This window comes from Anoplopoma fimbria, chromosome 12, assembly GCF_027596085.1.
Source record: "Anoplopoma fimbria isolate UVic2021 breed Golden Eagle Sablefish chromosome 12, Afim_UVic_2022, whole genome shotgun sequence".
In the NCBI taxonomy this organism is placed as follows: Eukaryota; Metazoa; Chordata; class Actinopteri; order Perciformes; family Anoplopomatidae; genus Anoplopoma; species Anoplopoma fimbria.
Window position 1 is genome coordinate 26,918,247 of NC_072460.1, and position 144,179 is coordinate 27,062,425.

At 40.0% G+C, this 144,179-nt stretch overlaps 8 protein-coding genes across 10 annotated transcripts in view; 7 read left to right on the forward strand and 1 right to left on the reverse strand.

Annotated features, from left to right (window-relative positions):
- Nucleotides 1-14,236: 14,236 nt before the first annotated feature.
- kcnd1 (potassium voltage-gated channel, Shal-related subfamily, member 1) lies at nt 14,237-53,485 on the forward strand. Its single transcript, XM_054609815.1, has 8 exons — nt 14,237-14,392; nt 16,854-17,099; nt 19,332-20,044; nt 46,885-47,047; nt 48,218-48,301; nt 51,844-51,939; nt 52,423-52,673; nt 53,278-53,485. Exons 1-8 carry the CDS (start codon nt 14,237-14,239, stop codon nt 53,483-53,485), a joined length of 1,917 nt encoding a protein of 638 aa, XP_054465790.1.
- Nucleotides 53,486-59,357: 5,872 nt separating this feature from the next.
- Nucleotides 59,358-75,608, forward strand: LOC129100011 (suppressor of tumorigenicity 14 protein homolog). The gene is made up of 19 exons (XM_054609506.1): nt 59,358-59,596; nt 62,453-62,697; nt 64,001-64,131; nt 64,242-64,312; nt 65,150-65,334; nt 66,237-66,283; nt 66,503-66,726; nt 67,916-68,052; nt 69,010-69,107; nt 69,363-69,463; nt 70,188-70,321; nt 70,445-70,549; nt 70,831-70,938; nt 71,076-71,192; nt 71,637-71,762; nt 72,601-72,784; nt 73,663-73,934; nt 74,114-74,250; nt 75,297-75,608. The coding sequence occupies exons 1-19, from the start codon at nt 59,358-59,360 to the stop codon at nt 75,456-75,458; spliced, it is 2,823 nt and encodes a 940-aa protein (XP_054465481.1). The 3' UTR covers nt 75,459-75,608.
- Nucleotides 75,609-78,096: 2,488 nt separating this feature from the next.
- On the forward strand, nt 78,097-81,563 carry LOC129100252 (uncharacterized). 2 transcript variants are annotated; one of them, XM_054609837.1, is made up of 6 exons: nt 78,097-78,508; nt 78,734-78,991; nt 79,331-79,423; nt 79,590-79,625; nt 79,782-79,817; nt 81,398-81,563. In XM_054609837.1, exons 1-6 carry the CDS (start codon nt 78,107-78,109, stop codon nt 81,455-81,457), a joined length of 885 nt encoding a protein of 294 aa, XP_054465812.1. In that variant the 5' UTR covers nt 78,097-78,106; the 3' UTR covers nt 81,458-81,563. The 2 variants fall into 2 exon arrangements, with proteins under 2 accessions (XP_054465812.1, XP_054465813.1); XM_054609838.1 differs by having other exon boundaries at nt 79,331-79,353; nt 79,589-79,625.
- Nucleotides 81,564-85,828: 4,265 nt separating this feature from the next.
- On the forward strand, nt 85,829-89,879 carry LOC129100235 (uncharacterized). The gene is made up of 3 exons (XM_054609814.1): nt 85,829-86,508; nt 87,738-88,019; nt 88,886-89,879. Exons 1-3 carry the CDS (start codon nt 86,023-86,025, stop codon nt 88,952-88,954), a joined length of 837 nt encoding a protein of 278 aa, XP_054465789.1. The 5' UTR covers nt 85,829-86,022; the 3' UTR covers nt 88,955-89,879.
- Nucleotides 89,880-97,786: 7,907 nt separating this feature from the next.
- On the forward strand, nt 97,787-106,976 carry LOC129099989 (tyrosine-protein phosphatase non-receptor type 7-like). Its single transcript, XM_054609464.1, has 11 exons — nt 97,787-97,905; nt 98,201-98,405; nt 98,831-99,011; nt 99,114-99,198; nt 99,287-99,366; nt 101,551-101,688; nt 101,773-101,959; nt 103,297-103,489; nt 104,286-104,399; nt 104,483-104,567; nt 105,430-106,976. Exons 2-11 carry the CDS (start codon nt 98,305-98,307, stop codon nt 105,538-105,540), a joined length of 1,275 nt encoding a protein of 424 aa, XP_054465439.1. The 5' UTR covers nt 97,787-97,905; nt 98,201-98,304; the 3' UTR covers nt 105,541-106,976.
- A 2,309-nt stretch (nt 106,977-109,285) lies between these two features.
- LOC129100330 (ADP-ribosylation factor-like protein 8A) lies at nt 109,286-118,736 on the forward strand. Its single transcript, XM_054609932.1, has 7 exons — nt 109,286-109,716; nt 111,625-111,705; nt 112,759-112,832; nt 113,501-113,594; nt 114,085-114,152; nt 114,869-114,939; nt 115,643-118,736. Exons 1-7 carry the CDS (start codon nt 109,594-109,596, stop codon nt 115,693-115,695), a joined length of 564 nt encoding a protein of 187 aa, XP_054465907.1. The 5' UTR covers nt 109,286-109,593; the 3' UTR covers nt 115,696-118,736.
- A 12,109-nt stretch (nt 118,737-130,845) lies between these two features.
- Nucleotides 130,846-136,187, reverse strand: LOC129100324 (G-protein coupled receptor 37-like 1). The gene is made up of 5 exons (XM_054609920.1): nt 135,513-136,187; nt 132,597-132,663; nt 132,314-132,555; nt 131,739-132,110; nt 130,846-131,019 (listed from the first exon to the last, which is right to left on the reverse strand). The coding sequence occupies exons 1-5, from the start codon at nt 136,185-136,187 to the stop codon at nt 130,846-130,848; spliced, it is 1,530 nt and encodes a 509-aa protein (XP_054465895.1).
- Nucleotides 136,188-139,439: 3,252 nt separating this feature from the next.
- ptpn18 (protein tyrosine phosphatase non-receptor type 18) overlaps nt 139,440-144,179 on the forward strand; it is a 19,216-nt gene continuing 14,476 nt past the window's right edge. For both annotated transcript variants that reach the window (XM_054609921.1, XM_054609922.1), the window contains exon 1: nt 139,440-139,619. In XM_054609921.1, coding sequence (XP_054465896.1) covers nt 139,548-139,619 — 72 coding nt within the window. In that variant the 5' untranslated portion in view covers nt 139,440-139,547. The remainder of the gene's footprint in view (nt 139,620-144,179) is intronic.

Consider the following 144,179-nt stretch of genomic DNA (forward strand, 5'->3'; position numbering starts at 1 on the left):
CGTGTTTGTCACGTTCCAGTCCATTACGTATGAATGGAGGATTCCTGCTGGATGTTTTCTATCAGATAGTTTTTCTTCAGCTGTGTTCAGGTTTCAGAATGACATCACCTTCAAACAGTGGACGTCCAGCAGGTAATCCACACTGAGGTTCTCTTTACAGCATCACACACGTGTTCTGATAGCAAATGAGCTCCTTCGTCTTTATTTATGGAAAGAAAATACAACAAGATGATACCTGTTCACTGAGTCCAAGAAACCAAACCAACAGAGAAACATAATGAGAGCAAAGAGAGAAAACTAAAGTTGGTCAGCTGGTGTTTTAATAAAAGAAATATACAAATAAGAGAAAATGTATTTATTAAAGCAGAATAATCCGGAGAGAAATCACTAGAATCTGTTTTTTTTTTGGGGTGAACCGGACTTTAAAGGGAAACTTTGGTATTTACTCTATTTCCTCATGTTGATGTGTTTCAGTGACCAATGAGGAGAACACTGTTTCAAACTATAAACTGTAATGTAATCACTTCTCACGCGTTTCTAGAGACTCGTTTCTAGAGACTCGTTTCTAAAGACGTGTTTCTAAAGACGTGTTTCTAAAGACTTGTTTCTAAAGACGTGTTTCTAAAGACTTGTTTCTAGAGACTCGTTTCTAGAGACTCGTTTCTAAAGACGCGTTTCTAAAGACGCGTTTCTAAAGACGTTTCTAAAGATGCGTTTCTAAAGACGTGTTTCTAAAGACGCGTTTCTAAAGACGCGTTTCTAAAGACTTGTTTCTAGAGACTTGTTTCTAAAGACTAGAGTTCTAAAGACTTGTTTCTAAAGACTTGTTTCTAAAGACTTGTTTCTAAAGACGCGTTTCTAAAGACGCGTTTCTAAAGATGCGTTTCTAAAGACGCGTTTCTAAAGACTCGTTTCTAGAGACTTGTTTCTAAAGACTTGTTTCTAAAGACTTGTTTCTAGAGACTCGTTTCTAAAGACTCGTTTCTAAAGACGCGTTTCTAGAGACTTGTTTCTAGAGACTCGTTTCTAGAGACTCGTTTCTAAAGACGCGTTTCTAAAGACGCGTTTCTAGAGACTCGTTTCTAAAGACTCGTTTCTAGAGACTCGTTTCTAAAGACGTGTTTCTAAAGACGTGTTTCTGAAGACGTGTTTCTGAAGACGTGTTTCTGATGACGCGTTTCTAGAGACGCGTTGCTAGTAGCTTGTTTCAGCGACCCGTTTCCAGAGACACATTTTTAGAGACCTGTTTATGGCAGTATCTAGAGAGGTGTCCTTCTAGCAGCACGTTCCTAGATATGTTCCTAGAGACGCATTCATATATTTCTATATATGAATGCGTTTCAGAAACTCAGTGTAATTGGAAACTCTGTCACACTTTTATTAAATTAACATCCAGGTTAAAAATAAGTTTTCCATTAAAGCTTGAGTCATGTTGAAGTGACGCTTCACAGTAAAATGTTTTCAAACTTTGATGCACCAGCTGCTGTGTGTGTGTGTGTGTGTGTGTGTGTGTGTGTGTGTGTGTGTGTGTGTGTGTGTGTGTGTGTGTGTGTGTGTGTGTGTGTGTGTGTGTGTGTGTGTGTGTGTGTGTGTGTGTGTGTGAGAGAGAGAGGGACAGTCAGACAGCTGACCAATGTTTCTTTACATTCATTATTAATATTTAATGGAACTGAACTGTGCGTGTGTGTGTGGGCGTTAACACATGCTGCACATGTAGCTGGAGGCAGTCTTTGTGTGTGTGTGTGTGTCTGTGTGTGTGTGTGTGTGTGTGTGTGTGTGTGTGTGTGTGTGTGTGTGTGTGTGTGTGTGTGTGTGTGTGTGTGTGTGTGTGTGTGTGTGTGTGTGTGTGTGTGTGTGTGTGTGTTTTCTAAATGTCCTCATTTATGCGGGTGATGTCTTTATTTTTTTCTCAGTTTTTCTCAGTTTGTCTTTTCTGTCAAAATGTTTTGAGGTTTGGTTACAATAATAACTTCATATATCCAGTTATGCTAATCTGCTGAACAAATCTGTTAACAGGAAAATACTTAACATTCATGAAAATGGCAAAATGTGTGATTTCCACAGACACAACAAACGCAATAATAATACTTTCATATTCAACAAAACTATAAATAAATATATATATGATATCTATATAGTTTTATCTCTAATATATACATATATAGGTATATATATATACCTATATATGTATATAGGTATATATATATATATATATATATATATATATACACAAAAACTGACAACTCACAACAACTCATACACACACACACACGTGTATTTGTACAAGATCATATATCTTTACAAAGGCAAGTCTTTAGTTTCATCATTCATTCACTATATTTCTATGTTATAAATGTATATATATATATATATATATATATATATATATATATATATATATATACACAAACTACTCAACAACTCATACACACACACACACAGTTATATACAAACAACTCACGTGTGCTTCACATTTAACTGAATGTTGTTGAGTTTCAGTTTTCTGTTTAAATGTTTAAGTACACAGCTCCAGTGCTCCAGTGTGTGTGTGTGTGTGTGTGTGTGTGTGTGTGTGTGTGTGTGTGTGTGTGTGTGTGTGTGTGTGTGTGTGTGTGTGTGTGTGTGTGTGTGTGTGTTACTAATGTTTTGTCTCTCTAAGTGTTTCAGCTGATTGTGTTTCCGTCTCGTCTCTGAAAGAACAAATGAAACCTAACCCTCGGACACGAGGAGCAAACTAAACTTCTGTGTTCAGACTGAATGAAGTTAAAATGTGTGAAGAGTTAAATGTCTTTCATTCACATTTAAGATATACATTGAAGAAATCAGTTGTATGAAGATATGCTGAGTTTAAAGAGTGACAAAGTCCATGAAGAGAAGTGGGTCAAACAAACACAGGACTTTCACCCAGGAGACCACTATTAGTGTCCTGTGTCAAACTTATTTAACTTGATTTTTCTTATGTCAGTTGCGTATTTAACTTGTACAAAATACTTATTTTAGCTTCCAAACACACTAATTTTAACCCAGACCACCATCTTTTCCTAAATATTACTCAGTATTTTTGAGTTTGCTCGTGTTACTGGATATAAGAACTGCTGAATGTTTTGTTTTTGTTTTAATTGAGTATTCTAAACATAAATGACATTTCACTAGACTATGAGTCATGCAAAAGTATATATTTTTTGAGTTAGAAGATTTTTATTGAATTAACTTCTATTGCATCAAAATGATTAAGTATGTAGAAATTTAAAACATAACATGTTTTACAGTATTTTTAAGTACTGTGTACTTAAATGTAAACAAAAATCAAATGCAAGCTTTTAAGTTTGAATAAATTGTCATTTTTCAATAATTACTTACTTACAAAATAAGGTTAGTTGACTAAAATATTTCCAGAAAAGTTTTGACTATTCCAAAATGATTGGGTTTTACAGTGTGAGGATACTTTAAATAGATTTCATTGCTTCCTGCAAACAGCTTTTAAAGAAAAAGAAAATAGAAATAGAAATAGTTTCTTTCTCTCTTAAACATCCCGCAGATATCCAGATAAAATCTTTACGACGTGAGGCGACGTGGCTCGTTGGAACACTACCACTGTTGTCCACAGGGGGCACCAAAGATCAACGAGAGATAAAAGTTTCTATAAGATGGTTCTTTATTTTATAAAAGAGCTGTTTATAAAGTAAAGATACAATAATGGAGTTTATTTAAAGATGAACTAAGATCAGTTCTTCTCTCAGTCTGAACACTTTATGTTCTACTTCTTTGTTTCATAACCGTCCTCTCTTCTTCCTCTCTCTCCATGAAACCCCCATCAGTCTGTTTAATGTGGAGCAGAGAGAGAGAGAGTGTGTGTGTGTGTGTGTGTGTGTGTGTGTGTGTGTGTGTGTGTGTGTGTGTGTGTGTGTGTGTGTGTGTGTGTGTGTGTGTGTGTGTGTGAATGTGGAGAGAAAAGGGAGGGACACGAGGGAGAGAAGAGGAAGAGAGTGACAACGAACAGAGAGAGAGAAAAGGGAGACGGAGGGGAGGGTGGAGCACAAATGGGAGGTGGAGCCAGAGAGAGAGAGAGAGAGAGAGAGAGAGAGAGAGAGAGAGAGAGAGAGAGAGAGAGAGAGAGAGAGAGAGAGAGAGAGAGAGAGAGAGAGAGAGAGAGAGAGAGAGAGAGAGAGAGAGAGAGAGAGAGAGAGAGAGAGAGAGAGAGAGAGAGAGAGAGAGAGAGAGAGAGAGAGAGAGAGAGAGAGAGAGAGAGAGAGAGAGAGAGAGAGAGAGAGAGAGAGAGAGAGAGAGAGAGAGAGAGAGAGAGAGAGATGACAGGAGATGTAGTTGTTGCCGCGGCAGCAGAGCAGGACCGATCTGAGACAGTAATACTACACTCCTCCTCCTCTTCCTCCTCCTTCTTCTTCTTCTTCTTTTTTATTATTATTCCTCCATCTGTCCTGCGTCCGTCTGTGCGTCCTGTTTACACCTGGAACCAAAAACCAAACTAAAAAAAAAAACCTGCTCCATCTTCTTCTTCTTCTTCTTCTTGTTCCACACCTTCATCATCATCATCATCATCATCAACACCACCATCTTCATCAGCGCTGGTAAGTAGGATGAAAACTGCTCCAGATACAAAACGCTGACTGCTGCTGAGAATAGAATGAGGAGTGGAGAGCAGGAGGAGGAGGAGGAGGAGGAGGAGGAGAGAGGAGGAGAGAGGAAGAGTTAGGAGGAGAAGAACATAGAATCAGAGTAGAAAAGAACTGGACTTAAAGAGGAGAAGAGAAGAAGAGAAGAGTCAGGAAAGAAAGAAAAGAAAGGAGGAAGTACGAGAAAAGAGAAAACAGAAGACAGAAAATAGAAAATAGAAAAGGAAAGAAGTGGAACAGCCGGACAGAGAGGGTCGAACAGAAGAGAGTAGAAATAGAGTAGAGTAGAAATATAATAGAGTAGAAATAGAGAAGAGTAGAAATATAATAGAGTAGAAATAGAGAAGAGTAGAAATATAATAGAGTAGAAATATAATAGAGTAGAAATAGAGTAGAAATAGAGTAGAGTAGAATATAACAGTGTGTTTGAAGTTGTTTGGAATAAACACTTTGCAGAGTGTTCTGCGTTAGCTTAGCAAAATAAAAGTAGAAGGGGAGTAAGAGGAAATAGATGATTTTGTGTGTGCGTGTGTGTGTGTGTGTGTGTGTGTGTGTGTGTGTGTGTGTGTGTGTGTGTGTGTGTGTGTGTGTGTGTGTGTGTGTTGAAGTTGACGTAATCCAGCAGTATGAATTAGTGATGAAGTTCTGTGTGTTTGCTATTAACGGTGGTTAGCGTTTGGACACACACACACACACACACACACACACACACACACACACACACACACACACACACACACACACACCTGCACACACACTTTTCATATGCATGCATGCACACACACACAGAGCGCTCATTAATATTCACACACCCTCTGCTTCTGTCGTCCTACTAACAAAACACTGTTCCGTTCTTTTCTAATGGAAGTTTTTATTCTTCATTTTAAAGTTACATTTATATTTAAGTTGAAGAAAAAAGGAAGTTTGTATTTTAATTGTAGCCGTGTTTTGCTGATCAGCTGTTATCTCTCTTTGTTTGTTTGTGTTTGTGCAGTCTGACTTCCTGTCTGAGTCTCATTGGTTCATAGTGAAGACGGTAATCTTTAAAAACATAAAGTTTTTTATCAAACTAACAGGAGGAAATTGAGAATTTGTTGGGGACTATTTTCAGCGGCGGATGAATCCACATCTGGTGCTCTAGAGAGCATTTGTATGTTAGATTGAGTCAGAATGAACTAAAGTGTCATAATGATGATGATGATGATGATGATGATGATGATGATGATGATGATGATGAAGGATCAACAGTGAGGCTCATTGATGAGTTTTAATGGATTCTTGTTTGTGGAAACATTCACGTGAAGAATATCAGCTGATTAATCTGTTAAAGAAATGTTTTTAAGGAAACAGTTGAAAAGGTTTTGCATTTTCTTATCACCAGTTTCTGTCTCCTGAAACCCAAACAAACACAGAGATCTGATGAACGGATCGTTGTCGTTTTAATTCACAGTATTCTTAACCGTCACAGGACGAACTCTGCAACGATTCATCATGTTTATGAATGACATGAACGTTTCCTCTCGACCGTCTGTCTGAAAAGAACCCTTCAGTCTAAAATCTGTTGACGTCTTCTTCGCTCTTTTACAGACACAGTGAATTAATTAGTATTTGCTTTATTTAACGACGGCTTCTGAAAGCAGAAAACCTTATTCAAGCAGCAATTTTGTCAGAAACACAACGTCCAAGGAGAAAAAACAAAACGTCAGTCCATAAATCTAAAACTCTGTTTCATAGAATCATCCGTATCTAAGAAAATATCACAAAAATGACAAACATTTTGACATTTCTGGCGTAGGAACACTGACCTTACGGGACAAATTACACTGTGTTTCCTGTGGCTGCTTCACAGTAAAAGCTCCCTCTGTGTTTGTCCAGGTTGAAGTCTCTTAATGTGAAGCAGCAGGAAGTGTTGCGTTAGCCTTAGCCTTAGCGTTAGCCTGAGCATTAGAGTTAACGATAGCTCAATCCAGCTCAGACGCAGCTGCAGAAGAGTTAATACAAAGAAAACACCACCAACAGTAGAAACTACGACTTCAGAATGCTGCCGACCATAAATAGTGTTCAAAATTGGGTTTGATTGGAGATTTGTGGAACGTATCCTCATACATCGGTTCCTATGATATCTAACGGAAAAGTAATTCCTAATTTTTGCATCAATTTCCTGCTCGTTAAGTGGATACAGTCTTTTCAAAATAAACTTCCGTCTTCCGTCCACATGAAACTACTTGGTTAGGTTCAGGAGAAGATGGTGGTTTGGGTTTAAATGACTAAAGAAGTTACCTGACAAATAAATCAACATATCTGAGGGTCTTTATAGTTATTAATGTGACAGCCCTTCAATACTGTATTCTAGACTGAATATAGGACGTGGACGTAGTCGTCATCACGTCTCTCGTTGGTTTGTCGATTGATTATTGATGACTTGAGTTCGGCATTTCGTTGGTCGCCATGGACTGAGGAGGAGTGACGTAGAGACGCCGTATACGTCTCTGGTGTGGACCTGTCAATCAGTGTGTAGCCCCGCCCTAAAGCATCCCCTGCTTTATGGTCTGTTTGACTCTAAATGGAGCATCATTTACTAAATGAACATCATGCTGTATTGAAGAAGACTTGAAACTAGAGATTGAGACCATAAACTCATGTTTACAATGTTTACTGAGGGAATAAATCAAGAGAGAAGTAGAGTCATTTTCTCATAGACTTCTATACAACCAGAGGAGTCGCCCCCTGGTGGACAGGAGAGAGAGAACGCAGGCTTAACACAGAATGTGTGTGTGTGTGCGTGTTTTACTGATCTTGTGGGGACAAAAATATTTGGCTTACCTTTCCGTTGGAGACAAAATGAACGTCCTCGTAATGTAAATCGTTAAATTTTAGGGTGAAGACTTGGTTTAAGGGAAAGGAAAACATAACTTTGTGTGTGTGTTTATGTGTTTATGTGTGTGTGTGTGTGTGTGTGTGTGTGTGTGTGTGTGTGTGTGTGTGTGTGTGTGTGTGTGTTTTTATGTGTGTTTATGTGAGTGTTTGTGTGTGAGTGAAGTGCGGCTCACTGATGGCCGTCTAATGGTTTCACACGAACCCTCTGACTGACCGGCCATGTGCTGCTCTTCATCACAGAATGTGTGTATTTGTGTTGTGTGTGTGTGTGTGTGTGTGTGTGTGTGTGTGTGTGTGTGTGTGTGTGTGTGTGTGTGTGTGTGTGTGTGTGTGTGTGTGTGTTGAGTGCAGTTTCCATTCCAGCAGAAACACTTCTCCTCTCGTTACTCCGGCTTCAGTGATGACACGTTTTTTAAAGTTTAAAGGAGCAGTCGCCTGTTTTTTTTAAGAAACTCTCCTTCTGTCACGTGTTTCAGTATCTCTGTGGTGGAAGAAGTACTTAAACATCGTAGTACCACAGAGTAGAAGTACGTATTTGGTGCAGGTCATAAAAACAAGCCTGGTTCTCGTCCTGATAAACCTGCTGGACGAGTTTAAACCAGAGAGCCTCGTCTTTGTAGATGAAATGAAATGTAAACAGACTTCAGTGGCTTCACTTTACAAACACGTGAATGACGTCACTAGTATCTTTAGTTGTATCTATTGTATACGTTATAACATCAATTTATTTTTCATGTAGCATGCGTACTTCAGTAGTTAGTTAACCCTTAACAGGTCTTTTTCAAAACTAAGTTGTTTCCTGTGAAAAGACTGTATTCATGTAACGAGCAGGGATCTACACGGGTTGGTGGACTTTTGTAGGAAAACGCACAAAAACAAGGAGATATCATATGAATCTTTGTATGAGAATCATTATGTCGTGTGTTGGATGATGCTATTTGAGCCTGACTCTAATATTTAATGGAAATAATAGAACAAAAATTAATAAATAGTGAGAATTAAGTCATATTTTAATGAGAAAAACTCGTAAAAATATACATTAATTAACAATATTTCTGAGAAACCAAGACTTAGTTATCAGGAGTATCATGACATTTTTATTACTTTTTTGTTTTGTTTAAAATATAAAGGTGACATGAGTAATTATGTATGTATTATACATACACATCATACTTATTCAATATTAAAACACACTCTTTAAACACTCATGTCAGAGCGTCTCTGTTTGCAGAGCGCCATTCTTTGTGTGTCACACACATGCTGTGTTTACACAGCTGTGTTTAAAGAGCAGGAGCTAGCGCTGCGTTAGCTTAGCACAAAGACTGGCAGCGGAGGGAAACTGTTAGCGTAGCTCGATCAAGAGAGAGATTTACATACAAAGCAAACAACTCAGAATAATGTGACCAACGATAAATATGTTTAGTATAAATATATAATCCTTGATATTTTATCTGGACTCTGGTACCACAGAGTAGAAGTACTCTGATATTAAACATAATAATACCACAGAGTAGATGTACTCTGATATTAAACATAATAATACCACAGAGTAGATGTACTCTGATATTAAACATAATAATACCACAGAGGAGAAGTACTCTGATATTAAACATAATAATACCACAGAGTAGAAGTACTCTGATATTAAACATAATAATACCACAGAGTAGATGTACTCTGATATTAAACATAATAATACCACAGAGGAGAAGTACTCTGATATTAAACATAATAATAATAAAGTACTCTGATATTAAACATAATAATACCACAGAGGAGAAGTACTCTGATATTAAACATAATAATACCACAGAGTAGAAGTACTCTGATATTAAACATAATAATACCACAGAGGAGGAGTTTTAGTATAAATGTTGTTCTTATGTGAAAATGAAAAATGTTGAATTACTGTAATATTTGTTCTTGTTTTCTTGAGGACGTTGTGGTATAAATACACATGACGTCCTGCCGATCACAGTATTATTGATGTTTTTGTACTTCATAATCACAAACAGATGAAAGTTAGAGGAGAACTGAGCAGATGACTGATGGGGGAAAGAATAAGACATGAACATAGTTTACTGGATGGAACAGACTCCGCCCACCTCTAACCATGTGATCACTTTAGTGATTCTCACATTTTCACTTTGTTCTTCGAGGCTCTGAAGTTGTTAAAAACTCTTCTAAAACAGCTGCACTGACATTTCTAAAACGCTCCATCTTCTTCTTGGGTTCCTGAGGAGAGACAGGAAACCCATATATGTAATAACCATAAAACCAGCGGCCGTCCCATTACGGGAAGCTTCCGGTACCGAAGCCGCAGCAGCTGATCCCAGATCTGTGGACCAGACGCAGCATGAGGACGGAGTGAAGGTAGGATGTGAAGATCAGGATGTACGGTGTCAGCAGTGATTCCCACAGAGAGACGGAGAGACGGACGGATTCAAGAACCCTTTTTTATTCGAAGGATCTCTTTAGAATAAACACAGGAGATTCCACAGAGAACCCTTTACTCATTCAAAGCGTCTCCTCTAGAATCCACGCAGGCAATTTGAGCGAGAAGCCTTTTTCTTTCCAAGGGTCTCCTCTAGTATGATACAAGAACCCACCCAGGGTTCTTGTATCAGTCGAAGAGCCTCCTCAGGCAGGGTATTTGACCAACAACCCTTTTTTATTCCAAGACTCTCCTCTAGAACCCACCCAGAGGGTTCCACTGTGAACCCCTTCATATCTGAAGGGTCTGCTATAAGGTCAAGCCAAATGGTTATTTGGCTTGACCTTATAGCAGAACCCTTTTTGGTTCCTGGTAGAACCTTTTTATAAAGACACTTTTTTAAAGATTCCGCCTTGATTCTACAGAGAAGCCTTCTATGGTGTAATGGTTCCACCTGGAACCCTCTCTGGAGGAGCTATCCAGAACCTTTCCAACTTCTAAGGGTGCCTTAACATTCGAAGGGTCTCCTGTAGAACTCAGGCAGGGTATTTGACCAAGAACCCTTTTTTATTCCAGAGGTCTCCTCAAGAACCCACCCTGGGGTTCTACAAAACACCCTTTCTTATTCCAAGGGTCTCCTACAGAACACACACAGGTGATTCTACCATGAACCTTTTTTTCATTGAAAGGGAAACCAGAGTCTTAGAACTGGTTTCAGACCTGCGCCCCACATTTCCCTTGACATTCACACAGATTCTGTATTGTTGTCAATGACAGCTGGTATATACTGAAATAAACATGGAGGCATGGTGGAACGGTGACTGGACTGTAGATAAAGTGAGTGTGTGTGTGTGTGTGTGTGTGTGTGTGTGTGTGTGTGTGTGTGTGTGTGTGTGTGTGTGTGTGTGTGTGTGTGTGTGTGTGTGTGTGTGTGTGTGTGTGTGTGTGCTTGTGGTAACTGAGGCAGTGCGGCTGAATGCAACCAGTCAGGCTGAAAGTTGATTCATAATTCATCAACACACTGGAGGTTTGACCGAGGCAGGTAGAGGAAGCTGACTGTGTGTGTGTGTGTGTGTGTGTGTGTGTGTGTGTGTGTGTGTGTGTGTGTGTGTGTGTGTGTGTGTGTGTGTGTGTGTGTGTGTGTGTGTTTGTGTGTGTGTGTGCAATATTTTGTACTTGATTGTTTATTTGTTTTTTCATGTGTCAGATTTAAAATACTGACCTCAAGAAAACACTATAACAGTACTGAATATATATATATATATATATATATATATATATATATATATATATATATATATATTTATATATTATTATATATATATATATATATATATATATAAATATATATATATATATATATATAAATTGCTCCCCACTGTGGACTCTATTCAATAAACTGGCGACAATAACTTTTCATCTGAAGGAGAAGAGGTTTCTCAGGAAACTTTATTGAGGCTGGTTTATTGAATGAAGAACGCAGAGGGAGACTAAAAAAACCTAAAAACATCTTTAATAACCTGCAGCTTCATATCTTCATCTTAAACTGGTGAAGATGATTTCAGCTCCACGTTAGAGAAGGAGGCGAAGGATCGATGGAGAGCAGACGATGTGATGCAGACTCAGCGTGTCTGAGGTTTATTGATAGGAGTATTGTGTTTATATATATTTATGTTTAATAAATTAAAAAGCAGTAAACGGCAGGTGGATCTCCTCTGTGCTGTTCATCATGTTGTCAGGTGATGATTCTGAAACACTAGAAACAGATTTTGTCATAAATGTACCTCATCATGGTTTTAGTTCTCAAAGGTTTCTTAATATTTACTACAAGTTCTGAATTCTGCATGAAAATAAAGTTTATCTGGAGCTGCTGTTAAAGGAACAAACGGCTGATTTTTAAGATTCTCCACGTATGCAAACCACGAATCAGATTTAACAGGAAATCAGAAAAATCGTTTTGATTTCTGCTTTATGACAAAGAACGTGTCAGCCAATCATATGGAGTTTAAAAACGATTATTTATCTGAAGAAGTCGGAGATTTCCTCAACATATGAGAGAACTCTTCATGCTGCACGCTGTACATCAATTTCTACAAATCATCCACCAGATTTCTTTGTGTTTGGTGGGAATCGAACCCTCGACTTTGACGGAGGTATGATGCCTTGCTGTGAGAAGCGTTTACATTTTTAGATCTGCAAAGTGAGGACTCTAGATCCGGCCTTTGGTAGTTGAAGTCTCAGTAGGAACCAATGAGCTTTGAGCTCAGAGACGCAGACAGGAAGTTGGTTTGAGTTTTATATAAAATACTGAATCTTTAAAGACCGAGTTACTCACGTTCTCCTTTATACCACCTTCCCTTGTCTCCTCATTCCTTCTTTTGTCTCCTGTTTTCCCTCCCTTTCTTGTTTCCTTCTCCCCTACATCTCTTTCTCCTCCTCTCCCAATCCTTCCTCATTCCCGTCTTCTATTTACAATTAATCCACCTCTCCTCATTTCTCTTTCTGAATTTCTCCTTGTTTTCCTTCCTTCTCTCATCTCCATCTCCTTTCCTTCTCCCTTCCCTTTAACAACTCTTCCTATTTCTTCTCCTCTCCTCTTTTCTCTCTCCATCCCTCCTCGTTCCCTCTTTCTATTTACCTTTCATCTAGTGCACCTCCTCTCCCCTTCTCCTTTTCTTTTTCTGAATTTCTCCTTTCTATCTCCTTTCCTCCTCCTCTTCTCCTTTCCTCCTCCCTTCCCTTTATAATCTCACTCCTCTTTTTTCACTTTTCCCACATCTCCTCTTTTCAGCTCTCCTCTCTCCTCCTTCTCTCCCCATCCCTCCTAGTTACCTCCTTCTATTTATTTATCATCTACCACGCGTCCTCTCTCCTTCTCCTTTCTTTTGACAAGATAATTTCTCCTTTATCTCCCTTTCTCCTCCTTTTCACTTTGCTTTCACATCTCCTTTCAGCTCCCTTCTTTCCTTCTGTTGTACCCCTCCTTTTCTCCTCTTCAGTTACTCCTCCACCTCCCTCCTTTCCTCTGACAGCTCCATTTCTCCTCCTCTCTCCTTCTTTTTCTCCTCTTCAGTTACTCCTCCACCTCCCTCCTTTCCTCTGACAGCTCCTTTCCTCCTCCTCTCTCCTCCTGGTTTGTCTCTCACTCTCTGTCTCTCTTGTGTTTGTGTGTCTCCTGACAGGACGGCCATACATGGACATGGAGTAAGGAACGCCTGACGCCTCCTCCTCGCTCTCCAACACAAAGCGCCGTCTCTCCTCTTTCACCTCCTCCTCCACCACCACTAATGCCCCCCCGACAGAGAGACAGTAAAGCACAGAGGCAGATATAGGAGCATTAAAGAGGGCAAAACAGCAAGCAGAGGCAGACAGAGGAGGAGAGGAGGAGGAAGGAGGAGGCAGCACATCCATAACCTCCACTTAGATGGAGGGAGGACATTCTGTCTATCCTGCAACTTCAGGAACCATCATCACAATTTAATCAGAATTTGAAAGGCTGCGGCGCTGCAACGAATCTGTCTTCAGAGGGGGAGAGGGCGGGCGAGAGAGCTATGTAGAGACAGAGAGAGAGAGAGAGAGGGAATGAGAGAGGGAGAGAGAGAGAGAGAGAGAGAGAGAGAGAGAGATGGAGGCCAGACACTAATGTCTTAACACTTTCTTTCCTGGATTTATTTCTCTTTGCCTTTTGTCTCGAGTCCCCGCAGCAATAAAACCTGTGACGGCAATATCAGAGAATCACTTTATTGTTATTATTTCACACATGTTTTCTGACTGCTGAGAGTTCAACAAATTGAGTTTTTTCTACCAGGAGAGTTTGTGCTGTGAAGTGGAACATCGTGTTATTTAGGAGAACAGGACCTGACAAGTTTATCATCTGCAATCGGAAAAAAAACATTTTTTTTAAAAAGGGGAATAATTCAGCAGAGAGTTTCTGGGTTTTAAAAGGTGCCGGTTGACCCTGTTTTTATTTTGAAAAGCAACAGGAAGACGACCAGTAGGACGTCAGAAACTCTTCAGAATAAAAGACGGAGCCACTTACCTGTCAGATGCATCGGCTTTCACGCTCCTTCACAGTGTTTCTTTCATGGCTTGACACCTGACTGCCCTTTGACCCCTCCCACCCCCCCCCCTTCCTCACCCCCCCCCACAACATGTCCGCCCACCTCCTCTCTCGCCGCCTCGCCCACTCGAGGATATCAGGGCAGGAGAAGAAGAAGTGAGGATTTAGTTGACTTACTCTCCCCCCCCGAGGACACACCTGGACTCTCTGCAGGTCGGGACGCGCTGATGCAAGATGGCGGCCGGCGTGGCAACGTGGCTGCCGTTTGCGCGGGCTGCGGCGGTGGGATGGCTGCCGTTGGCCAAGAAGACGATGCCCAAACCTCCCGTGGACAAGTCGTCCAAATCCGATGAGATCCTGTACGTCAACGTCAGCGGGGTCCGGTTTCAGGTCGGTGCTGCTCTCCACTGAGAGAAAAGATGGAATGATGTTTCATCAGCTGCGTGAAAAGTGTTGAAGTATAAAGAACAACTTTATTGTGATTCCAGCAGGTTTTGACTTCATCCTGGTCATCAGGGTCGTCCCTCGTGAACAATAAAGTTCTTCTTTATACTACAAGTAAACGTTTTGTTCTCTTAATATTGGATGATTCCACGGCCCACAGTATTGATACCAAGTGTTTCTTGGCATTTGAAGTTTGACGAAGTGATGGAAAATCTGAGTTTAATCCAGGTGACGACGCTTTTTGTATCCACAATCTTTTCCTAACCTTAAGTGTTTTGGTTGCCTAACAGTACCAGTAGTTGATTTGCTTTAAGAAACCTTAAGTTGGATTGTAAGAAAACATTGCAGAGTTGTTGAATCTTAACATTCTCCGTATTGGAAAAGGGAAACGGTTGTTTTATCGTCCTGCAACATCGATATCAGACTGTTCTGTAAAACTCTTCATTATGTTCAGTGACGATGTTTCCTACGATATTAATCATGGTTACGATAGTATTGTGGTCATTGGTTTCTGGACTGATGTTTTGTAGCCTTTAGTTTCACCGTCGCCATATTGCTTTTTACGCAACCAGTGAACAGGAAGTGACCATATATGGAGTGAGGAGGAGTGACGTAGAGACGCCGTATACGTCTCTGGTGTGGACCTGTCAATCAGTGTGTAGCCCCGCCCTAAAGCATCCCCTGCTTTATGGTCTGTTTGACTCTAAATGGAGCATCATTTACTAAATGAACATCATGCTGTATTGAAGAAGACTTGAAACTAGAGATTGAGACCATAAACTCATGTTTACAATGTTTACTGAGGGAATAAATCAAGAGAGAAGTAGAGTCATTTTCTCATAGACTTCTATACAACCAGAGGAGTCACAACTCTTAAAAAGTGAAGTCATGTTTAACATGTTGCATCACTGCAGTACATTTTTCATTTCGTCCTCTGAAATCTAAAGTTGTAGTCGCTTTTCTTCTTTTTGAGAACAAGGACATCATTTATTTTAATTGTACATTAACCCCCGGTGCTCCTCTTTCATGTGTTATTTCTAGAACTGCCTCATCATCACTCCGTTATAATCACTCTGCATTAATGATGAATTGATTGAACTCTGTAGTCGTCCTTTAATTTTAATTTAATTGAATTAAGAGAAGAGCAACAATTGAACCATTGCTCAGATGAGTTATAGTTTCATTATCATGTGTTCACTTCTCAGTGCAAACATCATGAACGTGGTTTTAATTTATGAAGATCATCTAGATGAACAAAACTTGTAAGAATCCTAAACGTTTGTTTGCCACAGAGATTATTTTCTGCAGTAATCCAGTATTAAACAGAAAAATCCCATTGGCTGTTTATTGGAGGAACCAGTGATGGTGACTTCCTGTTGGCCATCAGGATTTTCTCATTCATTAACTTATCCAACGTCTAATTCCAGCTCCAGTAGCTCTTATTGGATGTTTCTTACAGCAATGCTCTCTGGGACTTGTAGTTGACAGTCTTAAACTTGTGCCTTTTTTTAAATGAAGCAGAAATAGTTAGAAGGTATTATAAAGTCAATAAATGACCAAGTGTTAAAAAATACTATCACATAAAAATTAAAAGCACTTTAACTTCCCAGAGATCCATGTGGCTCCTTACTGCTCCTGCTTTCAGGCTGAAAGTTGTAAATAGTCGATGTCTAATCAGGCATCGATGTGCATTAGGGAGGAAATAATAACAAAATGGCTCCACAGCAAAAAATTGATTCTGGTGGCTTTTAGGAATCAAACGGCACCAGAGTACTTTCTGCTGAGGTGGCAGAACAAGAAGAGTCCTGTGACTTTGCCCTGATTGTTAAAAACCAAACGTTGGCAGCTTGAAGTTCTGGTGAGGTAAATACAAACAGTAAAGCCCAAAAAATACCAACTAAGCGTAAAACGGGTCGTACTTCACTGCTGCCATCAGTTAATGACGGTTCAACGCTCACGTCTCTCTCAGACATTCAGACACGGCTGCAAATGGAACTTGTGTTAAAGTATTTAACTACACACTGGGGGCTACACACTGATTGACAGGTCGACACCAGAGACGTATACGGCGTCTCTACGTCCTCCTCAGTCCATATATGGTCACTTCCTGTTCACTGGTTGCAAAACAAACAATATTGCGATGGCCAAATCCCAGATGGCAACCACGAAATGGCTGAACTCGAGGCTTCAGAACATATAAGTGACGTCATGATGCTAAACGCTAGCATTTCTAAAAACCTCTTGACAGTTAAAAACATTTTGTTAATTTTAAACTTTGGTTATTATCCATACTGGTTTCTGTTGCTATGAGATTTGTGATTCAGCATCATAAACTCACATGAGACCCAGGTTTAGAGTCTCCAAAGTAAAACCATCTATTTGATTCTTTCCTCTTGGATTCCTCCAGACATGGAAGAACACTTTGGACCGTTATCCAGAGACGCTGCTGGGTTCTTCAGAGAAGGAGTTTTTCTACAACGAGGACACACAGGAGTACTTCTTCGACCGAGACCCCGAAATGTTCCGGCACATTCTGAACTTTTACCGCACGGGGAAGCTCCACTACCCGAGAAACGAGTGCATCCAGGCCTTTGACGAGGAGCTGGCCTTCTACGGCATCGTGCCGGAGATCATCGGAGACTGCTGCATGGAGGTAAACCTGCACAGGTTCAAGGAGGAGCTGCAGCATTTGTTTGACATCAGTAAAAAATGATCACTTGAGTGTGAAAAAATGAAACGTTATTAGACTTTGTGAAAGAAATATGAAGCAACAAGTATAGGATTAAATAATGAACATTTAACATCATATCTTTTTGTTTTTATAAAAATAAATGACTTAATAGTTTAAGTATTTATTATAGTTAACGAGTAAAACCAGTAACCCACGTTATCATGAACAAGGACATATAAACAACAGAAAAGCCTTCATGGGGCTATATGGAGGGGAGCAACTTTAACCCGAACAGTGATGTTGTCTTAACCTAACTAAGTAGTTTAGTTGTCTTAACCTAACTAAGTAGTTTTGTTGTCTTAACCTAACTAAGTAGTTTTATTGTCTTAACCTAACTAAGTAGTTTTATTGTCTTAACCTAACTAAGTAGTTTCCTGTGAAGACTGAAGATTATTTTGAAAAGACTGGTGTTGCTAGACTTTAGTAGAAAAAAACACAAAAAATGAGGAGAAACTTTTTGTAAGATATCATAGGAATCATTGTATGAGGATATGCAACATAATCTCTTGTGCTGTTTGTGAAATTGTCACAAATATCAATCTATTTGTCTATTTTTGTGTTGAGGTAGACGAATATCTACCTTAATGTTAAAACAATGGTTTGGTTTAGGCAACAAAAGCACAGCGTGGTGTTAAACGCTGGTTTTCTGGTTGAAGGGCTTGTTTATTTGACCCGTCCACCCTTCCGCTAACCAATACTCGTCTTTTCGAATATTATAAAGTTCGTCACTTGCGTGTTGCTTCGTCAGGGATCCTAATTTACTTTCTATTTGCATTGTTTCCGTCCCGATCGACACAAAAAAACCTCAAAATTCATCCAGTAAAGAAAAACATCCAGATTATAACGTTCATAACGGCAAACCTAATGCACTTCTATGGATAGAGTGACCTTTGACCTTTGATGTCTCTCTATTCTAAGCAGCAGGACAATAGAAGAGCATCATCAGCTAAAAACTTTGATTACTAACCAGACTCCATTATAAAAGTCAGGCTTCAGCTTCATACTCCTGCTTTGTGTAAGTGATTTATTTAACAAGCCATAAATAAGTAACTCTCTCTGAATAACAAATCACCTCCAGAGCTCTTAATGTTCCCGTTTATCTGATCAGAGCCTCTTATGTCTTTATGTCTTTATGTCTTTGTTTTTAAACCTGAGCCGTCTGATAGTCCAGTGTTTCCTCACATTCCTTCATCATGTTCACTGATGTTGATTCAGCTGAGAGTTTCTCATTTCATTCGCTCAAACAGTCCACATGCTTTTGATTATTATTCTTCTAGTAAATTCACACACTTTTCTCTGCTCTTAAATAACAGCGTTTGGCTCGTCAACTGGATTTTTGGGTAAAAAGTTTGCTCGCTGCTGCAAGACTCTCATTTATTTATTACTATAGTTTTCTTGCTGGCTTCACAGCTAACAGGAGAAGCAGCTAACCTTAAAAACATTCAATTAAATGAAGCAGCACAAAGTGAGTTATGGGTATTTAGGTGTAAGATTTGATCTCAGAACAGCATGTTTGTTTTGTAGAAGAAGAGGCAGTAACTTGTGCTGTGTTGTCCGCTGGCTGAGGGTCAAAGTGTGTTTTACAACATTAGCTCACTATGTGGTTGGAAAAAAACCTTACTGGAAAAAATATATAAAAGTCAGAATAATATGTTGGCATTGTATGGTTCTGCAAACCATGAATACGTTAAATCCCGAAGTTTCTGAACAAAAAAAATATGGTTCATAACAATATCAATTGTTCTTAACATTCTTTCCTTTGTCTTTCTTTTGACATTACACCCAGAAGGATAGTGTTTAGGTTTTGTCTTAACTCGCTGCTCACCATTATAGTCTGAATAATACGACTTAAACCTGGAGTTTGTGATTCTAAACGACCAGATAATCTGGATTCACATTGAGACATAAATGACGTATCCTTTGTTAACCCTAAATGATGCTCAGTCAATTTAACAGGATTCACACTGATGCTCAGTCAATGTTTGAACAGTTCGTCAGCAGATTTCATGTTGACAAGCTCATGTTGGCCAAACAAAGTCGTGCATTTGTTTCTTCTGAGCATTTCTAATCTCACCATGAAGCATTGAATGTTTTTAGTGATTATTACAGATGAGTCGTGTAATCTCATCTTCCTCTTCCTCCATTTGTGTGAAGGAATACAGAGACAGGAAGAAGGAGAACCAGGAGCGTCTGGCGGAGGACACGGAGGCCAACGAGGGCCTGGACGCCCCCCTGCCCCCCGACAGCAGCTCCAGGGAGCGTCTGTGGCGGGCCTTCGAGAACCCCCACACCTCCACCATGGCACTGGTCTTCTACTACGTCACCGGCTTCTTCATCGCCGTCTCCGTCATCGCCAACGTGGTGGAGACGGTGCCCTGCCGGCCGCCTAAAGGCAGCGTCAAAGACCTGCCCTGCGGGGAGAAATACCAGCTGGCCTTCTTCTGCATGGACACGGCCTGCGTGCTCATCTTCACCTTCGAGTACCTGATGCGCCTCTTCGCCGCGCCGAGCCGCTGCAAGTTCATGCGCTCGGTGATGTCGGTGATCGACGTGGTGGCCATCATGCCGTACTACATCGGGCTGGTGATGCCGGAGAACGAGGACGTGAGCGGCGCCTTCGTCACGCTGCGAGTCTTCCGCGTCTTCCGGATCTTCAAGTTCTCGCGTCACTCTCAGGGTCTGAGGATTTTGGGCTACACGCTGAAGAGCTGCGCCTCCGAGCTGGGCTTCCTGCTCTTCTCCCTCACCATGGCCATCATCATCTTCGCCACCGTCATGTTCTACGCCGAGAAGGGCACCAAAGAATCCACCTTCACCTCCATCCCGGCCTCCTTCTGGTACACCATCGTCACCATGACGACACTCGGGTGAGCTGACGTCGCTTTCATTTTGGTTTTTTAGTGTGGTTTTTTTTTTGGTTTCTTTTTGGGCGCCAGGCTGCTGGGATGGCCAAACAGATCTTTTTTTGACCTTGCTGCTGTTAATGTGGTCGCCATGGCAACGCGAGTGTGTTTTGTGTCGGCCCTTTGTGATAAGTCATTATTATTGGTTACGGAGGAGAGTTTTAACAATCTGTTTCCACCATGAGACGAGATGGAGTGTGAAGAAAACCACAACTGTGTGTGTGTGTGTGTGTGTGTGTGTGTGTGTGTGTGTGTGTGTGTGTGTGTGTGTGTGTGTGTGTGTGTGTGTGTGTGTGTGTGTGTTCCTCCCACGCCTTGCTTCTCGAGTTCGGTGGTATATCTTCACTCTGCTGGCGCCAGCACACACACACACACACACACACACACACACACACACACACATGTGCCTTGTGGAGTGTGTGTGTGTGTGTGTGTGTGTGTGTGTGTGTGTGTGTGTGTGTGTGTGTGTGTGTGTGTGTGTGTGTGTGTGTGTGTGATGATGGTGGTGTGTTCACCCTGCAGCTCTGATCTATTATCTGCTGTTCAAAGAGCCTTTTGGAAACTTCAGAAATAGAGAGTGAGTCACTGAAACGGCCATAAGCTTCTAACCATATTGCTAACCACGCACTCACACACACACACACACACACACACACACACACACACACACACACACACACACACACACACACACACACACACACACACACACGCACACACACACCTACCTGTCTGTGAATGGAGATGCAGTGTGAGTTTCAGTGAATGACTCAGTGATGATCTGAGATCTGTTGAAGAGCTCCGGTTTATTTTATTGAATGAACAAAATCTGATTTATGTAGAAAAATATTAAGTAAGTGCTTCCTGTTCAGACTGAGAGGACAGACAGGCACCTGATTGGACAGTATGGGTGATGTCATCCTGGAAACTGATGGGAGATATCTGTTTATTATCAATGATATTAAAAAACAGCAGGTTTATTAATAAATAATCCAAATAATTAATATTATAATAACAATAATAATCACTTTTATGTCTCTGTCAATGACTGGAGGTTGAAGGCTTTTATTTTGAAAGGCCCCCCTCACTTCTTCTGTCCTCTTCTCTACTCCCAGGCTCTCCATCCCTCGTCTCCTTGTTTCCTCCTCTCCTCTCATCTGCTCTCCTTCCTTTCCCCATCCTCTCCTCCTCTCCGTCCTCCTTTCTCCTCTCGTTTCTTCTCCTCCCTCCTCTCCCTTTCCTCTCCCCCTCTCCCCCTCTCCTCTCTCCATGTCCATTAGTCATCAGTGGGGAGATGCAAACCTCTAAATGGATCTCTAGGCTTTTACCTCCTCCTCTCCTCCTCATTTCTACTTCTGCTCTCTGTTGCTTCCTGTTTCTTTCTAAGGAGTTTCCCTCAGTTTGTCCTCTCCTCAAACATTGATCCGTTCTGATCAGTTCATCTTTTTAGAGAATGAATCAGACAAACATTGAAAGGTGTTTTGTACATTAAATAATGATGAAGCTATTCACATTTCTACATCCTCTCCTCTCCTCCTCTCCCCTCTCCTCTCCTCTCCTCTCTCTCTCTCCTCCCTCTCCTCCTCTCCTCTCCCTCTCTCTCCTCTCCTCTCCTCTCCCTCTCCTCTCCTGTGTTCTTCAGCCTGAAGTTCAGTCAAAGTTTCACAGATTTGTTGTCACATGACTGTTGGTCTCAGATGAATCAATCATGTCTTCATAGTTTCACTGAGGAGCTCAGAATTTAATGTTTTTATCAGAATCTGGTTAAAGTGAACGGTTTATTTTAAATGAGACATGTAGAATAAAATGTTTTTGGTGAAATATCACAAATTTGAAGCTTCGTTTTGGTTTATTTTTCTGACAGAAGCGTTTGTCACACATGATGTGTTTAAAGACCGTCGGAAAGATGAAAATCTGAGGATAATGACGTTTTTAGAGCTTCTGGCTGTGATAAACGGTCATCCCTCCTGCTCCTGCTCTTCATCTCCTCTTCATCTCCTCTTCTTCCCTCCTCCTCCTCCTCCTGCTCCTCCTCTCATTTGTTTCTCCTCGTCTCTTTTATTGCTTTGCTCCCGTGTTTTTATCTCTTTGTAAATAAACTGAAGTGAATCATGAACTCCTCCAGAAGTAATATAACATAAAACAAATATCTAATCTCCTGGAGCTCCTTCAGAGAGACGCTGCCAGGGACACATGCAGACTGTTTGTGTCTGGACTGCAGATGATCCTCTTCCTCTTCCTCTTCCTCTTCCTCTTCCTCTTCCTCCTCCTCTTCCTCTTCCTCTTCCTCCTCCTCTTCCTCCTCCTCTCTGCTCTGATTATTAATAAAGTCTTTCAACAGTTATTGGTGATAAATCTCCTTTAATCTGTTAACGAGCTGAAACCATCTCACATGGCTGAGAAGATGAATTAACCACCTGTTGGATAAATGAACATCTGATGAGTTTAAGGACAAACTGCAGCTGTAGACAACACAACGTATTGCTTGGTTATTGATCTCTAACCACATCTGGAGGTCTGTGATCAGATCCCTGCAGGTAGAGGTGACATCACAGCTGCTGTTCATGGCGGTTCCTCACTGAGTGAAGTGTGTGAGAGCGCTCAACAATAAGAGCTGTGTGGTTCCTCTGAAGGCTGAGGAAAGGTGCTTCAATGCTTCCTTTCCTTATCTCCTTCAGGAAAGGAAACACTGGACCACCCTTTACCAAAAGGAGAGAAGATAATGCTGTCCCACAATCCCTTGCAGCGGCAAAATTTAAAGTGACAACGAAAACAAACGACATGTAAAGAAATTTCCAACTAATGATTATAATATTTTAATAAACTGCAAATAAATAAATCATCTCTAAACGTTATTCCGTTAGATAGTTAATAATTAGTTTGTTTCCATCTGAAATGTTTATGGATGTTTTATAAATCATTACTTAATTAATAAAGTGTATCACATGTTATAATGTGTGAATCAACAAACTGTTCATGAATAGTTTACTAATGTTTTTAGGATATAATTCTTATCATGTCGTCTTTATCTGCCACAATGTATCATTTATAAACTAATTCATTTTACACAAACTAATGAAGAAATAACATAAATTGTAGCGTCACTAATAATTAGTAAAGATTATTAATCATCATTTCACTTTCAACTGAAGGTAAATAAAGCAGTTAACTATTTATTAATGATGTTAATCTATGTTTAACAACATATGATAACTAAATTAATCTCAAACCTTCACTGTCCAGACAGTCAGATAAACACAGAGTTTATTAAGAATCATAACTGTGAAGAAAGTTTGATCTTCATCCTCGTCCTCTCCTTCACCCGGAGACGGAGCGAGTCTATAGACGACTGTACGTGTCTGCGAGCTGCAGAGCACTTTAGCAGCAACGTTATTTATAAGAGCAGGAGGACAGGATGTATGTGAGGGGGAGACGCTGTAATGTTTCATAGAGGAGGGAGGAATCCGTGGAATCTAATCAAAGACAAGAGAGTTTATCGCCTCCATTTCCTCCAGCTGACACAAAATGGCCGCTGTGGCCCCCGAGGGCCCTCAGACGCCTGTTTACTTATAGAGAGAGATTTTACTGTCAATGTACAGAATACAAAGAGGATAAGAGTTCAGCATTCTTAGCTACACCTACAAAAACTAATGTCATGTCATTTCTTGATATTTCACAAATAATTGAGCATGTTATCCACGCCGTCCTGAACGCCGCCATGCATCAGGTCCTTATGAGTCTCATCTGTAACGATGAATGTGGCACTAAGAGTTTGTTTTTATTATCAATGCTGATACTTTTTGAATTATGCATCCAATTCTAATAAAACATAGAGATATCTTTAGTATTTTGTGATTGTTCTTATACATCATGTCATATATTCTCCAATTACATTATATTTTAAATGTTAAAGTTCCTTTGGTCATTTAAAATAAAGGTGTCTGTAGCTAAATGCTAAACATCAGCATGCTAACGTGTTGATGCGTAGCAGCTATAATGTTCACCATCTTGGTTTAGCGTGTTAGCATGCTAACGTTAGCTAATTGTAAGTAAAGACAAAGTAGACAGACAGACAGAAAGAGAGACAGACAGAGAGACAGACAGACATATTCTAACAAAATGTACCACTAATAATAATAATAATAATAATAGTGATCATAACTCTCAATATACTCTAGAGTTGGTGACCTTTGACCCTTCATGCTATTTGTACCTGTAACATCTGCAATAGAAACACATTCTGTTCTGGTGTTTTATGAAATCCTCTAAATATCAAGAATCTAAATTAGGTGTCTTTTCTCCTGAGGCATGATGGGAATCTGAGTCCACATATGTGTGTGTGTGTGTGTGTGTGTGTGTGTGTGTGTGTGTGTGTGTGTGTGTGTGTGTGTGTGTGTGTGTGTGTGTGTGTTATGTAACAGGTCACACTTGTATAATAAATGTTACACTCGACAGGAACATGACATTTAGTTATTTAGTTCAGGTCTTTATGTAATATGTTAATCTTCAGGTTACACTAATTATCATCGTATGCTGATCGAGACATTATGTAAATATGGAGCTTCACACTGCAGGAGACGCTCATAAAAGATGAAATCAGGAGGAATCTAGTGATGAAACTTATTAAGAGTTTTTAGATTTTGTTGATATCAGAGAATTTCGTCAGTATAATCAGTAAAATGTGACTGTTCTATATATATATATATATATATATATATATATATATATATATATATATATATATATATCATTGTATATCATTATATTATTTATACTTTTTTAATGATTGTAATGTATCACTAAAACATTAACATTATTAAGCAGCTAATGAACGGAGGTTCAGTTCAGTTACATTATGATGCGTTCAGGCTCTGTTCAGTTAAAATGAGTATTGTCTGAAGGTAAATTATAACGTTATCATGATGTGTTCACATGTAATCTGTAAAATGTAGAGTTGGTGATGAACTAGAATAAATCCAGTAGTTTGAAGGAGATGTTTTCACATTAATATAAAATAGATATTAGAGATGAATTATAATTTTTGGGATGGTGGCAAAATATATGGATCATCAATGATTAATAATTAGTAATTGCGGCAAAAAAACATGATCAAGGATCTAATAGTATATATATATATATATATATATATATATATATATATATATATATATATATATATTTGCTTCCTGTTTTCTTTTGATCTGAACCGTGAGTTTTCTGATCCTTTGCACCACTAATTACAGCGCATTCATTTCAGTAGGTTTAGCTATAAACTCTGGATAAAAACAGCCTGAGTGTAAATCATCTGAACTCCTCAGCAGCAGCTAAAACTCATCAGGTCACCGGTTCGATTCCCTCCTCCTCCTTTATGTCCACATGTCCTTGAGCATTCCTCCAGTCCTTGAATTGCTTTTGCTTTTCGTAAAGACATTCCTTCTACCTTCACAAAGACGAAGGAACGAGGCGATGGTTGCCACGGTAACTTATCTAAACTATGGTATTTGTGAGCGGCAGATTGTGTCGGACATCAGCTGCTTCTCTTAAGGTCGGTGACCTTTGTGGCTCCACTGAGAGAGATCACCTTCATCTTTATTCAGGATGGACTGAACCAGTGAGGTAGTTTGTTATTTTCCTCCTGCTTCATATTAATATTTCATTCACTCACTTGTTCATTCTCTTTATTAACATACAGGCTGTTTAAACATCCTGTAACTCTGTTAAACATGTTTCACACAGAAGCACAAAATGAAAGCTTACTGTACATTTTTATTATTATTTTAACACAAAATGTATTTCGTTTTTTATTTGATTTAATTAAATTTGCATAACATCTACATGACCTTTTTCTTAAATATCACATAACTTTAACACGAAACTGAACCCTCTTATTTAAATCTCATTTTTTTCTTAAAAAAACAGAAAAAAAATAATCTTGAACCCGTCTCCTTAGAAAACTGTTCTTTTGATGTCTTACAACAAAAAACAACTCTTCTTTTTTGGTACTTATTTTTCAAAATAAATTTCTGTCCACACATGAAACTCGGTCAGGTGTAGACAAAGATGGTGTTTGGCTAAAAGTAATTATGGAAGAGTCGTTCAAGTTACGTGACAAATAAATCAGCGTTAACTTCTCGTTTCACACGAGGAACAAACAGGAGAAAACCTCCGGACTGAAAAGTGAATACAGAGCTTCCTGTGTTAAAGCTGCATTCTCTCTGCTGACCACCAGGGGGCGACTCCTCTGGTTGTATAGAAGTCTATGAGAAAATGACTCTACTTCTCTCTTGATTTATTCCCTCAGTAAACATTGTAAACATGAGTTTATGGTCTCAATCTCTAGTTTCAAGTCTTCTTCAATACAGCATGATGTTCATTTAGTAAATGATGCTCCATTTAGAGTCAAACAGACCATAAAGCAGGGGATGCTTTAGGGCGGGGCTACACACTGATTGACAGGTCGACACCAGAGACGTATACGGCGTCTCTACGTCACTCCTCCTCAGTCCAAATATGGTCACTTCCTGTTCACTGGTTGATAAAATCAACATATTGAAGAACTTATTCCAAGATTGGGACGATGAAACGCTCAGAACATCCACAAACCAATGAGTGACGTCACCATGACGACGTCCACTTCTTATATACAGTCCGTCTCTTCCTCCTCACCTCCTCCCTCTCCTCTCTGTCTCCTCCTCCCTTTCATATACAGTCGTTCTCTAATGGACATTAACTGATCCAACAAAAGAACTTGAAACGTCTCTAATTCCCCTTTTGACTTCTGTGTGAAGTGGTTACTTCCTGTTACCCACGAGCAAGGCAATGCAACACACACACACCCACACACACACACACACACACACACACACACACACACACACACACACACACACACACACACACACACACACACACACACTTTGCCTTTCCACTATAGCACTACCAGGAATTTATTGAATAATGTGATTAAGGATTTTATTCTTTAGCCCTCATACACACACACACACACACACACACACACACACACACACACACACACACACACACACACACACACACACACACACACGGACACACACTCAAATACCTGATGGGTGGGGCTGTTACCATGGTTACACACGTGTGTTTTTGTTAGGCAGTTTTAGTGGTTGAGGGCGTTTTAATCAGATTAAAGTATAACTCCAAGTGTCAGATATCCAGACAGATGGCTCCTACTGTGTGTGTGTGTGTGTGTGTGTGTGTGTGTGTGTGTGTGTGTGTGTGTGTGTGTGTGTGTGTGTGTGTGTGTGTGTGTGTGTGTGTGTGTGTGTGTGTGTGTGACCCAGGAATCTCTCTCTCCGTAGTCATAAAAAAGCTTTAAAGCTCAGCAGTAAAAAACAGGAACATGATTTATGTTTCTGAACATTTCTGTGATATTTCTGAGATGTGAGTTTTGTCCCTCTTAGGCCACCGTACTTCTGAACCCTGCAGGATTAAAGGTTTGCTGAGTTTCAGTTTCCAGATGAGAAAATGAAATATTCTTTCCAGCTGGGATACGAGAGGTTGTAATATGTGTGGACGCCCTGAGAAAACTGGTTTATTTCAGAATCATTAAATCTGTTTTCTAGAAGTCAGTTTACAGCAGAGTGGTGAATAAAATGATGATGTCATACCTGCAGAACCTTCATGTAATACTACTAATAATACTACTATAATACTACTACTACTAATAATACTACTAATACTACTACTACTAAATACTACTAATAATACTACTATAATACTACTACTATAATACTACTATAATACTACTAATAATACTACTATAATACTACTATAATACTACTATAATACTACTAATAATACTACTATAATACTACTATAATACTACTAATAATACTACTATAATACTACTAATAATACTACTATAATACTACTATAATACTACTATAATACTACTATAATACTACTATAATACTACTATAATACTACTATAATACTACTATAATACTACTAATAATACTACTAATAATACTACTATAATACTACTAATAATACTACTAATACTACTACTACTATAATAATAATACTACTATAATACTACTATAATACTACTAATAATACTACTATAATACTACTAATAATACTACTAATAATACTACTATAATACTACTAATAACTACTAATACTACTACTGTAATACTACTATAATACTACTATAATACTACTAAATACTATACTACTATAATACTACTAATACTACTAATACTACTATAATACTACTATACTATAATACTACTATAATACTACTATAATACTACTATAATACTAATAATACTACTATAATACTACTATAATAATACTACTATAATACTACTATAATACTACTATAATAATACTACTACTACTATAATACTACTAATAATACTACTATAATACTACTATAATACTACTATAATACTACTAATAATACTATACTACTATAATACTACTATAATACTACTACTATAATACTACTAATAATACTACTATAATACTACTAATAATACTACTATAATACTACCATAATACTACTAATAATACTACTAATAATAATACTACTATAATACTACTATAATACTACTATAATACTACTATAATACTACTATAATACTACTAATAATACTACTATAATACTACTATAATACTACTATAATACTACTATAATACTACTATAATACTACTAATAATACTACTATAATACTACTATAATACTACTATAATACTACTATAATACTACTATAATACTACTATATATACTACTACTAATAATACTACTATAATACTACTAAATACTACTACTATAATACTACTATAATACTACTATAATACTACTATAATACTACTATAATACTACTATAATACTACTAATACTACTATACTACTATAATACTACTATAATACTACTATAATACTACTATAATAACTACTACTATAATACTACTATAATACTACTATAATACTACTATAATACTACTAATAATACTACTATAATACTACTATAATACTACTATAATACTACTATAATACTACTATAATACTACTATAATACTACTATAATACTACTATAATACTACTAATAATACTACTATAATACTATACTACTATAATACTACTACTACTATAATACTACTATAATACTACTACTAATACTACTATAATAATACTACTATAATACTACTACTACTATAATACTACTATAATACTACTATAATACTACTATAATACTACTATAATACTACTATAATACTACTAATACTACTATAATAACTACTACTATAATACTACTAATACTAATACTACTATAATACTACTATAATACTACTAATACTATAATACTACTATAATACTACTATAATACTACTATAATACTACTAAATAATACTACTAATAATACTACTAATAATACTACTAATAATAATACTACTATATAATACTACTATAATACTACTATAATACTACTATAATACTACTATAATACTACTATAATACCACTGAGTCAGTTTAACCCAGGGACCTGCCAGCCAATCAGAGGGCAGGATTTGTGGTGTGTGTGTGTGTGTGTGTGTGTGTGTGTGTGTGTGTGTGTGTGTGTGTGTGTGTGTGTGTGTGTGTGTGTGTGTGTGTGTGTGTGTGTGTGTGTGTGTGTGTGTGTGTGTGTAGTCTTCCAGAGGACTGGACGCTCTGCAGGGACCATCTATCTGTCCACACCTCCTCCTCCTCCTCCTCTCTCGGTCATTTATTCTCTCTTGCTGCTCCACTCAGTGTCTCCATCTTCCTCCTGTGAGCATCCTCCTCATCCTCCTCATCCTCCTCATCCTCTCCTACTTCCTTTTTTCTCCTCTCTGTTTCTTCCTCCCTTACCTCCTCCTCCATCTCCTCTCTCCTCCTCCTCCTCCCCTCCTCCCTCCCTCTCTCTCTCTCTCTCTCTCTCTCCTGACCCTAATTGCTGCAGCTACTCTGTCTGGGCGAGCGAGGTTTAGATAAACAGATGAAAAAGCGACAGAGTCAAGGAGGAGAGAACTTTTCCTCTCATCAATTATTTCCTCTTAGTGTCTGAGTGTTCCCTCCTCTCCTCCTCCACCCACTCTCCTCTTCCTCCTCCTCTTCCTCCTCCTCCCATCTTCTCTTTCTCCCTTTTTCACTCATTGCTTTCCTTTCTCCATTTTTCTCGCTTGTCTTCACTCATTTCTTCCTCTTCATCGTTCCTCCTCCGTCCTCCTCTCCTCTCTCCCTCATCCTTTCTCCTTGCTCCTTTCCTATACCCTTCTCTCCATCACTTATTTACCTTCCATTTTCTCCTCCTCTCTTCTCGTTCTCCCTATTCTATTTTTTATCTCTGTGAATGGACAACTCCATCTTTATAGTTTCATCCTTCTCCACTTCTTTCCTCTTTCCTTTCCTCAAGTATTCTTCTACCCTCTCCTTCCCTTTCTCCCCCATTGTCTCCCTTATTTCCTTTCCTTCCCCTCCCTCCCTTCATTCATTCCTTCCTTTGGTTGTCCTTTAATCCTCTGCTTCCTTTCTCCTCGTTCTTCTTCCTTCTCTCCTCCTTCCCTTTAATCTTTTAGTTTATCTTTATCTGCTCTCCCCCTTTTGTCTCCCTTCTTCTTCTCTCCATGTGAGACTCTCTGAAACATTTAACGTACATCATGTGATATTTAAACACACACACACACACACACACACACACACACACACACACACACACACACACACACACACACACACACACACACACACACACACACACACACAGAGATGGATTGTTTCTGTATGTGAGGTAAAAATAAACACAGAAATGTGGATTATGCAAATTGAACAAATAAGACACATTAGAGACGCTCTGAAACAACGTGAGCTTCTTCTCAGTTAATAACAAAGAGAGGGAGAGATGAGGGGGGGGGGGGAGGAGAGAGCGTGGGAGACGTAAATACAGGAGAAAATGAGAGGGAACGAAATAAGAAGTACGAGGAGCAGAAACAGAGAAACAGAGAAACAGAGAAACAGAGAAACAGAGAAACAGAGAAAGAGAAAGATGTAGAAGGAAGGAAGAGAGAAACGCTGCCTGAGGCTTCAATAAACAGAGAATACTGGATTTGTTCTAATGTGGTTTCAAGTCCACAGAATGATAATACAATATATATATATATATATATATACATATATTGTATTATCATTCTCTCTCTATATATATATATATATATATATATATATTATATATATCTATATATATATATACATATATATATATATATATATATATATGTATATATATATATACACATATATATATACATTGTGGATCATCACAGGTGAAACCACTTTCATTTTGAACTTTTGGTCAAACCAACAATCCTCCAAATGAAAAAGACAAAATATGTTGTTTGTAACACAAAAAAACATTTAACACCACATTTTCTGGGTCAACTGGACCGGGTCTCCCCTGGTCTTGGTCCGTGGGACTGGGTCTGTGTTCGGTCTTAGTCGGTTGGAATGTGCGTCTGTTCTGGGTCAACTGGATCAGGTCTGTTCTGGTCTGGGTTGGAAGCATCAGTTCTGTCCTGGTCTTGGTCATCTGGACCCCCTCTTTTCCAATCTTGGTCAATAGGACTGGGTCGGTGTTCCAGTCTGGTTCAACTGGATCTGTTCCAATCTGTTGGACTGCCCATCTGTTCTGGTCTGCGTCAACTGGACCGGGTCTGTTCTAGTATGAGTTGGTAGCACCTCTTCTGTTCTGGTCTTGGTCAGTGGGACTGGGTCCGTTCTGGTCTTGGTCTGTAGGATCGGGTCGGTCTCTCTGCGTCTTTGCATTGCCTTTGAATGTAATGACGTTCGGTGTGAATCACTCCACACTCTGGGTCAGTGTCCAGGTCTTAGTCAGTCCCGGGTCTGTTCTGGTCTTGGTGTGTTGGTCTGCCTCTGACCGTGTGGAAAGGTTAGTGTGAACCTTGAGGACGAGATCACTTGTAGTACTGTTACACACAAATATATATTTATATCATCCTCTAAAGGTGACTGATGGATCAGATGTCTCACACTGGAACATCACTGTGTGTGTGTGTGTGTGTGTGTGTGTGTGTGTGTGTGTGTGTGTGTGTGTGTGTGTGTGTGTGTGTGTGTGTGTGTGTGTGTGTGTGTGTGTGTGTGTGTGTGTGTGTGTTTAACTTCTGGTAGCTAGAAATAGAAAAAAGAGGAGGAGGGAAGACAAAGAGGAAGGAAAGAAAACCAAAGTCAGGAGAGCTTTTAATAGTCCAGTATAAGAGCTTTTGATTTTATTTAAATGCTCCAATCATTTCCTTTTTCTTGTGTTACTGAAAATGTTATCTATGAAAAACATTTTTCTTCAAATCAGAGAAAGATGTTTGAAGAGGAGTTGTGATTGGACGTTTATGTACGAGATCTCTGAATGTAACTGTCCTCCATAATGTTATAGAAGAGCATGATGCTGTTTGTGGGCGATGGACTATCATAGACTGTGTATAAGAAGTGGACGTAGACGCCATTGGTTTGTGAACCGAGGATCTGTTCTTGGATTACGGCCGTAACCAGTAAACAGGAAGTGACCATATATGGACTGAGGAGGAGTGACGTAGAGACGCCGTATACGTCTCTGGTGTGGACCTGTCAATCAGTGTGTAGCCCCGCCCTAAAGCATCCCCTGCTTTATGGTCTGTTTGACTCTAAATGGAGCATCATTTACTAAATGAACATCATGCTGTATTGAAGAAGACTTGAAACTAGAGATTGAGACCATAAACTCATGTTTACAATGTTTACTGAGGGAATAAATCAAGAGAGAAGTAGAGTCATTTTCTCATAGACTTCTATACAACCAGAGGAGTCGCCCCCTGGTGGACAGCAGAGAGAATGCAGCTTTAACACAGGAAGCTTTGACTTCACTTTACATAACCGGAGGTTGCGTCCTGGTTTTCCCACCATGTGCAGCACTTCAAACTGTGAAAGTGTTCATAAAAGGCTAAACATTTCTGGGAAAGACTCAAACACTCGACGATTTCACAGTTGGACAAAAACTTAACCCTCACAGACTTTGCAGGATCACACCTAAAAGTCTTGGATGGTTCTGTGCAATGAAACCATCTGTCGGGTTAATGGTTACCTTTCATCCCATGATGACACGATATGTGTGTGTGTTTGTGTGTGTGTTTGTGTGTTATTTTGGAAATGATCTGCTGGTTTCAAAGTGTTTGGAGTCTAATATTAGATCCTCAGTTTGTATTTATATGCCAGGTCTGTTGACGAGTCATCATCCTGCGTCACAGGTTCAAGTCAAAGACGTTTGTCTTTTTGTACGTGTATGTTTGATTTCCAGGTAACGCCGTTCGTCACGTGCATACCCAGAAAACCTTGTGGGCTTTTTTGGCAGCCGGACTGCTGACATGCAGCGGGTTTGTGGTCTGGACCTCCTGAAGTCCATTATCATCTCTTACCATTGTTTCACATCCAGTTGCACATGGGCATTACCTCCTGTCTGTACGCTGACTCGTCAGCACTTCTGACACAAACAGGGCAGTGTCATCAGCGTACGACATGATGTTGCATATGTGTGAGCTGGTTTTGACGACACTAAACCTCCAGGGTCAGGGAGTTCAAAGTCCAGGAACATAACCAAGTGTTGAGGCTAAAGGGGGACAGTTTCTAGATCACATGACTGGACAGAACATTGAGCTAAGATCAATGAGCCGCTTGATGTAGAAGTCTGTGTGACCAGACAACGAGCCCTGTAGCAGACTTTTTGTTTCCAAACTGGTCCAGTGTAGAATATTTTTAACTGGACATGTCACTGCTTTTTTTTTTACAGTTATGAAGAGTTTCATCTGCCTGGCATGGAGTGTTTGAACCTGAAAAACTCTGCAGCTTTAAATAACCCCTCGTGACGCTGAAAATAGACTCAGTGTGACTTTCATTCTTTCTATAAATTTTTCTTTTATTTTTAGTCTTTTGTTGTTATGTCACTGTTTTCTCTTTACCATCTCCTTTATATAATTTTGGTTCCTTTCCTTTGTTATGTCTTCACACTTTTTCCTTTTCCTTCATCTTTAATCCTTTTGCTGTACTGTAATTCAATTTTATTCCATTAAAGAATCAATCAGCACATATTTGAAGAACCTTTTTTTAGGGAATTCACAAATGTACACCTGCTGTCTGAATGCTGACTCGTTGTTTCACTCACTACTGTGTAATTTACAACTTAGATTTTTCATTAAAGGATGACAAACCTTTGGTTTGTTTGCCTTGTTAATCCTAATCAACTGTTAGAGGTTGCGTTGCATTGTGGGTAATGTAGCAGCCAGGTTTTAACGTGGAAGAACAACTGTTTAAAAGACAATATCTCTGGTTCTGCTGAATGCATGTTGGTCCTTTTCTCCCCTAAACTGTCGGTTGTGAGTCTGACAGTGTTTTAGGAGAGTGATGATAAACCAGTGGAGTGCTCTTTCAAAATAAAACTAAGTATACCTTTAATCTGTCATCACCGGTGGCACTTGTTTCCATTTGGAGAGTGGTTCACTTGAAGCCTGACTTTTCCTTTGAGAACATTAAATTTACATTTTATGGACCTTTATGGAGTTGAAATTATTCAAAACAGAAATGAGAAAAACAATAACTTTATTTTGGAGAATTATCCTGTCATGTATGTCATCTCATATCATCGAGTCCTCTTGGAGGGAACAACATGGATGCTAGTGTTTGTATTTAAAGATCTGTCAATCGTTGTGGGAGTGACAGCAGCTTCAAGCCTCGTGATATCATTTTAGAGGTGGACTCTTATACTGATGTCTAGTCATGGTGTGAATCTCTCATCTGAACTGTCCTTTAGAAACATGATTATATATGTGAAATAAAGAGGAGTGACATCAAGATATGAATGAAGAGAGAAAAGAGAAACAAAGGATACAAAAACACAAAAAGGACAGGAGACAGAGAGAAAGGAGAAAGGAGTTCAGTTTGCTTAAGAGTCGGATCTCCTTCACCAGAGGAGGAGAAAACATGGAACAACCATCCCTCCTCCTGCAACTTTCATCATCACTCCATCAATTAAACATGGAAGTGGATTACACTGGAGGAGAGATGAGGAGAAAGGAGAGGACAGAAGGAGAGGATTGAGGATTTAGGAAAGGCAACAAGGTGATGGAGAGGAGGGAGGAGGAGGAAAGACGAGGAGGAGGAGGAGGAGGAGGAGGAGGGAGGGAAAGAGGAGGAGAGCAGGGAGGCTTTTAGCAGACGGCTGTAACCCAGAATAGAAGTTTTCAAAGAGGAAAACCAAACCGAGCTGCTTATCAAACTGGTCCGGTCGATACAGTGTCCTTGTGGAGCTGGATCCCAATTCAGACAGTTTGGAGGCAGGAGAGAGAGAGAGAGAGAGAGAGAGAGAGAGAGAGAGAGAGAGAGAGAGAGAGAGAGAGAGAGAGAGAGAGAGAGAGAGAGAGAGAGAGAGAGAGAGAGAGAGAGAGAGAGAGATGATTAAGACGTTTCTGAATTAAATAAATATTCCACCCTGTATCAGAACACTGGAGCTGAATGATAACTTCACACAAGGCAAGGCAGTATAGAGTACCTGAGCAGGTAGGTATCCTCTTCTTCTTCTTCTTCTTCTTCTTCTTCTTCTTCTTCTTCTTCTTCTTCTTCTTCTTCTTCTTCTTCTTCTTCTTCTTCTTCTCTGATAGGAGGGTTTACCCCTCAGTTAAATTGCCCTTCCTGCTCTCCTCTCTAAACTAATTACCATTGGCTGTCTGTCTCTCCATTAGATATGATTGGCTGGCTCCCCTGTCACAGGTGGGAGATAGGGATCGGTCTGTGTGTTCGATTGGCTGACTCGGCACTAATGGATTCCTATCTGCTCCAATCAGTGAACAGCAGACGACCGTCTCTGTTTGTTTTTCTGCTTTTTGTTGTTTCTCACTTTATCTTTTGTTTTTCTTTAACTTCATCTTCCTCTAAAAGTTCATACTCAAGTACAAGTACAATTCTGAGGTACTTTTAGTTTCTGCTACTTTATACTTCTACTCCACTACTAAATGATGATGTATTATTACAGATCAAACTACCAGCAGTATATAAAATCATTAAATCATTCAAATTAATTTCACCTTTAAAGTGATGAACACATTAATGTATCAATAATTATAATATTATAATACATATATTTTCCTGCATTATGAGTATTTTTACTTTTGGTACTTTAAGTAGATTTTGAATCTGATACTAGATTTTGAGTGCAGGATGTTTTCTCTGTGTAACCTGCAGCAGTACTACTTGTACCTGAGTAAGGATCTTGTACTTGCTCCAGCTCTGGTCCGTGTCTTTGTATCGTGGCTCGGTGCAGGATGACATAATCCTGAACTATGAAATATTTAAAGTTCTGGGAGAGTGGCTCAGAATAACCGGGCTGACCCGGGCCTCCTGGGACCCTCTCCCCCCCACCCCCCACCCTTTGTAAAACCTTTATTTATGACGACAGTTGACTCCGGCTCCTCAGAGGGTCACATGACTTTCTGAGATGCTCATCAGCAGTCTGTTGATCCGATGCATTATTCACTCCATTCAGCCATTTTTGTTTTACTAGTCTAGTCTTGAAAAAGCTTTGAGGGACCGACTGTGGATCACAGGATTTAAAGAGACAGTTTTTTTTTTTTCTCGTAAAGTTGGAGCTCATTTTCCTAACTTTATATACTGCTATTGTTTCAATCTATAATAATACCTCATCATTTATTAGTTGGTTGTATTTTGCTTTAATGATCTGAACCTCTGAGATGTAGAGGAGAAGATGCTCTTTCAATGCCTGAAACCAGAAGACAATGTGGATTTATTTGTTATGTAACTTCTGTCCTTCAGTAACATCACTTCTGTCGTTATTTTAAGCAAAATCTTAGTATTTCACGATCTTTTACTAAACCTAACAGAGTAGCGTTGTTGCCTAAAGCGATGTTTCCTATGTAGATGTAAATTCATTTTGAAAAGAGCAAAAATTGACACGTGTTCCTGAACTTTTTTAGGAAATTTTAAGCAAAATTAGTAACTTTTTGTAAGATATCTAACGAACTGTTGTTTGAGGATAGTTAGAAAATGTTGTGCTCGTACCATGGATTGTATATAAGAAGTGGACGTTGTCGTCATGACGACACCCATTGGTTTGTGGACTGATGTTATGAAGCCTTGTTCTCTATGTTTGGCTTATGGCCGTCACTATGTTGTTGTTTTTATCAACCAGTGAACAGGAAGTGACCATATATGGAGTGAGGAGGAGTGACGTAGAGACGCCGTATACGTCTCTGGTGTGGACCTGTCAATCAGTGTGTAGCCCCGCCCTAAAGCATCCCCTGCTTTATGGTCTGTTTGACTCTAAATGGAGCATCATTTACTAAATGAACATCATGCTGTATTGAAGAAGACTTGAAACTAGAGATTGAGACCATAAACTCATGTTTACAATGTTTACTGAGGGAATAAATCAAGAGAGAAGTAGAGTCATTTTCTCATAGACTTCTATACAACCAGAGGAGTCGCCCCCTGGTGGACAGCAGAGAGAATGCAGCTTTAACACATGAAGCTTTGACTTCACTCTGCAGAACCGTAGGTTGTCTCCTGGCTTGGACAGGCAGAAACCATGCAGCACCAGACCCCAGATAAGGGCGAGTAATGATAATGTGACCTCAGTTTAAATTCTGTCTGTGACTCTGGACCTTCACTGACTCTGATACAGATATCAGCTCTCCTCCTTTTCTCTTGACCTACCGGTGTTCTCTCCTTCTCCTCTTTCCTCTCCTCCATCCTCCCTCCATCCTCCATCTCTCTCCTCTGGCTTTGTGTCAAGCTACCACTCCATGTGTCCTCCTCCTCCTCCTCCTCCTCCTCCTCCTCCTCCTCTCTCCTGCTGCAGGACGGAGACTTGGCTCCGGCTTCTGCAGATAATGACCCCAGAGAAAGAAGGGGGAGGGAGGGAGGAGAAACGGGAGATGGGTAGGGAGATAGAGGAGAGAATGAAAAAGGCAAGAGAGAGGAAGGAAATGAAGGAAACATGTAGAGTGAGGAGGGAACGGAGGAAGGAGGGAGGAAGAGGAAGAGAATATAAACTTTATCCTCCCTCTGTGTCTCTCTGCTAACCAGCTACAAGCCTTCTAATGCTGCCATCCATTATTTAACATTATCATCTCCTCACACACACACACACACACACACACACACACACACACACACACACACACACACACACACACACACACACACACACACACACACACACACAGACACACACACTCTCTCTCTTTCTGGTTTAATCACCTTTCTCTGCAGTCACAACCTCCGACATTTGAAACGTAGCTCTGCGGGTCAAAGAGTCCGTTTTACTGACCTCTGCTGGTTGAACGTGTGCTGCAGCTTCGCTCGAATAAACAATCAATTAAAAAATAAAATGATAATAAACAGATTTATTACACTGTTCCTTTCCTGAGGATAAACTTTACAGAAGGTGGAAGAGAAGCAAACAGAGTATCCTTGAGAAACAGAATAGAGTTGTTATGCATTAAAAACATCATTTTTATTTTACAAAAATATCACGTTCTTCTTTTAAATCATTTTCTTATTTGTTTAAGACAGTTTTTTGGCTGGTTTATGTGATGCTACCTGGAGGATTTTTTTATTTTTGTTTTGTTTGAAATGTTACATCTCAGGCCTATTTTGTGTGATCCATTTGTGATAACTGTAGGACACGACGGTAGTTTATGTTTTACAAACTTATAATTTCATTAAGATCCTTTAAAAGGTCAATATTATTAAAGAGGGATCTGTATGTTTGATAAAAATAGTTGTGAGGACTCACTGATTTCAGTAAAAGATGAATTTATGGATCAGCAGGAATTGAAACGTGTCGCACACTATCTTAAGATAATGTTTAAAAACAATAACAATATTTAAATTGTCGGACACGACAGAGTCATTTGTTCTGATGGATGATGGCTCTTCATGACAAACAGGAAGTGTGTTGTAGAAAGAGTCAATAAGATGCAGCTTCACATTTTTATTTATGTAGTTGTATTGTGTTGGATTGTAAATGTGCTATCGCCTTTTTAACATAATTAATTACATTATTGTCTGTAATAACATGCATTTATCATGTGATAAACATCATGAAAGGTAATAACTTTATACTTTATTATATTTATTATGTTTGTTCTGAACATTTTCATTGAAGGCAGATTATTAAATTATGAGTATTTATGAAATGTTGGTGTAAAACATTATATACAGTTCTTATCAGTTTCTTTATGAAGTCTGGTTAGTTTTTTCTTCAAGTGTGAGTGTGAGTGTGTGTGTGTGTGTGTGTGTGTGTGTGTGTGTGTGTGTGTGTGTGTGTGTGTGTGTGTGTGAGTGTGTGTGTGTGAGTGTGTGTGTGTGTGTGTGTGTGTGTGTGTGTGTGTGTGTGTGTGTGTGTGTGTGTGTGTGTGTGTGTGTGTGTGTGTGTGTGGTGTGTGTGTGCGCAGTCAGACTCTTCAGGTCAGTGAATAAGATCAATCAATGAAGTTGTGGTCTTTGTCTGAATGGGTTAAATATGTTCATGCTTCGTTGTGACGTAGTGAATATATGTACTGTACTATAACGAGTGTATATATATGTGTGTACTGTGTATACAGTATGTAGTAACTCTACATACATGTGTGGGGGTTTTGTGAGTAGGTTGAACAGCCTTCATGCTTTATGTTTGTGTGTGTGTGTGTGTGTGTGTGTGCTGAATGCCTGCAGGGAGATCAGGCCAGTGATTGGTTGATCTATGACCTTCTTTTCTTCTTCTACCTTTATTTTTGTGCAGCTGCACAGGAGGAAGGTGGTTTAAAACCTCAGATAAAACATTCACATTGATTTCACACAAATCACAGCATTCCACGTTTTGTAGACTTTAACGTGAATTTCATCACACACAGCTCTAAAACACACACACACACACACACACACACACACACACACACACACACACACACACACACACACACACACACACACACACACAGAGCAGAAGCAGCATCCTAGCTAATTTACGGTCCATTAAAGGTGCATTGAGTGTAATGTTTGGCTGTAGACTCAAGGCTGCTGCAGATTTACTGCTGCTCTCTGATGGAAGAAACACACACACCTGCGCGTGTGTGTGTGTGTGTGTGTGTGTGTGTGTGTGTGTGTGTGTGTGTGTGTGTGTGTGTGTGTGTGTGTGTGTGTGTGTGTGTGTGTGTTAGTCCATTATTGGAAGTTCAAGGTTATAAATGAAGACCTTGCCTTTGAAGTTGCATGATGTTGTGCAGGTGTTTCTGTTTGTGAAATAAGTCTTTTTACCCATTTGATTAATTTTAAATTGGACATTTTGTAAAACGGCCTTATGTTTCCTCCTTGTGCATCCTGTACAGAAACAGGTTCAGGACACATTTAGCTTAGCTTAGCTTAGCTTAGCACAAAGACTAGAAGCAGGTAAGCTGCTAGCTTAGCTACATCTGATCAGAAAAAAACCATCTAACTGTATCTTAAAAGAAGCTGATCACTAATCCATCTTTTACTAATTGTTAGTGTACGAGGAAACTATCCAGCACTCATCGTACAGTTGATGTCCTTTTACCATGAAATCAGTGTGTAGCCCCGCCCTAAAGCATCCCCTGCTTTATGGTCTGTTTGACTCTAAATGGAGCATCATTTACTAAATGAACATCATGCTGTATTGAAGAAGACTTGAAACTAGAGATTGAGACCATAAACTCATGTTTACAATGTTTACTGAGGGAATAAATCAAGAGAGAAGTAGAGTCATTTTCTCATAGACTTCTATACAACCAGAGGAGTCGCCCCCTGGTGGACAGGAGAGAGAATGCAGCTTTAACACATGAAGCAGTGACTTCACGTTTCAGAACCAGAGGTTGCCGCCTGTTTGGGTAAAACCCTTATGGGGCCCACATGGGATTATTGTGGGTAATACTGCCCACAGTAACCCAGCACCTTCCCACACGGACGGGTTTTCAAGGAAATGAGAAATGTTTGAATGAAATCCTATCTGAAACCCTCAGTGAGCGTCAATGAACAAAGAATTTGGGCAGCTCAGCTAGTTTCTAGCCCACAGGCGGATGATAATGATGGTGTTCATCAGGTGGTGTTACCTGATGAATATAACAGCAGTAGTCATTCTCCAAAAGTCACTATGGAACCTAACAACCTATGAATCACAGGCTCCATAAACCCGAGGCTAATGAGGCTGATATTCCAGCTGTACTGTGAGTTAACAGATGCTCCGGTCGGCTGTCTGCCCATCACAGCTCCGTTCATTTACATTTTATGTCTACATTTACATTCTGAGTCGTACTCGCGGTGCTCGGTGGCTGTCAGCCGCTCGGTGGCTGCCTCTCCGTCTTCTCATACGGCTCCAGGAGATGGGAGGTTTATGGTTTTGTCCTTCATTTGTTTTTGGCAGGTTATTGTCCTCATCTATTATTTTGCATTCATTTGCATATTATATATTCACAATATGGAACTTCCGAGTCGGCTGCCGTTGACATTTTCTCAGACTAACAAGAGTCAAACTTTCGGAGGTGATTTAGTAGCTATTGATAGCTATTAAACTGAATTTTTAGCTAACTGAAGCTGAGCTGTTTTGTCTGCTAATCTGACAAATTAGTTACCTAACACAACCGTTTTAGCTGCACTGACCCCAAAGCTAACTTTAAACAAAGGTTTTAAACTGCTAAACTGACGCGTTAGCAAATCTGAACCTTACTGTTTTAGCTGCTGAGTAGACTAGCTAGCCTAACTCTTTAGAAAGAAATCAACTATTTAGTCATCAAACTGACCCGCCAACTAAACTGAATCATGTTTTATCTATAGCCATGTTTTATCTATATGTATCCATCCCCAACTGTTATAACTTTTAGCTGCTAAACTGACTTATTGTAGCTTACTCGAACCAAGGTTATTTAGCTGCTAAACTGACCAGTTAGCTAATCTGAACCTGTTTTAGCTGCAAAATAGATCTGTTAGCTAACATGGTTTATGAAAAAATACTCAACTGTTTAGTCATCAAACTCACCATGTAGCTCAAGTGAATAAAACAGTTTTAGCTAAACTGATTCATCACACCTGAAATGAACTGCTGTACCAGCTTCTAGCTAGATTTTTAAGATGCTAAACTGACTTACTGAAGCTAACTTAAACACATTATTAGCTGCTAAGCTGACCTGTTAACTAACCTTTTTAACTCTTAATAGATCTGTTAGCTACCCATTTGCTTACCTGTAATCAACTGTTTCAGTCGTCAAACTGACCCATTAGCTAAACTGAACCAAACTGTTGTAGCAGACATGTTTGCTAAACTGGACCGAGGTCTTTATTAGCTGCTAACCTAGCGTGACCATATTTCACCATCAGGAGTGGGGACAATTATTTCAGCACTAAGCACACATAAGAAATGAACCATGAACAACTTTAGCAGATAAACCGGGATGTCTCTTCATTGGATGCGAACCTGACCCATTAGCTAACATGAACTGAACTGTGTTAGCTGCTAAAGTTACCTGTTAGCTATAATCTCAACAAAAAATGACCTGTTATTGTACCTGTAATTTTAATGAAACAAAATGGACCTCTAACTCCTTTAGTTGTGATGACCCAAAGGTTCAAATTAATCAAAGTGTTGCTACCTGACTGCATTATAAGCTAACCTGAATGAAACTGCTACGTTAGCTAGCATTAAACAGACAGCTTTAGCTCAAAAACTGGACTGATTTGAACCAAATTGTTACTTTACAGAGTTTTTTTCTTTTATGACAAAAATCTGAAAATGTCACTTCCAATTTATCTCACTACTTTATTTTGTTTTGTAAACTGGAAACTAAATATTCTCAGAGTTCATGCCCGCAAAACAAATTTGGTGTAACAATTCTTGCTCATCTTTATAGTCTAGAGAAGAAAAGTCTGAATAACTGAGAAGAGTTAGTAGAGAGGTGATAGTGAAATGTGAGTGAAGATGTAGGTCCGGTTGATGTTCAGGGTGGATTCAGTCAGTGATCCGGCTCAGATTCATCCCGGCTGTTTGGCCTCAGTCTGATGTCTCCGTCGATTCTTCTGAGTGCTTTTGCCAACAATTACAGATTACCTCTGTTCCACTCGGCCCTCTCTGTTATCACATTGATCTGCTCCCAGCTGCCAATATCTCTTCCCGTTGAGGACGCTGGAGGTCCAGTAAAACTGACCCGAGTCCTTTATCACACTGAGCTCCAACACACTTATTCAGCAAATTACTGTCAAACATTCACTCTCTCAGGCATCGTAACACAGTTAATTAAAACTAAAACTAAAAGGGGACAGTTATGTTTTATCACACTGGTGGTTTTGCATGTTTTAGCCCATTAACTGCACATCACTTTAAGGGATGAAAGTAAGAAATTACATTTTACTTTTGGTCAATCAAAGCCTTTTTTGTGTTCTTGCACTTTTCTTTGAGTAATTATAATTATCGTACAAAAAATGTGGACATATTTACCTCACCCGTTGGGTTGTGGAATGATGTTTTGATGACTTGAGTTCAGCGTTTTGGTCGTCCCCATCTTGTTTTTTGCAACCACTGTACATGAAGTGACCATATATGGACTGAGCAGGAGTGACGTAGAGACGCCGTATACGTCTCTGGTGTGGACCTGTCAATCAGTGTGTAGCCCCGCCCTAAAGCATCCCCTGCTTTATGGTCTGTTTGACTCTAAATGGAGCATCATTTAATAACACATGAAGCTTTGACTTCACTCTTAAGAACTGGAGGTTGATGCCTGGTAAAAACAAAAGAAAAATGAAAGTCATGATAAACTGTGTGAGAATGTTACCAAGCAGAGATCGTCAGCGGTTGTGTATACTCATACAAATTTAAAAACAAACAAGAACTTTTATTCTTTAAAGCTTTTGTAAAGTATTTCAACCTTTAGATTTATTCCGCTGTAACAGGATTACACAGAGGACCAGGACAAAGACAGAGTCAAAACAGCCTTTACCAAGGTCTTCAATAAAGCAAAGTCAAAGTTATACAAACAAGACAGTAAATCAAGCTCAGTCAAGAGACAAATTAAATCTAAACTATCTTCTCCGGGCCGACAGTCGACTTACTGGTTTCCACTATAACCAACCCCTGGAGGTATTGGGGAGAAGAGACTCCTCTCAGCATCTCACCAGATCAGCTTCCCTTAGTGTCTTTTGTTCACCTCCCTTGATGATGAGATCACCTCCAGGTGTGTCTCTTCCCACACCTGATCCCTACGCTCTGCTCTCAGAGTGGGCGGAGCCTTCTGGCTGGAATGGAGGTGCCTCCATTTACCCCCATTTATATATACATATATATATATATGTATATATAAAAAAATATATATATTTATATATATATATATGGTCACATTTCTTTTCAATTATACATAACATGGGAGGCAATGGTCCCCATTTGAATTCTCCCCCCACAGAAAGAAGTGATGATTATTTTTTTATCTATTAATCTGTCAATTATTTTCTCAATTTCTCAATTAATCATTTGATTTAGAAAATGTCAGTTGCTGCTGCTGCTGCTGGTGGTTTATATGAAAACATGTTGTTTCTGGTGTTTTGTTGATGTTGGGATCCAGTGAACAGTCGAGGGTTCAGTGCCTTGCTCAAAGGTGCAGAGAATAAAATATAGGTCGTTCAGCTTGCAGAAAAAAAACAGTTTCTTTCATTTAATTCAGAGTAGAAATGTAAATATAAAATGTAAAGTGAAGTTTTGGAGGATTTGGTCAAAACTAAAAAACAAATCCATCGCAGAGAATAATCCCTATCACTTTAAATGTAATGCATAATAATTCAAAAAACATTTTAAAAGTGTTAATTTCTTAAAACAAGAACTACAACAGTCTGCTTTAAATGACAGATTCATTATAAAACACATGTTCACAGGGCGATGCTGGACAACTCTGAAATGACTGTAGCTTCAAAAGGAAAAAAAAGAAAGTAAATGACCTCTCAGATATTCAGATATGAGTATTAACGCAGCAGATGGGGGCGTGGCCTTTTTTCAGAATGACTCAGACATAATCCTCTGCAGCAGGTAAAGCAGCACTTCATTACCTTCATATCTGATCTACTGTACAGCCCGACAAGATTTGCATATTTGAATATAGAGAGTTTAATTCCACAGTGAGACAGACACTAGACGAGAAAGATGGAAAAGGAATAATTTAATCTCTATGAAGTTAAAACAGTTCATATTCTGCAGGCAAAACAATACTTAATAACTCAGATTTAAGATCTTCTTGTTATGCTTTTCCTTTCCAGATAAAACCACGTATCTCCAGATGTGTTGGTGTTGAATGTTTGTGATCAACTGAAAGATGAAGTGGTTCTGTGTGTTAAGAAAATCCTTCTCATTTTACTGCACTATCAATACTTTTATTTAACTACTTTTACTACATCTATATCTATGTATTTTTAGGTAGGTATTAGTACTTTTACTGCAGGAAAGGATCCACTGTATAAATAATAATATGTTTAAAATATGTTCTGAATGTAATGTGACTATAAAGGACACACGTCTGAGTGTTGTAGTGTGAACATTAAGCGTTATGATCAGCTGCAGTGGAACATTAAACAAGCTTCACAATCACAGCTGACGGTGGAGATGTAACTGTTGAGTGTTTCCTGCAGTGAAACGTGGATCATCAGCTGTGAAGTGTTTCCTCCTCTCACACAATCCGTCCTGGCATCTCGCCCACTCTCTAATCTCCTCCTCCTCCTCCTCCTCCTCCTCCTCCTCCTCCTCCTCCTCCTCTTCCTCGTCTCACTACCTGTGATTAATGGATCAGTACGATGAGAGGTGAAGGCCGCTTGAGGCAACAACCGGCAACCTGTGTGTGTGTGTGTGTGTGTGTGTGTGTGTGTGTGTGTGTGTGTGTGTGTGTGTGTGTGTGTGTGTGTGTGTGTGTGTGTGTGTGTGTGTGTGTGTGTGTGTGTGCACTAACAGCCAGAAACGTATCGTAACGCATTAACGATTACTATCTATCTATCTGTTTGTTTGTCTGTATTTCTGTCTTCCCATCTGTGGTTCTGTCTGTCTGTCTGTCTGTCTGTCTCTCTCTCTGTCTCTCTGTCTCTGTCTGTCTGTCTGTCTGTCTGTCTGTCTGTCTGTCTGTCTGTCTGTCTGTCTGTCTCCTTGTTTTATCTGTATTTCTTCTGTAGTTCTGTTAAAGTTCCAACTGAAGCAAATTAGTAAAACATGAACTTCACGAAAAAACTTTTGAGCTCGTTATTTCTTCAATCAGCTGTTTTAACATCAGAGATGTGACGTTGAAGAACAACTTAAAGCTTCCTAAAATGACTACTACCCGAAGTCAATAAGTGTGTTTCTCCCTGTTTTTATGCTACTTTTCGAATTTGTGCATCAAAAAATCCTGAATAGGGAAAAACAATTTAGATGTTGCAAAACAAAAGTTGTTCTTGTTGCCTTTGGATAAAAACAGCAGATGGAAACAGACTTTACAGACTCTCAGGAACGCTCATGTCTGAATACGCTGAATTAAATGACTAAATGAAGATAAATTAGGATTGGAATTGTCAGCTTGATTGTGGGCCTGTAAATATAAATATAAATATAATTATAGTTAACCTAGCTAAACCTGTTTTGTAATGACAGGAGGAGCTGCTGCTGAGTTTTCTTTCGTGGGCAACAATAACAAATGTGTCGAGCAGAAAGCTTTGGTCAACCCATTGACCGACGATGTGACGGTGTTTCCTCCCTGCAGGTACGGCGACATGGTTCCCAACACCATCGCTGGGAAGATCTTCGGCTCCATCTGCTCCCTCAGCGGCGTTCTGGTGATCGCTCTGCCGGTACCCGTCATAGTGTCCAACTTCAGCCGGATCTACCACCAGAACCAGAGAGCGGACAAGATGAGAGCGCAGCAGGTCAGTGAAACAGGACATCCACGGACTTTGAGTCTCTTCTGGCTGATTCTACGTCAGGATTTAACTTTGTTCGGTGTCATCAGCTGTTATCAAACTGTTACTTACCTTATTAAATGAACTTATTAAAATGACTTATATAAGTCTCAAGTATCAACACATCAACAACACACTGGCTCTGCTAGCTGTTAAAGCTACAGTTAGCATGATAACATACAAAGTTTTTCTATGTTAGCATGCAAAATATATACTTATTGATTTGATTGAAAATTTTACTTAAAAAGTCTAAGCAACCTTTTAAAAAAACTTTAAAGAAAATATCAGTATTTATACATAATAAATATTTGAAATATTAGAAATAATACTAAAAATGAATACTTATATATCAAGGACAATAAGATTTAAAATTCAACATTTCATTAAAAGCATTAAAAGTGTGTTTCACAGTATTTGGTTTAGGAAACATAAATGTCACAAAGCACATCCTTTCAGAAATATGAAATATATTATTTATGATTATGATATTTCCTTAAAACAAATCAGAATCAGAAATGGTTTATTGCAAAGTACATTAAACATATAAGGAATTTGGCTAGGTGATTGTAGTAAAAGAAAATAAAAAATAGAAAATATGAAAATGTACATTAAAATATTGTAAACAAACAAGTAAGACTATGTTAAAACAAGTATGTTACAGTAGTTTCACAGTATTTTTATTGTTAGCAGATTAAAACCCATGATAACTAAAGAATGTCATTACAACACATATCTTTAAATTTAATATACTATGCATATTTTTATTATTATAAATCATTTTAAAATCAAATATTTATCAGCTACGCAGAATCTGAGAGACTTTTTCTACTGTACATTTTAATCTTCTTGCTTACTTGTAAGTTACATTTTCATTCAGAGATCCTGTTTTCATAAAACCTGAGATCCTCTGCTAACATTTCACTGGTTACACCTTTACAGGAAAAAACTGTCTGACGGCTTCACTTTAACCTTAATGCTCCTGTACACTGTGTGTGTGTGTGTGTGTGTGTGTGTGTGTGTGTGTGTGTGTGTGTGTGTGTGTGTGTGTGTGTGTGTGTGTGTGTGTGTGTGTGTGTGTGTGTGTGTGCGTGATGTGCTGACGGTGCTGTTTTTCCTGTGTGTGTTTTTGTCCGACAGAAAGTGCGCATGGCTCGGATCCGCATGGCGAAGAAAGGAGCAGCCAACGCCTTCCTCCAGTACAAAGAAGACCGAAACCTCGGGGTGAGACACACACACACACACACACACACACACACACACACACACACACACACACACACACACACACACACACACACTGAACACTGACAGTCGATAGTTTCTCACTATCGAGCAGGAAGAGTGGATTACAGTCCAGATAACTCAGACAGTGATGGAGAGAGAGAGAGAACGGATAGAGAGGAAGACATGAAGATATAACTTATATATCTGGAGGTGGACTGTTTGAAATGTTTTTAATAGTTTGGTTTGCTCTGGTGTCTCAATGAGTGGATCAGCTGCATTAAAGTAAACACAGGAAGCCCTGATAAATCAACAGGTATATGTACTTAGCTTCAAGTTAAGGTCGGGCCTTGGTTCAACAGCGAGCATCTGTTGGTGTCACTCATCAGCATCCCAGAATGCAAAGCGCTGCTGTGCAGAGTTCCCTGTGTAGTTTGGTCGGATCGAGGTCTGATGGCGGTCCCACCTCAACCCAACCCTCCAGGATTCATTGGTACACCACACAGAAACCACTTCCTCCAGACGCTCTCTGTCAGGCTGTTTTGTTCCAAGTCTGAATCATCCGGGCTAAACCACGACGGTTGTACGCCAAAATAAGGAAGTCCTGAAACGATAAATGGGATGTTTTCCAAATAACAGCCGTCCAACATCCTCAGAGTGATGCACAGTTGGTCTTCACTTTAGGACTAGATGTAAAAGCATCTAATCCAATTTATTAACTTGAGAAAGTGTGGAAAAGATGAGGTAGAAGCCAACAACAAAAACAACAAAGGTGCAGACCCAGAGAGACAGAGAGAGAGAGACAGAGAGACAGAGAGACAGAGAGAGACAGAGAGACAGACAGAGAGAGAGACTGAGAGAGACAGAGAGAGAGAGAGAGAGACAGAGAGAGAGACACACAGAGAGAGACAGAGAGAGAGACAGAGAGAGACAGAGAGAGAGACAGAGAGAGACAGAGAGAGAGACAGAGAGAGAGAGACAGAGAGACAGACAGATAAGGAGCTGCTGGCTCAGCAGTTTAAGTTCCATCAGAGAAGCTTTTTACAAACAGCAACTTGGCAACACAACAATGAAACAAGGTTAGCTCCATTAGCACTGACACAGACAGACAGACAGACAGACAGACAGACAGACAGACAGACAGACAGACAGACAGACAGACAGACAGACAGACAGACAGACAGACAGGGAGACTGAGAGACAGACAGACAGAGACAGATGGACAGAGAGAGAGAGACAGACAGACAGACAGACAGACAGACAGACAGACAGATGGACAGACAGATGGACAGACAGATGGACAGATACAAACAGACTCAAACAGCGGTCTCCTGGGTGAAGGTCCTGTGTTTAGTTAGTGTAAAACAGAGAATCAGAATCACCATGTAGTCTGGAACAGAGACACAGCAGTAATCTGGTTTACCTCAGAGTTTACCAGGTGGAACCAGTTTGGTTGATATTTCCATGAAGGCAACAGGTAACAAGGTAACAACGTGGCCTTTAACAAAAACAATGTTATGTTGCTTTTTACGTGAACCAACCGTGAAGTTTCCTTAACCAGCGGTAAAGCGTCTGCAGGGATCTGTGCTGAAGTGTTGAATAGCCTGAGGATAAACTGGAGGTTAATGTTCAGCTGAACTCTGTGAACATCTCTGAACATCTGAGGAGCTTTACTCTCATCTCTCACATTCATCGTGTTTTTAGATTACAGCCAGAGGATGAAACATTTACTGGGTTTCAATGTTTTATCAGTAAAGAGGATTTAAGCTTCAGGTAGAGAGTGGATGGATCTCTCACACACACACACACACACACACACACACACACACACACACACACACACACACACACACACACACACACACACACACACACACACACACACACACACACTGATATTGTTGAGTCTTAATCCCTCTCAGAGCTCAGGGAGAAAGTGGAATGTTGGATTTAAAGAGGGCATAATGAGGGTGAAGAGGAAGAGAGAGGAGGAAGAGTAGGAGAACGGAGAAGGAGGAGGATCAGTTTCCTCTTTATGATCTAACAAATCATCTTTTTATTTATTTTATATCCTGAGAGTTTGTTCTGAAACATCACAGATGGAAACATGGAGAGGAAGAAGAAATATTAAGAAAGAGATAAGATAAGATAAGATCAAATAAAATAATCCTTTATTAGTCCCGCAGCAGGGAAGTTTGCAAAATATGTGCAATCCACTGTACAACACCACAATTATTCTATCTGTATATATAATGTTTTAGTTATTGGGGATTTTTAACTTTCTTATTTACTTATTTATAATACTTGTTTGCACTGTCCTCTCTGCTGCTGTAATCCTGCACATTTCCCTGCTGCGGGACTAATAAAGGATTATCTTATTTTATCTTATTTTATATTATTTTAGGATTACAGCAGCAGAGAGGATAGTGCAAACAAGAGACATCAGTAAAAAAACACAAGATCAAACAAGTATTATAAATAAGTAAATAAGTAATAAAACAGTAAAGAATAATAAATCAGAAGAAAAAAATGTTACAAATCCACAAGATTAGTTTGCTGGTGTGAAAAAGTGAGAGATGGAGGAGATCAGATTAAACAACAGAAGAGAGGCTTAAAGATTATTATACATTGACCGTCCTTCAAGGATCTCCTTTATTTATCCTTTAGTTCTGTCTCTAATTAATATAAAATAATGAAGACTTTCTTGACTACGTTTACCAAATTAAAAAAATTGTTAATAAGGAATATAAGGAAGGGGTTAATCCTCCAGGGAGAAAGAATGGGATCAAGACAATGTGACCGACAGTGGTTGAGTCTCATGTCCAAAACTACGGCATGAATCAGAAATGGAGGAAAAACTTCTATCTGTCTGTGTTCGGAAAAGTTTGGGTTTCGCATTCGGTACTTCAATGTTCATTTTTATGCAGATGACACAATTTGATATGTCCCTACTGTCATCTTCTGTGTGCCTTTGCTGTTTTACATTCATCACTTCCTAATCATAGGCTTGTTTTAAATGCAGATAACATCCACCAGAGTCTCTGACTTTACTGTCATGGTTCTGAGAACTCTTCATCATAGAGTCATACAAATACTGAGGAATCAGTTATTCTAGATTCACATTAACATTTGGTTTAAACATTTTAAATAAAATGTGGCTTCCTGTGAAGGATTGAAGCTGCTTGTCTTTTCTTAAAACTTTTGTTCTTTCTTATGAATGTTTCCACTCAATCAAGAAGACGTTTTGACTAAAATGACTCATGTCTCATGTACTCATCACCGTATCACAAGTTTGGCTGGACTTCCTTACTTACTAAATATCTCATGATATTTATTTAAATCTCTACTTGTAACGACACGATCCAATGACATCATAACCTTAAATGTTCTCACACCAAAATGTAAAACTTTTGTGATGATTTAAGTAGGTCTTTTTAAAATGTGTTTCCTCTGCTGTCTGCTGATGAAACAATAAGGTTGTAAGTGATTTTTTTTACAACTAGTTGTGTAAATTTGTATTTTGTTTTGTTTTTTGTGTTCAGGACCGAGACAGTGACAGCACGGCTCTGTGTGTGAAGAACAGATCAGCGTTCGAGCATCAACACAACCACCTTCTTCACTGTCTGGAGAAGACGACGGTGAGGATCCACACAGCAGCCGCTCAGACACGATCACCGATCACATCACGTTCAGACTGACCTGAAGTTTAGATCTGCTTTTAGACACTAGTGGAGTTTAAAATACCTTCAGCGTGTCTTTATCTTTGGAGGCAGCCTCGATATAAACTCAGGGTTTCACTGGATTTAACTTGATTACTTACTTTCATGTTGATATTGAAAGAAAAACAATCTCATTAAAAGTCATTTTTAGAATCACATGATCTTCCTCTTCCTCTGGTTTGTCTTAGAAATGTACATTTTGAAATGTACATTTTACTAAATCTTCTCATCCACGTAGTCAGAAGTTGAAAGCAAAACCTTTAAAGCTTCTTCTGATGCTTCAATTCAACTTTTCAAGATCCAGTTATTCTCAGTTCCTCAGCCAACATGGACGACCGTCACTGAAGTTCTAGTTGTGTGTCGGTCTGTTCTCCCGTCTGACCCCCCCTCCTCTCGTCACAGAACCACGAGTTCACCAACGAGATGAACTACAGCGAGCTGTGTATGACGGAGTCGGTGGGCTACAGGACCAGTCGCAGCACTTCCCTGTCCAGCCAGCAGGGGGCGCAGAACAACTCCACCGGCTGCTGCCCCCGCCGGGCCAGGAGGAGAGCCGCCATGCGCCTGGCCAACTCCACGGTGTCCGTCAGCCGGGGGAGCGTCCAGGAGCTGGACACCCTGCACATCAAGTCCACCTCCATAACTCCACAAACGTACATGAAGATACACAACTGAACACAAACACACAACTGTGCTGAAGATACACAAATAAAGCACGATGCACACAATAAACCGTTCAGATAGAATTATGTTCTGAGATTATAAATGAACATTATTGATGCACACCATATTTTACTGCAGACAATGTAAAAGTTATTTTACCATTGAAAACACACTGTTCTTTCAGATAACTTAGACTTAAAATGACTTACTTTATTATGACTGAGCTGTTTCTATAGTCTGTTTTTGTTTCTACAGCAGCCAATGAGCTGACTTTAGCTGTAAGCTTGTTAGTAGTACACGAAGTAGTTCTATCTAAGCCTCAGGATGAGCACTTTTCATTTTAACGCAGACTTTCCTTCAGTTTCTGACATCCAGGAAGAACGATCAAGACACTGTTTTCCAAAAACTGTTTTATCGTGTTTTGAAAAATGCTTAATAATGCTCGATTATATTTCACTGCATTATCATATTTGTATTCCTTTCAAAGAATAGAGAGAATTCACGGTGTTTGTTGCCTCTTTTCAAGGTTTTATTGGTTCTTCATATAAAATAAAACATTCTTTGTCTGTATTGTGTGTTTGTTTCTGTCCTCAGTCGTTCCAGTCTGAACGCCCAGATGAGTGACCTGAAGCTGAACTGCGGGGATCAAGATTTCACCGCCGCCATCATCAGCATTCCAACGCCGCCTGCCAACACGCCCGACGAGAGCCTGCCGCCATCGCACGCCCCCATCCCCGGCATCCTGCGCAACAGCCAGGCCACCGCCTACACCCACGACACCTTCAAAATCTCCTCCTTATAACCTCCGACCTCGCCCACGACACCCCCCCCCCACCCCCACCCGGCCACCCACCCTGCCGTCTCGCCAGCCAACCTCCCCCATGAGCTCTGAACCTCCTTAGAAGCCTCGGCTAGCTCAGATCTCGGGGGACAAACACTACTCAGATTGATTCTTTGAGAACCGCTCATAGCTTACACTTCCTCTCACTATTTTGTGGATTATTGGAGACACAATGGACCAAATGGCTTTCCATACCAGGAGATATGGAATCAAGCAAAAATCAAAGGCAAGGTATTTGAAAAACAATAATTGTTCTCCAGAAGAACCCCCTTCCATTCATTTTACCCCAACACGCACTTTTGGGACGGTTCATCTAATGTAAACGATGCCAAGACAAAAAAACAAAAAAACATCAAACCCCCTGAAACCAACCTGTCAGCTGGTTTCAGGGGGTCAGTTTTGCATCACTACGGGTAACAAATGGCTACAAGACAATGGCTTATATTTCAGTCTAAACCTGCCGTGAAAGGACTGAGAAGTTGAGTTGTTGGTCTTGACCGTGAATCTTTTGACAGCTAGAGGATTCAAACTGTTTCAGAGTCAAACTCATCTGTGATTGGATAAAGACGAGACAGAGACGATCTGTAGTAACCAAGCAACCCTGAGCAGCTTCTAACTTATTGAATTCTTTGGATGTTGGTTGTTGTGGGGAAACAGGTGACGTTCATCAGGATAATATAGCTCCACAATGATACTTGCAGTTTGGTGATTTGGCTCCAGATTGCCGTGAAAACGCTGCTCAGCTGAATGAAGTGTTGGACCACTTATGCCTGAAATGTAAAGGTTGTAGGTTTAAAGATGACTCAGAAGAGGATGAAAGTCTGTATGGATGATGTCTACACTGGCTCTGATTCAGCAGCTTCAGCTCACATTTTAAGGAACAAACAGGAAATCATGAGTGAGAACTCTTCAGAATGTGGATGTAAGAGGTGAAACAGCATGATCATCTTAGAAGGATGATCCAGACGCTGCTGAAACGCATGAATACGAACCGAACTCTCCTGGGTTTAACTGATCTAAGCTGAGCCTGAATACTGTTCACACAAACTACACTGAGCTGATCTTTGAGGAGCTGAACTGGACTCAAAGGACCTACCTGGTTTTCTTAATGGGACTGCAGAGAGGAAAGGGTTAACTGAGGGATTCTGGATCAATCTGGTCTGATGTGGACTTGTCTGGTCTGGCTGTAGCTCAGAAGTGTTTGTCAGTGTGACACTGACGTCCAGACTAAGAACGAAAGCCTTTTACTTTTCAAAATATGCAACATTACAACAAGCAGGAAAATAGCATCAACATGAAGAGAATAATAATAATAACAATAATAATATGTGTGTTATAAAAGTACAGTCATTATTGCAGGGAACATTATGTAAAGCAACTAAGATATTCATTTGTTCTGTGATCTTTTCAGTGAGAGAGAGAACACAACAGGTATTCTGCAATAGATCTGAATGGGAAAGAGAAATGCAACGCCACGTTTAAATTTGTCCCGCTGACGTGCACTCTGGGAAAAAAGGTTTGTTCTAAACACGTTCATGAAGTTACTTCAGTCTTATTTATCTAAAACATCAGTACCATCTTATAACTCTCTTGCTTATAGCTGATAATATGCAAAAAGATGATATCTAATCTTGTGCACACTAAAGATTATACTACCTAGTAGAATTATGTTAGTATTAGCACAATATGACTGAAACTTCAAACAACTTAAACAAGTTCCAACAAACAAGAACCAACACGGATCAGTTGGAATAAAACCAACGTAGGCTAAGTTGAAATTTTTCCTTTTTATATCGTTAGCCTCAACATATGAATGGAAGGATAATATTAAAAGGAAAGTGGTATCAATAAGATAAAGAAGCAGCAAAGTCTGCTCCTTCATTGTAGCATCAGCTCCTCAGTGGGTTTTTCTCTTGCAGCGTTTCTTCCATCAGTCTTTCTGATAAAGATTTCCGTCCAAATTCTGAGATAAATCAATGCTGGACTGGACTGAACACCGACCACCCCCTTTACGCAAAATGAAACAGAAAAATGTATTTTGTAAGCTGGAGCTACCATAACGCTATGAATATGTTAGCTGAGTCTTTTGCATGAAGCTCAAACATCCAAATTTGCACCATTACCCGACCAGGCAGATACTCAAAATGACCAGAAAGAAACATAAAACAAAAGGTACGAAGGGACAAAATAGACTACAAAGAGATAAAATAGACTACGAACAGACACAGAAATACTACAAAGAGACACAAAATGACCAGAAACTGACTCAAAAAGACGACAAGAAGACATAACATGAATGCAAATAGAGGTGAAATGACTACAAAAAACATAAAAAGACTACAATATACTTTCTCCTGATATGTAGGAGAGGTGGTGGAGCCCATTGTCTCATTATAGCTAAGTTTGCTTTTGGTGATTTGCAGGTGAAAGTATGTCTAAATAAGATTTCTATTCGAACTTGATGTAGAACAATAAGAACGTTTCTTTAGATTTGAACCTTTATTTAATGGGATGTCGATGTTATCAAGACCAAACATCTTCTCCGATACATTTTGGCCACAGCAGTTAAAAAGTCCCTCCATAAATGAAAGAGTTATTGGGATCATCACTGTGTTCCCAGTGCATTCATGTGTGTCTCTTCATATAAACATACTGAGAGATTATTTCATCTTTACACTCCAAATTACAAAAGAATGAAGGGAGAAGGACGTTTTCAGAGGCAGTTTGAAATATTAAAATCTGTTCAGCCACTGAGGAGATATAAATGTCAAGAGTCAAGAAAACTCTGAGGTTGTATTGAGGAAAGAGAACATCAGTAGACTATAAACTGAGTGTGATTGCAACTCATCGACCCGCGGAGACACCGAACATTAGTCCTGGAGAACAGCCGAGAACATAAAACCGTTCTAAAGGTCTCCTTAAGAGGATGTTCAGCCGGAACATAAAAACGCTCCAGTTATATTTAAGAGTGAGGTGATGCTGCAGAGACGGTGGATTCTTTTTATTTCAGATTCATCGAGAGAGCACGTTCAAAAACGATGTCAGACTGATGGAAGACACCTGAGGAAACAGTAGAGCAGAAGCTCTTCTCTCTTTCTAGACGGATTCCCACAGGTACATAGTGTCAGTACAGCTGTGTTGATTATGATATATCTTTAAAAACCTTTCTCTTGAAGAGTGCACGCCGTCGGCCACGCTGACTTTTATCTGCGAGTATTCCGGCGGAGCGTTTCCTCGACCATTCAGAAGCGAGCGTGAGTGAGTGACACACGGGAGGCAAGACGTACATACTGTAACATATTTTGTATCATAAACGTTCACCTGCATCTTCCAAACAAAATCCTCAAACCAAAAAAAACCACAAAAACAACTAAAAAAAAGAGCTAAAAAAAGCAGAAGAGCTGAGTGGTTCCTCCGTGCATGAGCCTCGTCCAGTAGAAGTAGCACTACTGATCATATCAGAGCAGAAGAGATAGAAACACACTTCACTGTGGGGGACGAAAAAATATCTTCATCATCCGTTCTTTTGCATGACGACTCTTTATTTGTTTCTCTCCTCTCATTGGTTGGTTTTCCTCATCCCCCCTCCCCGTCCCGAGACTTTTCAAGACGAGTGTTTGTACCACGAGACGTGTACGTTAGAAGAAAACAGATTATAGAAATGAATTTAAAAAAATATCATTCAGGCATGTTCCTCGCCAGAATGCAAAGTGTGTGTGCGTGTGTGTGCGTGTGTGTGTGTGTGTGTGTGTGTGTATTGGTATGAATGTGTGTGTTGGTATGATGAGCAGTCACAAATATGCATGGATACCGTTATAGGTATTTTATCTGTTTTCTCCTGCAGTTTAAAGACAGTCGACTGAACGAGGAGGCCGAACAGACGCTCCGTCACTGGATGAAACGTTTCTCATGTTATTTCATAAAGAACGTGTTGTTTAATATTGTTTCAATGTTTTCATTTAGTTCTGAAGCTGTGGCTCACGGACAACCTTTTGTAACAAATGCTTCTAAAAAGTATTCATTTGAGAATGAATGTGAGTCAGAATTACTAAAAAATGATTATTTCCTATTTAATGGTAATTTTTTATGCAATTTATTTTATTTTCCAATAATCCCTGAATACATTCATTCTCATTACGAAATAGAATTCTGAAAAAAAAATCTAAATTAATTAATTAATGGACAATTTTATTAGCAATTTTTTATTTTCAAACTTACTAATCAGAATTTTAAACTAAAATTTATAAAATTATCCATCTCTGAACGTCACCCAGAACTCATAGAACCAGAGTTACATTAATAACTGAATTCATAACTGCACGTAACTCTGGTTCTATGAGGGCTGGGTGACCGTTAAACTGTTTTAAGTTGCTCTTAAAATGTCTAACATTGAATATTACTGTTAATGGGGTGAGTATCGGCCTATCTGAGGTGGTGTTTATACATCTATACATTTATCCCACAAAGCATTAGTCTCATCGTCTCAAAGGAGACACAAGGAGGTAAATAAATAATGAAATGATCTGTTGAAGATGATAAACGTTGTTTCATCCAGTGAATGGATGCTGGTGTGAAGTCTCAGAGAGAGAGAGAATGAATGAAGGAGAAAACAGCTTTAAAGCACAGAGGTGTATATTCCATTCCACTAATAAAGACTACAGAAACCAGAAGGTGATGGGCTTTGTTGTGTTTCTCTGATTGTGTTCTGTTACTGGTGGATTTAAGTATGTATATATTACTGTGTATATAATACATATTACTGTGTTACCCTACAGGATAAACACATGAATGAGATCTAGATCAGGAGTCTGAACTGATGCAGCAGCGCCCTCTGCTGGAAACAATGTGAGTTACAAGTCACTCAATGTGTGACTGGAGCAGAAAACTAAGTATATTTACCCAAATACTGGACTGAAGTACGACATCTGAAGTACTTTAGATGAGTATCCAAATCATCTGCTCCTCTGTACATCTCCTACACTACATCAAAGCAGTAAATACTGTCCTTTTTACTGAACTCCATCTGTTTTGTATTGTAGTTAATACAACTTGTACTTGTATCAGAGCATTTCTGATGAATCATCAGCTCTTCTTCCTGAAACAAAGAGAGACAAAAGAAGACATCCAGAGACAGCTTTGATGTTTTCAGTCCCGCGGTGCATCATGGGAGAACAGGTGGACCTACCTGCTCTCGGTATTCTCTCAGGTGTCGTTCAGGTGCTCAGTCGCCCGTTTCCTCCTTCTTGTCGCCGGATCTTTGTTTCTGCTTCGACCTCGACCCGACACCAGCACCGGCACCGGGAGTCCCAGTGAGTCCACCTGTCTGTCTGTCTGCTCACCTGTCTGTCTGTCTGCTCACCTGTCTGTCTGTCTGTCTGTCTGTCTGTCTGCTCACCTGTCTGTCTGCTCACCTGTCTGTCTGCTCACCTGTCTGTCTGTCTGCTCACCTGTCTGCTCACCTGTCTGTCTGCTCACCTGTCTGTCTGTCTGCTCACCTGTCTGCTCACCTGTCTGTCTGCTCACCTGTCTGCTCACCTGTCTGTCTGCTCACCTGTCTGCTCACCTGTCTGTCTGCTCACCTGTCAACATGTCAGCGGGACGGTGACGGCATTGGAGCGCGAGACTCACCTGGAGGAAGCACGCGAGAAGAAGACGGAATAAAGCCAATAGAGAGACTCTGCTCACAACATGGATCACCTGGACTCAGGACGCACGTTCAGCCCGGGACCACAGGTGAGCCCGCACCTGTGACGTCACAGCCCGCCCGGCAGTTTCACCTGAGACCAGATCAGAAACCGGGACCGGGTCTCTGTCTGAGCTGAATGTGTCGATCATGAGAGGATGTAAAGCGGCTCCAGCACAGAGCACCCTGCTGCTGGACTGGTTCTACAGCAGAACCAGCACAGAGCACCCTGCTGCTGGACTGGTTCCACAGCAGAACCAGCACAGAGCACCCTGCTGCTGGACTGGTTCTACAGCAGAACCAGCACAGAGCACCCTGCTGCTGGACTGGTTCCACAGCAGAACCAGCACAGAGCACCCTGCTGCTGGACTGGTTCTACAGCAGAACCAGCACAGAGCACCCTGCTCCTGGACTGGTTCCACAGCAGAACCAACTGGGCTCAATGGTTTACCCAGTGGAACATCCTTCATGATCGATTACCATAAAACACTTCATGCAGGAGACAGGAAATATAGAACATACAGATGTTTACTTTTATTTCATTGATCTGAAACAGGTAATCTGGTTTAATCGATTAGTTGATTGGCAGAAAAAATCAACCGGCCACAGTTTTAATAAATAATCGTGGTGGGAAGTAACTAAGCTCATAAACTGACAGTATTCAGTGCTGTTTGGGGTGCTTGTACTTTATACTGCTCCACTACATATCAAAGGTAAATATGTACTTCTTACTTGTATTTAATAACTTAAGTTACTTAACAGATTAAGGTTAAAAAACAAAATAGAATCAATTTATAAATGATGATTGTGTTATTAAAGATTATATAAAGTAATTAATTAACATTAATGCATCAATAATTATAATAGAATGATGTACTATTATTCTGCATAATGAGTACTTTTACTGTGGGTCATCTTCTCCTGTATCAGAGTATTTCTACCTGTGGTATTACTACTTGCACTCGTAGTAAAAGTAATTTATCAAATGTGAATATTTTCTCAGTTTAACATTTAAGTATTTCGTCACATTTTATAAACAAAACCAAAAATAGTTCCATTAAATAAGTTGATGTTCAGATTGATTGATGAGAACATAATCTTTAGTTTCAGCGATAAATAAATCATTTACAGTAGCTTCACTTTTAAAGGTACAGTACGACAAAGAGTTGACTGATATGAAGAGATGCAAATAATTCAGATATTAAATGTGATCTACGTCAGTCAGCAGAAACCGCTTCTATCCGGAGTCACTCTGAAGTTAACCGGCATCATGCTTCCTTTAAGAAAAGTCCCAATCAATCATCCAAACAGTCCAAACGTTTGCTGTTGATCGAATAATTGAATATCTGTTTCATATTTAGAAATAATTGTAAATTATTTTTAAAAAACAGTAGAAAAATAATTAAAACTGAGACGATACAGATTTCATTTTGAAGATATGGTCTTTATGAATATTTGAACAAATCAATTATGTATCAGTCTTACAATATAACCGGCAACAACGACCAATCACCGATCACATGACTAATAATAACAATGAACAGTTCCATTTATTAGAAATAATCTTATAATGACGTTCGTACGGTCATGAAAAAACCTCAAATTCATTGAATATGAACAAAGTGATTTTATTTTATTTTTAATATTTTTCAGGCCTGGAGAAGATTTGGAGAAATTCATTTTAAATGTAAAAAAGTACTTTGTACTTTACTACATCTATTTAATGTTTGACTATATACTTTTATTAGTTCCTGACTCTTTGTTTTCACAAAAAGTATTCCAGATATGAGAAGATGAATATCAGTGTCATCATCATGTGTACACACATAGTTGAGGTGTGTTTAGCCTAGCTTAGCACAAAGACTGGAAACAGAGGGGAACTGCTAGCCTCCCATCATCTCTGTCTGATTAACGAGTTTCTTATCGAACACGTTTAGAATCAGAAAGGCAAAAAGGAGCTTTACCTGTAGAACAAAGCGCTGAGGAGGTGCAGCGCTACGTCACGGAGGAGCAGGGTGTGGAGAGAATCTATAAGCCACAGGACACCACCCGCTGACAGACAGACGCAGCAACAACATTCCTGCTCAGATACACCCTGTTTCACTTTCACACAGCGGAACAGGTTCAGAGAGAGCCTGAAAACACAACCGCTGACTGAAGAGGGTGAAGACAGTCAGGGTGTCTTGTATGTGAGTCTAGAGTCTGCAGAGTTCTTAGAGTCTGGATAGTCTGAGGAGTTTTTAGAGTCTAGCATCTGGAGAGTCTGGAGAGTCTAGAGAGTCCGGAGGAGTCTAGAGAGTCAGGAAAGTCTGCATAGTCTGAGTCTAGAGAGTCTGAGTCTAGAGAGAGTCTAGAGAGTCTGGAAAGTCTGCAGTCTGAGTCTGGAGAGTCTGAGTCTGGAGAGTCTGAGGAGTTTTTAGAGTCTAGAAAGTCTGAGGAGTCTAGTAACTGGATAGTCTGAGGAGTCTGGAGAGTCAGGAAAGTCTGCAGTCTAGAGTCTGAGTCTAGAGAGTCTGAGAGTCTAGGAGAGTCTAGAGAGAGTCTGAGTCTAGAGAGTCTGGAGAGTCTGGAGAGTCTCTAGAAGTCTGAGAGTCTAGAGAGTCTGGAGAGTCTGAGGGAGTTTTTGAGAGTCTAGAAAGTCTGAGGAGTCTGAGGGAGTCTGAGGAGAGTCTGGAGAGTCTGGAGAGTCTAGAGAGTCTGGAGAGTCTGCAAGATTTATATCATGGTGCAAACCGAGCCCAGGGGTGTCCCATGAAGTCTTTGTAATATGGCCAAAATACCAAAATTCATCATGGCCACAAGTTATAAAAACAGGAAGTATGGTCAGATTATGAAGTTTCCGACGGTACTTGAACACTTCATGTGTAACCGACCTTTTAGGAAAATCAAGAGAAAGCTTAACATTGTGATTATTTCTCAAGATCCCTTCATTCTACCCGTCTCACATAAAATACACATCAATTGTTGGAGAGGTTGTACAAATATAAATATTGTAATAAATAAAGTAGGTTTGACATCTTTTTTTCAATATTAATAACATTTGTTAGCACTTGGAAAAAAATGTTGGATATAAAGATTCAGTTTTTTTTCCAATTTTTATAAAAGAAAGAAATTCAATAGAAACAGAATCCGAGTCCCTGTTGCTCTATAAAGCCCATCTGGGTCAATCAGAACTGGTCCCAGTGAAACCAGTGACAGTGAGTCCTGCTGTAGAAACCAACAACCAGCTGGTGTTTAACTGTCAGCACGGTTCAGAGAGCTGGAGAAGTTCTCCTCACGTCTGTCCTCCTCCCACCTCCTCCCCCCTCCACCCCTCTCTCTCTGCAGGACCAGGACTGGGACACCACCTACCAGTTCCTGCCGGCCTCGGACACCAAGCGTCTGGAGAAGAAGCCGGGCCGCCGGAGGAAGCTGTGGATTGGAGCGGGTCTGCTGCTGGCGGCTGCTGCTGTGGCTCTGCTCAGCGGACTGCTGGTCTGGCACTTCCACTGTGAGATGATTTAAAAATCAAATCAAAACTTTATTTAAACAGGATGGGGCCGGAGGTGAACTGGGAGGGACGTGGTCCTGTTATCAGTCTGAGCTGGAGGCAAACACAGCTTTAATGAGCTCATTAATCAAACAGAAACAGAAACGTTTCTCTGAACACAAACACGCTGACGTGGGAATAAAATCCTCTGTGAAGCATTCAGAAGGTCTGAGAACAAAACCTGCTGGAGGGATGGAAAAGCATGTTTTCTTTAGACAATCGTTAAAACGACAACGTTTATCAGAGCTAGAAGCTGTAAGAAAAGTCAGATCTTCATCTTTCCAACAGTCCTTGAACACATCGTGTGTGAAGAATGCTTCAGTCAGAAAAAGCAGCTGAAACAAAGCTTAAAATGTTGATATTTCATCAGAAACTTTTTATTCTACGTGTTTCATTTAAAATCTCGCCACAAATAATCCGTTTCCTTTAACCAGATTCTGTAAAAAACATAAAATTCTGAGCTCCTCAGAGAAACTGTGAAGACATGATTGATTCATCTGAGACCAACAGTCATGTGACAAGAAATCTGTGAAACTTTGACGAGTTGAATTCCCCGGACAGACGGTGTTGACTCCAATCATTTTTTAATATTTTGGGTTCATTATGACTTCTTGCAGTGTTTGACTTTGTTCATGTGGTCGAGATCGTCACTGAAACTCCCAACTGATTTTGTGAGATAGTTTATATGGAAAATAAAAAAGGAATGAACAGTCGATTCTGAGCAGCTTAACTCAGTTTGATTCATGTACAACCATAGTATGTTTTAGTAGAGCGAGAGGGCTAATTGGATCCCAGATTTCTATCATAGTTTATCCTCCTTTAAAAGATTTATTGTAAGAACAAAACAAACCGTATGCTGTCACATCATCTGATGGAATCTCCTGAATTATCGGACAGATCTGCAGGTTTAATCTCGTAGATTCTGTAAAACAGGACGCACAAATGAAAGTGATGGTTCCGTTAGTTTCTCTGTGGAGATGGTTCTTCAGGAGGATTTGTTGGTGCAGAATAAAGAACATTCTCCTCCTGCATGTTGTTCCTCTGAGCAAAGAAGAAGAAACAAACCAACATGGAAGTAAACGATTCAGGTTTCAGAATTTTACATCACGTTTGCAAACGTATTATGAGGAAGGAAACGAGTTTTATTATTTAATTGAGAGTCCAAAAGCGTATAAATAATAATGGTAGTGTTAATCACCACCCTATTAATCTTTATTATATTGATACTGTCTGATGGATACATGTCTAATACCTCTGTCTTCAGTACGCAGTGACGTCAGAGTGAAGAAGGTTTACATCGGCTCCATGGGGATCAATAACCAGCCGTTCCTGACGGACTATGAAGACCCCAACAGTCCCAGGTTCTCTCACCTGGCCTCTCTGGTCAGCCGGCAGGTGAGACTGTCAGTCCGAAACTCTTCTGCTTCCTCTGCTCTGTCCTTCTGTATCTGTTGATGTGATACTATTTATCTTCATTTATGTATTTATGATCTTTTGTCTTCCAGCTGAAACTGATTTACTCCACAAACTCGGTGCTGGCCAAACACTTCAAAGGCTCCACGGTCCAGGCCTTCAGGTAGGAGCACAGCGCAAACATGTAGAAACTTTACTTTCATGAAGTGAACAATAGATCCAGTCCCTCTATTATCATCAGCTGATTCAACCTGAAAATCCAGATGTACCATTCTGTCTCTGAATCTGATGATGAATATGTGAAGGTTGTGTGTGGAAAAGTACTAATACACAGTCCTGCATTTGAAACTATCCTATTTACCTCTGAGATGTAGTGCAGTGAAAAGTACAATGATATATTGATGACAAAATATGATGATGGTGAAGGCGGTCGTTATCGTAGAACTATGATCATTGATCTCTATTATTGATTATTTATTGCTTCTTCTCTTTTTTGCTGTTAAGACTTCCTGAATCTCTTTCAAAGTAAAAGTCATCCAGACACGGGGAGTATTTCTGAACTCTGGATGGAGCTAGGCTAGCTGTTCCCCTCTGCTTCCAGTCTTTATGCTAAGCTAGGCTAGCTGTTCCCCTCTGCTTCCAGTCTTTATGCTAAGCTAGGCTAGCTGTTTCCCCCTGCTTCCAGTCTTTATGCTAAGCTAGGCTAGCTGTTTCCCTCTGCTTCCAGTCTTTATGCTAAGCTAGGCTAGCTGTTTCCCCCTGCTTCCAGTCTTTATGCTAAGCTAGGCTAGCTGTTTCCCTCTGCTTCCAGTCTTTATGCTAAGCTAGGCTAGCTGTTTCCCCCTGCTTCCAGTCTTTATGCTAAGCTAGGCTAGCTGTTTCCCTCTGCTTCCAGTCTTTATGCTAAGCTAGGCTAACCTCTGAAAAGGAAGGAAGAGCATTGTACATAATTGATGTACTATCTAAAGAGGGACCTCCTGGTCTTCCTGTGTGTCTGCAGTGAGGGCGACGGCGACGGCATGGTGGCGTATTACGAGTCAGAGTTCGATGTCCACGTCCTCCAGCAGGCGTCGCTGGACGAAGCCATCGAGTCTCTGGAGCCGCCGACAGGAAGTCAGCAGCGACAGGGACGAGTGCTGCTGAAACCCAAAGACGCCCTCAACGTCAACAGCGTCATCTCACGAGGTCTGACCGCTCAGGGTTCACCAACATACCATAATAATCCAGATCATCACCGGCCGTCTGTTATTCATTTCTATCAGCAATGAACTATAATGCTGTATTCATAACATGGAACAATAACTTATAGAACCTCTAATATCAGTGCAAATGAAATGCACTTCATTAATGCTAATCTGTTAGCGGCCAAACCACAAACACAATTTTTTTTATAATAAATTTGATAGTGATGTTGGCAAAATCTTCATCAATATTAATATAAAAAACTTTTCCTGAAGGATGTTAAAAATATTTGAAACTACTTAACTACTAAAACCATCAAGACACTTAATACCTGTTTTATAATTTTTGTTTAGTGTGATTATTGTGTGTGTATATATATATATATATATATATATATATATATATATATATATATATATATATATATGGAGCATCATTTACTAAATGAACATCATGCTGTATTGAAGAAGACTTGAAACTAGAGATTGAGACCATAAACTCATGTTTACAATGTTTACTGAGGGAATAAATCAAGAGAGAAGTAGAGTCATTTTCTCATAGACTTCTATACAACCAGAGGAGTCGCCCCCTGCTGGACAGCAGAGAGAATGCAGCTTTAAGACAGGAAGCTTTGGATTCACTCTGCAGAACAGGAGGTTGCTGAATGGACACAACCAATCCTGTATTTCTGTGTATATAGGTCATATTAAAGTGCATTAGTCATAAGGACAGTCTTTTTAGATTTAGTGGGTCGATGAGATCAGACGATCAGAACTGGAGATAAGCAGCATAGTGATTTTAATCTCAGGTGGTTTCTAAAGAATCTAATCTGAAAATGTCTGTAAATTCTTTCCTTTAAGAGAACCGTTCAGTTTGTTTAAATGAATACTCTCTTCTGTCCACAGCGATAGACCCACGCATGACCAGGAAATCCTTTGGTGAGAAATGTTTTGTTGTGGAATTCTTTTCTATCCGGTTCTTTCAAAATAAAAGTCCCAAAGTTAAGAGGCTTTGTTCATGATCAACATTCAGAGGCTTTTCTATGTTTTTATTCAACATCAAGGCTCAAAAATGTATGTGATGTGATTGTAAAATAGTGAAGATGGAGTTAATGTTGGTGTGACCTTTAGTGACCTCATTTTCTTTCCTGTTTTTTAATATTTCCAGAGAGGGAGTCTCACGACCTCCACGTCAGCAGAGGGGGTTCTTCCAGTCTCCCGGGTTTCCAGACTCCCCGTACCCCCCCAACGTCTACCTGCAGTGGAGGCTGAGGGCCGACCCGGGCCACCGAGTCCGCCTGGACTTCCACACTCTGATCCTGGAGGACGACTGTCAGAAGGACTTCATCCAGATCTACGACTCGCTGGCTCCGATACAGAAGAGGGTCCTGACAGAGTGAGAACCAGAGCAGAACTCTAACCGGATCAGAATGCATATTTAGAGTCGTAGTTTAAATGACTCCCCTGCTGGAAACAAAGACCTGCTTTATGTTATGAGACACAAAGAGGTTGAAGGGACAAATATGTCTCTTCAATACACTGACAACTGTTTAAGGAACAAGCTTATAGATACTGAAGACAACTCGTATTCAACATATTCAGACCAATATTTACATTTTAGAGGTTAAAATTCTTCAGCTGTTGAAAGTTCTTTTGTAATCTGTTGCACAGAAAATAATTGGTAGATTAGGATAAACTCATAACATAAACCTTTTGATAAGGAGTCTTCAATGTGTGGCCCAGATATGAGGTGTTGTGAGTGATATGTGGACAGTGTAGAAATGTATCGAACTACTTAATGACTAAAAACATAATTTATTAGAGACACCTTACAATCGACCGAACATATCAGGAGAGCAACATGCACATATGGTTAAATTAAACAACATGTCCTTGTACTGCTGTCTCATCATAAACACTCTTTAACGAAGACACACAGAAATAATAAAATGAAATGAAATGACATAAAATAAAATAACCTAAATATAAAATGAAATACCAGAAAATATATATAAAATAAAACCAAATTAAATTAAATAAAAAAATAATATAAAATAAAATAATTAGCTAAATAAACAGATTAATACATAGATTAATAAATAGATAAATAAATTACATTAAAAATATTCAAATAGAGTAAAATAAATGGATAGATGAATAAATTAATAATTACATTAAATTAAATTAAAAACAGTCCTCTGCTATAGCTAGTTAGCTAGACAGTGTACAGTTTGAGTGTTTTTTAGTGATTGTTAAAGGTGGTGTTGTATATAAATACACCATAATTAACTATGATCTCCGTGCTAAAACATGTAATTTTATAACAATAAAATAGACTTTATTGGCCTTTATTTAGGCTGTACAGGTGAACCTCATAAAGAGAGTGTCGTTGGCCTTTCTGTGTGATGTGTTTCAATTATTGCTGACTCCAATAAGCTAAAATCAGTCAATATTTCACCTCACCTGGTGTGTTTGAATAGCAGCATCTCCTTAATGTCTCAGAAAAAGTTCTGATCCAATGAGACAAGAGGAACAACTAGATTCTCATTGAAACTAACATCTGCATGTCTCTGGTTCCTCCTCAGGCAGTGTGGATACCCTCACGACTCGCTGTCCTTCCTGTCCTCTGGAAACGTCCTGCTGCTGGTTCTGATCACCAACGACGAGAAGAACTTCCCCGGATTCAGAGCCAACTACTCCCAGATCCCTGTGGCTGAACAAAGTACGGCAGGAAGTACAGACTCAACAGTAATCAGAGTTATGGACGTTCTTGGTAGAACAAGACGTTCAAAACAAGACGTCAAAACAAGACGTTCAAAGACATTGGTTTGGGTTTAATGAACTGATGACATTTTTTTTTTATAGACCAAACAATCAATCATCTAACCAACGAAAAAAACAACTCCATATTAATCATGAAAATAAAAAGGATGATAATGATAAGGATAATTTTTAGATGCAGCTCTCCGAATGCAGTTCTCTCTTGTTTCTGATATTTTCCAGACAGATTCTTGGAATAAGACGGAATAAAAGTTGTTTCTCACCAGTGTGATGTGAAACTGCGATGCGGAAATACGGGAAATTTGCGTGTATGAAAACTCAATTCACTCAAATTATCCGCAATACCATAGTACAAAGAAATTGTCTATTATTTTATAAAGTCTGTGTTCACTCCTCACAACAAAAAGAGAGGCGGAGAATATCTAAGATAATAACATTAACTACAAAATACATAAACTAACCTGATCCCAAATTTGATGCTAATGCTAGCTGTTGTGGCTAGCCATTTCCCGTGATCTACATATAACGTTAGGAGCCGTATCCGGAGGTATTAAATCACGTGGAACAAAGGATTTCATTGGTCAAATATATATTTCTATAGGCGCAAGACGTCCAAAAATATTTTGTTCACCACGCAAATGTTCTGCAATAATTCATAAAATCCTTTCTTTTTTTACAATTTTCTGTGCAAATTTTTTGGACGAACATCTGAGTTTGATTGCTAATTGCACAAGTTGTTTCAGAGTATTTACTCTTCTTAACCTCCTGAGGTTACATCTCTGTCTTCAAGATGATTGTATCATCAGTAGGATACCAGTGTAACCTCTGACCTCTTGGTTCTGCTGAAGTCTCCTTGTTGTCTAAGACGTCGGTATGAAATGTCCGTCTTGTTCTTCAGAGTGTGGAGGAACGCTGACTGCAGACAAAGGCTCCTTCTCTTCACCGTTCTTCCCCTCCAACTATCCTCCACAAACCACATGTGTCTGGAACATCGAGGTAAGTCCACCTTTTACTGTTCTAAAGGCGTCGGAGCAAAGGTCATGAGGTCATTAAAATCTTAGGGGTTCATCCTCTGGAGAGCAGGAATGTGATCAAGACATTTCATGACGATATTTATTTAGTAAGAACGCAAGTTTGGACCTAATGGGGATTCTACAGGAAAGTCAGGAAGTTATCAAATATGTATATAATAATTCATAACCTCATTTTGGCTTTTGTTATTGTCTTGTCTCTATTTTCTTTCTTTTTCAGGCCTCAAAAGAAAAGTTTTTGAAGGTTCAGTTCAAGAAGTTCTTCTTGGGAAACTACAGCAGCCAGTGCCGCAATGATTATGTTGACGTCAACGGTCAAAGGTCAGCCATCAGTCGTTTTGTTTTTACTTCAGCTTTTTTTTTTAACATCTATCAGCTGTGTCAGACTGGAATTCTGAGAGCTCGAAACTTGTTATGTGACTTTAACATGAACGTTTGATGACTCAAACATGAGGATTTAGTTATGTCAGTGTTCAGTGTTGAGCATGCTATGACTCAGACATGATGTCATTAAACTTATTAGCCTCTTTGACTGAGTCATGACCTTTTAATGAATCAGTGACTCGCCAAGTCTTTGTCGTGAAGTCCAGAGTTTAGTCGAACTGGACCAACAAGTCAAGGCCTATGAGACTAAAGTCACCTTGCAGACTAATTAGGTTTGTGTCAAGTCCCAAAACTGAAGTTCAATGCCAACGTGTGCCAATCCAAGTCCTAAATCAACAACAACATATCTACACAAAGTCACAGGTCAACACAAACAAGTTTAGAGTCAACAACAAGTTCCAACTCCGAAACTTGTTAAGGGTGCTAAACTAGATCTCAGTTAACCAGGTAGGTTATTTTAGATTTGATCCTTGAAGACTTGAGAGCCCGAGGTTTGTCCAAGTCCACAATACTATTGATGCTCTACAGATTGAGGTTTATTGTACTATACCCATCAACAGACTGTTGACTGTTATTCTGTCCACCTGCAAAGATATCCTCAGTTAGAGTCGTAGAGTCAGAAACTGGTTTGCTGAGTCTTCTTTGTGTCTCTGTGTTGTAGAATGTGTGGCAGAAAACCAAACGGCAACGTGGTCACCAGCCGAAGCAACAAGATGACCATCACATTTAACTCGGACTCGACCTTCGTTGACCAGGGCTTCACCGCCGAGTACGAGGCCTTTGTCCCAAATAATCGTGAGACTGATTTGTTTTCAACCTATTGACTAACAATTCTGTCCGCTTTCTCAGGCATTCCTTCAGCTGTGAGATCGATTCCCTTCCTTTGTTTCATTTTTACCGTTTGATGTCATTGACCAGCTTGTCCTGGAAGGTTCCAGTGCACCAGCAACCTGTGCATCAACAAGACTCTGCAGTGTGACGGCTGGAACGATTGTGGAGACGGCAGCGACGAGGACGGCTGCAGTGAGTCCGAACCACTGACTGTGGACGCCTTTTGTTTTTATCCACACATAAACAAAAAACATGTTAACAGGACTGATTGTTTTCAGCTTTCAGCCACATCTCTGCTGCTGTAAATGAATCAAAACTAAATGACCAGCTGTTTTAGGAAATTACTGATGAAACTACGTATTTACGTCTTCAGTAGGAACCAATGGGACGGAAACTGAGAGACACAGGCAGGAAGTCAGACGGTTTTGAGAGACAAGCTAACGCGTGTTTTTTTATGTTCTGTCTCGGTGCAGAGTGTGAGGCGATTCAGATGAAGTGTAGAAATGGTCGCTGCAAACCAAAGTTCTGGGAGTGCGACGGGTTTGACGACTGCGGAGACGACACCGACGAGGAAAACTGTGGTGGGTTGAACTGGAGATGAAAGCTGTCAATACATAAAATAAGTGCTGTTAATCCTCCAGATGGAAGGATATGTATGCACATATCCATAGAGAACTGTGAGAATCTCACTGTTGGAGATGTTTCTTTGTATTCGTAGTAAAATGCAAAACAGGAGAGTTTTCCTGCAGAAACAACCTCTGCATCCCAGAGAAGTTAAAGTGCAACGGGGAGGACGACTGCTCGGACGGCTCGGATGAGTCTACATGTGAGAAATGTAAGGGACAACTCTCTTTACTCCAATAAATGCTTTAATCCACCTGCTCTGATTGGCTGGGGGGTGACAAAAAACGTCCACTTCTTCTTCTCTACTTTCTCTATTCATTGTGCTTCAGACAGCAGAAAACAGCAAACCAAGACCTACTTAATGTTATGACCAACTGTTCAATTATTAGGACATGTGGTTGTTCAGGGACACATAAATGGAAATGTGTGGGAATTTCTACATAACCACCTCACCTACTGAAAAAAAGGCCACGATACCTGAGATTTGTCTCTGGTATCTGAGGCAACTTCTTCCTTTTAACATCATGATGTGTAGCTAAAAAAAAGAATGATTTTGACACCTCTGAAAGCTCTTGACAGGTTAGTTTTCTGGTATTATTAGTCGTAGTATTAGTAGTAGTGTGAGTACTAATACTGTGTCTCTCCGGCCGTTCAGCTCTGGTGCTTCAGAAGTGTTCAGAGTTCACCTTCCGCTGCAGGAACGGACGCTGCATCAGTAAACTGAACCCGGAGTGTGACGGAGAGACGGACTGTGAGGACGGCTCTGATGAGGACAACTGCCGTACGTTGACCCCACACACACACACACACACACACACACACACAGACACACACACACACACACAGACACACACACACACACACACACACACACACACACACACACACACACACACACACACACACACAGAGACACACACAGACACACACACACACAGAGACACACACACACACACACACACACACACACACACACACACACAGACACACACACACACAGAGACACACACACACACACACACACACACACAGACACACACACACACACACACACACACACAGACACACACACACACACACACACACACACACACACACACACACAGACACACACACACACAGACACACACACACACACACACACACACACACACACACACACACACACACACACACACACACACACACACACACACAGACACACACAGAGACACACACACACACACACACACACACACACACACACAGACACACACACACACACACACACACAGACACACACACACACACACACACACACACACACACACACACACACACACACACACACACACACACACACACACACACACACACACACACACACACACACACACACACACACACAGACACACACACACACACACACACACACACACACACACACACACACACACACACACAGACACACAGACACACAGACACACACACACACACACACACACACACAGACACACACACACACACACACACACACACACACACACACACACACACAGACACACACACACACACACACATTGGTTGTTGTGTGATTTAGTTAGTTTTGTGTCTCCATGTTTTTTATTTGTGTGTTTCAGAGTGCGGGACGAAGCCGTACCGGAGCTCTCGTATCGTGGGCGGTCAGGAGTCCCGGGAGGGCGAGTGGCCGTGGCAGGTCAGCCTCCACATCAAAGGCACCGGTCACGTGTGTGGAGCGTCGGTGTTGAGTAACCGCTGGCTGCTGACCGCCGCTCACTGCGTCCAGGACAGCGGACCAAACAAGTACGAGCTCAAATACGCAGAGAAGTTCTAGCCTGTGTTTTAGACTGGTCCAGTATTGAAGGAGAAGGCTGCAGACACTAAACAGGCTGTAAAGAATCACTGGGGGCTTTAGGGTTATTGTGAGTGTCTGATAACATTAAAGGAGGAAAACCACAGAGGAATAAAACCGTTCTGTTTGTTGTTGTGTCTATCGAAGTGTGCTCAAGGAGAAGTCTCGTTATGACATATCGCCTCACATCCACATTTTGGAAATCATCTAAATATTTATCCATGACCTCTTTTAAATAACACTAAGTTAAGTTTTTTCTTAACCAACACACAAACTCTGACATCACTGTTCTCTTCAACTCTCACTCAGTTTCCTCCGTCGTCTTCCAGAAACAAATCTCTTCTCAGAACGAGACTTGTTTGGACCCAATAACAAACAGAAAGAAAAAGGTTTTATTTCTCTGTAGGGATCTTTCCATGATCTGGTCAGGCTCTAACAATAACAATCTAGTTCTGCTCATTATTGGACCTAAATGATGGAGTGATAACATACATCCTGTTTAGTGTCTGCTGTCTGCAGCGCTCTCCTTCAATACTGGACCAGTTAAAAACACCAACACGCCGTCCATATTAGTCACTGAGACACAGAAACATGAGGAAAAAGAGTCCAGGTGACTGCTGAATTGTATTTGGCATTCTTCCTTATTTCTAATACATCAGACAAATAATAATTAAGGGTTTAATGCAGTAACTGGTTATTGATTCCCTCCAGTGTTTTATACAGCAGGCAAGTGTTGAGATGAACAACAGGTTTTGGAGTCACCCTTTAAAGGGGTTCTTCTTACCCTGTAGTACAGTGACCTCTGACCTCTGAGTGTGTGTTGACGCAGGTACTCGCAGGCGGACCAATGGGAGGCCTTGCTGGGTCTGCATGTGCAGAGTCAGACCAACGAGTGGACGGTGAGGAGGAACCTGAGGCGGATTGTCGCTCACCGGGACTACAACACCTTCACCTACGACAACGACATCGCTCTGATGGAGCTGGACGCCAACGTCACCCTCAACCAGAACATCTGGCCCATCTGTCTGCCCTCCGCCACCTACGACTTCCCAGCAGGCCAAGAGGCGTGGATCACCGGCTGGGGGGCCACTAGAGAGGGAGGTGAGTTAACGCAGGACGACACAGGTGATGTCGCCAGAACCACTTCAACGTTTCTGTCCCAACACTCGCTCACAGGAAGTGATGAGTTGAAATACCACAAAGGAAAAATGTTAAATCCATGTTAAACTTTAGTTTTAGTCTAAAACATGCCTCTTAATATTGGATCATGTGGTCTGCAGGCCTGGCTGCCACCATCCTGCAGAAGGCTGAGGTCCGGGTCATCAACAGCACGGTGTGTAAGAGTCTGATGGACGACGAGGTCACCAGCAGGATGATGTGTGCCGGCGTCCTCAAAGGAGGCGTGGACGCCTGTCAGGTAACATTACTCACCCAACAGACATGAGACGGTGACACTCCCGTAGAAAGACCATAGAAATAATAATAATAATAATAATAATCAATCCTTTATTAGTCCCACAATGGGGAAATTATTTCTCTGCATTGAACCATCCCGGAGGAGCAGTGGGCTGCAATGAAGCGCCCGGGGAGCAACTTGGGGTTAGGTGTCTCGCTCAAGGACACCTCGGCATGTTGCCGGTAGAGGGGTTTGAACCACCAACCTTGTGGTTACGGGACAAGCGCTCTACCTCATGTGCCACAGCCGCCCCATTTACCAAGATTGCGACCGCCACTTTCTGCCGAGTCACGAAATATTTGACAACTTGTGGTTTTCTTGTTCTTTCCCCAATCTGCAGAAATCATTTGAATTATTGAGACCGTTAAAGGCTGCAGGTTATGAGACATCCTGCTATTAACCAAACTGTTAAATGTACCATCAATAGGTTACTTAGAGAGTGATTAAACACTAAAGTTAGTAGCTCACTTAGTAAGTTAAATGTACTTTAATACAATATATTTTGATCCTGGTCCCATTTTATCGTTTTTTCTCAAGGATTCAAGGATCATTTATTATGTATTTATCATTCTGCAACACAGGGATGCACAACACATTCAGTTGTAGTCCATTTTCAACACAAAACCAAAACAGTAGATCATTCCTGTAGTGCATTTTTTTGAATTTGCATCAAAAGGAATGTAAACAGCAGCAACAAAAACAATTCACTGGTCAGATAATATGGCCGACATCTTCACATTAGAACTTCAACGTGAGGAAAACGTTGTCCGTCAGCTTTGACTGTGTTTGAGCACCAAGCATCGTGTTTCTTTGGGAGGCTCGTTTTAACGTCTGTACCAGCAGGATCGTTTGTGGAGGGCTTAACTAAACACAGGGAGTTTTTGATGCTCTTTAAAACCTGCCTTTTAGGACTAAAACCCAACCTTGATGCAGGTCTTGGTAAACCTCTTCCTGTGTTGGATCCCCTGCAGAGTTAAACCTGTAACTCTCCTCTCCGACTCTCTCAGGGCGACTCCGGCGGCCCGCTGTCCGTCACCACCCCCAGTGGGCGGGTCTTCCTGGCCGGCGTGGTGAGCTGGGGCGACGGCTGCGCTCGCAGGAATAGACCCGGCGTCTACGCCCGAATCACCAAATACCGAAGCTGGATTAAGGAGAACTCGGGAGTGTAGGGTTCTCTGGAGGACGGGTATCTCTCACGGATATTTCTGACTGGAGCTGAAAGTGACTGTTTCTATTGATACTCAAAGCAGAATCTGTGAATCCAACATTCATTTTAAAGTATTTTTAAGTTCACAAATCATCTATGAACCAACGAAGCAGAAGCCGTGAACTCCTTCCTGTAATTTGTTTTTTTAAGTCCATGAAACTGAGATCACAACTTCATTATCCCTTTTTTATTAAAATGAAGATCATAACAATATTATACTAATAATGTTAAGTGCACTTTAACCTGGTGTAATGAAATTTAGAACTTGAACTTGGAACTTAAGATAATAATTATGTTAATTATAAGAAATTAACATTTAAACATTTACAACTGCAAACTTGATGGGTTATTGTAATGTAACGACCCATTATTGGTGAATAAGTACCATGTATTTTATCATGTATGAATCATTAACTGTTGTTTAAACTAGTGACTCAACACCAGAGAGAGTTTTAACAATCGGCCAACCAAAAGGTTGTTTTATTTATAGCTTTATAGTGATCTATAAAGCATTTATTTAAGATTAATAAAGCATAAGTAGAAATAACAAATTTGATGTTGTGATCTTAAGATAGTTACGTCGACATAACATGAAAGAAGAAGAGTATGAATGTCAAACATGGAGATAATGAAGTTGTGATCTTTAGATTCTTCATATTTTTCAGTTAATATTTAAAAACGTATAAATGTAATCTGTCTGAAGTGTGATCGTGTTGGGTAGCAACATGTACATGTTTTCTATGAAGTACTTTGTAGGAGTAAATGGTTTGTAAATGAAACACTTTAAGTCTGTCTTGTAAATAATGATGCTGATAAATATTCTCATGGTGGAAAGGAAAACTCTTAAATATTCTTAGTTGACGAACGTTCCAGTCCCAAACATGATCTCAGTCAAACTTCAGTCTCTTCTGTTTAGGCAGCGTTCAGTCGAGCCAAACGTTTGAACAGGTTCAGTTTGTGTTCTCGAGTTCAGCTCATAAACTCAGAACTACAGTTGTTCAATAACTGTAGCAGTTAAGACTGACTCACTGAGTTAAACCGGATCAACAGGTGAAGAACAAAAGGTTCACTTCATAACAGGATGTTAAACCCAGTCAGCTGACTTGCTTCTTCAAACACATTAAGAGGTTTGTTATTCATCTAAACTCAACTTTACTCTTAAATTGAACTTCAAGTGGCCATTCTGAGTGCTGATCAAACCATTAAAGTCCTGATTTGTTGGCATGTTACTAAGGATATAAATATATATATATATTTTTTTTTTTATTCTGGCCATAATGTACAAGGTAAAAAGTATTGGCTGTGAACCAGCCAACAGTCAACAAGAAGAACCGTTGCAGGTGTGATGTAGAGATGTTGTTTCTATGTAATTGTAGAAAAACTGTAAACTCATCCATGTATGATGAATAGGTCCCAAGTTCCTCTATGATCCAAACAGGGTTCTTCACTTTACCCAGAATAAAAAAAAAAAAGTGAACCTCTAAAAACACTTTCAGGTCTCATGAATTTTTCATGAAGGAGCTCCTCAGGGAACCGTCCTCGGTCCTCTAGGGATTCACATAACAGAAGCTAAATAGCAGAGTTCTTTTGTTTTTCCCCATGCGGTCACTATTCAAAAGAACAACAGAGTTACAGCATATATGAGGGAACCCTCAAAGGTTGTGACAGCTCTGTTCCACAACAGGCTTTACTCCAGGAAGTGCTTTACAGAACAAAAGCGAAACAAACACTTTTATAGTTGCAAAAAGTTGAGATAAAAGTTAAATCTCGTTTTCAATAAATCAAAGATAGGACGTAGGTGTCAATAATGAATCGTTATTGATGTGGATCAGTTTTAGAACTCAATAATGATTGCTTTAAAAAGGTTTTATACTTGATCAATTTACTAGGCTACATGAGAAATTTCTGTTTTTCCACCGATGTTAGAATGTCTTCTTCTGTGTTTAAAAGTTTGAACAGAACGACGTCAAAGCAGCTGTTTAGTTACATTTCTTGTTTTTGTATTCATGTTTGTACTCATTTCTGCTGAATGTATTTATTTGGAGTGTTTCTCTCATTGCTTTTATACATTTTTACTTTTAGCTTGGGTTGCAGGATAATTAACCACTTTTAATGATATAGTGACATTATTTATAGGAAAACGCTTCGTTGCAGAACGAAAACTTTTTGTGTGATGATTTTGAATTAATTTTAAGATCAAAGAGACAGACACGGGTTTAGGTAAGATCAAGAATTATGACGTGAGTTTTGATTGCAAATGTTTTTTTTTATAAAAATGGTAGATGTTATTATAATACACTGTTTGGAATAAAATGCTTGTCATCCTCGTGAGTTGTGTTGATCTAAATCGTTTTTTGTTGTTGTGATGGGTTGTTCTTTTGTGTAGACTGCTAAAGTGCACGTTTTTGCATTTGCAACCAGAGAGTTTCTGCTGCCTTTCCACCTCGACGTAAGGTCTGTGGTGTGAGAGGTGTGAGATGAACAAAACATCTGAGACGGGAGAATGCAGAAGCTTTCTTCTATCAACAGGAAGTCTCCTGTGGGTTTCCTGTTGATACACGCCGAGGTTTCAAGCAGATCTCAGCATTTGTTGTCAACTTTGCAGCAAAGATGAAGCTCACTTTTCCAGGTTTTGCTCTGAAACAACTCGGCACCTTTGTCTCACTCATGATGATTTTTATTCACAATGTTGCGCTTGACAAGGATCTGGATTGTAATTGTGAAGCTAAAGATCTGGGCTGCAATTTCTACATGATCATGCCATTCTGTATTATATTTATTTTACAACTATGGACAGAGAAGATTTTTAGATGTGACAGGAGAAAAAGGTTTTTTTTATGTTTATCAAAGTTCATGAAGGCAGTTTTCATAAGTCTGCTGTGGGTCATATCTGTGCTGATCGATGGAGACTGGGCCGTTTGCTGTTGGGACGATACAAAGTTGGCCTGCAACAAAGAAAAGCTCACAGCTGAGGAACAGACGACCAGGGCTGAACTGAAAATCATGTCAATGGTGAGTTTTGTTTTTCTATCACATCATGGGAGTCTTTGTATCTGAACAAAAGTAATTCTGTTCTATACGGAGACTGGTTGTGATCATATTTTTTATTTGTTATGTCGAGAGTCTATTAAGAATATCTTGAGCATTTGTAGTCTTATGTTCTTGAGATGATTCTCTCAAGGTGACGTAATGAGAGACATTATTGCAGTTTCTCAGAATTTGTTCCCTCTTTTTCAGATGGTTGGCATGTCTCTACTCTGTGGTATTTGTGTTGTGGCTGCCTTCACGTCGTCATTTGAAAAATGGATGAAATGCTGCAATTACAAAAAAAAGATGTACAAAAACATTTATTCGGACGAGGAGGTAAAATTACTGAAAGAGATTTTGACAACAGCAGCAAGAAATGACCTGACTGAAATAATCAGGAAGGAAATCCGAGCAGAAGCCTGGGGAAAAAAATTGAATCTAGGTCCGACTGAACCAGCAGCAAATCAGGTAAAGAACCAACAACACCTGTCGGCGCCATGTTGAGCTCCATGTGTCTTTGTCATTTTCGTCTGTATTTTCGAGGCTTCATCAGTCCTTCGCTTTCATCCACAGACTTCATGTTTGTGGTCTTCTGACTCATTTTTCTTGCGATAATGTCAACTGAAAGAAACATCTAGCTTCTTATTCAACTCTGAAAAGTGAATCATGTGTGTGTGTCAACAGGGGCAACAACAGGAGCAACAACCGGAGCAACAACAGGAGCAACAACAGGGACAACAGGGACAACAGGGGCAACAACAGGGGCAACAACAGGGACAACAGGGACAACAACAGGGACAACAACAGGGGCAACAACCGGAGCAACAACCGGGGCAACAACCGGAGCAACAACAGGGGCAACAACAGGGACAACAGGGACAACAACCGGAGCAACAACCGGTAAACCAACTGTTTTATTGGTGGGCAGTAAAGGAAGAGAGGCGGAAGAAAAACTAAAAAAATGGGGATCGATGATGTAATCATAATAATTTTACATATTTGATCAAATTTCATCATTTGTCATTTCAAATCTTTCAACTTTCACTTTTTGTATGAAACTGTGCAGGACGAGCAAATTGAACTTCAACTAGCGACAGCAAAGGTGAGTAATCCACATCTATACATTTAACCAGTTCTGTCCCGTTTAAATGCTTTAGTGAGGTTTAACAAAGTTACACATGGTACGAAGACAACTCTCTGTTATTATTTCCTTTCTGAAAATGAAAAAGTCCAAACTCACTGTGTAAACCTTTTACAGGAGGGCGAGACTCCTCAGGAAGAAGAGAACCCCGAGGTAAATCCATCCATATTCTTTACATTTTTGGAATCGGAACCAACACAGAGTGCTTATTCTCACTAAATTAACACTATCATATTAATAATTAATGACAATGATAGAAGTAGTGGGGATCAGTTGTGGTTCCTGAGGATTCTTGTGACTGACATGTGATTAATACAAACGCCACCAGAGGTCGCTGCTCCATCGGTTTTCACTCTGACATCCACACAGTGTTCCACGTTGACCTGAAGAACCGATCCCAGATATAATCTTTATGCTCTGATCTCTGGTACTGCACATGACACCAGAGCTACACTGGCAAAACAAATTCAAGATGCCTGATTTAAAAATATATTTATTTCCAAAATAAATGAGTAAAAACTATTGCAGTTCATCAGTAAACCTCCGTTCATCCACCATTGGCAGGTTGAGAAATCTGGGCCACGACGGGAGCTGCTGCTGACCTCTGGTCTGTACAGTCTGCTCAGTACAGAGATATGATATGAATATATTATCAACCAAATCAGTTCATCACACTTTGAATGTAAAAGAAAAGTGTCAGGTATCAGGTCAACAGGTAACAGAGAGGTGACTTACCAACAGGTAAACGGCCGACAAGTAACAGGCAGACAGGCAACAGACAGGTAATAAACAGCACCAGACGGGTAACAGACACATTTCAGTCAAGTACAAGTCAGATAACAGGTTGACAGGTAACTGACGGGTAACTGACGGGTAACAAACAGTAACAGACGGGTAACAGGCAGGTAAGAGACGGTACAGACAGGTAACAGGCTGACAAGTAACAGATTGTTAGCAGACAGGTAGCAGAGAAGTAACCAACAGCTAAACGGGCGACGGGTAACAGACGGTAACAGACGGTAACAGACGGGTAACCGACGGGTAACAGACGGGTAACAGACGGTAACAGACGGGTAACCGACGGTAACAGACGGTAACAGATGGGTAACAGACGGGTAACAGACGGGTAACAGACGGTAACAGGCGGTAACAGACGGTAACAGACGGTAACAGACGGTAACAGACGGGTAACCGACGGTAACAGACGGTAACAGACGGGTAACAGACGGTAACACGGTAACAGACGGTAACAGATGGTAACAGACGGTAACAGACGGTAACAGATGGTAACAGACGGTAACAGGCGGTAACAGACGGTAACAGACGGTAACAGGCGGTAACAGACAGTAACAGATGGTAACAGGCGGTAACAGACGGTAACATCTGTCTGACTGGAATCAAATCCTCCAGGTTCAATACCTGATGGAACGACGAGTGGAGGCTGATAGAGCAGCACATGAATTAACATGACCACATGGTCACATGGTCACATGGTGTCATGGTCACATGGTGTCATGGTCACATGGTGTCATGGTCACATGGTCACATACAGAGGGAATGTTCAGGTGTCTGCTCACCTTTGTCCATGTATGTTCTCGTGTAGGCAAGGCTCGATATGGTCAGCTGTCTGTCTCTTGGTTATAATATTTCTATCATTATTCGTAGTAGTATTATATCATTACTCAGTATTCATGCAACAAACTTTCATTTTAAATTGTGTTTCCTCTAAACAGGCGGATCCCCTTTTGGATCAGACACCAGGTCCATCCAGCGCGGAGATAAGCCACCTGTGAAGGTCACATGTTTATGCAACACCACAATCTGCTGAGACTTTTGATAAAGAGCTTTAATATGTAATTATTATGTTAATCATCAGACATGATGATTTTATTATGTTGTTGATTCTGTTATTTGTAAAAAAAAAAAAAAAAAAAAAAAAAAAAAAAATGGTTTTATTTTCTGTATTAGACATCTTTCAGCTCCCAGTGCTATAATAATATTTTTCATTTCCCCAAAATTTGCTTTTGTTTATACAGCTAGTAGTGAGAAGTTGGCATGCTAACATTTATCTATATTATGTGCTTATAAAAAATAATTGAATAAAAGTGTATGTGAGGCAGCTTTAACCAAATGTGTATGACTGACGCTTGCTTTTTCAATAAACCTGAAGTACTGGTGATCAAGTTCAAGATCTTCTTTAACCAAATTACAAGACGAGGCTCAAACATGAAGAGCTGATTACAAACACAAACCACAGATAATCGTTTGCGATTCATTATTCAGACATTGTGTTCATTGATAATCATTTTTCTCTGTTGGTGGGAAACTCTTTTAAGAACAAAACAAGAACAAAGAAAGAGGAAGAAAAGAAATTCCAGCAGGAACCGAAAACAATAAAAAAGCTGAAAACAACTGTGGTGGAAATGTCCAATACAATTTACTATACTAATACACAATTTGTACTAGTACTATCTATGTCCCGAGATGAGTCTCAATGAGCGTTGAAATAATGATCAAATAACAAATGAATGTCCTTGCGGTATTTTATTTCTTTGCATGAAAGAGCCAGAAGTTTACAGAGTCACCGGGAGCCTGCAAAGTACTGAACTCCAGAGCAAGGCTGCTGAAATTGCCTTACCAAAGTATGGTGAAATACTTAGTTAGGTTTTACTAAACCTAACTAAGTATTTCACCATCTTTTACTAAACCATTCATAATGCTAACAGCTCATAGTTCAACCAGGCTCTCCATTATTCTGTTTTATAACCTAAAAGAATACATAAATGTATCTTGACAAAAACAACATGACTAAGATACTTACAGTTCCAAACGTGGTTAGCTGGCTTTCTATACTGTTCATCTTCACACGACAGAAAAAAGGAAATACATGGTTTCATGCTGGTATAAAGTCAGCGGGTTAATGCTGCTGACTGCCAGCTGATGCCAGCTGCACAATGAAGATGAGAGCGTTCTGACTACATTTGCCTCTGCGAAGCTCAGTACCTGCGCCGCAATCACTGTCATGTTCACCTTCTCTATTTAGCTTGATAAGGACTTTGCGTGCACATGCAGACCTCAAGTCTCTGCCATTTTTAATAATACTCCTGCTGATACTGTGGACGGACAGGTCCTTTCTGAGAGTCTGTCCACATGTTCGTTTGAATGCTCCTGTTTTTTCGTGCATCGCATTTTGAAGGCCGCCTTGGTGGGTCTGCTGTGGGTCGCCTTCGTGCTTCTTGATGGAGACTGGTTTGTTTGCTGTTCTGAACAGCAGGCACCGAGAAGATCACTGAGACAGATCAAGTCACCATCTCTGTCCTGAAGAACAAGTCCAGGGTGAGTGTTTCCTCTCTGCTTGGTCAGCCTGAAGAAGAACACCACCAGCATCGCATTTAAAGTATGAGCAGCTTTTTTTTTCCAGGTCATTGGTGGCTGGGTTCTCTTTGGTATTGTCTTTGCTGCATTCCTTACATCATTAGATGTATGGAGGAAATGCTGTAAAGGACAATCAAGTTTTTGCGGCAGAAGAATTCTCTATGAAAAATGGATTTTAAAGAAGGGGGACAAGGTGCTGAAAGAAATTTTGAGGGAAGCTGCAATCAAAAGTTTGACCATAAAAGTATATGAGAAACTACGTGGTGACCAATGGGAGGAGTGTTTGGATGTCGCCGGAGAGCTGATTCAATCTTCCAGTAAACCGATCACGATGAAGACGAGGAGCTCCAGACGCCAACGACCAGGTAGAGAATCCACAATAGTCGTTGAGTTGTTTTGTCTTTAAGTTTGAATCTAAGTTTATGACACAAAGTTGTAGATGCAGTGTTAAGATTCTAGTAGACGGACGTTCTTTTATTGTGTTTTTGTATCAGCAGTTTCCTGTTGCTTCGACTTTTTCCTTTCACAATAAGTGTGAACGTGTTTCATTGTGTAGATTGACATCTGCTGCTTGTGATCACCTTTACTTGCATTTTAGCAAATATCTGACTTCTTAAAGGAGACACAAGTGAATCAGATAAAAAAAAAAGCTAATGATATCACCATGAAACTTCCCCAGTCAAACACTTACATAAACTGTTGTATAAATCAGGTTATGAATGATATCTGAACAAACCCCTCTGTAGGAACCTTCAGAATATAGAGAGGAATGAAGCTGTAAAGTTTGGTGTATGTAAGAGCTACTGAAGTGGAGATTTATGGATCAGAGTCTGAGAAAAAACTCATTTAGAGAAAACGTCCTTTAAAGAAATGTTTAGTTAAATTATTTACATTTTAAAGACACAACAGGTGAATAGGGTAAAAAAAAGAATCAATACTAACATTAAAAAAAAAAAATTTGCATTAGAAGTTTTCTGAAATTGACGTTTTAATATGCAAATGAGGCATGAAATGTAACAGTAACTATTGGTGAATTAAGGAGAAAACTAAAGACGCAAATTCACAAAGTAGAGAAATGAATAGTCTGAAAGAAGACGAGTTATGAATGAAAAACAAGTTTATAAGGATATAAGTTCTCCGTTCTTTTGAGTCACGGGACTTTGTGTTTGTGAAAGTAAAATGTCTCTGACTCCTAGATGGAAATGATCCCACCAAATACCGGAAGGGAAACCAGATTTGGATCAGAACCGGAGAGAGGATGGTGCCCATAACGAGGATTCTCCTTTGTGACCTTGCTCCTCCTCCTCCTCCTCCTCCTCCTCCTCCTCCTCAGCACCGATGCCTTGATTCTCCTCGATGTGGGCTCACATATCCCAACACCGACACGTTTCCTAAGTTTTCTCAGACAGAATCAGAGCGCTACGACTAAAAGCCCGCGTAGGGACAGAAGAAACCCCACAAAAGAAGATAGAAACTCATCAGCAGACTATTTACTCACCAGTGGCTTTCTGAACATCTGTTACTGGTACCATCTAGCACCAGAGAGGGTGTTCATCAAGCTATAGCTAGATCCCTTATATGGCGGCTTTGATTCAGATCCAACCCATGTCCGGTTCATTTACGGTCCAAGTTTTCAAAATCTGAGATATGATCATTGTTCTGGTATCGCCAAAACTAATGGACCATCCCTGTGTGTGTTTTAATGCTATGTGGTAGTAAATAATTCAAATACATCCCATTGGGACTCGCTGATCTCAGTCCCTCTTAAAGATAAGACTGATATGGTCCAACTAGCAGTAGAACCTCCTTCACCGTGGAGACGAGAGAAGGTTTCAGAACTCCTCAGCTATCGTTCTTGTGTCAGGCTTAATAACAGTAGTAATTCAGAAACCCCTGATTAAACTCAACCTCCCTTCTCTTTCATGATTTCAGAACGGTTGAGTTGACTTGAGTTGTTTTCCATTAATCACGTTATCACGTTGACCCCTTGAAGGGTCAACCTGTAACTTAGGTTGAATGTTCATCACCATATTCTTTTAATGCTGTTGTCTTGACTGTCCACACTGATCTGTTACATGTTGGGTCATGCATTAGAGCTCCAGTGTTGATTCTCTTCACCAGCAGGTGGCAGTGTTGTTGTACTCCTGTAGGCCTGTTTTAGAACACATTTTGAAGGTCTCTCTCTCGTCTCGGAAAGGGTTAGACATATAATGTACAATAAAAAGAGGTGAATGAGGAACGTGCATCTGTTTTCTGTGGTGTTTTTATGGGAATGTTGATCTTTCAGATCAGTTTAAAGAGTGGTTCATGGTTCAGATTTTCCACATTTTATCGTAAGTGTGTCATGACGCGTGGAACTCACTGGTATTGGTCTTCTCTCTGCCTCGACCTGCCTTGGTCTTGTTTCTGTCTTAATTCAATTGGTCTTAATCAAATAGTTCCCTGTTTTCAGGTTTTTGTGCCCTAAAGAACAAACCTGTTCACAGGTTAACAAAAACTAATTTCACCTCAAACCACAATCTTTTCCTGAACACAACCATGTAGTTCTGTTGCCTGAACCTAAGTGACGTTGAGTGGTTCCTGACTTAGCGTCTGTATGTGATTAGTTGGAAATGAGAACTGGTTTGAGGAACAAAGGACTCTGGGAACTTCCCAATGGATAAAATGTATTTGTCTGTTCAGCACTCTGAGCTTCTCTCATCTGGTCGTTACTTTCTTCTCTTGTGTCATCGTCCGGTTTAACTCTCACTACCTCTTTTACTGTCATGATTAAATATCTTAGACTTACATTACTTTTGCTTAAAATTGATGCATTGTCTCGTAAACATTTGTTCGTATACATTTTCCTTCAACTCTCTCTTGCATTGAATCACTTTTGAAGCAGCCACTTCATGTAAAGACTAAGATCAGCGCTGAAGGAAAATGTACTTACAGTAATGTCCCATCGTTTCCTGCAAAAAGAGGAAAAGCCTGAGTCCAGCAGATGACAAGTTCTCCTCTGAAGATGCAGACCGTATCGGTGCCACTGCAGGACTTCATCAGTAAAGTCAAAGACAACGCCAACGCCTTCGTGTTCAGCGTTCTGGTTTTTTCCTATCAAGCCCTCCAGAATGGATTCCCGTGCTCTTGTAAACCACAACCTGGTTACTGCGTTGCATACATGGTCCTGCCGTGTCTCATCGTGACCGTCCTGATGCTGTCGACGGACCAGCCGTTCCAGCGGGCGTGGACCTTCACCACTACCAAGGGGTCGTGTCACTTCTGCTGCGTTCTGTTCCGTCGCTCCGTCAAGGCGTCGTGCGTGGGTCTGCTGTGGGTCACGTCCGTGCTCATCCAAACAGAGTGGTTCGTTTGCTGCAACAATCAGAATCCCAAAGCCGTAGCGGATTTACAATGCAAACACAAGACTGAAGTCACACCTGGAGGTCCACCTGTCGTGACCATCGCTGAGATGGAGATGACTTCAAGGGTAGGAGGTTGTTGTTGTTTTCTAAACTTTATTGGTTTGAGGACAGTTGTTGTTATAGTGCACTTGTCCCATTTTTTTTAGAGAGCCATTGTCATGGCGACACTTCCTGTCTAGCCTCTGTTCCACTAGCTTCTGTTACATCTGTTCTTCACCTGTGAGAAGTTTGAACCTTAAGTTTAGTTTAAACTCAACCAAGTGAAGCCGGATCTCAGACCTCTTCAGACCTGACTGTCAAAAATAGTTCACTGATGAAACATTATAACGTGTCTAGGGATTAAACAAAGAAGAACAATTCATTTGTAGATGCTTTAGAAACTGGAGCTCTTAATACTCTTCATTTGAATAAATATTTTGCAGCCAAATCAAATAGTTTACAGAATATATCAAGCTTCAATATATGTCATGCATATAGAATTATAGTATTATATGTTAAAGCCTCATGTCTCACTCACACCTGCATCAACACACATCTTTTGGGATCTCAAGGCTCCTCAAGTAAACAGATCCTCTTTTGGTTTCATCTCTTATCGACTGCTGAGTTTGTCATATATTTGCCAAAACATTATAGGCGTCACAAACAGGATAACGAACCTCAATCTCCCTTTGTTTCTTTATAAGGCATGAAGTACTTGAATTCTTACTTTACATGGCTTGTGGTAAAGCCATAAAGTAGTCCATGAAGATGAGATATTATGTTACTGTTAATTACAATTTCCTCCTTGTCATAGTCGTGGTTAGTTTATGGAGCTTAGCCGGTTACACCTTCAGTCTATGGGCATATCTATGAGTGACACTCGTTGTCTTTTTGATTCTGCAGGGTTCATTTAGTTTGTACGCCCTCCGGTGTGTCGGAGAATAGTGCGCGTTGAGTATAAATGCCTTGGTGGAGCTACGGCGTCAAGCGGGAGTATAAACAAACCTTAAGTCTTCCTCCTATTTCCAAAATCAAGGTTGAGGTCCAAAGACTCCTGTTTTTCTGTTTGTATGACTAGCGTTAAAACATTGACATGAACTTTTCAGAATGAATGAGTTCATTTCTGTGTTCTAATGGTAAAATGATTTCTACATGAGTGGTTGGGATAACATTGAGTTACAGAAGCGAGTGGAACAGAGGCTAAACAGGAAGTGACGTCATAGAGCAGAGCAAACATTCGAAGACTGGAAAAGTATTGTGACCTGACCTTAACGCTGTGATAATACACCCTGCTCTTTAATGCTTCTCCCTTCAGATGATTGGCATGTCTTTACTCTTTGGGATCACCTTGGTGGGCGCCATCTTGTTGTCGACCTGGACGATCTGCGCTGACAACAGCAGCTGTCCGAGATGTTGCAGCAGAGAAGTTCAAGTGCTTGAGCTGATTCTGGAAGTCGGGGAAGAAGTTGTGTCGAAGACGATGAAGGACGAACAACAAAGCAAGTTATCTGACAAAGTGAACAAGTACATTGCTAAAGGGAAGTGGGTCAATTGTTTGGACGTCGTTGAAGAGTTGATCGACACAATAGGAGAAGAGGTAACTCAAAGAATCAACACCTCTTTGTCTTTTCTCTCGTACAGCGCGTCATGTTTTAAAGTGTCTTAAAGCTGCATTCTCTCTGCTGTCCACCAGGGGGCGACTCCTCTGGTTGTATAGAAGTCTATGAGAAAATGACTCTACTTCTCTCTTGATTTATTCCCTCAGTAAACATTGTAAACATGAGTTTATGGTCTCAATCTCTAGTTTCAAGTCTTCTTCAATACAGCATGATGTTCATTTAGTAAATGATGCTCCATTTAGAGTCAAACAGACCATAAAGCAGGGGATGCTTTATTTTATTATAGTAGACCCCGGTTCAAAGCCCTGCTGATCAGATAATCACAGCAGCAAAGCAACCAAGGCGCAGTGTGGAGGTTTGTTTGGTTCAACGTCATCGAAGATTAAATCTCCAACAAATATGAAGATGTTTGCAGTTATTGTGAAAATCTTCTGAATGAATCTACAACCAGCCACCCTGTCACCTCTTGGATCGATGAGGCAGCAGACTGAAGCTCCATCTGTGACATGGAAACCTCAGAACTTACACATTAATGACCTAATAACATAGACAGGAGCATGGAGCGCAGCCTGTCTGCTGGCTTCCTCTCTGCTCAGACTGACAGACATGCAGTCTACACAGAGGTCACTAGAGGTCGCTGCTGCATCAGGTTTTGTCTGCAGTATTTATTTAAACAAATGTTTCCTATAGACTCTGTCTAAGTGTCTGATCCTGGATTCACTCATTACTTTACTTATAATTAGTCCTGAGAGTATGAGATATGACTCAACAGATCGTTACTTTAGATTTGATGTTAGAAAATACCACAATACATCAAATAAATAATGAGTGTTTTTTTCCCCAGATGCAGAGCAAACACAAGGACATCAACCAACAGAGCGATCAAGAAGAACAAACATCTGAAGGTCTTTAATCTGTGAGGACTGAAACATCTAAACCCACTGTTTCCAATGAAATGATTCAGTTCTTCTGCAGAAATAATAATGTCAAAACCTTTTACACAAGGCAATCATGAATGATGTCATCTTTATACTTTGATCTGAAGTCAGAGAAAGTATTCAGATTCAGCATAATCAGTTTGTTTGCAAACTTGTCATTTTCTCCTGCATTGTTTTGTTTTACTTCATTTATTCAGACGAAACCCATTGCAAAGGACAAATGTTCAGAGTTGAGAATGTGAAACTGAGGAAATCTTTCATATATGCTTGAAAAAGTGATTATATTGACCAATCAACTATAAAAGTAATTGTTGACTTATTTTCTTTCATTTGACTGATTAAACAACTAATTGATTTAGTTCTGTAGTTCTTTTATTGAAAATAAACCGTTCAGTTCAGTCGATAGCTGCTTCCACAGAAAGATCACATCAGCTGCAGCCATCTTGGTTCTTTTTTTTAAAACGCCTCAACAGATAAACGTTTGTGATTGACCCGTCTCAAGCTTGGTTTTAGTCTTGAAGCATCCTCGAGGGCCGTCACAGCATCAGACCCTCTGCGTGGTCCCTACGGCGGGTTTACACCAGTCCGACATTTTCTAACTAAGTGGCAAACAGAAACCATTTCTGTGAGTTTCACAACCTCAGACATCTCATCAGTGATTCAAACTCTCATGTGAATTGAAGATTGACTAATTTTCTAAAAGGTTCACTAACGCCCCGTCCCCAGCTATCTGTGTTTCCATGGCAACGATCAACACCTGCAGAACAAACACATGTTGTTGTGGTGTATAACTTTTTTTTCTGCTACTGCTTATCTCATCACTGGGTATAAAGTCTGGAGATATTTGTCTTCCTGTTCCGACCATCAAACTAGTTCAAACTAGAGGAGAACTTTATAGGATAAAAGACAAAAAATGTATTTCATATAAAAGATGGTACTCACATAAAGTGTGGACCATAAATAATGTGTATATATATATATATATATATATATATAAATGTATTTGTTAGACATATGGTTCATGATATGTAGAAAGAACAGATTTATATATATATATATATAAAAACTATTTTTTAGACATATGCATGAACCAGGAAGTAGAAAGAACAGAAAAACACACACAGGGCTGCTGGGTCAAAAAAAACTGATCTTGCCTCATGTGAAACGAAAAGTCAACATTGATTTACTTACTACCTGTAAGTATTCGTTATAACTTGTGTCCTTCACCAAGGGCACTAAGTAGTTTAGTTGTCTAAACATAACTAAGTAGTTTAGTTGTCTAAACATAACTAAGTAGTTTAGTTGTCTTAACCTAACTAAGTAGTTTAGTTGTCTAAACATAACTAAGTAGTTTAGTTGTCTAAACATAACTAAGTAGTTTAGTTGTCTTAACCTAACTAAGTAGTTTCCTGTGAAGATGGAAATTCCCTTTGAAACAATTGTATTCGTGTGAGGCAGTAATAGTAACATAATAACATGTGTTGCTGGATTTTAGTAGGAAAATGCAAAAGAAATTGGAACTTTTTTGTAAGATGTCCTTTGAACTGTTGTATGAGAATATGCTACATATTAAGAAAGGATGACATGCTTCAATATAAAGTATAAGCGATTGCAGGTTAATGTTGTATTTTCTTTCTCTTCTTCACTCATTCATTCTGCCTTGTATCCCTCGTCTTGCATCACTTTCTTGTCGATGGTGGGACTCCCACCATCACACAGACGACAGCGTGTGTCGTTAGCAGACCAGCTGAGGTATTTCAGCAGTCAGTCTACAGAGGCTTGTTTTCCATGGCAGAGCTGCATTACCATAGAAACTAATAAAGCATCTTCACAGGGAGCTGACAACATTAACAGAGCTGCGTCTGCTGCACTTCACTCAGATCTGATCCATCCAGTCGTTCTGCCGTTTATCGTTCATGAGGGAAATTTAGCTCCTCACAGCGAGAACACACAGCAGCTCATCACAGAGATACGACCCCTCGTAGGGAAACGGTGGAGACGGAGCAGACGGAGAGAGCAGAGCCATAAAGAGTCAAAACACAAAGTAGAGACACGAGAGGATTCATCGTTTCACAACTAATGAAGACGAGCAGAGGAAGATCAAACAAAGAAACAATGAAGTCAATGATGAGCATCAGTGGTGAGATGTAACACAGTACATTTACTCCTTCAGTACACATTCAAGGTACTTGAATATTGTACTTTTTACTGCACTACATCTCAGACATAAACATTGTACTTTTGCTCCAGTGATTAAAGTTTCATATCTTCTTGTGAAGGACAGGAATACGGAGCTGGACGTGTTAACCACACTGATGTTGATTTTTTAAACTCAGGAAGAACTTAACACCAACTCCAAAAGTAACATCGAGGAGACAATGGTGGCTGACGTGGGACAATCCTTGTCTCCTTTGTCGAATCGAATGAAATAAATGGTTAAAACATATATTCAGCTAGTAAGGCAAAGCATTGACACTCATTGATATTGGTAGTTAAAGTGACATGTGGAATACATCTCTGACAATCCCAACAACTAAACCTGACATGATGTGATGGCTTTACCCTGTCCTTCCTCTTCATCCTCCATGTTGTCGTTCTACGTTTGATGACTAAAAGACAATAAACTCATGAGCATCTTGAACGTTTACAGGACTGACCGCTGTGTGATGAAGACGAGGAGATCTACAACACCACGGTGAGACACTAACGCTGCCTCTAAAGTCCCCCCACAGAGTGATTATCTGCTCGTCTCCTACGGACGAATCGAGCGAAGTGGTGTCTGTTCTGCTGATTCTATTTCTATGGTGACGGCTAATAGCGCTAGCAGGTTAGCCTCCCCGACTGAGTCCCAGTAGGACCGTTCACTGCTGCTGTTCATCTGACAGCTGGAGAGAAAAAGACGTGAAACATCAGTTTATTCAGCCCCACTGTGAAACACACACACACACACACACACACACACACACACACACACACACACACACACACACAAACAGAAACACAAAAACAAATGCACAAATACTCGGTGTTAGAGCCGGTGGCGTGAAGTCTAAAGGGGACCCATAACCTTGGATGAGGGGAATAGAAAGTGTGTGTGTGTGTGTGTGTGTGTGTGTGTGTGTGTGTGTGTGTGTGTGTGTGTGTGTGTGTGTGTGTGTGTGTGTGTGTGTGTGTGTGTGTGTGTGTGTGTGTGTGGTAATGAGAGAGTGGGTGGGTGCAGTAAAAAGGAAGTGGCGGAGAAGAAGAAGATAGAAGTGAAGACAAGACGACAGAAAGCAACAGATGAGAGAAAAGGAAGAAGAGACAAGAGACCCGGACTAAGAAGAAGAAGAAGAAGAAGAAGAAGAAGAAGAAGAAGAAGAAGAAGAAGAAGAAGGAGACGGAGACACAAAGAGGTGAGGAAGAGGGGGAAACAAAAACTTGGTCACCTGAAAGGGAACTTTGGATGGATGGACTGACTGTTATTCATGAATCTCGGTTTTATTCTGCAGATTGTCGTGACCTCTTTATCATTGTGGAAAATAATATTGTTTTATAATAATAATAATAATAATAATAACCAGATATGAAAGAAGTATTAAGACATAAGTTATATTGCAAATCACAGCTTGACTTCAAGTACATGCGAGGTATGAATGAAATACTTCCGGGGTATTTCTAAATGTGTAAGTACAACTTTGTAAGTATTTTTTCATTTCACAGAGTACCTGAGGACAGTAATAGTATTATTGTAACAAGGCAGGAAATATGGGGAGATCAACAGTGTTGTTGCAATAAAATAAAATAAAATAAATATCCATCCATCTTCCGTTACCGCTTATCCAGTTAAGGGTCGCGGGGTGCTGGAGCCGATCCCAGCTGTCAATGGGTGAAGGACAGTTCACCTGGACGGGGTTCACCTGGACAGGGTTCACCTGGACAGGTTCACCTGGACAGGTCTGCCTGTCACAGGGCTGACATATAGAGACAAACAACCACTCACACTCACATTCACACCTACGGGCAGTTTAGAGTCTTCAATGAACCTAAGCTGCATGTCTGTGGACTGTGGGAGGAAGCCGGAGAACCCGGAGAGAACCCACGCTGACACAGGGAGAACATGCAAACTCCACACAGAAGGTTGTCCAGCCCGGGAATTGAACCCGGGCCCCTCTTGCTGTGAGGCGACAGTGCTAACCACTACACCACCGTGCAGCTAAAAAATAAATATAATATAATATAATATATATAAATATAATAAATGTGCAAATGACAATGAAAAAAGTATTTTTTCTTGTATTGAATATGGAGTACTGATTGTTATTATTCTACACTGTGGAGAGCCTCTCATGAACAAATACTTCATCACAGTTTATTGATGATATAATAGTTCTACACGTTACAGTATCAGGTCTGGGGTCATATGTGTCACTACCAGTATTAAATGAAGTAAAAGTACCCGTCATGCAGCAGAATCTACCCGGTCAGTGTTGTATTTATATTTTATAGAAGTATCTGTGCGGAGACGAGTTGAGCAGCTACTTTATATTTGTTTTGGTAATTTAACTTTTAGCAAGAAATCTGTTATATAAATCTGTTATAATAAATGTTTTGTGAGTAAAATGTTACTAGGAATCTACAGTTCAGGTGATTGTCAGCCCTCATATTATACAACAGTCATTTACATGAATACACAAAGTCAAATATTTGTATTATTATTAATCATACCCTTTTTTTTTCCTTACATATTTTTCAAACGTAGAAACTTCATTTAAACATCAAAGCATTCAGCTCAGCTGACCCTTTCATAAGCCCCGCCCCTTTAACGCAGACTGTCCAATCACAGCGCACCGTCTCTGGTTCCTGGGTTGGAGGATCTGGAGCTCGTTGTGTTAAACGTTGTGTAACAGTGAACTCGTTACTAAGAGAGATTAAAGGAGATAAACGTTTCTAAAACTTTAGTGGAGCTAATGTTAGCACAGCTTTAACTAGCATTAGCACTGCTATGCTACGCTAGCTACTGAAGGTATACTGAATGTACTTTAATGATTGTAATAGTGTTGTTCCTTCATTTCATTGTCTTAGCCAAAGGTCACATAGTACATGTCCAATGTTACTTTTCTCATTTCTAACTTTTATCTTTTCAGAAATATTAACAAATATTATGGCAAAAAAAATCCCCCATTCAAAATGAATGAAACAAACATTTTCATGTAGTCATTCATACCTTCACCTATAAATTCCATTCAAACTTTAAAATGTTCCACAGCGTTCATACATTCTGGCTTTATTCCACCTTCACATACCTTTTATTTTATTTTATATTAAACCTTGTTTGAAGCTTACTAAAAATGCCCTCCTCACATTTTTACATTAGTGTATAAAAAAAGTGATTATATATTATGTTATGTAACAATATTACATGTAATCACTTTAACTTTTCATACTTTAAGTATATTGTGATGGTCGTCTTACTGTACTTTTCCTGAAGTAAGATTTTGAATGCAGTACTTTTACTGTAACAGAGTATTTATACACTGTGGTACTGTTACTTTTACTGAAGTATATCGGAGTACTTCTTCTGTTTATAACATTCGCTTAAAGTCTGATAAATGACCAACTGGTACTGGTTTCCACACCGTGGATGTTCAGTCCTGAACACGCTTCTTCTGACATGAAACAAAGTGAGCTAATGATATATCAAATACTTTGATAGTAATAGTACTATTAGGTAATAGTTTAATAGTGAGTGTCTCCGACTACAGCTCCGTGTACTTCCCTGACACACCTGCTGTCAGTAGTTACTGGGCTGTGATTGGACAACAGCTGTTTTGGGGGGAGGGGTTTAGCAAAAACCAACTGCTCTACCTGTAGGAGGAGGGGGGCGTTTCCAGGGCGACCAACTGCTCATCCTGTGAAACAAAGTCGTAAGTTCTGGGTTAAAAAAGGACGGAGTGTCTCCGTTGTGGACCGATGAGTTAAAGCAGCGTGGAGGTGTGAGGCTGAGTCACTGTGTGTGTTTTCATTTCATATTTCATTTCATGTTTGTTATCGTCTTTAACTTCTCTGGATGTTTGGTGTTTGTCGGTGTGTTGTATGATTTGAAATGAATGATTCATGAGCAGCTGTTGGTGTGTTAATAATCAACGCCTGGAGCTTCTCTCTTGCTCTCTTTTTATTATCTATCCATCTCTTCATTCGCTCTCTGACTCATTTTCTCCCCCCCCCTCTCTCTCTTTACCTGAACGCCTTGAGTCCGGATAATAACGGCAGAAACAGGACATGTCTGTTCCTGCTGCTGCTCTCTCTCCTTCTCCTCATATTTCCACTTTCTCTCCTTCACTATCACTTCTTCTCTCCGTTCGCCTGTTTCTTCTTGCTGCTGGTTTGTCTGCAAATCATCGATTTGAAAAAAGGCGAGACAGAGACAGTAAACAAATGTGTCTTCTCTTTGTTAGTCCGTTTGCTAGTGTGTTAGTTAGTTAGTTAGTTAGGTATGTTGTTAGTTAGTTAAGTATCAGAGGAGGAGTCACACCTCATGGCTGTCATATATCTGGTAAGCCTGATCGATCCATTTACTCTGAACATTTATTGACAGACATATTATTGTTTATTCTTTTAATCTCCTCTCTTGTTCTGATCTTTTTTTGTCTCTTTATATCTGAAAATGTGGTGCTTGAAAGATAAATGTGTAAAATTCAGTGTAATTAGCAGAAAGTATTTACATTTTTATTAAAACGATTATCTACAGTAAAGGTTTGCAGCACCCCCTAGAGGCTGCAGGGTTTGTAGCGGCAACAATGGAAAAGTGTTGGACAGAACAAAGTAGTGATATTATCTCATAAAAGTCGAGACATTTTACATATGTGTGTGAAAATCTCTTTATCTCTGGTATTTAAACATCTGTGGAGGAGATCATGATTGTTTTTGTGATCCCTCTTTTGCCTCCAAGATTTCTGATAGAAACAAAAACTAGATGCCGACACAAAGACGAGTTTGTTGTTCAGTGTTTGCTAACAACGAGCATAAAGTGTTGAAGGAGACATCACAGTTCTAAACTGAGTTTGGAGTCCAGTAGTTTCTAGTGTTCATGTTGAGTCTGCAGAACTTTCTGCAAACAGAGTTCAACAAGTTCAGGTTAACAACTTATTTAGGCAACAAAACCAACAGTTAGGTTTAGGCAACAAAACCAACAGTTAGGTTTAGGCAACTAAACCAACAGTTAGGTTTAGACAACAAAACCAACAGTTAGGTTTTGGCAACAAAACCAACAGTTAGGTTTAGGCAACTAAGCCAACAGTTAGGTTTAGACAAAACCAAAAGTTAAACAACAAAACCAACAGTTAGGTTTAGGCAACAAAACCAACAGTTAGGTTTAGACAACTAAACCAACAGTTAGGTTTAGGCAACTAAACCAACAGTTAGGTTTAGACAACAACACCAACAGTTAGGTTTAGGCAACAAAACCAACAGTTAGGTTTAGACAACAAAACCAACAGTTAGGTTTAGACAACTAAACCTACAGTTAGGTTTAGGCAACTAAACCAACAGTTAGGTTTAGACAACAAAACCAACAGTTAGGTTTAGACAACAAAACCAACAGTTAGGTTTAGACAACTTAAGACAACAAAACCAAGAGTTAGGTTTAGGCAACAAAACCAACAGTTAGGTTTAGACAACAAAACCAACAGTTAGGTTTAGGCAACTAAACCAACAGTTAGGTTTAGGCAACTAAACCAACAGTTAGGTTTAGAACAACAACTAAACCAAACAACAGTTAGGTTTAGGCAACTAAACAACTAAACCAACAGTTAGGTTTAGGCAACTAAACCAACAGTTAGGTTTAGAAACAAAACCAACAGTTAACTTAAACAACTTAAACCAACAGTTAGGTTTAGACAACAAAACCAAAACCAACAGTTAGGTTTAGGCAACAAAACCAACAGTTAGGTTTAGACAACAAAACCAACAGTTAGGATTTGATAACAAAACCAAGGAGAAACATTTGAACAAGAGGATTTTTCACCAAACTGACCCTTTAAAAATGTTGTTGAAAAAATGTTTTTGCCCATTGTCAGTACAAAGTAAATATTATATTTAAACTCTAAAGTTTATCTTCCAGATGTTAGTATAACTTCTGTTTAACTGTAGAGAATTCAGAGCCAAAGAGCTCAGCAGGATGAAGACCATGGACGCTGACTGAAAGCTCTGGCCTGGACTAGCAGCCTATTACATCTCTGAAAATGTCAGAACAACTAATATATATATTTGATAATAACCATAATGATAGGATGTTGATGTGAAATGCATGCTGGGATACTTTCCTTTCCGATAAGGCAGCTCCCAAAGCTCTGTTGGTGAACCTAGACACATTTGGTCTGTTCTTGTCTAAATGTGGGCTGATTGATGACACAGAACAAGAACAGACAAGAAGTCAAACGAGAAGAACAACAGTCAGATAAAACTGCGTCTACTCATTCTGTTTCTTTGAAATTCATTCAAAAACAAACTATTGACAGACGATTGTCTTTATGTTGCAGCATCATGTGTGTGCGTGTTGAGTCGGTGTGGGCGTTCTGACTTCCTGCTGTGAGGAAACTCTCTTCCGATGGAGACACACTGAAACGTTTCAGATCTGAACTGATGTGGAAACACACTGACTCACACACACACTCACACACACACACACACACACACACACACACACTCGACTAGTTTTCATGTGTTCTTCAGGGTTCAGACTGTTTTCAGGATGACATGCGTCCCGTTAGCTTTGCCGTTGCGTCAATAATTCACTCGTCATGTCAAACTTCCTTAACTGAGGCGACAACGTGATTCTTCATAAGGAAGCTCATTGATGACAAAAACCGTCAAGCAGATGCAGAGCAGACAGTTAGAGTTCAATTAAATCTGAAAAACCGGAATAGAGAGACCTGAGAGCAGAACGGTGAGTACAGCCAGTGTTTTGGATTTTAGAGAACTGGTCGGGACTAAAGGCTGCTACAGTGAATGAACAAAATAAAACCCAAACTCTGAGCTAAAAGAGACTAAAAAGCCTTGTGGAGCTGCTGAAGGGTAATATTGTAACTTAACAAAGCTGACTCTAACTATTCTATCATTATGACTTTTCAAGCTGCTTTCATCTCATCATTATAGTTTAAATCTATGTCTTATTGATTACTGATTATTAATATGCAACAAGTAATGTACTGACGTAAATATCTGTCTTCTCTCTACTCCAGCGTGGTGTTGTGATGATCAGCTCAGGACCACTCTAACACACACACACACACACACACACACACACACACACACACACACACACACACACACACACACTACCAGTATGTCGGCAGTGCGCTCAGCCTCCCTTCCTCCTGAGGACCCGATCACGCCCCCACCCATGACCACGCCTCCTCGCAAAGCCTCAGTCCGCCTGCAAGAGAGGTGTGTATTCAGCACACACACACACACACACACACACACACACACACACACACACACACACACACACACACACAAAAAGGTATTCGGTATTATAACTTAACAAAAATGTCCTAATTTCTAAAACATCCTAGATTTAAGAACAAAAATGTTTCTAGAAATGTCCTAAATTTGTGTTCGTTCATGAAAAATGTCCTCACCTTTGACCTTGATCTTAAAAAATGGCATCATTGTTGAAGAAATGCCCTCACAAAAGGTAAAACAACACAAAAAATGTCATCATTTTGCCAAATGGTCTTTTGTTTCTTTAAAAATCGATTGGTTTTCTAAAAACATTCTTAATCTCGGAAATATCTTCTCTTATTAAAAATATCCTGACTTTCTTAAAATTTCTACTTCAAAAACTATCCATACTCTTTTTTTTGTAGGCGGGGCTCCAACCTCTCACTCCTATTGGATGTGAGCAGCCTGGGGGCGGAGCCTGTGTGTTCTGTCTCCACCCCGAAGGAGGTGTGGCTCCAGCTGCTCCACACCTCCTCCCGACCTCTGACCCACACCATGCTGCAGCAGGCCGCCGCCGACACAAACACCCTGAACGTAGAGTATCAGGTAACGTCCATGTCTTCATCCACGTCTTCTTCTGCTGCTGCAGGTGAGACCAGGTGTGTTTGGTTTTTTTAACGTGCAGCCCGTCCCTGTCTGCCCCCACAGAAGATCCCTCCGAATTTTGTGAACCCCGCAGAGCTGGATGTTCCAGGTCACATGATCAAAGACAGATACAAGACCATCCTGCCCAGTCAGTGACCTCCTTCTCCTCCAGTAGAAACACAGTAGACGCTGTTTTTCTGTTTGTTTACCTTTGTGGTTTGTTGTTTACTCTTCAGACCCTGAGAGCCGGGTGGTCCTGAGGAGCCCAGAGGAAGAGGCGGGGCCAGACCGCTACATCAACGCCAACTACATCAGGGTCAGAGCCTAACAATATTTCACATTGAGTCAATAATGAGGATGATGATGTTGATGTAATGCCCCATACCTCTGGCGGCCATGTTGGAGCCGATTGTTTCAGCTCATCTCAGATCCAATGAGTCTCCAGTGATCACGTCAGGCGGGGGTTTGTCAGCACCTAAAGCAACCTAGTGTTTTAAATAATCTAAACAAAACACAAAAGCTTTTATACTGACAAATAAAGAAACATTAACATCAAGTTATCACAGAAGTAAGTGGACGCCATATTTTAACATGTATTAAGTACAGAGCTGGAGACAGGACAGGGTTAGCCTAGCTTAGCATAAAGACTGGAAGCTTAGGTTAAACTGTTTATTTATTGCGTACACAAACAGACATGTAAAAACACAATTTGCAGCTTTAGTGGGATCCACTGACCGGCACAGAACCCCTGGTCGGATATGTTAATCGGAGTAAACGTGAATATTAGTGTAATATTTATATTCATTAGTCATGTAAACAGCTTAGTAGGAATGTTGTCTTTTTGTGGAATTCGAGCAAAAAACTGAATATTTTGTGCATTTAAACGTAGTCATTGAAATCTGTGCTGAGATAGTCGGGTTGTCTGGTGGAGGTGTAAGACAGATACATTCAGGTATCATCTGTGTAGCGATGAACAGAAAAACGAGGAGAGGAGGACCAAGCATGGATCCCTGTGGTGCCCCAGTGGAAATAAAGTGATGCTCAGGCTTCTGTTATTACCTTTCACAGTAAAAGCCCTTAAATATAATATTCGCAGACGAGTGTTTCTCATTTTCGTGTTGTTTATTCATCACACTACGACTGTCCGCTACAGCTTCTTCATCAGAGCTGACGCTGTCCATCTCTTTCTCCACTCTAAAATGATTTCAATGATCCCTCTTTACTTAGTTTAACTTTTCATATACAAAAAATACTGCAATCTTTGCGCAGTGGCAGCTGTTCTCAGATCGTTTGTTTATTAACTCGAGTGTCATCATCTCCTCTTTATTATTTTATTATTTTTGTCCCTAATTAATTTAGTTCATTCACAGTGAAGAAAATATGTTTCCAAAAGAAAACAAGCTGATAGAGTGTGACAGCGCTGTCACTCTGTGTGGGCGTGTGTGTGTGTTTGTGTGTGTGCGTGCGTGCGTGTGTGCGTGTGTGTGTGTGTGTGTGTGTGTGTGTGTGTGTGTGTGTGTGTGTGCGTGTGCGTGCGTCGGTCGGACAGATAAACAAACAGAAACTCAGATATGAAACGTCGGTTTGTCAGTGTGGGAGTCTGACAACCAGGAAAACCACAGGAAGTGAGAGAGGAAGTGACAAGTCTTCGACTCCCCCCCCCCCCCCCCACGCATCCATCACACTCTGCAATGTGTGTGTGTGTGTGTGTGTGTGTGTGTGTGTGTGTGTGTGTGTGTGTGTGTGTGTTGAACAGACACCTGCTGCTCCTCCTGAAGTGTCACAACATCTACTATTTATTTAATTAAACACGTATTAATTCATTTGTAGGTTTAAATTAATACATTTGAATACTTTTACATCTGTGACTCGCCGATCGGTCGTTATTGATGAACAGATCGTTGACTTCCTGTCTAATGAGGTCAAGGATGTGGGCTGGTTTCAGAAGAAAGGTGACATGAGGAAGTTTAGATTTCTTCACAAAGTTCATGTTATTATCGTCTTCATAACGCGTCATGATGAGATCAGTCACTAACAGCATATGAAAGTTATAAGTCGTTTATGCAGTTTTATTACAATAATTACATCAAATAAATACAATATGCAAACACAGATTTTTAAAATCTGTGTTGGTTGTATTGTTCATTGGTCTTGGTTTATTGGTTGGTGTTGGTTGTTTGGTTGTTTTATTGGATGGTTGGTTGGTTTGTTGGTTGGTTTGTTGGTTGATTAGTTGTTTTATTGGTTGGTTGGTTGGTTGGTTGGTTGGTTGGTTGGTTGGTTGGTTGGTTGATTAGTTGTTTTATTGGTTGGTTGGTTGGTTGGTTGGTTGGTTGGTTGATTAGTTGTTTTATTGGTTGGTTATTGTTGTTTTATTGTTGGTTGGTTGTTTTATTGGTTGGTTGGTTGGTTTGGTTGGTTGATTAGTTGTTTTATTGGTTGGTTGGTTGGTTGGTTGGTTGATTCATTGAAGGTCTGACCTGGTCTCTCTGTGCTACAGGGTTACAGAGGATCTCCAAGGGCCTTCATCGCCACCCAGGGGCCAATGCTGCACACTGTGGGGGATTTCTGGGACATGGTGTGGCAGGAGAGGAGCAGCATCGTCGTCATGGTGACAAGACTGAAGGAGAACAACGAGGTGAGGAGACACGACTCCTCCTCTCCTTCCTCCGTTCTTCTTCTTCACTAATACTGAAAAAGATTCTGCTGTGTTTTACTCCAGAAATGTGAGCTGTACTGGCCACAGCCGAGGGAGAGGAGGAGGAGGGTGAAGGAGGAGGAGGAAGGAGAAGAGGGGCTGAGGGAGGAGGAGGAGGAAGGAGAGACGGGACGATTCGGCAGATTCCTCCTCAGAGTGACGGACAGTCGAGAGAAAAACGGGTTCACTGTCACTGACATGGAGATCCAGGTACACGAAAAGTAAAAGTATTTAACTGTGGTGGAAGTTGACCGAATAAGTAAAAGTATTTAACTGTGGTGGAAGTTGACCGAATAAGGGAGACCAACAAAGAGAAATTTATCTTTGTATATATTTTATAAGCTTTTGCGCAAAAGGTCATACATTAAATGATCGTTTTTCCTCTACATTAACCAAGTACTGCACTTCAGTATTTCTGTTACTTTGTTATTCTCCTCCACTACATCTCAGGATAAATACTGTACTTTTACTGTACTACATATCAGAGGTAAATATTGTACTTTTACTGTACTACATATCAGAGGTAAATATTGTACTTTTACTGTACTACATATCAGAGGTAAATATTGTACATCTCATATATATTGTAATATTGTGGATAAAATACAACACTTTGATTTCATCCATCACAGCATCAAACTGATGGATAGAACAGCAAACTAAAGACAGCAGAGAGTAAATAATCAGACCGTAAGCAGGTTCACTTGCACGACACGAATACTTCAAATGTTCTTTTAAAGGTTCACCACAGACGGAGAACCAGAGAAATGTCAGTAATCTGATTCCTTGCTCGTATATCTGCCAGAGTGTTTCCACATGTTATCATCGTAGAGGAGAGATAACGTCTCCTCAGAGATGTGGCCACGTTCTGGAGGAAATGACAAGACGCTCACACTGAAAATCATGTTCTCTAATTTGAGACAAGAATTATCTTTTTGTTTCATGTTTAACAACGACGGAGAAGATGTTTTAATATGGTCATTCAAATAAAAGTGTTGCATCTTTAAACATATTTTCATCCATATTATGCCGTTAAGTTGATAGTAGGACAACGGTCAACTTTGCTTTAACAGTTTCAGTTTGTTCCTTTTACTTCTGCAACATGACAATACCCTCGACACAAAGCCAGCTCCATAAAGGAATCCTTCTCCCAGTGAGCTGTGGGAGAAGTCGACTGGTCTCAAAGTATCCTCATAACGGTTCATATGATACTTGCTAAAAGTTACTCCTTGTTTTTAAGCATGTTTTCACACTAGTCCAGCAACACATGTCAATATTCACGTTCACATGCAGAAAGTCTTTTCAAAATAAACTTCTGTCTTCACAGGAAACAACTTAGTCAGGTTCAGAAAAAGTTCATTGTTTCGACTGAAAAAACTGCTTAAGTTAAAAAGGAAGTTACGTGAAAATAAATGTGTGTGTGTGTGTGTGTGTGTGTGTGTGTGTGTGTGTGTGTGTGTGTGTGTGTGTGTGTGTGTGTGTGTGTGTGTGTGTGTGTGTGTGTGTGTGTGTGTGTGTGTGTGTGTGTGTGTGTGTGTGTGTGTGTGCTGGGCTCGGAGCGTCGTCCCATCAGACACTACTGGTTCACCTCTTGGCCTGACCACCACATCCCACAATGCACCGCTCCCCTGCTGAGACTGGTAGAGGAGGTGGAGACGTACAGCAAGTCCCTCCTCCCGTTCGGCTCTCAGCCAATCACAGGCCACGACCTCGGTCCCGGACCAATCGTGGTCCACTGCAGGTTGGTTCCTCATCAATCCGTTAATATTCACAGCTGTCCAGTTGTTCATAATACATTTTTTTAAATCATTTTTAGATGCTGTAAACTGTGATGTAGGTTTGAAATGTCGAAGAACAGGTGATACAACACCTTCAGTGTTCATGATGGAGCTCCTGAACTCTATGATCTCTTTCTCCACTAGTGGAGCAGGAAGGAAAGAAAACGAGGAAAGGAAACGAGGAGAGTAAAAGAGAAAGTCACAAAAACAAAGAACGACTGAGATAGAAAATAAAGTGATGCAGTGAAGTGTTTGAAACATCGTTTGAGGGGAAAAATATTATTTTAGTTTATTATATTTAAATATTTATATATATTTTCACTTTTTTTTTATGACCCTCGCCTGAAAGATTATAATAAAACAACAAAAAATAGTTTGCTAATGGAGAAGCTTCTACTGCTTCACGAAAAAACATAAAAAATGATATATTATAAAAATGTGGGGAATAAATCTGTTTTTTAAAATATAAAGAGCTGTAAAAGGATTAAAAACTAAGTGGATGTAATGTGCAAAACATTGACCAAGGAAAGTGCAAATGTTCACAGAATAAAAATTACAACGTGTGGAGTTAGACCTGCAGACATCAGTGGCCTGCTCATCTCGGGGTCCTGGTAATCCTGGAGGTCCTGGTAATCCTGGAGGTCCTGGTGGTCTAACAGGTCCTGGTAATCCTGGAGGTCCTGGTAATCCTGGAGGTCCTGGCTCCAAATCTCTCGAGCGTTCAGCTGACATTCCGGTCCGGTGTCTCTGTCCTCTCAGTGCAGGTATCGGGAGGACGGGCTGTTTCATCGTCAGCAGCATCAGCTGTCAGCAGCTCAGAGACGACGGACAGGTGGACATCCTGGAGACGGTGTGTCAGCTCCGACTGGACAGGTGAGACTCACCTGTCCTCTCTACTCTCAGCCTCTGCTGTCTCTCTGTCTGAGGCTTAACGTTCTGTTAACCCTCCTTTACAGAGGGGGGATGATCCAGACCATTGAGCAGTACCAGTTCCTCTACTCCACACTGGCCCAGTACAGCTCCCAGTTACAACACAGCCAGGTATCTCTCTCTCACACACACACACACACACACACACACACACACACACACACACACACACACACACACACACACACACACACACACACACACACACACACACACACACACACACACACACACACACACACACACACACACACACACAGATTGAGACCATAAACTCATGTTTACAATGTTTACTGAGGGAATAAATCAAGAGAGAAGTAGAGTCATTTTCTCATAGACTTCTATACAACCAGAGGAGTCGCCCCCTGGTGGACAGCAGAGAGAATGCAGCTTTAACACAGGAAGCCTTGGCATTAGTAGTTTAGAGTTCTTTTTTTTGTGTCTTCTATCATATTTGGAATAATAACACACTATATTCATTACTCATCCTGGTTTAAACACAGATGTCGACAACATTCAGTCACATAATCTCTGTCTCGACCTCTTTAGACAGAACACAATATTTAGTTTGTTACATCTCAATATCATTTATATCTTACATTTATATTTGCATCGTAACCTTTTGATGATGACGTCCATTAGAACATGAATACAAACCAATACTTTGTCACAATCAGTGTTGAACACTGAACTCTAAATTGAGATTATTATCAGGAATGATCATATCAGATCTGCGTTCATGTTTCCTGACATCTGCCTCTCTCAGTTCTCTATTCTAGCCTATGTTATCTAATGAAGACAGAAAATACTACAAATTAAAAGTCTCCACAGATGGTTTAGTGAAGGAAGCATGAAGCCAGTTGCTTTGCTGATCTTTCCCTTAACTGCATCGGTCAAGTTGCCCAAACTTCACCAAACGTCTGGTGGTTGAGATGTGAGAGCTTCAGTAACAGCAGTGTTTCCTCTTAACCAGGAGCAGAACCAGAACCCAGAGGACCAAGTCAGCATCCAGCTACAGAACCTCCAGCTGGACAGCACACAGAATGTGAATCTGCAGAACCAAGCAGAGCAGGTTCACACCTAAAGAGATCCAGGAGACCTCAGAACCAGCAGAAGACCCAACACCAGAGGACCCAAACAGGAAGTGAAAGACTTCATGCACCTTCAGAGAATCAGGATCACACAGTTCAGTCCAGTTCAGAGCAAAGAGACCCTGAATAACTCAGAGCATCATGTCCACACTGGACTGAAAGTCTCAGAAAACTGAACCAAGCAGAAAAAAAAACACAAAACGGAAAATGTTAAGTAAAATAAAATGAGGAATTTTCTTTGTGGGTACATCTACTACATTCATTGATAAGACACTGATGGAGCAGAGGACCACAGCTGCAAATATGTGTTCCCCATAGAAATAGAATCCGAGTAGACTTTGAACTTCTTTCTGGGGTCATTTGACTTTGGCAAAAGATGGATGGCTGGCTAGTTAGGTAGCTAACGTTAGCTCGTCCTTCTCCTGAGTGCAGCTGCTGTTTGGCAAATGTTCTGTAACCAGTGGAGAACAAAAACATGGTTGAATTATGTAGCTAGCTAACTAGCCAGCTTACCACTAGTTAGCGATTTAGCTTGCCAATTCCACCATGCTTTAATGCTACATTTGTAACACGAAATGAGCCAAACAAAGTTGTCTCTTGTCTGTTGATAGTTTTGTTTTTTCCTACGCTGTGAAGAGTAACGTCACTACTCCACTGCTACAGAAGTTAGCCCGCTATGGTTCACGATAAATGGCCGCCACTCCGACCAAAAGTTCTTTGAGTTAAAAAAGATTCATCCCGCTTTCACCAGATGCTGTATGGATGACAAGAAAATTCATTGAGCGGCTACACCAACTCTACTTTTGCTTTTTGCGTGTGTTTTTACATCATATAGTCTGTAGTGACTTCAATGTAAACACATACACGTGCTATAATATGCTACATTCAGTGACGTAGAATAAAATGAGAGAAAGATGGTGGTATTTATGGTGGACGGGTCGAACAAACACATTCAACCAGGAGACCTGTGTTTGTATAGCAAAGTGTTTTTGACTTATTGTGAAGTTACGTGATGTTTGTGATGTGTTCGCTGTACTTTTGTAAAGTTGTTTACGCTTGATTTAGTGAATGTACTTTTTAAGACAAACAATGACATTTTTTCTAATCCTAACAGTGTTTTACTTCTCTAAACTTAACTGTAGCCGCTTCACATTAAAGACGTGACAAAAAATGACACAAGAAAAGCCTAAAATGTGTCATCGTGACACGCTGAATGTCTTTAAGATGTTGTTCTATTTATAAGAGATCAGGTTGGAATAGTTTGAATAGTTAGCAGTGAGTCATCATCTGAAGCAGCAGCTGAGCTTTAATTAGACAAGAAATTATGTTTCGAGCTGCAACTAAGGATTGTTTTTATTATTTGTCACTCTGAAGATCATTTTCTCGATTGATCGACCCTTTTAGAAAATGTTGGAAAATAATAAAAAGATATTAAATGCAAATATTTTATTTTATTGTATTTTATTATTTATTTTTCTCAATTGATAAAAAAGATTGATAAATATGAATATTTTTTTATTATTTGATTTTATTTTGTTATTATCATTATTTGTGTTCTCAATTGATCGACCCTTATAGAAAATGTTAGAAAATAATAAAAGTTATTAAATATAAATATTTTTATTTTATTTATTTATTTCTCTAAGAATCGACTCTTTTAGAAATTGTTAGAAAATAATAAAAATTAAATTAAATATACATCTTTTTTTATTTATTTTTGCTTTAAAAGAAAAGATAACTTCTGACCACATCTCGTGTGTGTGTGTGTGTGTGTGTGTGTGTGTGTGTGTGTGTGTGTGTGTGTGTGTGTGTGTGTGTGTGTGTGTCTTGAACCTGACAGAGTTGTGAGAATTAAAGAAGCAGTTAAACCTGCTGAAATATCAACTTTACAAAGGTTAATGTTCATTAATATAATATAAGTACCGTGTTTTAACACCAGGGAGCAGCGTTTCAGTCACACAGCAGAGTCTGCTTCTGTCTGTCTCCTCTTTCCTTCCTCCACTCTCCTCCTCTTCCTCCATCAACCCCACCCAAACAGGAAGTATAGCCAACATCCTCCCCTCACATTAAACACAATCTGATTCATCACTGCAAAACAGGTTTTCACCAAGAAGAATTCACCCTCAGTGATTTACAGTAAACACAGGAAGAGAAAATAAAAGCAAGCACTGCAATAGTCCAGACTCATCAATATAGAATAGAGACATATTTACAATAAAAATATGATATAAATGAAATGTATGTCTGTTTCAAAACGAATGAACAGTTATGTACAGAAATGTGCAAACTATTGACCAGGGAATGTGCAAAATTTGACCAGGGAATGTGCAAAATTATGACCAGTGAATGTGCAAAATATTGACCAGGGAATGTTGAAAAGTTCACTGTCAAGTAAAAATAATATGACCCCCCAAAAAGAGAAGGAAGACAACTTCAATATTTTTTATTTTTTTTTTTTTAAATCTACATCAGATTCCTTCACTTAAAAAATTTTAGTCAGACATTCTTGAGTCCATCCAAATATTATATATTTATTTTATTTTTTATTTTTTCGATTGATAAAAAAGATTGATGAATATAAATATTTTATTTGATTATATATTTATTTTCTATTTTATTTTTTTGTTTATTTTGTTTTTCTAAATTTAAAAATGTTAAAAAACAATAAAAAATATAAAAAAAAGACGGAAAAAGAAGGAAAGTAATTTATAAAAACATTATATTTTATTTTTTATTTTTTTCGATTGATAAAAAAGATTGATGAATATAAATATTTTATTTGATTATATATTTATTTTTTATTTTATTTATAAATTTAAACAATAATTGATCATTTTAAAAATATTAAAAAAATATAAAAAAGAAGGAAAGTAATTTATAAAAAATTATATAAATATTAAAAAAAGATTGATGAAAAAATATTTGATTTGATTATAAGTAATTTATAAAAAAACAATAATCATTAATTAATTATTAAAGTTTTATAAAAACATTATATTTTATTTTATTATTTATTTTCTCGATTGATAAAAAAAGATTGATGAATATAAATATTTTATTTGATTATATATTTATTTTTTATGTTATTTATAAATTTAAACAATAATCATTAATTAATAAATATTTAAAAAAAGACGGAAAAAGAAGTAAAGTAATTTATAAAAACATTATATTTTATTTTATTATTCTCGATTGATAAAAAAGATTGATGAATATAAATATTTTATTTGATTATATATTTATTTTTTATGTTATTTATAAATTTAAACAATAATCATTAATTAATAAATATTAAAAGAAGTAAAGTAATTTATAAAAACATTATATTTTATTTTATTATTAATTTTTCTCGATTGATAAAAAAGATTGATGAATATAAATATTTTATTTGATTATATATTTATTTTTTATGTTATTTATAAATTTAAACAATAATCATTAATTAATAAATATTAAAAAAAGACGGAAAAAGTAATTTATAAAAACATTATATTTTATTTTATTATTTATTTTTCTCGATTGATAAAAAAGATTGATGAATATAAATATTTTATTTGATTATATATTTATTTTTTATGTTATTTATAAATTTAAACAATAATCATTCATTAATAAATATTAAAGAAGTAAAGTAATTGATAAAAACATTATATTTTAACTTACTATATATGACATCCACAACTATTAATAATAATAAAGTATTTCCAGCATGAGCGTCTTTTACTTTGAAAGGCCGTCCCGGATGCGTGTGTGAGTGACAGCTGGCTGACGGAGCGGCGTAAGGCGGAGTAAACACCCAGAGACAGAGCCTCTTACCCCGGCCTCCCAGCGGCCTCACACCGGCCTCACCCCCGCCTCCAGCGCTCCTCTCCGGCTCCTCTCCGCCCGTCCGCCCGTCCGAGCAGCCGCAGACCTCCGGGGTTGCCACAGCGACGGTCAGCGTCCGAACACAGGAGCGGGGCGTCAGCCAGCTAGCATAGCCACCTAGCATAGCCTAGCCTAGCGTTAGCACCGCCTCACAGCTAGCGTTAGCATCGGCCGCGGAGATGATCGCGCTGATCAACAAGCTGCTGGACTGGTTCAAGGCGCTGTTCTGGAAGGAGGAGATGGAGCTCACCCTGGTGGGGCTGCAGTACTCCGGGAAGACCACCTTCGTCAACGTGATAGCGGTGAGCTAGCGGCTAGCCTCCCGGAGCTAGCGGCTAGCAGCGGTTAGCTGCTAGCGGTTAGCTGCTAGCCGCTAGCGGTTAGCTCCCGGCTGCGTCCATTGTGGTGCTGCGGGCGGTGAGGTCACGAGCTGCGGGTGTCACGGTCCTCTCTGAGCCTCAGCATGCTAAGCTAACGGTGCTAATCACGTGGTTGAGCCTCTGCAGCGGTCACGTGTTCAGTGAGCGGCTTCATCAGGAGACTTCTTCAGGGTGGAGGTTACCCCCCCCACCGGGATCCATCCCTCTGACCTCCTCTTCCTCACAGCCTCCTCTTCCTCCTCTCCTCTTCATCACACAGCCTCCTCTTCCTCCTCTTCCTCACAACCTCCTCTTCCTCCTCTTCCTCACAGCCTCCTCTTCCTCACTTCCTCCTCTTCCTCACATCCTCCTCTTCCTCACTTCCTCCTCTTCCTCACAGCCTCCTCTTCCTCACAGCCTCCTCTTCCTCACATCCTCCTCTTCCTCACAGCCTCCTCTTCCTCACAGCCTCCTCTTCCTCACAGCCTCCTCTTCCTCACAGCCTCCTCTTCCTCACAGCCTCCTCTTCCTCACAGCCTCCTCTTCCTCACATCCTCCTCTTCCTCACACATCCTCCTCTTCCTCACAGCCTCCTCTTCATCACATCCTCCTCTTCCTCCTCTTCATCACAGCCTCCTCTTCATCACAGCCTCCTCTTCATCACACATCCTCCTCTTCCTCACATCTTCCTCTTCAGCCTCCTCTTCATCACATCTTCCTCACTTCCTCCTCTTCATCACATCCTCCTCTTCCTCACAGCCTCCTCTTCCTCTCAGCCTCCTCTTCATCACATCCTCCTCTTCCTCACAGCCTCCTCTTCCTCTCAACCTCCTCTTCCTCACATCCTCCTCTTCATCACAGCCTCCTCTTCATCACAGCCTCCTCTTCCTCACATCCTCCTCTTCATCACATCTTCCTCACTTCCTCCTCTTCCTCACAACCTCCTCTTCCTCTCAGCCTCCTCTTCATCACATCTTCCTCACTTCCTCCTCTTCATCACAGCCTCCTCTTCATCACATCCTCCTCTTCCTCACAGCCTCCTCTTCATCTCACAGCCTCCTCTTCCTCACAGCCTCCTCTTCCTCACACAGCCTCACCTTCATCATCAATATCTCACACACACACACATATATGTATATATATATATATGTGTATATTTATGTTTAAGTGTATATATATATTTAAGTGTATATATATTTAAGTGTATATATATATTTAAGTGTGTATATATATATATTTAAGTGTGTATATATGTATATATATATTTAAGTGTGTGTATATATGTGTGTATATATCACACATGTGTTTGGTGACCTACTAACACAGATTTAACTTTTCCTCCACTAATAAATGTTTTTATTGTTCCTTCCTATCAGAGTAAGAAGGCAGCTCCAGATTAGATTCCGATAAATCGATTCATCTAAATGTTTCTATAAACATTATTTGTTTATTATTTCTCTCTGTGTTTAAAATGCTGCATATTTGTGATGATTATTAATTACAAAAACAGATGAATTTCCTTCAATTATCTTTTATTGATTCAATATGAGTAACAAATAGAGACGCGTCAACTGCAGCGTTACGTTTACAAGCTTTGCAAAAAGAACCAAACTGAATAAGTTTGTAGCAGCATCCTCGTATGCAGACAGACTTCATCATGTTCACTAGTAGAGGTGCATCGGACCGTCATTGATCTCCTCACAGTTTAACGTTAACCATCACAGTGTTAATAAAGTTTTTTACAAGAATTTCCTTTTGGGTTAATTAAGTTCTATCATATGTTATCTTCTCTTATGCTACAATAACATCAGTACAATGTGTGATGAGCCTAAATCTGTTTGTTCGTTCCAGTCTGGACAGTTCAGTGAAGACATGATTCCTACAGTTGGATTCAACATGAGGAAGATCACTAAGGGCAACGTCACCATCAAGGTTGGTAGTTCCACTCCACCGCTGCCTGTCAGCACACACTTACACTTATAAGTTCTTTATTATAATAATCTAAATATAGTAAACCAATCTGTCAGACCTGTGTTTTTCAGATGATACGTTCACTTATTTTTAAAGTCCTTTAAATCATTTTTCCTTCTAGTTAATTATATAAACACTGAGGCTCCCAAACTCTGAATTCATGCTCATGAAACAGGTTGTTCTCATCCGGCGTTCCTAGTTATACCTACCGAATTCATAGATGTTATTCACAAAATCATGAACCAGGAAGTATAAAGTCCCCCACAGGGAGGGAGGGAGAGTAACACCACCTTTGTAGTTTTTTTTGATGATCGTTTACTAAACCTAATTAATGAAGTATTTCATCATATTTTACTGAACCTAAATAAGTTGTTTCCTGTTAAGACAGAAGTTTATTTTGAAAAGACTGTGTTCTTGGAACGAGCAGAATCTGACATGTGTTGCTTTACTTTAGTATAAAAACGCACAAAAAATGAGTAACTTTTGATAAGATATATGAACGATGAGGATACGATGCCTAAAACATTCATTAAGTTCAGCAACAAAGTTCATTACATCTTCATCATGTCTCCAGGATGTCCAAATATAGACCTCAAAAGATTGAACACACATGTGGAACTCATAAATCTCCGTTATGTCAAAGATTATTTATATTATTTCCAGCTTTAAATGTATCAATGACATATCATCAATCAATAGGATGCAAAGCAAAGTATCAATCTGTGGAATAAATCATTAAAGAGGCACCACTTTCCTCTTATAGCCTTTTTTCCATTATGCTACTTAGTGGCCTTTATTTTCCCTGTGAAGATTAATCCTTGAAATAAAACACATTTATAGATTTTAAATAAAGAAAAGAGAAAGAAACTAGATTATATTTTAGAGAAAAAGGAGCATTTTCTTACTCCAAACAAATAAAGAATATGAAAGGACAGTTTAATCTCTTTATTTTGTATTTTATTTATTAAGATCTCAGCTCTCCTCTCTAACGCCGTCCTCTCATTCTGTGTCTAGTTGTGGGACATCGGCGGTCAGCCTCGGTTCAGGAGCATGTGGGAGCGTTACTGTCGAGGAGTCAGCGCCATCGTGTAAGTCCTGGTTTCCTAAACTCTGGTTTGTGTCTTTAAACGGGTCGCTGGACGTCTCAGACGGGTCCAAACCTGACAGGAGACATTAATGAGACGGGAGGAGACGCAGAGGAAGAGAGCATTAAGTGTTATATTTAATTGTTTTGTTGTCGAGCGTTTTGTCAGATGACGCTGGATGCCGTCGTAGAGTCAAAGAAGAGAAGCAGAATGCAGAGACGAGAGTGTAGAGAGCTGTAAATGGGTCCCAGTTGGTCTGCACGTCCAGCTGATGGAGTCAAAGACATTCAGATTTTCTACAACCTCCATTTGGTTTTTAGTCCAGTTCAGGATGAGATCACACAAAGCCACAAAAAAACTGAACCAAGAGCGTTTTCTGCTTCAGTGATGAGATAACAACGGAGACGCATAACAACAATCTTCAAAACTGGAAAAGGGAGTCGGTAGTTTTTCTAAAGTATTCTTAATCTTTCTCCCCTTCAGGTAAACTCTGTCAGCTCTTGTGTGTGAACCGTTAGCGCTGTTAGCTACTAGCCGCCGGCTCACTGTCGACATGTTGAGAGCCGTTTAGAGGCAATCAACTAGTGACGCTTTTCTAACGATGCGTTTTTGCAGGAAATGTTTCATGAGTGAAAGCTCTTATTTTGTCATATTTGTCCTTCCTGTAATAGCTACATGGTGGACGCAGCAGATCCAGAGAAGATCGAAGCCTCCAAGAACGAACTCCACAACCTGCTGGACAAACCGCAGCTGCAGGGAATTCCTGTAAGAACACAATGAAACACAGCAGAAACCAGCCTGAGCCAGACCAGAACCACGTTTACTGAAAGTAATATATGACTTTGAAGATCCGTATCGCGGATTCAGATTTTTGTTGTTTTGTTTTAGCAGCTGGTCGACAAGAATCACCACCGTCCCAAAAATCATTGAAATCAAAATGTTAACCATGGTGTCGACCTGTCAATCAGTGTGTAGCCCCGCCCTAAAGCATCCCCTGCTTTATGGTCTGTTTGACTCTAAATGGAGCATCATTTACTAAATGAACATCATGCTGTATTGAAGAAGACTTGAAACTAGAGATTGAGACCATAAACTCATGTTTACAATGTTTACTGAGGGAATAAATCAAGAGAGAAGTAGAGTCATTTTCTCATAGACTTCTATACAACCAGAGGAGTCGCCCCCTGGTGGACAGCAGAGAGAATGCAGCTTTAAGACAAAATATTTGATGTCTGGTCCTCCTGTGTGTCTTCAGGTTCTGGTTCTGGGCAACAAGAGGGACCTACCAGGAGCTCTGGATGAGAAGGAGCTCATAGAGAGGATGTAAGTGAACCGTTTATTTATGACCTCCGTCAGAGATGATCGTCTGTATTTCTGTTTAGTTATTCTTTAGAACCTGCGGCAGTAAAACGAGAGGTTTTCTGAAGGGACTCTGGTGCTCAGACGCAGTACCTCTTTAGTCCACAGGGACCGCCAGAATCAACACTACATGAAAGTACCAAGAAACTCATCATGCAGAATAATACACTGTTATTATAATTATTGATGCATTAATGTGTTCATCACTTTATAATGACTTTATGTTCTGCTGAGTAACTTCTGGGATCAATAGACTTTAATCCAAACTGCATTTAAATGTATTATTATACATTCTACATTCTATTAATATGAATCTGCATGTTAATGTTTAAATAAATGTAGTGAAGTTAAAATTGTTAATTAATCTATAATAATACATCATTTAATATTGTGTTTGAATCATCAAAGGAACTTATATTATTATAAATGTAATGCAGTAAACAGTACAATAGTACTTAGTTTAAAGTATTATATAATGGAAGTACAAGTACATCAACTTAGTGCTGAAGTGTTGACGTACTTGTACTTGCAGAGTCATGTGACCTGTTTCTGGTCGTGTCGATCAGGTTATGTTTTTGTTTGAACTAAAAAACAAAATACTTTCTATATATTATTGTTGCTGTGTGAATGTTTTCATGTTTTATCGTCTTGAGTTTTCATTTTTTGTGTTTTTAAATCAGGAACCTGTCAGCCATCCAGGACAGAGAGATCTGCTGTTACTCCATCTCCTGCAAGGAGAAAGACAACATCGGTACCACACACACACACACACACACACACACACACACACACACACACACACACACACATACTCACACACACACACACACACTCACACACACACACATACTCACACACACACTTTATTCTAGTGTATCACCAACACTACTAGTTATTTCACACTGTGATGTTTAAACTGTGTCATTAATCTGCGGATCACATGCATGCTGAACCATGTGACAAAGACAACATCTACGCTTACACACACACACACTCATGTTGGTACTTTTATACTTGTGGGGACCCTGGTTGACATTATTCATTTTAATGAGACTCCTGCATATTCTCAAACACATGTTGAACTAGACATTAAGAAAGACCTGCAGCCTTTTAATAAGTATGAAAAATCTGTTTCTAAGTATTAAGTCCTATAATACTTTGTCTTATTTTCTGTAACTAAGCAACCAATCTACTTCCTGTTTACACCGACACCCGCATGCTCAGTGGTCGTGAATAGTGATATTCATTCTCAGGCGTGTTAGAACTGACGGGAATCATTTTATTACGATGCAGAGACGCCGTGTTTGTTTTTCAAATCCTGGTTTTAAACAGAAAACGTATTAGTGAGGATGAAGTGTGATTATGAACAAAATGAAAACGTACTCGGTTAAACTTCTCCGTCTCTTCTTTCTCCTGTTTGTTTGTTTGTTTGTTTGTTTGTTTGTCACACCCAGACATCACTCTTCAGTGGTTGATCCAACACTCCCGGACTAAGAGGAGTTCCTGAGAACAGACACGCCCCCCCAACAGAACAGGCCACGCCCACCTGTCCTAACGCACACACACACACGCTCTTTGATCAAACCCCTCCTCCCCCCCTTCTCTAAACTTTACTCCCTAACCTCCCACCTTTATCCTCAGACCTCCTACCCTTTAGATGCACTGGTGACTCTTATTGAATAAAGTATCAAAGCAGGAAGTCAGAAAACCAAACCAAAGCCTTCGGATCTACTTCCTGTTTCCTCCAGTAGACCAACACGTTCAACGCGTTTTAAATTATTACTCCGCTCACTCATTTCCTGTGATTTTCTCGCCATAAATTAGACTCCATTCTAAACACAGAGCTGCTGAAAATCACAAATGTATGTTGACTATATTCATCATTAAAGGAGTGTAACAGTGACCGTCCAGTCATGTCACTGTTGACGTAACAACAGCTGATTAGAAGCATAAATGAGATAGAAGAAGGCGTCTAACATAACGAGCATTTCTCTTTGAAAACAAGGAGCCGAGTTCAGTGAGAATTCACAGGAAACGCTGTGACATCACAATCCTGACATTTAACCCTTCGTTAGCTGATGTCAGGAACACTGATTCTCCATCGAGGTGTTTCTCCGCTCACACTACAGAAGTCTACAGCTTTATTTATTCCTACAGCAGTTAAAGGGTGATTTATATTACAGAACATGAGCATTATTTATAGGGAATATTTCCCCCACTAGAAGAAACTCTGTGGATTATCTACAAAAACATCTTCATGGATAGAAACCACAAATTGTTTTTGTTTTTTTGTAATCTGGTTGGAGTTTTAGTGTTTGATACCGGCAGCAGAAAAGAGTTATCAGTGCATCTTTACAGATCCACACAACAGCCTCCGTAATAATCAGATCTTTTTATCTGTTTTGGATCCAAAACTAAACATCATCTTGCAGCGATTTTGATTTTTACTTATATACATAACCGTAAATAATGAGACCGACCGACATAGATGCAAACATTTAGCTTTGTTAGCTCGTTAGCTTCGAGCCTGTTTTGTGGATTTTCCCATGATCCTCCTCTTCCCCTCACAGATCTGCCTTCATCCTTCCCTCTCTCCTTCAGATTGCTTCCCTCTCTACCTCCACATGGTTCATCCATCCACACCTCCTTCATCTCACCTTTATATAATCCTTTCTTCCTCCTCCTCCTCTTCCTCCCTCGTCTGTTGTAAACTGCTCGTCCTCCTCTGTGTCCCCTCTATCCTTCCTTCCTTCCTTCCTTCCTTTATTTTTGGATGTTACCTTCTTCTCCTTTCCTCCTCGCCAAGCCCCGCCCCCTCGTTGTGTCTCTCGCTCTCCTGCCGAGCGAGGGATTAAAAACCTTTTTATTGCACTGTTGATTTTTTGTTTTTGTAAGATATTAATAATGAGAATAATGTTAATAATCTTCTTATTGTGACATAACCTGGTCTGTCCAGATGTAAGGAAGCGGTACTCTAACTGGAGAAGGAGAAATGTTGTTTCTGTTCATATCTCTGTAATAAGCTTTTTATTATTTGTTTTATATTGTCATTTTTTTTATTATTGTTTTTTTTTTTTTTACTTTATGAGACTTCTCTGGATGTCAGCCAGAGTTCAGTGTTTTCTGCTCTGAGGCGTCTGCTGATTGGACCTCGGGGTGTCACGTGATCAAACGCAGCGTTCACTCATGTCGGATAAAAAGCAGCGATGTAATTAATTAAGCGTTGAACCTCCCACATATTAAATGTTTATTTTAAAATCCATCGAGGTAAAACGTTTTCATCCATTTATTTTACACATTTACATATTACTAGTGAAAACAATTTATGAGAAAACAAAACTAATCTGATTAATTAATAATATCAAAACATATTCGTCCCTCCTCACAAAATCTGTCTACAGAAAAATAATGAAACAACATTAAAATAAAATATGCATTTATGAAGAAATAAAAAATATTAAATCAAATGATAATTGTAATGTTTGAAAATGAAAAATAAGAACATTCAGTGATCACTTAACTGTCAAACTGAAAGAAATTGTTCAACCTAAATTTAAAGCGAAATAAACTGGACTTTGCAAACTGCTTGTTTTAGGTCATGTCTAATGAGAAGTTTTTTTTTTTTTTCTTGGTCATTTTCATATTTGTCAGTTTCAGAGAAAAGACCTCAAAGAATCCTGATATAATATGAACCTTATTTTTATTAGAAATGAACAAAAATTGGGACAGAATTCACATGCAAAACTGCAGTTTGTAATTTAATTCTCAAGTCCAGCTTGCACCTTGACAATTTTATGTTACATTTAGTTTCTATTATAATGTTGGTGTTGAGCTCAGTAGTACACTGAACATGATTTAATGCATTTCCAAACATTACAAATGTTCTTTTAAATCTCGTCAGCCATAGACCTCCACACCCAACAGTGTTAGACCTGATGAGGTAGGAATGTGGTTTAGGACCAGGATCTGGATCCTTTCACTCTGAATGATGGTCGGCTCCATGCCTTTATTTATCTGCTGGTGCTCAGACTGCTGCGCTACGTTTGTCACCAGCTCATAGTCGATGTGAAGAATATCTTCTTTTTGGTTTAAATACGTTTTAAATGTTAAGATTAAGAAAGAAAACAAAATGAAGTAAACGTTTTTGTAGATTGTCATTAGCATTTCCTGTTTCATTTGCAACATCTTGGTGAGCTCTTTTCTCCTATTGGTCCACATCACGTCCTGACACGTCCTGGTCCCGACAGCAGCCAATCAGAGCGCAGAACTAACAGGAAAAGGAAGGAGCATTGCCTGTCTGTCCTTTTATGTTTAAGAATGGTCAAACCTTTTAGCTTTGTGCGTGGGAGATGAATTCTGCTTTACACTGTCGGGTCAAACAGGATCAGTCCCCAAATCCAAAGTCCACATTTAGACAAGAACGCTCCAGAAGTCCACTTTAGAAGTGTTTTATCCAGGATGCTAAAGCTGCAGCTAAAGGTTATTTATAATATCTAATATTCTGCTGAATAAGTAATTCACTCTGTGTATTAAAAGCTGATCAAGTTCTTGGAGTTTGAGGAGACGTCTTTTGTTGGTTTTCTCCAAACAGCAGGTCTGAACCCAAAGATATTCAACTTAACGTTATATAAGACTAAAAAAACTGGGTTTTTCTGTTGATTGACTTATCTATTAAACGGCTCATTGTGACAGTTCTAGAGGTCGCTTAAGGAACAGCCTTCTGAGAATATCTGGTAGTCGAGTATCTCATTTCAGCTAGCAGCGATAGCAAAGCACATAATTCAAACCAGGAACACATTGTTCTGCTGTTTCAAATACGAGGATTTGCTCCATGATTTCAGGAGATGTGAGGATCTGTAGCCGTGTAGAGGTGTGTTAAGTGGAACACCTGAGCTGAGCTCCCAGTTACAGGCAGAGTTTTTTCCAGAGGTTAGAACTTTTAATTCAATTTGCCAATTCGGAAATGGAACTCCCTGAAATGCAAATTCAAAACTCCTGAGATGGAGATCAAACTCCCAGTGACCCTAGTCGAGATGGAACTCCCATCGGAACTCCCATCGGGATGGAACTTCCTTCGGGTCGAGATGGAACTTCCATCGACTCTAGATGGAACTCCATCTAGTCGAGATGGAACTTCCATCCCATTTTATTATTTAATCTAATATTTTGCTGCTAGCATCGATGCTAAAGCTCCATAACAGCCCTCTTTAGCCCAACAGTGTAAAGCTGTTTCTTTCTTAATAAACACCCAGAGCCGTCTCTCTGAAGGGGCTGGGTCAATAAGCTGGAGCCACCAGAGCTCCCAGTACGTCCTGAAGAAACACCAGAACACAACAAGCACAACTCAAACCAGTCGGACAAGAAGAATTATTAAATGAACTAAAAACGTTGTCCTCAGATGACTCGTTTGGTTCTCCGGCTGCTCCAGATTTCAGGTTCTGGTTTCTTCTGAACCAGCAAAAAAGCTGCTGTCTGACTCTAAATGTATTGATCTGTTGATCAGCCAGCACAGTGATTATTAGTTATTGATGCTGTCAGACGGACCAGAGAGCTGAAGGGAATTAAAGTTACGCCCGGATCTTTTTGTGACATTTTGATAAAATCCAGAGTTCAGAGTTTTGATGATGGATCAGAAAAAGATAGAAGTTTACTGATGAGGGGAATAAGTACTGATAGGTGCACATGGCGTTACCTTTCAAACACTTTCTTGACTTTCATGATGTTGCACTCAGATGTTCACATGAAACAGACAGAAGTAGTCGCTTTAAGAGTAAAAAAGAGAACAATTAAAGATGTTTTCTGAAAGTTATTCAAATTGTGGAACGCAGTTACGTTAGAAATGAGATTTCAGCCGCTGTTGATCCGACAATCACTTCGTTTTAAGGCCACCAGGTCGATGCAGTTTTTCTAAATGCAAATTGAAGAAATCCTGTGAACACTAGAAACATCTGTGGACTTTTTATTCTCTTCATATGAATCCAGAAACAAAACAATGTTTTTACCGTAGAGCAAACATTGAACCTGACGTTGAAATGTGATCACTGTCGAACTCGCCTGCTGTCCGTTAAATCAGAACGACGCCTTCAGAAGTCAGACTGTTTATTTTCTCTACTTCTTCACCAAACCAGGAAGTCTGTTTCTGATTGGCTCTGGTCTCTTCTGTTTGCATGCTGAGGGTCGGGGTTGTTTATCTGTGGGAGCCGATGAAGTAAACGCTTATTTTTGGTTCAACTTTACCGATAAAACGTCCTTAATCCAGCAAGTATTAACCTTCAGAAAAGTAATGTGATTACACAACATAGAAGGAACTACAACCAGTAAATCAGACGAGTGGACATCGTGATTCTATTGGTCTGAATGGATCACATGATGACAGAGTGCTTCCACAACTTTTCCCACTGATGAAAACTGGAATCTGGTCGTTTTAACGTGAAGTTTGAACACGATTGTTTTTATTTTTTATGGCAAATAATCTCGTAACGTCCTGTGATCGCTGCACGTCCAAACTGAAACCGTACAGGAAGTGAAGTGAGTCTCGATCGTCCTGTTCGGGTTTATCCTCCACGAAAAAAACGGGAGAATTCTGAGGAGTCGACACCAAAATGTGACGGAATCCAGAAAGAACGTTCAGAATCACAAAACCAAACGGATCCACGTTAAAGAGGAAACCTTTGACCTTTGAAAGGATCTTCTTCAACGCTAAACCTCTTGTTATTGTTTCTCTCTGATTTATATATATTATGCGTTTATGTTAAAAAGAATCCTCTTAAAAAATGTTTGAGCGACAAGGAACTGAAACCATAAAAACAAGTTCGGTCATGACCAAAACAATCTGAACTTCTTGTTTTGTTCTTGTTCTGAAACTGTAAATGAGACTTGATTTGACAAAGTTAGAAGTTACTTTACCTTCAAAGGCGTCATTAATGAAATCACAAGCTCCATTTAGTAGCCTTTCTGGAGCTTTCACTCATAACTCCCAATCTTAATCAGAGGATAGAGTTTGTCCATTTTTCTAAAAACTTAATTTAAAGTCCAGATTCATCAAATATGTGGAGTTTACATGTTAAATGTTAGAAAAACAATCAAATTAAAGTTACAACTATAAGTTGTGGATGGTTCTGATCTGAACGTGATCCATGGTTCTGACTGGATTCTCTGGTTTTGTGTTTGTTTGTGCAGCGTGAACAGACGGTTTGTACTTTATTCTTTGATTCAGTTGACTTAATGTGTTTTAATAGAAACATGCTTGTGTATGATACTAAATAAATACTATGGAGAAAAACAACAAGAGGCATTCTTTATTCTTTGTTTTGAATTATTTGTATTGTTAATGGCATCATCATTAATAAATAATGTATACTTACAATATTATTAATACTGTTTAGAAAAACAACTTTATTTCATTCAAGTCTAAAAGCTCGAAAACAAAAACACTTGTTATAAAGAATAACAAAAGTATTATATATAATGTATATTATATTTTAACATGAAATATTATAACTGATGCTCATGTGTCATACTTTGTTTATTCTGTATTTATTTTCTGCAGTGAAGTTTTTTTTTTATTACAGTAAATCAACGTTTTAGGTGTCTTACTGGTTCAGAGCTGCAGGGGGCAGCACACACACACACACACACACACAGACACACACACACAGACACACACACACACACACACACAGACACACACACACACACACACACACACACACACACACAGACACACACACACACACACACACACACACAGACACACACACACAGGACACACACACACACGACAGACACACACACACACACACACACACACAGACACACACACACACAGACACACACACAGACACACACGCACAGACACGCACACACACGCACACACACACAGAATACACACACACACACACACAGATACACACACGCACACACGCACACACACACACACACACGCACACACACGCACACACACACACAGACACACACACACACACACAGACACACACGCACACACACACAGAATACACACACACACACAGATACACACACACACACACACACACACACACACACACACACAGACACACGCACACACACACACACACACACGCACACACACACACACAGATACACACACACACACACACACACACAATCAGGTTTCAATCCAAATGGAGCTCATGTTTTAACAGAAAACTGTCAAAAGAAAATACAAATTAATAAGTATATTTGTCGTTAAAATGTTATTGCCAAAAAAGAAATACTTATGTCCTTCACTGCAGTAAAGGTACTAGTACACACTTTAAATATACTCCAATAGAAGGAAAAGTCCTGCACTCAAAACATGAGTGCAGAAAAAGAATATAAATGTCTTTAAAGTACTCAATAAAAAGTACAATATCTACCTCTGCGGTTTACTTTAATCTCTACTTCTACTCCATTACAAATACAATGAATGTGTGCTCATGCACAGTACTGACTAGATGTACGACTAGTATGAAACAGGTTGTCCACTAGAGGGCGTTGTGTCACATCTCTCCTTCAGCGCTCTGATACTTCAGGGTTTATTTATCTGGAGGATAATTGACAGTTTAGAGAACAGAAAGAGAAAAAAGAAAAGTAAACGTGTTGAGCTCAGTTTATTCTCAGAGATTCAAAAGCTGACGGACAAAAAAAAAAAGAAGTAAAAGAACCTTTAAAGGAGTAAAAAATAGGAGCTGGTCATTCGGCCTCAACGTGATCGAACTGAGAAGAGCTGTGTGTGTGTGTGTGTGTGTGTGTGTGTGTGTGTGTGTGTGTGTGTGTGTGTGTGTGTGTGTGTGTGTGTGTGTGTGTAGCTACTTTTATACCAACCAACAAAGAAACAGGCCTCAGTGTTTCCTGTCTGCAGTACAAGGTGGTCCCACCAGTGTGTGTTTGGTGTGTGTGTGTGTGTTTGGTGTGTGTGTGTGTTCGTTCCCAATGAGAGTCAACCTACCTCTCCAACGGGGACCCCATGCTCGTTGTCATGGCAGCAGTATCCCCCCTCCTCCTCTTCCTCCCTTTCCACTTACTCCTTCCCTCATCAGTTTTCCCACAGAACAAAACCAACATTGTGCTCCTGGTTTTCTGTGTGTGTGTGTGTGTGTGTGTGTGTGTGTGTGTGTGTGTGTGTGTGTGTGTGTGTGTGTGTGTGTGTGTGTGTGTGTGTGTGTGTGTGTGTGTGTGTGTGTGTGTGAGACATTCAGGTCAGATTAGTTTGTGTTCATTGAGTTTGTGTTCGGGGAGAAACACACACACACTTGTCGCTCTTCATTCAATCGCAATGTGCTGCAGATGAGAGGGCTAAGTTACACACACACACACACACACACACACACACACACACACACACACACACACACACACACACACACACACACACACACACACACACACACACGCTTCTTCTCGGTGGGATTCACACGCTGAGTGAGAAGTTCAACACTCCAGTTAAACTTTCACACAGACGGAGTCTCAAAGTGAGGAAATGTTTCCTTGATGCTCTCCGTCATTTTAATTTGAAGGAACAGTTTTAAATTTCAGAATAAGATATTCAATTCTCAACCGTGTGACTGAAAACATTGACTTTGAGTTACTTTACAGAATCAGAATATTATTACAAAATATAATCCATGTTTTATGGATCAAACCAACCAGCGAGTTATAAAGGAGGAGCAAGTAAAATAAAAAATAATGAATAAATAACAAAACATTTCAAAGTGAAGTTAAAGAATGAAGAACACAGACATCTGTCAGTATCAGTCCTTCCTCCTGTCCTCTGTCCTCCTGTCCTCCCTCTGTCCTCCTTTCCTCCCTCTGTCCTCTGTCCTCCTGTCCTCTGTCCTCTGTCCTCTGTCCTCTGTCCTCATGTCCTCCTCTTGTGTCCTCCTTTCCTCTGTCCTCTGTCCTCCTTTCCTCTGTCCTCTGTCCTCCTCTTGTGTGAACATGCGACGATGGCCAGTTGGATTAGGTTTCACTTTTGTTTACATGTTCACAGATGTATTGATAACCTTTTGACATTTAACTCTTAACTATTTTATTGAACGTCCTTCACTTCACAACACTGGTGTGTGTGTGTGTGTCTTTGTTCATGTGTGTGTTGTCTGTGTGTGTGTGTGTGTGTGTTTGTCTCTATGTGTGTGTGTGTGTGTGTTTGTGTCTATGTATGTGTAATTGGAGCTACTGGGTTCCTGAACGCATCGCTACCTTCAGATAACGTAAAACACTGAAGTCTCTCTAGACCCAGTGTCCGTTAGTGTTTGATCTAGGACCTAGGATACACTGAGCTCCTCCCTCCTCTTTTCTCCCTCAATCTTTATGTATTCATCCCTATTTATGCACATTACTGGCTTTGCTTCTTCCCCGGAGTCCTTGTGCTTTCTCGCCTCGCAGGTTTCCATAAATCGTGGCTGTACCTGGACTGTGGCTGTGCCTCCTGCTGTGCTAACGAAAACATAACGATCCCTAGTTTCAGGTGATTATACACTGATTAAAACATAGTTATGATTAATATATTCAATATCTGTCATTAAATCACCCTAAATGTTACATTGTCCCTTTAAGAATATAAAGTTATATTATAATCGGATGTTAAGGGTTAATGGTTGTTCTAAAGAAGTGAAATCTAAATTCAGAAGCAACCCCCTAAAACCAGAATAAATAAGTGAGAAGTGGATGTGAAACAAACACCCACCTCATGATCCATGTGGGACTCGAACCTGTGACCTTCCGTGTTACGTAACTCCAGCCTGAAGTTGGTTCCCGTCCAGTCTGTCCAGAGATGTTCTCGCATGACCAATGGAGGTCTAGTCGCCCCTGAGCGTTTATGTGTGTGTGTGTGTGTGTGTGTGTGTGTGTGTGTGTGTGTGTGTGTGTGTGTGTGTGTGTGTGTGTGTGTGTGTGTGTGTGTGTGTGTGTGTGTGGCTTCATTAGTGAACAGAGGCGGTCTGTTCCGTCGTTTGTCTCTGAGGGACCAGCTCTCATCACTACTAATGAGGAGGACATCAGCGTTCTCCTGAAACACTCTGTTCCTGCAGCTCGCCATCAATCTGCCGCTCTGCTTCCACAAAGACACGCGTGAGGACGGAAACCACGTTTAAATGATATTTTATAAACTTATTTTATCCTCTCATGTCACGTATCTATGTGGCTTCATTTCCAGCAAACGAAGAAAAGAAAAATAATAGGTGAAATATTGACAGAACAGTGAGTCATAAGTTATGAGATGAACTCTCTATCATCCTGATAAAAGACCGAAACCGACTTCAATATAAGAAGAGGACTGAGGAGGAGTGACGTAGAGACGGCGTATACGTCTCTGGTGTGGACCTGTCAATCAGTGTGTAGCCCCGCCCTAAAGCATCCCCTGCTTTATGGTCTGTTTGACTCTAAATGGAGCATCATTTACTAAATGAACATCATGCTGTATTGAAGAAGACTTGAAACTAGAGATTGAGACCATAAACTCATGTTTACAATGTTTACTGAGGGAATAAATCAAGAGAGAAGTAGAGTCATTTTCTCATAGACTTCTATACAACCAGAGGAGTCGCCCCCTGGTGGACAGCAGAGAGAATGCAGCTTTAACACAGGAAGCATTGACTTCACTCTGCAGAACGGGGCGGGGCTACACAGTGATTGACAGGTTGACACCAGAGACTTATAAGGTCACTTCTGTTCATTGCAAAATGCCGAACTCTGTCTCTGTCTGTCTCTCTGTCTCTCTGCAGGACAGAAATCATTTTCCTAACTGTCCTTTAAATCTCTAAATCCCCTTCATGAGTAAAGACGAAGGAGCAAAGAGACTCACATCGAAGAGTTTGAGTTCTAAATTAACTACTGTGCGTGTGTGTGTGTGTGTGTGTGTGTGTGTGTGTGTGTGTGTGTGTGTGTGTGTGTGCGTGTGTTGAATTTGGGCCGGTCTCCCGTGGCGACGGGACAGTAGTGAGGTCATTGATATGCAGCTCAGCAGCTCTGTCCTCCTTCACAGCGTCCACACAGACAGACAACGTCCTCTAACAGGAAACTGAAAGGATTCCTGTTATGTGTGTTTGATGATGTCATAGGGTTAAAGGTTAATTCAGTGTTTGGGCCTTAACGTGTGCTGCTGACAGGACGTCAGAACTGATACTTCGGTATCAAGTTGATGCCAATAATCCTGAAAACTAGACTGGAGGTACCGTCAGAACTAGAGTCAAACGTTGTCCCGTAGTCTTCTGGAAGATAGAACATTTATCTCATGATGCTACAACAAGAACAACAAATCTGTGTGAAATCGTCAAGAAGAGAGCTAGCTAACGTTAGCGGTTGATGCGTCTATGGTTGAATGATGCGTTCAAACTCTATCCTGTCTATGTTCCTGTCTATGTTCCTGTCTATGTTCTGTCTATGTTCCGTCTATGTTCCGTCTATGTTCCTGTCTATGTTCCGTCTATGTTCCTGTCTATGTTCCGTCTATGTTCCTGTCTATGTTCCGTCTATGTTCCGTCTATGTTCTTCACTATGTTCCGTCTATGTTCCTGTCTATGTTCCGTATGGTGGAGGTAAGGCTTTATATAATAATATAAATACAGTCTATGTTCCATCTATGTTCCCGTCTATGTTCCGTCTATGTTCCTGTCTATGTTCCGTATGTTCCGTCTATGTTCCTGTCTATGTTCTGTCTATGTTCTGTCTATGTTCTATGTTCCTGTCTATGTTCCTGTCTATGTTCCTGTCTATGTTCCATCTATGTTCCGTCTATGTTCTTCACTATGTTCCGTCTATGTTCCTGTCTATGTTCAGTCTATGTTCCGTCTATGTTCCTGTCTATGTTCCGTCTATGTTCCTGTCTATGTTCTGTCTATGTTCTGTCTATGTTCCTGTTCCTGTATGATATTTCATGTTCTTCACTATGTTCTGTCTATGTTCTTCACTATGTTCTGTCTATGTTCCTGTGGATATTCAACTTCTAGATTTCTGGTATCGTGACAAATGTATATCTCAGTTAATTAAATTAATTTTTCACACATTTATCATTTTGTTTCCTTCTCTGATGAGTTGGTTCCTCATCTAAATCAACATTTTGGCAATTTTAGACTTCATTTTATTTATGCAAAGTTCTTTTTAGACTAACGGGAAACATTATTATTTATATAGTTTATATAGTATAGTTTGTATCTGGTAAAGTATCAGATTTGTGCAATAACTTTAAAGAGGAACTTTTGGGATCTTTTGTTTTTGTGTCTCAGTGTCTCATGAGGACCAGAGTGTTTTAACTGGTCCAGTATTGAAGGAGAGAGCTCAGGATGTAATGTTATCACTGCAGAAACCCACTCACCATCATTTATGTCCACTAAAGGAACAGAATTACATTGTTATTATAAGAGTCTGACAAGATCATGGAAAGAACCCTACAGATAAATAAAACCTTTTTCTTTCTGTTTGTTATTGGGTCTAAACAAGTGTCTCTCTGAGAAGTCTCGTTCTGAGACGTGATTTGTTTCAGAACGAGACTTCTCCTTTGGTCTGTACTCTGTAGGTTCTTTCCATAATCTTGTCAGACACTTTTAATAACATAAGTTATTTTAGTGGACGTAAATGATGGTGAGAAGTTTCCCCCAGTGATAAACAGTTTGTTTAGTGTCTGTCGTCTGCAGCCTTCTCCTTCAATACTGAATCTCTCTATTAGTCAATTAGACACAATACCCTTTAAGTATTTTCTCCTTGTTGGCACATATTCATATTTTTCTTTGAGTTATTAACTGTAATCATGTGCTTGATGAGTTCATGTCCATTTATTAAAGTGAATAAAGTTTAATATTGTTTAGAGTTTTAATGATAATGAAGAAACACACAGGACAGAATTTTAAGTTGGTTGGATGTTTTTCGCCCAAATGGAGTCGTAGTTGACTTTTCTCCTTTACTTTTTTGTCCACAGGCTTCTTGTTTCTTTGATTTTTTATCAATGAACCAGATGTTTTTAGAGTTTCATGTCAAAGAAGAATCTCATCTGATGAGAAAAAATGACTTTTACTTCCAGAACCATTGACTCTCAAACAGCTTCACAAACCGACTCTGCTGCAGAATTTAAGGCATTTTAATGGTGATCAGCTGAGCTTGGTCAATAAAACCTTTATTGCACCAATACGTTTTCCGGACGACAGCAGTTTAAATTACACAACTTTATTGATAAATGTCAACCTCTACATCCGGTTTGTTGGTTTATGTCTCGTTCACAAGATAAAAACAATCTGCAGAGACACAAATATAAGACAAAGATTATTTTGTTTGTGTGGACTGTCCCTTTATTAAACAGTTATGAAAGAGTAGCCAGGCTCTTAATGTCAACCTTTTTCATATTTACAATAAACTCAAACACAGTGGTGGGACTTGAGTCAATATATCTTATTTCTTTTGTCCAGTTATTGTTAAAAAACAAAACAAAAAAACAATGGGAAAGCTTGGATTCAAAATTGGACACAAACATATCCCCCATCTGTAAAAAGGGACGCAAATAAAAACAATCACTGTCAAAGTGCTGTATGTCAAATTAAAACCAGCGTTATTAATATTAATATTTAGACAGAAGTGACTTCAAACTGGGTTTTTTTTGTCAAATCCATGCAACATTTGGGATTTTACCTTCACATTATCTTTTACCTGTGTTATTAAAAACAGTGGTTCATATATCTTGTTTCAACGGGATCCAAAGAAAGAAAGATAAATGTATTTAATTTCCATATAATGAATTGAAGCCAAAAGGGGGAATAATAATATGTTTATTTTGCATTATGATGAATAAAATCATGAAAGATGCTTAAACCTTAAACATTTCTTTAGCTTCCAGTGAAAGTGAAGCTAATATATGTGTAACATTGGCTGTTTATTAAAAACTATACCTCCACTTTTGCAAAACATGTAATTTATTTGTTTTGTTCTGTTTCTTACCGATGCAGCTAGAGACACGTTAACAGTTAAATCAGGTCTAATATATTGATGTTGAATCTAAATGTGTCCATGTGTTAGCTCTAGACAATAAAACTAGCAGATATTTATGGCACTAAACATCTGCTCGTTTGTTCTCAAGTACAGATGACGTCTGATTTATTTCCCACGTTCCATTGGTAGCTGTAATCTCACACATTTATACGGGTTTAACATGGTGACACTGAACATTACAAAGACATAAACAATCTTGTGACATAAAAAAATTACTATCTCACTTCCCTTCATATAAAGATGTGATTAGTTATAGCATTAAAATAAGCTAAATTCATATCTTCTGTTTGTTCTAGTTGTTTGAGTTTGACAGTCTGAGTGACAGCTGCCGCACTAAAGAGATATTAATACAAGTTCCTACACAGTTTAACTTCCTGTACAAAGAGAGGCCTGTTCAAATACTCTTCAGATCTCCTCCCTTCCTTCATCACGTTCTTCCCTTTCAGAAACATTCATGAAGCCAAAGATTCTTCACAAAAACACAGAAGTAGACTCGACTGATGGCATGGAAATAAAACAGGAGTAGAGCGTACATTCCCGTTCAAATTAACGTAGCAGGATGCACGTTGCACATTGTGCACACTCTGTAACCAGTGTAGCATTGAAGCATGGTGGAATTAGCAAGCTCACTAGCTTGTTAACTTGTGTACAGCTGGCTAGTTAGCTAGCTAGCAGCAGCACTGGGTCTAACTGTCACTCCGCCTCACTCCCCATCGCTCTCGAGAAGGACAAGCTAACTAGCTAACTAGCATACAGCTGGCTTGTAAGCTAGCTAGCTAATTCCACCACGCTTTGGTGCTACACTGGTTGCAGGAAATTAGCCAAAACATAGACTGGTGGCCAGCAGCAGCTGTTCTTCCACCTCACTCCCCATCGCTCCGGAGAATGACTAGCTAGCTAGCTAACTAGCCAGCATTGGGAGCTGAGACAACACATTACGGGCCCACTGACGCGTCATGACAGCTAACAACAATCGCCATTTTTTATTGTACTAGTCAAACAACCACAGGAAAACAGTCCAATGCCCGTTCTACTCCAATTTTACCATGACCTTTGTGGAAATAGTTGTCATATAGTTATTATTAATAGCTGTCGTTAGATGGCCCATCATCACTGTCCTTTAGCCCCACTGATAGTGTTTAAAACAAGCAGTAACCATTTTAACATACAATACGTCAGCTGTACACTCTCAGACAGTTAGTTTAACATTAGTCACTTCAGGCTTCAAGTATCTGCTAGTTTCCCATAAAACATGTGACCACTTCAGCTTCAGACCAGCAGAAGAAAACTTCCAGGATTTTCATATCAAACATTATTCCAGCAGGAAGTTGGAGGGAAGAGTTCGTTCGTCGAGTCCTGAAACAGCTGGTTGTGCAAGTACAGCAACTTTTCTACAAATACTACAGATTAAACTTCACTTCCTGCACAGACAGGAAGCTGGAGGGAGAAATACTGTGTCCATAGAGGAATAATATACAAATGGAAACTCTGGAGGAGGAGGAGGAGGAGGAGGAGGAGAGGACAGAGAGGAAGATGAAGAAAAGATGATTATTTAGGAGAGAGGTGACAGATGGGTTAACTAATGATGGAAGAGAAATCATAAAAAAAGATTTGATGAATGTGTTGTTTTATGGAGGAGATGATGGATAAAGATGGACCAGTGGCTCTAGCTGGAGATGGACAAGATGGCTGACGTGTCTTTAGCCTTGTCGAAGAAGATAGACGTCTCATTGGCTGCCTTCAGCTTGACCTGGGCGGAGCTTGGCGATCCCTGGGCGCTGGTTGGCTGACACTCCTGACAGCAGCAGCAGCAGCAGTCCATGAAGGCCTGACCGAGAGCCTGAAACACAACGACATGCAGGTCAGTGATCAAACAACAACAGTACCGTTAGCCTCTCATGCTAGCTAATGCTATGTTCAATTGCAAGAGTGAAAGCTGCAATACAGCTAAACTATAAAGTTGAATTGTAGCTCAAGTGCTTGTTGAAGTAGTTACTTCATTAATTAGCATTCTGAATTGGTCTACATGTTGACGATCTGACCACCACAACGTAGTATGAAAGACTGTTCATAAGAAGTGGACGTAGTCGTCATGGCTCTTTCATTCATTTGTGGATGTTTTCAGCGTTTTGGCAACCAATAAAGACAAGTGACCATATATGGACTGAGGAGGAGTGACGTAGAGACAGCGTATACGTCTCTGGTGTCGACCTGTCAATCAGTGTGTAGCCCCGCCCTAAAGCATCCCCTGCTTTATGGTCTGTTTGACTCTAAATGGAGCATCATTTACTAAATGAACATCATGCTGTATTGAAGAAGACTTGAAACTAGAGATTGAGACCATAAACTCATGTTTACAATGTTTACTGAGGGAATAAATCAAGAGAGAAGTAGAGTCATTTTCTCATAGACTTCTATACAACCAGAGGAGTCGCCCCCTGGTGGACAGGAGAGAGAATGCAGCTTTAAGACATGAAGCTTTGACTTCACTCTTCAGAACCAGAGGTTGACACCTGTTTCAGGTAAAGAGAGAAGGATTCATGACGTTTCCTGACCTACCTTACACAGACACAGCAGCAGCACCGGCGTCACCGACGACTTGAAGAACAACAGGAAGTGATGCAACAGCGCCAGCATGGCGGCCGTGTCCTCGGAGACGCTGATGTGCGTGTAGGCCAGCGTGATGTTGCAGACGTGTTCGGGCAGCGCGCAGACGCCGTACACCACCGCCAGCGCCAACAGCGTGCAGTTCAGCTGCCGCTCCACCGCCTGGTGCTGCTGCCGCTTCTGATTGGACGAGCGGTCGTCATGGCCGCGCTGCTTCTGGGCAGAGCTTGAGTCGCTGTTGACGTTGCGGGTGGCCATTTGGCAGAGGACGGTGAAGAGGATGGGGAGGCAGAAGTAGCAGCCGAAACACCACCACATCCGGCCCTGGAACAGAGGACAGTAATCTGATTACTTTACAGGAATACTTGGTATTATCTGGTACTTTCTGGTTCTGTGTAGTACTTTTTGACCACGAAGTACTTTGAGGTGGAGTTAAATATACATATTTAGTCATAATTAACATACATAACAACAATGAACGTCTTCTGTGACTTCCTGTAACTCTTCCTGTTGGGTCGCATCCTCACCTGGTGATACCTGAGCAGCAGTGAGTGGAGGGAGTCGGGCAGGTAGAGGGACAGCGGCGAGGAGGTGGTGAGGGTGCAGGAATCGACCAGCCGGCCCGTGGACGGAGACATGGCCCGGCTCGGCTGCCACAGGAAGATCTCGGGGCTGGACAGCGTCAGAGCGCCGAGCCACACCAGCAGCAGCTTCAGCAGCACGGCGCCGCAGCGCTCCACCCGCCGGGCCTTCAGCTGGGACGAGGAGGAGGAGGAGGAGGAGGAGGAGGAGGAGAGGAGGAGGAGGAGGTGGCGGCGAGGAAACGGTCGATGCCCAGAGCGCAAAGAGTGAAGGAGGTGATGCCCAGAGACACGGCCTGCAGAGGGAGGAAGGAGGTCAGAGAGTTCACCAGGTCCAGCTCTATCAAAGTAGAAGACCACTGTGACAAACTGAAAAACTAAATTGATATAAACTGTTTTTATGGTCGATTTGTGTTTGAAATATTTCATTTCAGAGCTACAAGAAGCGTTTAAACCGTCCAGTCTGGGTCAGCTTCACGGTGCTTTCAAGACCTTGTGAATATTCCCCTCTGTTGGCATCTACAGGATTGTTAACTTAAGACTCTCTGGAGGTTTATTTGAAAGAGGAAACTGAATGTAATAAGGCCCAACATCATAAAATTGTCCCTTATTTTTCGAAAAATCATCTTGGGGAAGCAATACATTGAGCAGATTATTGAACTTGGATGTTGCTTGATGAACATGTACACATGGTTTAAAATGTCATATCCCTGCACAAAAGATTTTAAAAATGGCCTCCATGTCCCAAAAGAAGAGAGTCTCTCCAGCAGGCGGTCCTGATTCAAAGGGCTACTGAGTTAAACTATTGAACATGTCAACCCAAATGTAAAGCTCATTCACAGCTTTAGAGTTCAACATCATCAGCATATACATATCTTTCATCATGTGTTTTTGCCTCGAGTTCAACTGCGTCTCCAGCGATCACATGATCAGATCTCACCTCTCTGCACTTTATGCAAATCAACACAAGCATCAGTTCTTTTTGCAGAGACCAGATGTGTTGTTGTCTGCAACCGACAGGAGACAGAAATGCACTTCCTGTTTCTGGTCTGCACAAAATTAAATGAAGAAGAAGAAGAAACCAAAACAGCACAGACTCTAAACCTTGGTGTGTTCTAAGCAAAAGAACTGATTGTGTTTGACTCTCTCTTAATAAATGAATATATATATATGTATTATATCTCTATACAGGCTTTTCGAAATGTTCAGATGTCGATGTGCATTTCCGTTATCCACCGGTTTAAAACAAAAATACATTTAGTCTTTTCACATAGAAATGATTTACATTAGGAGCGGTGAAGTAATATCTGCTCATGTGACCATGTGTGAACCATGTCTCTCAGAAGGTCTGTTTAAAGATTGGTTGCCGTCATAATGTATTTATATATTTTATATGTGTGTTATGGTCCTTTAACTTTAACATGAAGACATTTACACACACTCACACTGGGAAGTACCCAGTTCTACCACAGTAGAAAACCAAAGAAACAGACTAATCAGTTCTGTTCAGACGCACAGAAACTCTTTTCTGAACTGAAGACTTCCAAAATGGGCGCCAGAAACATTGGGGTCACAAATCATACAAACACAGTTTCACCCCAAATTTGTTCCTGTCAAACCATGAAAGCAGCAGCAGGATGTTTCAGCAGACATAATGACAGGTCACCATGGCGACGGACCCTCGCTTAGAAAAAAATTGTCTCCACTGTGGGAGGCTAGTTTTTTATGCCTCTGTCCGAGTGATGGTGATAGTGATGGTTATAATGATAGTGATGGTTATAATGATAGTGATGGTTATGATGATAGTGATGGTTATAATGATAGTGATGGTGATGATGATAGTGATGTGATAGTGATGTGATGGTGATGGTAACAATGGTGGTTGTAATGACAGTGGTGGTGATGGTGATAATGGTGGTGGTGGTGATAATGATAGTGATGGTGGTGATAGTGATGGTGATAATGGTGGTGGTGGTGATAGTGATAGTGATGGTGATAATGGTGGTGGTGGTGATAGTGATGGTGATAATGGTGGTGGTGGTGATAGTGATGGTGATAATGGTGGTGGTGGTGATAGTGATGGTGATAATGGTGGTGGTGGTGATAGTGATGGTGATAATGGTGGTGGTGGTGGTGATAGTGATGGTGATAATGGTGGTGGTGGTGATAGTGATGGTGATAATGGTGGTGGTGGTGATAGTGATGGTGATAATGGTGGTGATGGTGATAATGGTGGTAGTGGTAGTGATAGTGATGGTGATAATGGTGGTGGTGGTGATAGTGATGGTGATAATGGTGGTGGTGGTGGTGATAGTGATGGTGATAATGGTGGTGGTGATGGTGTGATAGTGATGGTGATAATGGTGGTGGTGGTGATAGTGATGGTGATAATGGTGGTGGTGGTGGTGATAGTGATGGTGATAATGGTGGTGGTGGTGATAGTGATGGTGATAATGGTGGTGGTGGTGATAGTGATGGTGATAATGGTGGTGGTGGTGATAGTGATGGTGATAATGGTGGTGGTGGTGATAGTGATGGTGACAAATGTAGTAATGCTTGTTATAATGGTAGTGATGGTGATAATGGTGGTTATAATGGTAGTCGTAGCGACAATATGGAACCCACAATAAAACATTCTGAAGCCAACTGGACTTTGGATAGACTGAAAATAATAATCTACCAACTAATTTAAGAACTTTTTTGCATAGACTGATATATTTTTTAAACATCTCCTGCTGTGTGTCGCATCACCTGATGGTAGATGGTACTGATTTAGACACGTTGACACCCAACTAGAAGGAGTAAATAAAAAAGAATAAGCTCAGGTCCCAGGTTTGGTCTTTGTCCCTTAGAACCGAATGGACCCGTGGAGACCAGGTGATAATCACCTCCTAACAACCTCCTGACCTTTTCAGTACAAACTCTTCACCTGTATGCAAAATCAATAAAGTCCAACAACTCGTAGGTACCACTGTCAGGCTCCTCAGAGGATGAACCCTTTCTGTTTAAACAGTCCATGAACTTTCCTCTAGGGTCACCAGGACAAATCACATCAACACATTTAAAGTATTTATACCACAAAAACACATAATCAATCTCACTGACTTCCTCTTTCCCCTCCCACTTCCACTCAAGCCCCACCCACCTCCATATATGGCACCATACGGCAGGTGATGTCGGCGAGGATCCTCCTATGGGAGAGCTGGTTGAGGACCACCACAGGGAGGCAGAGCACCAGGACCAGGAAGTCCCAGAATGCCATGCTGGCCAGCAGGTAGTTCCAGGCCGACCTCATGTAGTAGTTGTTCCAGACGACACACATGACCGCCATGTTTCCCACCACGCCCACTGCCAGCACCAGGCCGGCCAGGAAGAGCACCGCGTAGGCCGAGTACGAGCTCTCCGCCAGCGGGTAGAATGGGTTAAAGAGTCCCGGAGGGTCGCGGTCCGAGCTGGAGGTGTTATCATGGTGACTGACATCATCACTGTGTTCCCCTCCTCCCACTTTGGTCCCGTTGTCGAACTCGGTGGCCTGCGGCGACGTCACCGAGTCGTTCTCGAAGGACTGGCTGAAGGTGGACTGTTGCTCCTCCTCATCGGCACCGCGGGCCAGGCGGCGGTTCCGGTCCACGTCCAGATCCAGCATCTCAGGGAGGGGCTGGCTCTGGTTGGGGGCGTCCACGGTCCGGAGCTGCTTGGTGATCCAAAGGGGTTCCAGTTTGACGAGGATCTCGCTCTGACCGCCGGGTTGGCCGACGCTCTTTGCGTCCGTTAACAGCAGCAGGTTCAGACAAAACCACAGACCGATAGACTGGACCATGATGGAGACTTTAAACGTGGCGGACAGAATTCGGTGCTGACGCCAATTAAAACTCCAGCAATGTTCCAAAAAGTCCCAAAACTATTAAACAAAACGATCAACCTGATGATGGAAAACCTCCGAAAGATGTCGATGCAGAATCAGTTCAGAGTTCCTGGAAAAATGAATAAATGACAGGAGTTTGTTCGGTAAAGTTGACTATTCCGGTAAAATGTTTGGGTGAATCACGGAAAAGCTGGCAGACGTTTAACGGAACGACTACGACGATTTCATCAAGTTTCTAAATGATGAAGAAAAACTGATGTTTGTGAAGACGTTCACTGGGTTTAGAATAAGTTTGTAGTCCAGATCAGACGAAGGTCTCCTCTTCTCTTCTCTTCTCTTCTTCTCTTCTCTTCTCACACTTGTGTTTTTAAACTCCCAATACTCCTTCTAAAGTTTCCCACTTTAAAACTGGACTTTGTTTGTCCCGTCCATTAGTAATCCAAACAGGTGTTGGAGCTCCAGGAGGACGGGGGGTGAGGGTAAGGGTCTGTGTCCGTGTTCGGGCTGCTGTTTCAGGGCTGCAGGCAGCAGAGAGACTGGGCGTCCTGGAGCTCTGAGGGTCTCTGGGAACCAGCAGCCCTCTGTGGTCTGACTGGATGGAGCCTTTGTCAGGACACACACACACACACACACACACACACACACACACACACACACACACACACACACACACACACACACACACACTCTGACAGGTCGACAAACACAAGCATACAAACAAGGTTGGCTCACACTCAAATACACACATTTGTCTGCACAATCATGCATGCATACTTTCTTTTGCTCTGTTGGCTCTCACACACACACACACACACACACACACACACACACACACACACACACACACACACACACACACACACACACACACACACACACACACACACACGCTCACACACACATAGAAACACACTCTCAGTTCTGCTGCCCCCTGGTGGTCTGTGGATGGCATCACTCCAGCTGAGTTCACTGAAAGGAACACATCCGACTCAACTACTGATGAAGTGTGTGTGTGCGTGTGTTTTTGTGTGTGTGTGTGTGTGTGTGTGTGTGTGTGTGTGTGTTTTTGTGTGTGTGTGTGTGTTTTTGTGTGCGTGTGCCTGTGTGTGTGCGCGCTCTTGTTGTTGTGAGAACCAATTGATTCTATACATCCATACAGTCAGTCAGTCAGTCAATCAATCAATCAAACTGTATTTGTATAGCACCTTTATAAAGGTTAGTGTGTTTCAAAGTGTTTCACAGACGACTGACAAGCTGAAATAAGACAAAGAACAAAGTGTGAACTGTGAAAAACTTTAGGCCATAAAAATGTAATAAAATATATTTAAAGCTATAATAACAGTTATAGTAGTAAACAATGTGTAACAAAACTATATAAACTTAAATATGAAAGAATAAGTGAATAAAATAATAACATTTATTCCAAATCAATCACACATATAAATACTCACTACAACACCAAATGTGAATTAATGCGCCGCTGAAAATAGTCCCAAAGAAAGTTACTATTTCTTCCTGTTTGTTTGATAAAAAACGACTGTGAATTAATGTTGAAACTATTGATTTGTTTAAGACATGTGTACAGTAAGTGCATATATATATATATATATATATATATATATATATGCAATTGTTGTACACATGTCTGCCTTTAACAAATATATTTATATTTGTGTTTAATTCTATATTTACATGAAGTCTGCTCTATTTCATGTCTCACATTCTCATCTTTATTCATATTTAATGATCACTGTTGAACTTGAGATCTTCATTTCAAAAGACTGCTCATTTGTATTTGTTATAAATATATAAATAAACAAATAACTTGAAACATTAGTGACACGTATACATTAAAGCATCAATAATTAGATATATCATTGGGCAGAAAGTGACTCAGTGAACATAAAACGCTTTGTGCACATTTCCTGGTTGCAATTTCGTACAAACTGTTCTCAAAACCAGGAACTGAATCCAGACCACCTGGGTCTGAACCAGGACGTAGGGGTCTGGTTTCACTGGTTTTACTTGCAAATTATGAGACGAGCAGCTCAAGAACTAAATTATTGTAAATTCAGGATCGGTGGACTCGTCCCTCAGTCCGGTCCTCGTTGTGTCTCTGGTTGTTTCTGTTCATCAGGTCTGAAGACGTCCAGAGGGGACGGACGTTTGGAGCTGGAGAGACAAGATTCTGAGGTTGGAAACATTATTTCAGTTTGTTTCATTTATTGTGTTAGTACCAGGGTCCACATAAAAAAACTGCTTTCATCTACTGGTGCAGTGAGAGTCCTGATCCAGGACTCTCACTGCACTCATCATGTTTAGACATTTAATACTGTCCCACATGGTCTGGTGATCATGACTCCTGGTCTAAACCCAGGTGGTTCTGGGTTCAGGTCCTGATGTGGGAACAGTTTTTACAAACCACTGATTGATCCATTCATTTACGTCAAATTTGCACCTCTGAAAACGTCAGGTCCTTTAAGATACAAATAAAGTAACGTATCCATTTAAAGTTAAACTTAAAAACTAATAATAAAACTAAATATATTTACCAGTCAAGCTAGCTAAGCTAAGCTAACCTAGCTTGACCCCCAGTGGTGACATTGAGCTACCTGTTCTCTGTTTCCTCCTCGACGGTCAACGGGGAAATGAGTTGAAATCAACATGAAAACATCACGTCAACGTTTGAAATATTTAGCTGTTGTTTCGAGTCGACAAATGAAACCACACGACAGTAGTCGTTGTTCACCAGAGGACCGTCTCTGCTCCTTTAATATCTTTTATGATGTGAAACACCGTCGTTGACATTTGAAGGCAGAATCAAGGTCGACCAGCTCAGGTTTAGAAGTGACCTATATCTACGTGCTGCACACACACACACACACACACACACACACACACACACACACACACACACACACACACACACACACACACACACACACACACACACACACACAGTGAGTCTAAAGGTTGTTCGTTTGCTTCATTCACTCGTCGTCTGCCCTGAAGAAGGAAACTTCTCTTCTCTCTCAGTGATGTAATCGAGTTACCGTCCTGCTAAACTTTCTGTTATTTCATACATCAAAGTGTCCTCACACTTCCTCTTTGTTCTCTGTTAGTACTAACACACACACACACACACACACACACACACACACACACACACACACACACACACACACACACACACACACAGAGAGAAAGAGAGGGAGGTGCTCAATTATCGAGTTGAATAATTAACAGAACTGAGACAGCCAGCCAGACAGAAGGTCAGAGGAGGTCGGTCAGGTGTTGGATGGTCATCGATGCGACATGGAGCTGCTGTCCTCTCTGAAGACCTTTCTGAAGACCGTGGACAACGGGACTCTGGACCAGGAGTACAACGTGAGTGTGTGCTTTCTTATCTGATCTGATGTGTGTGTGTGTGTGTGTGTGTGTGTGTGTGTGTGTGTGTGTGTGTGTGTGTGTGTGTGTGTGTGTGTGTGTGTGTGTGTGTGTGTGTGTAACTTAGCCCTCTCATCTGCAGCACATTGCGATTGAATGAAGAGCGACAAGTGTGTGTGTGAAAAGCAGCTTACACCGTACACTGTGAGGGTGTTAAAATTAGGTTTTTAAATGAGTTCGAAGAGACAATTTTACGTGTCACAAAGCATTTCTAATCATTCATATTGATATTTTTTAACATAAGTATCTAAAATAAAACTTAATTAAAGTTTAAATGAATAACAACAAGACATTCATTCAATAAAGTGCTTTCCAAAGTCCTCAAAGAGACCTAAACAAGAAGTGAAGCATGTTTCTGGTGTGTGGCTGGAGGTTGAGGTTTCTGAACAGAAACACTTCTCTATGTTGCAGCGTATGTGTTTCTTTGCTCTCTCTTTGTGTTCGGTGTTGCGCTAACATGCTCTCACTGTCGGTGACTCGTCTGTTGCTTTCCTGGAACAAGCTGCTGTTTAAACTGCATGTGGTTTTCATATCTGTGATCTCTATTCAAATGAGCTGCATCCAATAAACGGACTGAGCTGAGACGTCAGGCTGCTTTGTGTCAAACATGCTGAACTCAGTGTTCACAGATCATTGATTATATGTGAAGTTGAATTAATGCCAGCAATAAATCTACAGTTTGACTCTTAATGGACTTAAAGTACTTTTAAAAACCAGCATGTTATTTTGCTCGGCGTTGTTTATCACTTTACCTGTAATAAATGATGCTGGCGCTGCCAATTATTCATTGACATATAAAACATTTAATTATAAGATTTTACTAAATGATCAGTACATTAAATATAACTACCCCTCAGGGAAAGCTCATGGGTTTCCTATAATGATCCAATATTCCAGGAAATCTCTAATCTTTATGTATATACACATGAACTTTGAGAATGATATTTATTTACATAAATTTTAAAATATAGTAGTTGAATAAAACCACCTTCATAAGCTAAAGTTGCACTTTTATGTTCATCTACGGATGCTTTAGAAAAGAACAGAGTTGCATAAAATCACCATTTCCTCAGGATGATGTAAAGGAAGAGGAAGGAAGAGGAGAATCCCCTCTGGACATCTCTTATCCTTCTTTTTTGTGGTCAAAGTAATTATATCATATTTCTTAATTTCGTCATCGACAGTTTGTTTGTCACTTACATTGTGTTCTTGTGTTTGTTGTGTTTTAAGTTACTCTCTTTGATCTATTAGGAGAACCGTGTTCTCATCTTCTGTCCTGTTTGGCTTCTTTTTCCTTTTGTTGTCTCTTTATTGTCCATCAACGTACCATTTTTATGAGTCCAACAAGGAATTAGATCTTACTGTAAATAAAGCTCAGTATTAAAGATGTCAGAGGACAATTTACAGTTTAAATGACCAACCTGAAACCAGAACAGTAGGAGACAAAAATGTGACTTTAAGAGTACGTACATTTATATGCAGATGATATTGTCTTATATGTCAAATGTTCTTCTTAATGTGGACATAGAAAATCTGCAGTCTGCTTCAGATGTTTCAGTTCAGATTTATTCTATTGAGCATGAGGTTTTGTTTTAAGTGCTAACAAAACAAAATGTGCTTTTTTTAAGGTTACTTTAACAGTATCGAGACTACAGAACTTTGTCACATTCAAAATGTGGAATGCTACAAATATTTGCGAACCTGTATTTTAAATCTCATGCAAAAATTCTGAAACATTTGGATGCAGTTCAGAAACAAATCTTGATACAGTCTTTAATTATACCTGTACTATATTGATATTTTAGTTATGTTTCCTCTACCTCCACTAGTTGATAAGAACTATATAACTATAATACTTTCTGGAACTGTAATATGACGAGTTCTATAACTGAGCTATTTTCTGCCAATAACTAAAGATAGTGATGAGAACCACTGAACTCTTTCTCGCGGTGTGAATACAGACAGCAGCTTTGTGGGCTTTGCAGCAACCAACAAACACACAAACAAAAAAAAATAACACCCTGAATTATCAGTGCTGAGAAACTTCATGCAGACTCACTCTCATGTGTCTGCAGCAGAGACTCAACGCACATCACAGTTTTGTTCAATCACAAGATGCAGACTGCTCTTTTAATCAAATCCTCCTCTATGGCTTAAAGGTGTTCATGGTCAGACTAACCCAACAATAGGTTAGTTTCTCCAGAACTCATCTATTTTGTTCCTCAAATCTGGGCCAGTTCTTAGAGGCATCAGGATTAGCAGGGTATTCCAGACGTCCTTCTTCCCAGAAATCCCTCCAGAGTGTTCTGGGTCTACAGGGCCTCTTACCAGTTGGACTACCAAGAAAACCTGGAGGATCCTGATCAGATGTTGAACCACCTCAGCAGGTCCCTTTAGACGTGAAGGATCAGCGTCTGTACAACACCTTCATCACTGCTGACACTGCAACAAACATCTCCATCTCACGCTCCATTTGACCCCGAGACACTTGACCTCCCTCTCTTGGGGCAGTGACTCACTCTTAACCCATAGGATTCAATCCACTGTTTTCCTGTAGAGAACCATTAACTCAGACTTGGAGGTTCTGACTCTTATCCCGCCCGTTTCACACTCTTCTACAAACAACCCCAGAGCTGCTGAAGGTCAAGTTCTGAAGGAGCCAACAGAACCACATCATCTGCAAAGAGACGAAACGCAATTCTGAGGTCCTCAAACCGGACCTCCTTTTCTTCCAGGCTGTGTCTTGAGATCCTGTCCGTGAAAATCAAATAACAGAATTGAAGTCGAGGGACGACCCTGTTGGAATTCAACACGCACTGGAAATGTGTTTGACTTTGTGCCGAGTATCCGGACACAGCTTGCACTTTGGTTAAACAAGGTCCAGATCACTTTTAGCAACAACCGGGGTACCCCTTATTCCCTCAGTACCCCCCACAGGACTCCCGGCGGGACATGGTCTTAGGCCTTCTCCAAGTCCACAAAACACATGTAGACTGGATGGGCAAACTCTCATGATCCCTCCAACAGACCTGCAAGGGTAAAGAGCTGGTCCATTGCTCCAGGAAAGAATCCACACTGCTCTTACTTTTTGACCTCAACAAACTTTGCCATGGAAATGGATGGGTCTTCCTCTGAGTCTTCAAACACTGTTTACTCCACGGAGGTCATGTTGGTCCAGTTTAGGGGTTCCTCAAAGTTCCCCAGTCCTTGTCTGCTGAACACAGCCTGAACTAGGCCGTCTTTCGCTTTCTGAGTCGTCTCATGGTTTGCCAGAACTTCCTTGAGGCAAACTGAAAGTCGTGTCCAAAGTCTGCCTGAAGGTTTCTGCTTTGGCGACCGGTGCAGCTGCAGCTCATCTGGCAAACCGGTACCAGTCTGCTGTTTCCAGAGACTTCTGGGCCAACCAAGTCTCTAAAGACTTCATTCTTCAGCATCACGGCCTCTTAGTTCTCAGGTTGACACCACAACAGGCTCCAAACTGACGGAGCCAAATGTTCAAGTTTAATCCCATTCAGGTGATTTTGATTATTTTGGCTGATTAAAGACTGAAACTCTGTTTTACAGCGTTAATATTTTAAAAACAGTAAACAATAGCTTTGATATTCAGCTGGGTATTTTTACATCTAGAGTAGTTAAATAAGACCTGATAAAGATCTGTGTACATGAGTGCATATTTATATCCGGGGGTTACAATCCTTTAATTAGCCATTCTAACCTTTAACTTCAACCACCACAGTGACCTAAAACCTGACAGACCTGATGTTATTCTGATCTCTGGGCTGACCCACCGTTTTCATATCCTGTTTCCTACAAACCGTCATGTTTCAGAGGGCCTGACAGGCTGCACTCTGAACTCTCCGAACTCTTAACAGTAAAATACTGGCAGCAGGGACGCCAGTAATTAACCGTTATTTTACGGTGCAGATACTATGATTTATTAGACAGTATCTTATCGTACAGTAGATTACAGTATGTGATAGTAGAATAACCGGATTTTACACTAGTTTTACAGTTTATACAAGCATGTCTACGTTTATTTACAAAGGGTAATAAAATCTGCTACTTTTGAATTTAATTCCCCAAAACAACAAAAAAGTAGAAAACTATCGCGTTCCTATTTACAGCAATTCATTACAGTGAGAGGTTTGAATTTTAATAACACAACAGGTACTTTGTTATCACAAAATGTTCAGTTTCACCCCCTTCTTTTTATTATCAGGACTCTATGCACATATGAATTGGTCTCATTGAGATGTGTGTGTGTGTGTGTGTTTTAAGGCTGTTTGTTTTGTGGCGGTGGAGGTTAGTTAGTCAATAATCCTGCTTCCTCATTCTCTCTGGAGTCACTCTCTCAGGTCGGTTCATTATTAACCCGCCAGAGAAACTTCCTCGCGGCCGTTGTTCCTGAAATGAGTCATCCAGGGAAAGAGACTGGAAAGAAACACCTGATCTCAGGTTATATTTAAAGTAAAAGTCTGCTGATACTCTTCATGTTTTTGC

What these genes read in the sequence shown, in the direction of transcription:
- kcnd1 (XM_054609815.1), top strand. Translation starts at nt 14,237, where the DNA reads ATGGCGGCCGGCGTGGCAACGTGGCTGCCGTTTGCGCGGGCTGCGGCG. An exon ending in TCGGAGACTGCTGCATGGAG is followed by an intron (nt 17,100 to 19,331) that starts GTAAACCTGCAC and finishes ATTTGTGTGAAG; the next exon opens with GAATACAGAGACAGGAAGAA. An exon ending in ACTGTCTGGAGAAGACGACG is followed by an intron (nt 51,940 to 52,422) that starts GTGAGGATCCAC and finishes CTCTCGTCACAG; the next exon opens with AACCACGAGTTCACCAACGA.
- LOC129100011 (XM_054609506.1), top strand. Translation starts at nt 59,358, where the DNA reads ATGAGAGGATGTAAAGCGGCTCCAGCACAGAGCACCCTGCTGCTGGAC. An exon ending in GGCCTTTGTCCCAAATAATC is followed by an intron (nt 70,322 to 70,444) that starts GTGAGACTGATT and finishes GTCATTGACCAG; the next exon opens with CTTGTCCTGGAAGGTTCCAG. An exon ending in CTCTGATGAGGACAACTGCC is followed by an intron (nt 71,763 to 72,600) that starts GTACGTTGACCC and finishes TGTGTGTTTCAG; the next exon opens with AGTGCGGGACGAAGCCGTAC.
- LOC129100252 (XM_054609837.1), top strand. Translation starts at nt 78,107, where the DNA reads ATGAAGCTCACTTTTCCAGGTTTTGCTCTGAAACAACTCGGCACCTTT. An exon ending in AACTGAAAATCATGTCAATG is followed by an intron (nt 78,509 to 78,733) that starts GTGAGTTTTGTT and finishes CCTCTTTTTCAG; the next exon opens with ATGGTTGGCATGTCTCTACT. An exon ending in CTGAACCAGCAGCAAATCAG is followed by an intron (nt 78,992 to 79,330) that starts GTAAAGAACCAA and finishes GGACAACAACAG; the next exon opens with GGGCAACAACCGGAGCAACA.
- LOC129100235 (XM_054609814.1), top strand. Translation starts at nt 86,023, where the DNA reads ATGACAAGTTCTCCTCTGAAGATGCAGACCGTATCGGTGCCACTGCAG. An exon ending in AGATGGAGATGACTTCAAGG is followed by an intron (nt 86,509 to 87,737) that starts GTAGGAGGTTGT and finishes TTCTCCCTTCAG; the next exon opens with ATGATTGGCATGTCTTTACT. An exon ending in TCGACACAATAGGAGAAGAG is followed by an intron (nt 88,020 to 88,885) that starts GTAACTCAAAGA and finishes TTTTTTCCCCAG; the next exon opens with ATGCAGAGCAAACACAAGGA.
- LOC129099989 (XM_054609464.1), top strand. Translation starts at nt 98,305, where the DNA reads ATGTCGGCAGTGCGCTCAGCCTCCCTTCCTCCTGAGGACCCGATCACG. An exon ending in ATACAAGACCATCCTGCCCA is followed by an intron (nt 99,199 to 99,286) that starts GTCAGTGACCTC and finishes TTTACTCTTCAG; the next exon opens with ACCCTGAGAGCCGGGTGGTC. An exon ending in CCCAGTTACAACACAGCCAG is followed by an intron (nt 104,568 to 105,429) that starts GTATCTCTCTCT and finishes CCTCTTAACCAG; the next exon opens with GAGCAGAACCAGAACCCAGA.
- LOC129100330 (XM_054609932.1), top strand. Translation starts at nt 109,594, where the DNA reads ATGATCGCGCTGATCAACAAGCTGCTGGACTGGTTCAAGGCGCTGTTC. An exon ending in CGAGGAGTCAGCGCCATCGT is followed by an intron (nt 112,833 to 113,500) that starts GTAAGTCCTGGT and finishes TTCCTGTAATAG; the next exon opens with CTACATGGTGGACGCAGCAG. An exon ending in AAGGAGCTCATAGAGAGGAT is followed by an intron (nt 114,153 to 114,868) that starts GTAAGTGAACCG and finishes TTTTTAAATCAG; the next exon opens with GAACCTGTCAGCCATCCAGG.
- LOC129100324 (XM_054609920.1), bottom strand. Translation starts at nt 136,187, where the DNA reads ATGGTCCAGTCTATCGGTCTGTGGTTTTGTCTGAACCTGCTGCTGTTA. An exon ending in GTATGGTGCCATATATGGAG is followed by an intron (nt 132,664 to 135,512) that starts GTGGGTGGGGCT and finishes CTCCCTCTGCAG; the next exon opens with GCCGTGTCTCTGGGCATCAC. An exon ending in TGCTGCTCAGGTATCACCAG is followed by an intron (nt 132,111 to 132,313) that starts GTGAGGATGCGA and finishes CCTCTGTTCCAG; the next exon opens with GGCCGGATGTGGTGGTGTTT.